The sequence below is a fragment of the Macaca thibetana genome, chromosome 17 (genome assembly GCF_024542745.1).
Source record: "Macaca thibetana thibetana isolate TM-01 chromosome 17, ASM2454274v1, whole genome shotgun sequence".
NCBI classification, from domain to species: domain Eukaryota; kingdom Metazoa; phylum Chordata; class Mammalia; order Primates; family Cercopithecidae; genus Macaca; species Macaca thibetana.
In genome coordinates, this window is record NC_065594.1 from 56,268,106 (window position 1) to 56,412,284 (window position 144,179).

A 144,179-nucleotide genomic window follows, 5' to 3' on the forward strand; every position below is an offset into this window, starting at 1 on the left:
ATGAATTCAATTGAACAAATAAAGGAGGCTTTCTTTGACTACTACAGCTATTTGCTCTTAAATTTTTCCTTTTCATTGATCCTACTGTATCTGCACCTACTATGTTTATTTCATTATAATTAATTTACTTTGAAACCTGGTAGGTATTACTCTGCAAGGCCCTGCAAGGATGCCTACTTGCTCCAAATACTGTGACTATTTCAATCAACACCAAAAATTTCAAGAAATTGCAATTTACTTTTTACCTGGAGGAAATTTTATAATGACAAATTTGGATTTGTAATTGTCTACATGGTATGTTGAGTGCTTTTTCTTATAAATCGCTTTTGCCTAAATATAGATTAAGGTTTTGAAAAACAATGAGTAACATTCCACACAATTATAATTAGAACAGTAAGTGTGCAAGAATATCTCTCTGGCAAGGAAGCAAATGAACTGTTGGAGAATCTGAATTTAGAAAATTTTTGCAGCTCAAAAATAGGAAAAATAATTTTTTGAGTCAGTCCTTACATCAAGTGCCATATTTTCTACATTAGGGCTTACATTTTTATTTGGGGGGCGGTTACATTGTTATTAGCCACAAGGTTGTTTCTGAATGTAAAATATTATACAGGGTTAGTACTGGCATAGCACCAAAATTCACATTCTAATCATACTTCTCTCATGGGCTTTGACCACATAATCTAACCATTCCAAGATTCATTATCTGTCAACTGAAATATATGTGAACTTTACTAGGTGACCTGTAAGGGTCCCTTTCCACTCTAATGTTACATGATTTTAAGAGGATGTGTCTCTCATAGATTAAATTGGACAAAAGTAGGCTGACAATAGTGATTGAATGACAGAAAAAAATTGAAGAGAGTGAGGATATGGAAAAGGAAACGTGAGAATAACAATCTGTATACTTAGAGAGGATTTTTTTTATTATACTTTAAGTTCTGGGGTACATGTGCAGAACGTGCAGGGTTGTTACATTGGTGTACATGTGCCATGGTGGTTTGCTGCACCCATCAACCGGTCATGTACATTAGGTATTTCTCCTAATGCTATCCCTCCCCTAGCCCCCCAGCCCCTGACAGGCCCTGGTGTGTGATGTTCTCCTCATTGTCTCCATGTGTTCTCATTGTTCATCTCCCACTTATGAGTGAGAACATGCAGTGTTTGGTTTCTGTTCATAAAACCTTGAACTACTACTTTAAAGTTCTTAGCAGAAAACAGAAAGAGATGCTCCTGTAACATCCCACACTTACCCAAATCATAGAATCTATCACAGTTTTTAACACAGTACAATAAACACTCAATGTTATAATTTGCTTTCCTTACCTCCTTTTTGTGTATAAGCTTCTTGGAATGGCGGGAAGGGGACCAGGAATGCAGAAGGTATTGCAGTTTCTTCATCATTGACTTCCGGACACCTAGTATCATGCTTGACACATAGTAATTGCTCTGTAAATATTTGTTGAATGTAAGATTTTCTCTCTTATCTTCTGTATTAGTATCATTTTAACTTCCTTTTTTTTTGATACTGTATCAGGCATCACTGAACTGGGCACATCAACTCATTTACAGAGTCAGAGAAGCGATGAGCAAACTTCACCCTGTAGTCCAAATGTGCCCCACCATCTGTTTTTGTAAATAAAGTTTTATTGGCACACAGTCACATTCTTTTTTTTTTACATGCTGTCTAGCACTATTTTTGCCTTACAATGGCAAAGTTGATTCGTTGTGGCAAAGCCTAGTTAGCCTAAAAAGCAAGAAATATTTAATTGTTGGTCTAATAGGTAACTCAGAAAAAGGTTACTGATTCCCAGTCTGGAGTTGTAAAAAAATATGACTAATTAAAATAAGATAACTTTAGTCAATATTAAAAGCCTATTGTCTTGTGAAGTTAGTTTTGTAAAGATCACAGTAAGTGTGTGTATTTAACAAAGAGGTTTCTTTTTCATCATTTGCAGGTCAAAACTTTAGCTTTCTTTGTATATAATCATGAAAATTTTATGTTAAAAAGTACATAGTAATCATCTGGCCTAGGAAGGTCTATATCTTTCACACAAGTAATGCTTTTCATTCATCATTTAAAGAAATTTATTCTCTCTGGTTTCCATGATCTGCTGGCCGATAGCTGACCTGCACACCAGGATGCCCAGCAAGCTTTTCATTATCAGCATTCTCATGCTCAGTTTCTTATTACTTATCTCTCAAGTATGGTATATTTCATGATTAAAGAAGCTAAACAAAAATAACAGAGAAAATTGGCATCACAAGTAGTCTATAATATCCAGAAGAAATAATTTTTTATTTTCTTGCTTGGAAATCACTAAGCAGGTGATAGAAACAACAAAATCCAATATGTGATACTTTTGTTTTTACATCTGGGAACATAGTAAAAGCAGCCCAAATTTTGTTGTACCAATTAAATGACTTAGATAGTGGTGCTTAGGAAGGTCAATAAAGACAATCTGTTACTTTTTTTAAAAAGTGAGGGAATGACATGCAGAGTCCCTGTGTGTAAGCCAGGACATCGGCCAAACTGGACTGGCTCTTATGCTCTGGGCTCCTTACATAAAATGTTAACTTGCACATAATAAATGCTGTGACCTAACTAAGAGAGCAAGGATAAACATATGAAAATAAACATTTACAAACAAAAAAAAAATAGTCCACTGTTTACATTTCAGAGAAAAATACACAAAATAATTTTATTTTGAAAATTGTCTATAGTAGAAAGAGGACATATAAAATGACTCTCTGAATAAATGCACATTTATGAATATCTTAGTAGGCCTACTGCTGAATCACTCTATGGATATCATAAAAAATAGTGTATGACTTATTCATGAGCATCTGAATAACTAAATTATTTAGAAAACAGAAAGGAGAGGAGCAATCTTAATGTTTTTAACAAGATAGTAAAACTATGAAGTTTATTTGCACCAGGAAATTTCTTATCTTTTGTGTGGGGGGTGGGAGCAAGAGTGGGGGGGCTTCAGGTGTTTAAGAATAATTTGCAGGAGAATTCTTAGTATTAAATATCTAGCTGAAAATAACTTTTCTCAGTAAAATACTATTCACAAAATCTTTCATATTTCTGATCTTTCTTTTAATGAAGGACTCACATGCATTTATTCTACAAAAACTCAGTGTGTATTCTTTGTAGATAAAAATGTACAGATATGTAAAAATGTAAGGAATATTTACATGCATTCACTTTTGTGTTAGCTGTAAAAATATCTGTGAGAACATTCTCCACTATATCTCCCAGATCTAATTCCCAGTGACAGATATTTTCCTTGAGTTTAGGATAAAGATAAATTTGTCTTCACTGAGAAACATAATTTTCCTCCCATTATTTTACAAGGTTGGAGTAACGTTTTATGTTTCTCCCTTCCCTATGTCTCTTGGGAAACTCAAGGCTAAATATTATCATCAAATATAATAGCTGTATTTTTTTTCATCTGTTTGTCATGTTAGCTTTTATCTCTTTTTCAAACTTGATTTCTCCCTTGTTCTCCTACCCTCAATTTTGTCAAAAACTTAATTTTATTTTCCTGGCTTTACAGATGCTTTAAATCTCTTTTCTCTATTAAGAGAGTCAATGAGTATTGAACCTAGACAAGCATCGATCAAATACCTTTCTTGCGTATGTTATTTGTCAAGGAATTACTGTTTTCCACTCTGAGACTTCCTTTTCCTTATCGGCTAGATGAATGCCTGCCCATCCCTGAAGGCTGAGCTCAAGAAGTTCCCCTTCTGTGCTCCCTTCTCGCATCTAGAAAGCAGAGTTGATCACTTTGTAGCAGCACTGCACCTGCCTCTGTGGATTCACTCATCACACAGCATCTTTCTGTTTGCATCTGTCTGTATTTATAGATTATCAGCCTCTTTTGAGTAATGGCTACATGTCTTTCACATTTCTATGACCAATATCTAGTCTCTGGTAGGTCAATACCAGACAAGCAGTAGGTATTAACCAATGTGTGTAGATGGTACAAATAAATTGATGAATTTTAAAATAATGAAAAAATGGAATATTTTGGAAGTGTTTATAATAGTAAATACATCGACTGGCAAGCATCCATTGTGTTCCCTCTGAATAACATCATACTATGAGTTATTGGGGACAGGAGGAGGACATAATAGTACTTGCTTGGCTAGGGATACAAAATTCCAATTTATGATATTTTCAAGAAGTTAATTGTCCTGAGAGGGTTAAAATTAAAATGAGTTTAAGTGGTTAATTTTTGAAATGTGGAATGATCTTAACAATATGCATTCTCTGTTGGGTGGTAAAACTGATTAAGCAAGGATACGAAGACAAAACAACAAAAGTGGTTTATTTGAAGAATGGAAAGAAGATCTGTTTGAGAGACTGGAAAGGTGGGTGATAATTAAAGATCAGTGGACAATATGATTAAGTAGTAGTGTGGACGACCATTAGAGGGTAGGAGTCAGATTATGGCAATGCCTTAAGACTCAGATAGAGAAAGTTATATGTGATGTTAATGGAAAGCTGTTGTTCAGTTTTGAACAAGAGATTAACTTGATTAAAAAATCAATTAGTTGAGAATGGTATAAAGAGTATATTAGAGCATTATAAACTAGAGAGAGGGAGATTGTACAAGAGACATTAGAAATCCAGGTATAGGAAGAAAGGGGCCAAGATTAGAGTGTTTACAACCCAAATTGAAGCAAAAATATTGATCTGGAAAATGTTTCAAGGCAAAAATCATGAGTCATATTAGATGATACGATGTGGGTGAAAAATAATCCTATTTAAAAGTCAAAACCTTACCATATAAATATTGAAAATTAATAAATTTGATATATACTATTCCAGTGTTAGCCTTGAATATCATAAATCAGTAAAGGAAATGTAATTTCCTGATGTTTGATGATGCTAGACATTAATCTTTTCCTGTAATAGTTTAACATGAAGGATAATTCGCACTCATTATTTTAATATTACTTGTAAAGCTGTAGTTTATAGACTTTGCAAGTGATTATAACAGAATTGTTCATCTATGCATAATATACCCATCCAAGAAAGAGTTTATGCTCATCTACTGGGGTTGCCATAACAAAATATTACATATGGGGAAACTTAACAGAAACTTATTTTCTCACAGTTCTGGATGGTGGAAGTTCGAGATCAACATGTTAGGAGGCATTATTTCTCCTGAGACTTCTCTCCTTTGTAGACGGTCTCTCCACTGTGTGTGTATGCACCCTTCGTGTCTCTTCCTTTTTTACAAGGACACAAGTCTATTGGATCCTCATTTTAACTTAACCTTCTCTTTAAAGACCTTCTCTTCCAATATCATTACACTATGAGGTACTGGGGATTGGGACTTCAACATATGAATTTTAAGTAGACAGCACTCAGCCAATAACAAGACTTATGGCAGATGTTTTAAACATAATATTTGATATAGCTGGGTTGTGTCCCCACCCAAATTTCATCTTGAATTGTAGCTCCCATAATTCCCATGTTTTGTGGGAGGGATCTGGTGGGAGATAATTGAATCACAGGGGTGGTTTTCCCCTATACTGTTCTCATGGTAGTAAATAAGTCTTATGAGAGCTGATGGTTATATAAGGGGAAACTCCTTTCAGTTGGCTTTCATTCTGTCTTTGCCAGCTGCCATGAAATATGTCCCTCTTCTCTTCCTTCATCTTCCACCATGATTGTGAGGCCTCCCCAGTCATTTGGAACTGTGAGTCAATCAAACCTCTTTTCTTTATAAATTACCCAGTCTCCAGTACGCAGCATGAAAATGGACTAATACACTAAATTGGTGCCAGTAGAGTGGAGTGCTGCTGTTAAGATACTTGAAGATGTGGAAGGAACTTTGGAACTGGATAACGGGCAGAAGTTGGTACAATTTGGAGGGCTCAAAAGAAGATGGAAAAATGTAAGGAAGTTTGGAACTTCCTAGAGCCTTATTGAATGGCTTTGACCAAAATGCCGATAACTATGGACAATGAAATCCAGACTGAGGTAGTCTCAGATGGAGATAAGGAACTTGTTAGGGACTAGAGTAAACATGACTCTTGCTATGCTTTAGCAAAGGGACTGGTGGCATTTTGCTCCTGCCCCAGAGATTTGTGGAACTTGGAACTTGAGGGAAATGATTTAGAGTATCTGGTGGAAGATACTCTAGGGACTTGGTGCCCTGCCTTCCAGCAACTCTAGCCATGGCTAAAAGGGGCCAAGGTACAGCTTGGACTGTGTTCAGAGTGTGCAAGTGCCAAGTCTTCGAAGGTTCCAGGTGGTATTGAGCCTGCAGGTGCACAGAAGTCAAGAACTGAGGTTTAACGTCTGCCTAAATTTCAGAGGATGTATGGAAACACCTGGATGTCCAGGCAGAACTTTGCTGCAGGGGTGGGGCTCTCATGGAGAACCTCTACTAGGGCAGTGCAGCAGGAAAACATGGCATCAGAAGCCCCATACAGAGTCCCTACTGGGGCACTGCCTAGCGGAGCTGTGAGAAGAGGGCCACCGTCCTCCAGACCCCAGACAGGTAGATCCACCAACAGCTTGCACTGTGCACCTGGAAAAGCCACAGACACTCAACACCACCCCATGAAAGCAGCCAAGAAGGTGGCTGCACCCTGCAAAGCCACAGGGGCGGTGCTGCCCAAGACCATGGGAGTCCACCTCTTGCATCAGTATGACGTGGATGTGAGACACGGAGTCAAAGGAGATAATTTTGGAGCTTCAAGATTTGACTGCCCCGCTGGATTTTGAACTTGCATGGGGCCTGTGGCCCCCGCATTTTGGCCAATTTCTCCCATTTGGAATGGCTATATTTACCCAAGGCATGTAACCCCATTGTATTTAGGAAGTAACTAACTTGCTTTTGATTTTACAGTCTCATAGGTGGAAGAGATTTGCCTTGTCTCAGATGAGACTTTAGATTGTGGATTTCTGAGTTGATACTGAAATGAGTTAAGACTTTGGGGGACTGTTGGGAAGGCATGATTGGTTTTGAAATGTGAGAGCATGAGATTTGGAGAGACCGGGGCAGAATGATATGGTTTGGCTCTGTGTCCCCATCCAAATCTCATCTTGAGTTTTAGCTCCCATAATTCCCACATGTTGTGGGAGGTATCTGGTGGGAGATAACTGAATCATGGGGGCAGTTTTCCCCATACTGTTCTCATGGTAGTGAATAAGTCTCATGAGAGCTGATGGTTTTATAAGGGAGAATCCTTTTTGCTTGGCTCTCATTCTCTCCCTTTGCTGGCTGCCATGAAAAACATCCCTTTCCAGCTGCATCCATGTCCCTACAAAGGACACGAACTCATCCTTTTTTATGGCTGCATAGTATTCCATGGTGTATATGTGCCACATTTTCTTAATCCAGTCTGTCACTGATGGACATTTGGGTTGATTCCAAGTCTTTGCTATTGTGAATAGTGCTGCAATAAACATACGTGTGCATGTGTCTTTATAGCAGCATGATTTATAATCCTTTGGGTAGATACCCAGTAATGGGATGGCTGGGACATATGGTACATCTAGTTCTAGATCCTTGAGGAATCTCCATACTGTTTTCCATAATGGTTGAACTAGTTTACAATCCCACCAACAGTGTAAAAGCGTTCCTATTTCTCCACATCCTCTCCAGCACTTGTTGTTTCCTGATTTTTTAATGATTGCCATTCTAACTGGTGTGAGATGGTATCTCATTGTGGTTTTGATTTGCATTTCTCTGATGGCCAGTGATGATGAGCATTTTTTCATGTGTCTGTTGGCTGTATGAATGTCTTCTTTTGAAAAATGTCTGTTCATATCCTTTGCCCACTTTTTGATGGAAACCATCATTCTTAGCAAACTATCACAAGAACAGAAAACCAAACACCGCATGTTCTCACTCATAGGTGGGAATTGAACAATGAGATCACTTGGACTCGGGAAGGGGAACATCACACACTGGGGCCTATCACGGGGAGGGGGGAGGGGGGAGGGATTGCATTGGGAGTTATACCTGATGTAAATGACGAGTTGATGGGTGCTGACGAGTTGATTGGTGCAGCACACAAACATGGCACAAGTATACATATGTAACAAACCTGCACATTATGCACATGTACCCTAGAACTTAAAATATAATAATAATTAAAAAAAAAAAACATCCCTTTACTTTTCCTTTACTTTTCCTTTGTCTTCCACCATGATTGTGAGGCCTCCCCAGCCATTAGAACTGTGAGTCAATTAAACTTCTTTTCTTTGTAAATTACCTAGTCATGCATGTGCAGTGTGAAAATGGACTAATACAATAATCTATATTTTATTACTTCTTTGACGGTTCCAATAACTATTAAACATTTCTTTGTGTGATATAAAATTGCTTTCTAAAATCCAAAGAACTTCAGAAAATATGCTCATGTCCTTCATATAATTTTATTTTCCCTCTTCTGCATGAGCTAATAATTTAAGTTCCTTGACTTTACAAATTTTTGACCTCTAAATTGGCCCATATTTTATCTTCTCCTTTCTATAATAGCTAGAAAAATAAGTGGTCCCATGTACATATTTAGATTCTAATACTTTCCTGAAAATCTTTTACAAAAAATAGACTGCTTTCTTGATGTGTGAGTTTGGGATGTTACTTAATTTTCCTGCACCTCAGTTTTCTACACTTTGAGGTAGAATAAAAATATTTATCTCATAAATTCTGTAAAAATCAACTAAAATCCTATGTGGGAAGATACATGTACAGGCTGTTTTCTCATTTTATGCCCTCACTCCCTCTTCTTAAATATAAGAATACAACCTGTTCTCAAGTAGGTCAAAATTCAGTAGCTCAAGATCTCTGTTAAAAGCATTGTTTACTGTACTGTGTTAGAGATTGTGACTTCACATAACTTTTAAGTTTTGTATGGTTGTTTGTTGCCTAATTAAATGTCCCAGATTTCTTTGTATTTTTAAAATGCCTTATATCTGTTTTTAATTTTTCTTCTATTGGTTGTGCCACATCAGTTTATCAGCCGTCACTTTTTATTAAAATCAGTGAAACTTCTTCTATCAGCCTCCCTCACTTTAATTTGCTGTTCCAAATAACCTGTGAGCTGGAAAATCACATAATCAAGGCTATTGGAATTTGAGCAGATGTAGGAGAGTAGGAGTTATCAAGTCTCAACCCTGGATTCTGGTCTATGCTGGGTTATTTTTATGTCAGTTAATCCTCATAACAGCCCAAGGAGGGGGGTACTATTATTACTGTCATTTTGCAGATGAGGACACTGAGACTTCAGGAAATAATTTACTGAAAGATAAATATGTAGGAAAGAGTAGAGTCAGCAGCTGAAATCAGATGTTCCAATGCCAGGTTCGATACCACTACACCATATACCCTGAAGTGAGATACTCCCGTAATGAAATCCTAAGGGCCCCAGGTTTGTTGCACCAGATTCATTTATTTACGATTTTGAATTATAGAACTTCTCTCAAAGATTTTAAGAACTGTTATTACATTTAATTACACATCATAACACTAGTTCTCTGCTAACTTATATGTAATAAAATTTCATAAGGTAAAAATAATACTCAAGGAAATCTTGTTCAACAATAATCATAGAAAATGGCTGATGTTCATTGAGTGATGTGTCTCTGTTCTATGTTCTTTACCTTTACTTACATGTATCACCACATTCAATCTTCACCATTACCTGTGAGTTCACTACTGTTATTATAACTATTTTATAGGTAAAGAAACTGAGGTTTTGAGTAGTAATTTTCTACGATTCAAATCCAGTCAGATAAAACTAGTAGGAGAATCGAAACCAGAGAAGCTTCCTTTAGCACTCAGCACTGAAAACACAGAACATTTCAAAATGATACTCATTATTTATTAATGGTTTGGGTTCACTGAGCAAAACTATACCTTGCCTGGACAGAATTCAGTCTCAGGACCCCAGAAGTGATTATATAAGGCTGTGGGTCAAGCTAGAAGTCTAGGGGATGAAACCTACATATTTATTGGAATTTTATTAATAAGTAACCCAAATTAACAGATTTCTAATATTATCCCTAGAACTGTTGGTGAGGCCTAAATTTAACCCCTGTGCTTTCCCTATGGAAGAAGGCTTCCAAGGCTCAATGTGTTTTCTGCACTCTGTGGTTGCTTCCTGCAATAATTCTATCTTATTTTGTGGAGTTAGGGGAGTACCATCTCCATAACTACTCCCCTCTTCCCGTTTTGCTTTTAAGATCATCAAACATTTGAAACCTGGTGCACAGTCATCTTACCTTTTCCACTTTTTGCCTACATCATTGAGGACTCAAGTTCTCAACTGCAGCAGAATGGATGAATAAATAAAGGTTTCTTGATATTTACAAATTTAGTCATCCTAATCTTCACCAAACCAAACCAACACTTTTTTATTTGCCTGGAACTTTCTTACTTCCAATTTGTAACCATAGCTCACTACCTTCGCAATTGTGTTATTATCTTATCTCTACTATATTGGCTTCCTTTTTTCATAAAACCTAGCTCCATACTCTCCTTTTTCTCCAACGATATTCCCAGTCCCCAGCTGTTTCCTTTCACCTCATATCCTCAACCCATACTTCCCTCATTTTCTTCTCCATTCAATCTAGACCCTACAGACCAACATTCCATGCTTAAATTACCTCTGTCCCATCACTGACATCAGCTTCACAGAGTCCCTCCTCTGCTTTAATACCAACAGCTGTTTCCTTTCCTATTTCTTGACTGCAAACAGAGACAAGCTGAAAGCAACATAGCTGAGTACAATGACAAATGTACCATCATCATCCTCAGCCTTTGCTAAATGTTTTCTCCCATGCTTCACTATGGCCATTTTCAGATCTTCACTGTTACCTTCAAGCCTCCTGTTGACTTTCAGCAGTCACACTGTTTTCTTTTTCCAGAAAAAAAGAGAAGTCACTAGGAATGAATAACACATCCATCTTAATTTTCTTTTCTAATGTCTCAGAGAAAAAGATGTATCTATTCATAACCAGTCAGTTCTTCTACCTAGTTTGAGATTCACTTCCTCTCTCATAATCTTGCCCCATCAATAATCTAATTTGTCAACTAAATCTTCAACCTGTTTACAGAACTGAAAGCCACAGTCTATACAGTGGTGATTTCCCACCAAGCATCACTGTTTCCACCAGCAGTTTCCTCCAGATGAATGCTGTCTGTCATTGTTACTATCCTGAACCGAGTCTTCCAAAATGGCCAAAACCTCATGGCACCAAAACATCTATGTGCACAAGTGTATGTGTGTGTGTGTGCGTGCGTGTGTGTGTGTGAGTGTGAGAAGGGGGAAGAAAGTAAGGGACACATCTTAATTTTCTGCTTATTCCTTTTCTTTTGACCTCAAGGGGTATTTTAAACCAAAGATCAAACCCTTGAGTCCAAAGTTCTCATTTGCAACAGAAGTAAATAAATGGTAAAACTGCCATCAAGAAATAGGTGCTAATGTTTAGAACAGATAAATTGACCTAATAATTTTGCCACCCACTATACATGTAAAAAACCTCATGCCTAGTTTAAATGTACAGTTTTCTAAATAAAAGTCTAAAAGGCCTCAAATATCTTGTATGTTTTGTTTTTATCATCAAATGCATTTATAAAGTAGACACATAAACTTTTACCAAATGTATTTTTTAAATGGTGGGATAAAGGAGTTATATAACTAGAAAATCTGGTTATAAATAAATAAATAAACCCACTCATGAGCACATGTCATTTTATGCTGAAATAAGTGTGCTAAAAGCAATAATGAATATGTGTAGCATGCTTAGAAATTCCCTGTAAAATATTTAAAAGTTTAAGAGTTGCCATACTGAACTCATTATAATCTGTCCATCAGAGAAAAAAGTTGGCGTTTTCTTTCACAGCCCTGGAAATGGTCATTTGCAGCAGAAATTTCATAATAGAAGCCTCGAGTAATAAAATAAAATTACCAATAAAATCATTCAGGGTGATTTTTTAGATGCTCTCATAGCTCCCTTGAATAGGAGCAGGGGTATAGGATGCATACAACTCAGAAAAACAGCACTTTCTTTCCTCTGGCTTAAGAATCAACACATAATTTTTATTTGGCTTCCTTCAAGTAAAACCAAGCATAAAACATAATAGTCATTAATGTCAGCAAAAAGCAGAGAAATCGATATTAAGTGACAAAAAGATTCTGATTTCTAGAACCACAAAGCAAGGGAGTTGAGAGTGACAAAATAAAATCAGAAAAGTATGTCAATGTGTATGTTGAGTGTGGGTAGTGCTTCCTTCGACAAGAATGCTCTAGAATTACAGTGGGAGGCAGCCTTCCAGCACTGAGGTTTGGAAGAGGTTACATCTTGAGAAGCTGCAAGCAGAACCGGATATCCCCCTATATATGCAAGACAAGAAAAAATGGCCTGGCCCATGAGCAAATTGTGAGTTAAATCCATTTCTGCCACTTGCAAAAAATTTCCTTCCATCTCTTTGCTTTTTATTCCAAATCCCAACTGCACTCTCCATTTCACTAGGAAATCTGGAAATCACTTTGGTTGAGGAAGGGTGGAAAGGACAGGAAGAACAGATATTAAACTTGGAGAGTATGTGGAGCATGGGCAAGGGAATCTGCTTATGGGGCGATGAGGAAGCCATCTAGAAACCCAGGCCCATTGAGGACCATGCTGCACCCCACCACCTTGCTAGAAGCATCCCCAGCAACAAACAGGAGGTAAGGGGCACACACAGATGTGTCAAGGAGTATGTGAGCAGAAGGACAACTTACCAATGTGATCAAATATGCCCTTGGCCATTTCATCAAATGACACTGGCAAATGCTATCACCTCTCCTTCCGTGCATTTGTTAAAAAAAAAAAAAAAAGGGCTACACCCCCTTCCCAACAAATTAAACTGGGAACATGATTGATAATGTGCTTTTCATGATTGCAACTCAATTCGGAGGAAGTTTCCATATAAATAGAAGTTAAGGTTATTACGATTCCAGTTGCCCAGGTTTCATAATAAAGTTCAGAAATTTTGCTAGGAGCACTGGGGTAAGGTGGTTTTGAAAAGCGTCATGAATACTTCAGACTTCCCCTGGAGCAGGCTTTGGGAAATATTTTTACTTCTCTCTGTACTTTCTTCATTTTCCTGACACTAAAATCAACTTTGAAAATGATGGCATCTGCTGTCCCCTCATCAAAAGGTGGGGCTCCAGACCATCTGTGTGACATTTTGCTAAAATAAGGAAATTTGATTTTAAAATTTGTTGCTAAATGTTTAAAAAAAAAATCCCCTGCAAAGGTTAAAACCATAGTGAGGGACATCCTGGTGACTAAAATTGGACTTGTTCCTATTAGCAAAGGCCAGGGCCCGCAGCGGGGAAATATAGAGCCACCTTTGTTGAAAACATCCTGACTTTTTGTCATTGCTGGATTCCTATGGAGCAACAGGCATGTGTCCTGCTTTCAGTTACATGTTACCCTCTTCCGTGCTATCTTAATTTAATGATTGGTGAGGCCATTACAAAAAAAAAACTATTGAACTGAGTTGTGTTAATTATATCTTTTTTGAACCTAAAATATATTTTAAAGATGTTAAAATAAAAATATATAATCCCTGGCTGTATGTTAGTGGGGTGTGTGTGTGTGTGTCAATAGCTAGAAATAAAAGTAGAGCAACTTCTTTGAGCCATTCCCTGTGAGTAACTTAAAACCTGGGGAAAATAACTTCAGCTCTTTCTCACCTACTTTCTCTCTCTCCTTCTCAAGGTGCAGGAAGCTGCACAAGCTAGAAAACTGAGAATTTAGAATTCACGCTCTTGTGCATTTTTTGAAGTCACTTTTATTTAGTGAAGGGCCTTTAGTCAGTACTGAAGAAACCCAGTTTCTGACTTTTTCTCAATATCTCCATCTGCTCAAAATAGAGATAAATGGGCCAGGTGCAGTGGCTCACGCCTGTAATCCCAGCACTTTGGGAGGCTAAGGTGGGTGGATCACGAGGTCAGGAGATCGAGATCATCCTGGCCAACATGGTGAAACCCTGTCTCTACTAAAAACACAAAAATTAGCAGCCATGGTGGTGTGCATCTATAGTCCCAGCTACTCAGGAGGCTGAGGCAGGAGAATCGCTTGAACCCAGGAGGCAGAGGTTGTAGTGAGCCGAAGATCGTGCCACTGCACACCAGCCTGGGTGACAAAAAAGACTTTGTTCAAAAAAAAAAAAGTACAGAATGAAAAATCACGGAAATAGCATCATATGAAGACAACGTTGGTAAGATTAGCACAGTAGCCTTTAATGAAAGGCTTTCTGGCTTCATCCTTAATGGCATGGTAGTCTTCGATAGGAAATAATTTCCATGTTACAATGAGTAGAAGGGAAAATTAAACATATTGGTAGCATATCTTTGAGCAGAAATATCTCTAGGGATACAATCAACCTGCAGCCTTGTTACATGGGGAAAGGCAATGACATGTATTTCATCATCAAGGCATCTTTATAAAGCTGGAAAAATTTGGTTTCTGATCATGGAAGCCTCTCCCAAATAATCAGAATATTCTGTGAGGCTGTGAGTTATCCAGAGAGTTGCTAATCAAACATCCATTTCATTTTCAAGTTCTAAATTGGGAATTTCAACAAGGTTCAAATACCTGAACTGCTTTTCTTAGAAGTGTTCTCTTTTTTTGGAGCGTAGGAATTGTGATTGCTTACACAGTCTCTTACAGTGATAAAATCAGCTTTGGTTTGAGGATTCCTATGGTAATAATATTAATCTATTTAATTTTAGTTGTATACAAATTATTTCATAGATCATGACATGAAAATTTTTTCAGAAAATGAATTAGAAACTTCTGGGTTTTTTAAAAAAATGATGGACTTATGTTCCTATCCCCTTCTGCTCTCTAAAATAACAAGAAGAACAAGAAACCGAAGTATAAACTTTCATTTCAATAAAATTGGAGGCATTGGTAACCAGAACTACATTAGTAACTAGAAAGACTGCCAACTGTAGTGAAGGTCAAATGGAGATGAGTGAAGATGCTGAGGAAGCACATCTGAAGCTAGAATTTCAAGCAATGGGCCAGAACACAGTTCTTCAGTGCAAGTTGCCCGCACTTAACTATGTGATCAGTGTTAATGTCAACGCTAACAGGAAAAGCTGATGCCATAGATCTCCTTAGAAAGGTGCAAGATTGCATATTTCTGTCCCTTGAAAAAACACAGCCTGAAATGAATCACAAGGAAACAATCAGACTGTATAAATCAAGGATGTTGTGGACATTCAGCAGAAATGAAGCGGACCACCACCGAAAATTTGGTTTGAAAGTTCAGATTGATGACGTAACATGTACATACCTAGAAGGTATAGAAAGGCATGAATAGGTTTATTACTCACATAATGAGACTTTCTGGATGAAATGAAGTGGCTCCCATGAATATGCAAAAATAGCTTGAGAGAGAGGACCAAGAGATGGCTTGGGATTTTTATTGTGGTTAGGAGGTGGGTTCAGAGTGAAGGTTGTGAAGGTTCCCGCACAAGGGCAGGAGCTTGCATAGTTTTGTCAACTTAAATAACAAACCAGGAGTGGATGTCTAAAAGAAAGGATATATATTTGAGAATAAAGCATTGCAATGGGAATATGTGTGCCATAGTAAACTATGTGCATATTCACGGAGGTAAAGGAAGCAAATGTTTTTAAAATAAAAATGAGGAGAATTAAATAATTGTTTTGAAATAATTATTTGTGGCTATAAGGATCAATAACAAGGATGATGCCAGTCCAAGGTTGGACAGGCAGCTGTTGGGCAGATGTCCTTGCAGAAGTATTTTTTGTGGAAGGTTGCAATGGCCTTTGTGCAAGGTTGTGTTTTCGGTCTTTTTTGTTATCAAAAAAATAAATGTTGAGCATTTTTCATGTGTCTGTTAGCTGTACAGATGTCTTCTTTTGAGAAGTGTCTGTCATATCCTTTGCCCACTTTTTGATGGGGCTGTTTGGTTTTTTTATTCTACATTTGCTTAAGTTCTTTGTAGATTCTGGATATTAGCCCTTTGTCAGATGGGTAGATTGTAAACATTTTCTCCCATTCTGTAAGTTGCCTGTTCACTCTGATGGTAGTTTATTTTGCTGTGCAGAAGCTCTTTAGCTTAATTAGATCCCATTTGTCAATTTTGGCTTTTAACGCCATTGCTTTTGGTGTTTTAGTCATAAAGTCCTTGCCCATGCCTATGTCCTGAATGGTATTGCCTAGGTTTTTTTCTATGCTTTTTATGGTTTTAGGTCTTTCAACATCACTGGCCATCAGAGAAATGCAAATCAAAACCACAATGAGATACCATCTTACACCAGTTAGAATGACAATCATTAAAAAGTCAGGAAACAACAAGTGCTGGAGAGGAGAAATAGGAATACTTTTACACTGTTGGTGGGACTGTAAACTAGTTCAACCACTGTGGAAGACAGTGTGGCAATTCCTCAAGGATCTAGAACTAGAAATACCATTTGATCCAGCCATCCCATTACTGGACACATGCTGCTATAAAGACACATGCACACATATGTTTATTGCGGCACTATTCACAATAGTAAAGACTTGGGACCAACCCAAATGTCCATCAATGATAAACTGGATTAAGAAAATGTGGCACATATATACCATGGAATACTATGCAGCCATAAAAATGGATGAGTTAATGTCCTTTATAGGGACATGGATGAAGCTGGAAACCATCATTCTGAGCAAACTATGGTAAGGACAGAAAACCAAACACCGCCTGTTCTCACTCATAGGTGGGAATTGAACAATGAGAACAGCTGGACACAGGGTGGGGAACAATACATACTGGGGCCTGTTGTGGGGTGGGGTAGAGGGTAGGGATAGCATTAGGAGATATACCTAATGTAAATGATGAGTAAATGGGTGCAGCACACAAACATGGCACATGTATACATATGTAACAAACCTGCATGTTGTGCACATGTACCCTAGAACTTAAAGTACAATAAAATACATTATTTTATTATTCATCAGGGTTTTCTTAACATTAATGACTCCATTTTGATTCTGACCACATTCACAGTTTAAAACTCCAACTGCACCATAAAGGAAACACTTGGGCTTTTTTGTCAGCTTGCCTAAGTGTAGGGCAGAAGGGGAAGAGGCAAGATGAGTCTCAAAAGTTGTCAGCAGTCAAAACATCAAAAAGTAGAGTCAGACTCTTTCTTACAAAGGGGCATTTTACAGAAGCAATGCCTTATGCTCTTCCAAAATGTCAATATAAAGATGTGAAAGCATACAAATCTGTTCAATATTAAAGATGAAAGAGACATGAAAAATAAATTCAGTGTGTGATCTTGGATTGGAAGCTGGATCAGAAAAACATACTCTAAAATACATTATTGGGACTGTTGGTAAAGTTTGAATATAAATGATATAGTTATTATTTAGCAGGGTTAAATTTCCTCAACTGAATAATTCTATTTTGGTTGTTTCAGAGAATTTTTTTTCTTAAGCTATACATCAAGTATTTCTGAGTAAAGAATCATGAAGTTTGCAATTGGTTCAGTAAATGATAATTTTTATATATGTACATTACAAGCGTGTACATACTTTTAATGGAGAGAAAGAGAGAAAAATTATCTCAAATAGTAAATCTAGCAGAAGAGTATACATAAGGTTACTTTCTTGCAAATTTTCTCTGCCTTCAAATTTTTTACAAAATAAAAAGACTAAATAACAGAGGTAGTGTGAATTCTCTTTACTGGAAATAAAAGAGCAGAATTCATGGACTGACAGATGAAGGTTTCTTGGGCCCTTTGTGCCACTAAGGATACTGGAAAGGGTCTCCTAACTGAGGACACACATAGGAGATGATGTTTGCAGGGTGGAGGACAGAGACTAGGTTCAGAGCTGCTAATTTTTGTTGAATGTGGAGAAGACAAAAACAACTTATACCCTCACATACAGCCTGGATCAGGCTAAAAATATTTACTCTATGCCAGGAAACAAATATACCAATCCAGATGACCTGCTGGCCAATCTGAACACAAACATTTGGCAGTAGCCAGTCCAGGACAAATTTATCTCATGCAGTCAATATAAAGAAATCAACTAGAAGAAATAGATACATTCCTAGAAACATACAACATACACAGATCGAATCCAGAAAAAATAGCCTGAACAGAACAATAACAAGTAAAGAGATTAAATCAATAATTAAAAAAACCTCCCAACAAAGAAAAGTCTAGGGCCAGGTAGCTTCACAGGTGAATTCCACCAAACATTCAAAAAAGGATTGATAGCAATCCTAAATTCTTCCAAAAAAAAAGTAGAAAAGGGAACATCTCCAAATTTATTTTATGAGGCCAGTGTCACCCTGACACCAAAGCCAGACAAAGACATCGCAAGAAATTACAGGTCAATATCCTTGAACATAGATGCAAAAATCTTCAATAAAATAACAGCAAACCTAATCCAAAAGTACATTTCGAGGATTACACACAGTGACCAAGTAGAATTTATCCCTGGGAACCAAAGAATGGTTCAACAGATGCAATACAGTTTGCATCTGTGCATCTACCCAAATCCCCTGTGGGATTGTAATCCCCATTGTTGAAGGTGAGGCCTGGTGGGAAGTGACAGGATCATGGGGGCGGGTTTCACATGAATGGTTTGGTACCATCCCCGTGGTGCTGTTCTCAAGACAGTTGAGTTCTCACAAGATCTGATCTTTTAAGTGTGTAGCACCTCTCTCCCGCCTTGCTCCTGCTTTTGCCATATGACATGCAAGCTCCCGCACTGCCCTCTGCCATGATTGTAAGCTTCCAGAGACACCCACAGAAGCAGATGCCTGTGTTATGCTTCCTGTGCAGCCTACGGAACCATGAGCCAATTAAACTCCTTTTCTTTATAAGTTACTTAGTCTCAGGTATTTTTTTTAATAGCAATCCATGAACCACCTAGTACAATATGCAAATCTATAAATGTGATACACTACATTAACAAAATGAAAGACAAAAACCACAATCATCTCAATAGATGCAGAAAAGGCATTTGAAAACATCCAACATCCTTTCATGATAAAAAGTCTTGGCCAGGTGTGGTGGCTTACGGCCTGTAATCCTACCACTTTGGGAGGTCAAGGCGGGTGGATCACCTGAGGTTGGGAGTTTGAGATCAGTCTGGCCAACATGGTGAAACCCTGTCTCTACTAAAAATACAAATTTAGCCAGGCATGGTGGTGTGTGCCTGTAATCCCAGCTACTCAGGAGGCTGAGGCAGGAGAATCACTTGAACACCAGAGGTGGAGGTTGCAGGGAGCCGAGATTGTGCCATTGCACTCCAGCCTGGGCAACATGAGTGAAACTCCAACACAGAAAAAAAAAATAGAAGGAATGTACCTCACATTAATGGACACATGATAAGCCCATAGCTAACATCATAATCAATAGGACAAAACTGAAAGCTTTTTTTCTACTAAGGGGAACAATGCAAGAATGCTCACTTGTACCACTTATGTGTAACATAGTACTAGAAGTCCTAGCTAGAGAATTAGGCAAAAATAAAAAAAAGATAAAATAAACACCATCCAAGTAAGAAATAAAGAAGTAAAATTATCTCTGCAGATAACATAATACACGTAGAAAACCCTAAAACCTCAACAAAAACTGTTAGAATTAATACATTTAATACAATTGCAAGATATAAAATCAATATATAAAAATTATGGAATTTTTTTATACACTAAGAATAAACTATCCAAAAAGCAAAAGAAAAGGATGTCATTTACAATAGCAACAAAAATAATAAAATACTTAAGCAAAAACTTACTGAAAGGGATGAAAGTCGTGTACACTGAAAACTATAAAACATTGATTAAGGAAATTAAAGACGACATAGATAAATGAGGATAACCCATGTTCATGGACTGGAAGAATTAAAATTGTTAAAATGTCCATACTACTCAAAGTGTTCCACAGATTCAATGCAATACCTATCAAAATTCCAATGGCATTCTTTATGGAAACAGAAAAAAAAATCTTAAAATTCATATAAACCACAAAAGACCTCAAGTAGCCAAAGCAATCTTGAGGAAGAAGGAACAAGCTGGAGGCATCACACTTTATGATTTCAAAATATTTTACAGAGGTGCAGAAATCAAAACAGTATGGTACTGGCATAAACCAAACATATAGATCAATGGAACAAAATAGAGATGCCAGAAATATATCCAAACATTTATGGTCAACTGATCTTCCACCAGGGTGCCAAGAACACACAACAGGGAAAGGACCGTCTCTTTGATAAAGGTGCTAGGAAAACTGAATACCCACATGCAGAAGAATAAAATTGTATCTTTATTTCACACTATATATATATAAAAAAAAATCAACTCAAAATGTATTAAAGGCAAATACAAGATCTGAAACTCTAAAACTACTAACAGGGGAAAAAATATTTTTGACATTGATTTGGTAAAGATTTTTTGGCTGTGACAGCAAAAGTACAGGAAAAAAGAGAATTGATAAGTGGAATGCCAACAAACTAAAATTGATAAGTACTATTCCAACAAACTAAAAAGCTTCTGCATACCAAAAGCAACAATCAACAGAGTGAATAGGTAACCTAAGAAATGGGAAAAAATATTTGTAAAACATACAAGGAGTAAGTGTTAATATTCAAAATATACATGCAATTCAAACAACTGAATCAAAAAGAAAACTCAGTTAAAAATGAGGAAAAAAACTGAATAGATATTTATCCAAAGAAGACATACAAATGGACAACAAATAAAAGGAAAAGTGCTCAAAATCACAAATCATCAGGAAAATGCAAGTCAAAATTACCATGAACTATCACCTCACATCTGTTAGAATGACCATTATCAAAATTACAAGGAATAAAAAGTGTTTGCAAGGGTGTGGAGAAAAGTGAACCCTTGCACACTGTTGGTGATGCTGTAAACTGATACAGTCATTATGGAAAACAGTACATAGGTTCCTCAAAAAATTAAAAATTGAAGTACCAAATGATCCAGCAATCATCCACTTCTGGATGTATATCCAAAGGAAATGGAATTTGGATTTCAAAGAGATATCTTCCCCCTCCATTGTTCACTGTAGCATTCTTCACAATGGCCAATATATGGAAACAACTTAAATAACCATCAACAGATGGCTGGGTAAGGCAAATGTGCTATGTGTGTATATACGTACAGAGATACGTATTTATGTTTGTATATATAACATTATTGAGGCTTACAAAGAATAAAATCCTGCCATTTTTAACAACATGGATGAACATGGAAGACATTATGCTAAGTGAAATAAGCCAGACACAGAAAGATAAATACTGTATGATCTCATTTACATGTAAAATCTAAATAGTCAAATTCATAGAAGAATAAAGTAGTATGTTGGTTGCCAGGGACCAGGGGCAGGGGGAAATGGTGAGATGTGGGTCAAAGAATCCAAGTTTCCAGTTGTGCAAGATGAATGAGTTCTGATCTAACATACAGGAAGGTGATTACAGTTGACAATATTATATTGTATACTTGAAATTTTCTAAGAGGGTAGATCTTAAATAGTCTTACCACACCCATAGGAAAGGAAAGAAAATGGTAACTCTGTGACGTGATAGACATATGAATTAGCTTTATGGTGATGATCATTTCAGAATGTATACATACATCAAAACATCAAGTTGTATACCTTAAATATATATAATTCCTATATGTCAATTAGACCTCAATAAAACTGAACTTTTTTTTTTAAAAAAGAAACCAACATATTATGCATCCAAAGACCAAATAATCAGTATTTGGAGGAACCTGTACTGTACAAATCTGAATAGTTTATATGTTTTTGAATCAATGCCTTCAGGCATGCTATGTCAAATTTCTTTTCCAGTTTCTTAAGGACACTTTGGGGGAAATTCCATTAATTTTCAGTCACTTTTGGTAATTAACTATCCAGCCCAATGTTAATATTTCAGTTGGACACTCTATTTAAAGCTTTCCCCCAATCCACTCAACATAGACCAGACCTGAGCTGGAGAAACCTGAAAGGACAAGAGGGAGGTGAAGAATATTCCTCTACTTCCCGTTTTTTCCCTGTCTTGTAGATCCAACTACTTCAGCACTGGAAGCAGACAGAAGGAAATACAGGAAAAGATGCTTATCCTTTATTATGACACTGTCATAATCCTCATTTATTTGTTGTGAGTCTTTTTTGACTAATACTGAGTGGCTGTAGATTTCCTTTGTGTCTCAAGAGCCTAAATGCTAGCCCACCCATAATAAACTATACATGAGGCTCTGGGAGAATCTACTTTGTGCTCAAGTCTGGCTTCCGCTCAACCTTTACCACTGTCTCCATAGTATATTTAATAGCACCTTGTTGCTGGGATCTCCTCAACCAAAAGAGGGCTGTCCTGGAGAGCTGATCATAGCCAAACAGCTCAAGCCTAGATACCCCCTAGAGTGCCCCGGACACACAGGATACTTTGTCTCCTTGCCACATCAAATAGAAAGAGAATAGGGTACTCTCCCACAAGTCCCTCCAACTCCATCATCTTCTTCTGATCCTCTTATCACTATTTAAGTAGGAGAAGAGCACTTGTGGTGCCTAAACAAATGACCAACTAGGAGTGTCAGGTTCCTTCCTGTAAGCACTCTCTGTCACATGATTATCTTCTAGCATTTCCTTAAAATTTGGCTTTGGGTTGGATTAGGAAATAGCTTCCTACCACCAATATAAGCTGGAGACTGTCTATGGCGATTTTTCATCTCCACATCCTTCTGGTTACAGAGAGAGAGACTGCAAATAACAAAAACTATATATGACTAAAATTAGGAAACAGAGGAGAAAGAATGCAGAAGGTAACATAAGTGTTATGTCATCTTCATTGTGAAGAAACAGCAGATAAAAGACAGACATTTAAGTTGTTAAAGATAGAGATGTGAGTATATATATATATATATATAAGTAAAAAATAAACATACCAAGAAAATTGTCAATATAAAAATAATGTTAAATAGTGAAAAGAGGAAGGGAAGGAGAAGGTAAAAAAATGTGCTTATTTTGTTAATGTTCATACTGCTTACAGAAATAGAAGTTTATGTACATGAAGTTATAGATATGCAAGTAATATCTGAAGTGTAATAAAAATAACATTCTAAATTACAAGCAGACAGATAGCAGATAAAGGAAACCATACCACCTAATAAAAGTTGAAAAACAAAAGAAACATAAAAACAGAACATTTAACATAATATATGAAGACTGATACAAAAAACTATATCATGTCAATTAATATAAGTGGGCTAAAACTTCGCTTTTTAAATGAGAAAAACAAAATCAAATACTTTTGGTTTACAGTCCATCTCCAGCCACCAACCTGTTGTGGGGTGGGGGTGGGGGGAGGGATAGCATTAGGAGATATACCTAATGTAAATGACGAGTTAATGGGTGCAGCACACCAACATGGCACATGTATACATAAGTAACAAACCTGCACGTTGTCCACATGTACCCTAGAACTTAAAATATAATAAAAATATATATATATAAAAATTCATACCAAAAAAAGACACTCAGAAAAGTTGAAAATAAAAAGATGAGCAAAAACCAAACACAATAAAATAAAACAGGTGAATAGCACAAAAAAGCAATAATCACAATCTTATCATAAAAGATTGACAAAGTCACTTTATAATGATAAAGAGTACATTTCATAATGGAAATCAAATAATTATAAAATTTTCTTCTCCAAATAACAGTAATATAAAAATAGATTCAGCCACAATGATTAAAACACCATCTAAAAATATTAGCAATAGTAAAAATCTAATTTACCTCTCTCAATTCTTAAAAGTTAAAGTGAATAAACGTACATAAAGGGTGGGAGAGCTAAATAAACATAAGCATACTGTGATAATTACATACATAATTACGTATTTAACTCTGTGTCCTAAAAAAAGAACATCTTCTCAAGTGCTGGTGCAATATTTATAAAAATTGATCATATATTCAGGAACAATATAAGCATCATCAAATTCCAATACTCTGTGCTCACAAAACAGAAAACAAACTCACAAAACTGAATGTGAAAATAAACACTAAGAAAAAAACAAAAATGTTCCATATCAAAAGATTTGAGATCACTCAAAATCAATGTTAAAACTAGAAAAATCCATTGTTTTAAAAAGACACAATAATTTATCAAAATAAGTTTTAAAAAGACATAGAAAAACATTGAAAAAGAACCCAAGAAAAGTAGAAGAAAAATTAATAAAAGCAAAAAGAAATGTGTCAATTATCAAGCAGAAAGCAGTAGAACTAGTGAATATATTTAAAGACATGAATATTAAAAGAAAACACAATAAAAGAAATATTTACGAAAAAGTTGTCAAAAAAGGGCTAGAGAACATACATAATACATAAGAAATAAGAATGGGGAACTAACTACCTAAAGATAGAACATTAAGATATTCCTGTGAGATGATTTTAATTGCACAAATAAGCTTGAAAATATGCATGAAATAGATAACCTTCCAGGTAATTATAACTTTCTTAACTGGCCAAAGATGAAATAGAGAATCTAAAAGAACAATACTGTATAAAAATTAGAGGATTGCTAGAGTGCCCTTTTCAAATGGATAGCCATGGAGACTTACGAATGCTATTAAACTATTCTAATGCTGCTTAAACTGTTCTGGCGCATATAAAAGGAAGAAATGTTTTCTACTTATTATTTGGTAAAATGAGCATAAAAGTGATAGTATTAAAACCTGAAAAACAGTCCTCCAAGGAAAAGTATTAGACAAATCTCAAATATAAACCGACATAATTTAAGAGCAAATATTAACTAATCAAAAGATACCTATTAGTTGAAAGAGAGGTACAACATGACCAGATGTGATTTGTGAAATAAATGTAAGTTTATTTTAACACTAAGAAGTGTGTTAATACAGTTTATCATGTTTCATGATATAAAGTTTTAAAATAACTTCCTTATATGTTGCTAAGACATTTAGAAAAATTGAACAATCTTAAAAACAAACCAAAAACCTCATTAAAATAGGACTGTCTCTGTACATCCCAAACAGATTGTCTCTCTCCCTCCCTCCCCTCACCTCTCTCTCTCTCTTATTTTCTCTCTTTCCTTTCTCCATAGGGAGACACAAGAAGCCTCTACAGGGGATCAAACATGTACCCTAAGAGATGTAAGAGATTAATTATGGGAGATGATTTGCATACATACATAACTTTAACCCAATAATGCAAGGTAATTAGCTCATCATAGCTTATCTCTAGTTGATTCTACTATGTAAAATAAGTTAAATATATCAATACTTTGGTGTTGAACTGGTAGGGCTGGTGTAAGGCAATTGAGTAAGACGTTTGATGGAAACACATCATTTGGAAGAAAATTATGAGACAAATACAAAAGTTTACTAATTACTGGTAGAGCTCACTCTTTTACAGTGCAGACTGGGGGAAACAGTATAGCATGAAATTGCTTTACACATCTGTCAAAAGCAAACTCAAATGATTATATTCGATTTCATGCTGTTTTAAACATTATTTCTTTCTTCTAGAATCATAATCTTATTGCTGTGACAGCATGATACCAGTTCCACTTTAATGTAATGTAAAAAATAAAGAATAATTTAAATGTTATCAAAACTGAGAAATTTTATTCAAATAATTCAATTAGACAGGAATGAAAAGAACAAGACACTAAATAATAAAAATATTATAGATGATGTCCACATACACAAGCAGTCGGTATGTGAGAATTCTTAGCATTATATGTTGCATAGAAAGATGTCATCTCTGAGTAGTATATAATGCATTTTAACATCATAATCACAGCTTAATAGTTTAATACAACTGTACACACTGTTAGAAATATATAGAGTAGCATTTCTTCTTTAAGATTTCTGTAGCACCAACTAATCCTCTTCTAGGCAAAGCTCTGATTCTAATTTATTTTTATCTAGAATTGAGAAACATAAAGCGGTGAGAAATATACTATGAAATGGAAATAAATGTGCTGGATTGCTAGAGGTGCAGATTTGGTGCCATATAAAGTGCTGAAGTGGGAAAGGAAGCCTTCACAGAGCATATAATGATGGATCTTTATCATCAAAGGAGAGTCAATCCTCTTTCAATAAGAGTCATCCATGCATCAGTCAGAGGGAAACAGAAGGGCATCATCAGGAAAGTGACCAGAAGCATAGAGGTGTGAAATAGGCTGGCTTGTCACAGGCACTGCAGGTAGTTTTGTACAAGAAGAATAGAGTCTAAGAAATGATGCAGTGAAAGACAAGACGGAGGAGCAGATAAGAGTGAGAGGGTCTTTGGTGCCATACCAAGAATTATGAACTTCATTCAGAGTAAAATGTGTCATAAATGATTTTAAGCTGGATGAGACGTAGTATTAGGATTTAGAAGGTCAATTTGATGATAGAATGAAGGACGGATAGCAGGAGTATGAGATTAGAGGAAAAATGGCCTGCCAGGAAATCATTCCAAGAAATGATGAATACCTGAACTAAGGCAAGAGAAGTTAAGGTGCAGAGAAAAACTCACATGTAGGTGATGTTGTGGATATGCAATCTATAGAACTTGGCAGCTGATGGAATATTAAGAGAATATTCTAAAGTGTAATCTAGATTTCTGTCTTGGGCGATTGGATGGATGAGGGTCTTCATTAATATCAGGAATAAGGTGGTTCTGGAGAAATCAGGTGAGTTTTTTCAGTCAAGTAATACGAGAGGAAGTTGGAGCTCAGTAGAGAGATGAGACTGTGAGAGAGATGTGTTTATTTCAAGACACAGATGGGAATCACACAGAATTTATCAATAAGTACTTTATAAATGACAAATGCTAGAGAACAGCATTATTGCTCTGAATGTTCAAAGTGTCATGATTGTCCTTGTCTAAATGTGTGTTCTTGGAAGTCTTCGTTGTGGGACTCATTTACTCCCTGTCCATGTCTCCGACTTTTATTTCTCCCAACTTCCCTTTTTGCATTCTGCTGCAGCCACACTGGCATTTATTTCAGCTTCTCAAGCAATATCTTGTTGGTTACAAAAATCTTCCCATTCTGTTTGCCTGGAATTGTCCATGTTTTCCACCCCCATCCACCAAACCAAACCTTTCACACGCCAACCCATTTTCATGCCCTCGGTGAAAGACACCTTACTTGATATTACAGTTCAGTGTAAGTTCTTCCACCTGGTTATTTCAAGTCCTCGATTATTTCATTCACCACATATATTTATTGATAAGAATTTACTTTTACAAATATCCTTCCTCTTATTAGACCAGACAATATACTGCATTAGGCAGGAGACTGCTCTGCTTTGTACAGTTTTATCTTGAAGCCTTAGAGCAGTTCTGGGCACATGAAAGCAATTCAAGAAATACTGTTACATAAAGGAATAAAGAAATGAGGAAATAATCATGAATCCAATCATTATAGAAGAGAAAAAGGTGCAGATCATGAAATTTTCCTGGCTTAATTCAGGTGTCCCTCTACCAAATAGCTAAATGCCTAATTTATAGATCTCCATTTTCCTCTGTGCAATAAATAGCCCAACATGTAGCCCTGCATGAAACTGGGAAAGACCCACAGGTTCTCCTAGGTTCAAATGCCAGATCTGAGATTTGGATTGTATGACCTTGAAGTAATCACTAATTTCTCCAAGTTTCAACTTTCTTATCTTCAAATAGTATAAATAATACATATCTCATGCGTTCAAGGTGTACGGTAAATGATAAAATGATATAATTCCTATCTAGATCCTGACTCTCAGGTACTAGGGGTGACTGGCATTCTGCACACACACCTGAAACAAATAAACTGCAACTTTCTATAACAGGTGACAGTGGGTTTTTTTCTAATTTTAAATATTAAAAATTACCAATAAAGGCAAAATTAGAGAAAATATGTGATGAATCACCATGTACCTACCAAGTAACTTCAATACATATCAGCTCACAGTAAAGGTGATTTCATCTATAACCCACCTACTTCACCTCTTTTAGATTATTTAAAGCAAATTTCAGATATGAACTCATTTTATACAAGTTTTTAGATATATGTATAAAACATGTTACAGTTTTAACATATCCACAATATCCCTTAATACTTAAAAATAACAAGGATTTCTTAATATATCAAGTATTCAGTCAGGATGGTCAGTATTTAAATGTTCTCAGTTGTAATCACACCCACATATACGTAGCTATTGCTACTGGGTGTAGAATAGGGTTTCTTTATTATTTTTTTCTCTGCTTTATTGAGCTATAATTGACAAAATCATATATATTCAAGATGTACCACATACTATTGTGTAATGATTATCATAATTGAATTAATGCATCCATCAACACACATAGTTACCGTTTGTGTGTGTAGGGGAGTGAGACATAAAATATGCTCGCATCAATTTCAAGTACACAATACAGTATTATTAACTATAATCACCATGCTACACTATAGATCCCCAAACCATATTCATGTAACTAAAGGATTGTACACTTTGATCAACATCTCCCCATTTCACTCCCCTCTTGGCCTCTGAAAACCACCATTCTGTCTTCTTCCATGAGTTTGATTTTTATTTTAAGTTTTTATTTTTGTTTTTAATGATACAGATACATACTAGTTGTACATATTTATGAGGTACATGTGATATTTTGATACAAGCACACAATGTGTGATGGTAACGATCACATTAGGATAATTGCATTAATCAATTCTTTGTGTTTGGAACATTCTAATTCCACTCTTATTTTGAAATATACAATCAGTTGTTAATTATAGCCACCCTATTGTGCTACCAAAGACAATCTTATTCCTTCACTCTAACTGTATTTTTGTACCTGTTAACCCTCTCAACTATCCTTCCCACCCTCAGGTAACCATCATTCCACCCAGTATCTCCACGAGTCCAGTGTTTTTCTTTAGCTCCCACATGTTAGTGATAACATGCAATATTTGTCTTTCTGTGCCTGGCTTATTTTACTTAGCAAAGCATTCTTCAAGTTCATCCATATTGTCACTAATGACAGTATTTCCTTCTCTTTATGGCAGAATAATATTCCATTGTGTGTACATATACCAAAATATGTGTATCCACTCATTTGTTGACAGACACTTAGGTTGTTTCTGTCATCTTGGTTATTATGCAATGAACCTGGGAGTGCAAATATCTCTTTGAGATACTGATTTCATTTCCTTTAGACACATACCCAGAAATGGGATTGCTGGATCATATGGTAGTTCTATTTTTAACTTTTGGAAGAACCTCTATACTGTTTTTCATGACAGTTACTAATTTACAATTCCATCAACAGTGATCAAGAGTACTCTTTCCTACATGCCCTCACCAACACTTGTTATCTTTTGTCTTTTTATAGTAATCATTCTAACAGCTGTGATGTGAGATCTCATCGTGGTTTTGATTTGCATTTCCCTGATGATTAGTGATGCTGAGAATTTTTAATATACTTGTTGGCCATCTATATATCTTCTTTGGAAAAGATATCCCTTAAGGTCCTTTGCCTATTTTTAAATCAGATTATTTATTGTAGGGTTTTGTTTGCTGTTTTTCACTTTCTTTGCCATTGAGTTGAATGAATTCTTTACACATTTTGGATTTCAACCCATTCCTAGATACATGGTTTGCAGATATTTTCTTCCATTTCTTAGGTTGCCTTTTCACTCTGTTGATCATTTCCTTTGCTGTATAGAAGCTTTGTAGCTTGATTAAATCCTGTGTGTCTATTTTGCTTTTGTTTCCTGTGTTTTTGGCGTCATAGCCAAAATAACATTGAAATTTTTTAAAGGAGATTTTTCCCTGTGTATGTTCTAGGGGTTCTATGGCTAAAGGTCTTACATTCAAGTTTTCAGCTACAAGTAATTTTCATTACAAGTAATTTTCACTACCAGTAATTTTTTGTATATGGTATAAGGGTCCAATTGCATTCTTTTGCATGTGGTCATCCAATTTTCCCAACATAATTTATTAAAGAGACTATTCTTTCCCCATTGTATGTTCTTGGCGGTCTTGTCAAAGATTAATTGACTATAGAGGCTTATGTTTATTTCTGGGCTCTCTATTCAGTTCCATTGGTCTATGTGTCTCTTTTTATGCCAGAACCACACTGTTGTGATTATTATCAAGCAGTGTTTTTGTATTTGTATCTTTTCAAGTTAAAGGAACAGTGGCTTTCAGTTGAGGCACGAATCATCTTGACACGTCTTCACAGGGAAGAAACTGTAGTTTGAGTAAATAGCAGCCTCACTACACAGTTATACTTTGATCTCCTGTTTAGGCTCCTGACTGGCAGAAGCCAATTGGAAGCCCCAGAACGTGAAAATCCTGTTGATATATTTCATACAGGTCAATTACACAGAGTAAAGAGCAGGGTTAAAAGCAGGGAAAAATAGATCTATAGGGGCAAACATATTAGCATACCAGCAACCTATGCAACCCTTCCAGAATTTGCACCGACATGCAAATACATACACATATTTTCTTCTTCACAAAACTATTACTCATACATTGCAAACACTGTTCTGGACCTGTACATTAACACAATGAAGTACTCAAGGACTCATGGATTAAAGTGGGTCATGCGAATATATAAGAAGAAAGATGATGAAGTAGAATTTTTAAGAAATGGAAATAATGTGAAATTTCAGCTTCGTCACCTCAATGAAATATGATTACTTTCTGCAAAAGACTATGTGAATTGGCTCTCTCTAAAACATTCCTGATTTCATTCTCTTTTTTCCTTTCTCTACTAGGAAGTCTGGAAAGCCCAAAATACTCACTTATCCAGACTCTCTTGCAGCTAGATATAGTCATGTATCATGAGTTTAGTCAGTGAGAGATAAGTAGCAGAAATTGAGTAAGAATTTTGATAAATTTTTTAAATAGAACAGGCAACTCTCACATCTATTTTTTAACATTTTTTTCTTTTCTCCTCCTCTTGCCTGGCCAGCTGATGCAATGCTTAGAGAGACAGCAAACATGTTGCATGCATTAGGATGAAAGCCTCCCACTGAGGGTAGTGGAGCTGAAAGAATGGAGGAGCCTGGGTTCTGAATGACATCCTTAAGCAATTCACCACACCTAAGCTGCCACCTCTTATTTTGAGGAAATAAAAGCCCTTATCTATTTAAGCTGGTGGTAGATCTACATTCTGTCACTTGAAGTGAAAAACGTAAAAACCTTTCTGGTTGATATGCTTGCTATTTTTCTTACTTTTAACAAGAACTGTCCATCAAAAGATAGGTTCTTGGCAGGTAGCCAGGGGACACTGGGATGCCTCCTAGGTTTTTTATTCTTTTGAGAATCTGTTGGTGTTCATTCTAGCCATCTGTATGTTAATACTATAGGAAGTGTGACAGAAGATGTTTTATTTACTCTGCATTCATTCCCTGAAATAAAGTTTTGTCTAGGCCCCAGAGGTCTCTCTTCTTATAGCAACTTTAACTATAGTAGTGATGATTAAAATAGGTACTTCAGTTATCTCCCAAAGTCTAAAGAAATAGTTCTGCAAAGAAAATGCATCAGTACAATTCTCTATTTAAGGAAGTAAGGTTTCATATATGAAATTTTTATAAATCTTCCTTTAAAATGAGTTGTCACATGTCTTTTTGTCATCTTCTTTATGGATTTCTCTCAGTAAAATTAAAGGTGCAGTTCAGTAATCTAAGAAAGCCCATAGACTCAGTGGATAGCAATTCTAGATCTTTCTAATTCAGTTCCTCTTGTTCAGAGTCATCTGACATCTGGTTAAAGATGGTTCCTGAAATAAGTGGAATGCATTTTATATTTATCTTTAAAAGTATTATTTTAAAATAATTTAAAAATGTGCCTTAGAGTTGCTCAATTCTCAAAGCTAGAAATTTTATTCTCTCCTTTTTGCTTGCAGTATTGTTTCTATCAGTTTTCATATCGGTAACTCTTTTTTATCTACCCTTTTTCTTTAAAATAAAGTGGCATAGAATAAAAACAGTACATACAGAGGCAAAGCACTCAATTTCTACCTTGGCCACAGGATGTCTGATCTTGACAGGGGATCTCAGGAATCCTACCTAGGCGAGGCATAGTACCAGCAATGTGGTTGGCGAGGGAGGACTGAATATTTATTGGCACAATACTTTATATTTACGTTGAAGATTCAATGAGGGGCTAAGCCCTCCCTATTTCTGCTTTGCCCACCATGGACCCTCCACATCTCCATTTCCTCATCTGTAAAACACAGAGGCTGACTTAAGCATGAGCATTTTAAAATTTGAATTCTTGACTGTCTATTATTTTATTCCCTAACTTCCATCATAGTTTCACCACTTGCATGCTTTTGATTGCAACACTTATTTTCCTGTTGTTGAGCTGCTACCCAGCTTTCTCTTCCATATATAGTTTCTACTAAGGCATTGCTATGCTAAAGCCATGCATTCCAGAAAGCTCATTTTACCTCATGTGTTAGTCTGTCTAGACTATTTATATTCTTTTAAATTGTTTTGTAATGTTGATGAGTTCTAGAGAAATTTGCCATATTAATACATTTCACAATGGCTCTACTGTATGGTTACCCAATTTTCAAGAGTAAAAAGTACTTTTAAAGTTATACACTATTAATATAATAAAACAACTATTTATTTAGCTTTTTCATGTACCAAAGACTATTTCCTGGTGGTCTGCATATATTATATTACTTAATGTTTCCATTATGAATATCCCTAGTCAGTAGATCTTACTCCTTTTGTATGGGTGAAAAATCTCAGGTTTAGATGGGTTGACTACTTTATTCAAGGTCACATGGGTAGTCACTGGAATAATTCTGATTAAAGTCTGAATCTCTTTGGCTCCAAGTCTATGTCTTCAAACTCAGGGTTCTGCTGCCCACTAGACTACACCACTTTTTAATGCATACATCAGCTGGTATCCTTATAAATAAAGGGCAAATTTGGAAACAGATATTCACACCGGGAGAATGCCACGTGAAGATAAAAGTGTGTGTGAATAAGGGTAATGCTTCTACAAGCCAAGGAATGCCAAACATTGCCAGCAACCCACCATAAATGAGAGGAGAGCATGAAGCAGATTATCTCTCACAGCCCTCAGAAAGAACCACCCCTGCCAACACCTCGATCTTGGATTTCAGCCTGCAGAACTGTGAGACAATAGACTTCTGTTGTTTAAGGCACCCAGTTTGTGGTATTTTTCACAGCTGCCCTAACAAACTAAAATAGAAAGAATGTGTGTTTCTATAGATGGAATACAGTACCACATGTCCTTTACTGTGGTTTAATGAAAAATTCCTAAAATATCCCTTAGCTCTGAGAGTTTATCCCCTCTTCCCCAGACAAAGCTTTTTTTTTTTTCTATCATTATCATACTTTTGCATTTTTAAGCTGGTGTTTGGGTTATTTAGCCATCTGGGCACCACAAAGATCAAGTTCATTCCAACTCAAATAGATACCACTGTTACGGCTTTCTAAGCCTCAAGAGGAAAAAGGCTAGAAAAAAACAAAGCAAAACAAAACAAAAAAAAACTTGTGTTCCCACAGTGACTTTTCCAAAGAACTTCACACTGATAAAGCGTCCGTCATTTTTTAAAATCTCTAGATGTGTGTGTGTGTGTGTGTGTGTATACACACATATATATATACACATATATATTTCATAAAGTCTAAGGGTAACTCCTCCTCTGGATAGACTGGAAAACTTGGACTTCTGTGGCCATCACTGCCATTAATATTCTCTTTGTTTCCTTGCTATTCCTATCTAGTTACTTGGTATGATGTCTGGCTACGACTATGGAGCTAAAGCCCTATCAGCTAGCCTTCTGCAATGTATAATTAGGACACTCATTTCCCTTTTAGATAGACGATGCATATTATGATCTACCACGCTTTCAGAAAGAGATAACAAGACTAACAAAATACCAACTTTTTTTTTTTTTTTTTTTTTTTTTTAAGACAAGTCTCACTCTGTTGCTCAGGCTAGAGTACAGTGGCACGATCTTGGCTCACTGCAATCTCCGCCTTCCCAGTTCAAGCGATTCTCCTGCCTCAGCCTCCTGAGTAGCTGAGATTACAAGCACCTGCTGCCACATCCAGCTAATTTTTGTATTTTAAGTAGAGATGGTGTTTCGCCATGTTGGCCAGGCTGGTCTCAAACTCCCAACCTTAGGTGATCCACCCACCTCAGCCTCCCAAAGTGCTGAGATTAAGATTACAGGTGAGAGCCACTGCACGCAGCCAACCCTTTTTTTGATTAGAAAACCGATGAAAGTATAATAGAGGTATGACTGATCGACTTACTGTAAAAGGCTGTTTGTCATATAAAAACAAAAATTCAACTGGACAAAATTAAACAGTCAAGGAAGATTAAATGCAAGGCTGGTGCAATAGGAGAGAGAGACCAGAACTTAGTCTGAGCTCAACTCTGCTGAAAGGAAGGACTGGAGAGTTTTTAAGAGCTGGGATAGAGAGCATTACAGGCCACCAGTGCTTGGTAATTGGCCTTACCCAAAGGAAAAGTACACCTTCTTGTATTCATGACAAGAGGTAGTTTAATAACTTGCAATGAGATGCCCTCTGAAGGTAGATTCCTACTGTCCCAGAGAAACTGAAAGCTAGGGCCATTACATTTCAAAGGAATGGCTTCAAAGTTCTTAAGAAAGATCGTCCAGCGATGGTTCAGGGTTGTAACACTGACAAGAAGTTTTTAGAAAGATTTACATCTCAAAGGAACAGAGAAAGATTTTATGATTACAAGTTCCTTATGTAAATGAACTAAGGAAGTCAGGGGCCTAAAGGCCAGAAGTATGTCTAAAGTTTAGTCAAGCTAAATATCAAGGCTCTCTTGGTCACCTGATAAGCATATGGGTAGAAAGTTCACAGCACAGGTTTAAAATCACAAAGTTGGCAATGCTAGGAGGCACTGAAGAAGATCACAAATGGAGCCCATATTAGGTACTTGAAATCAAGTCCAGATATGCTTATTTCAAATGTTCCATCATCTCTTTGGGCCTCAGAATCCTAATGTAGAAAATAAGTACCTGAGGTTATTTTCTGAACATCTTAGAGTTATAACCCTTCCTCTTTGCAGTGTAGTTAATTCTTTAGATCTAAATTTGAATATGAGTTCACAGGGCAAAATTCTAGACACCCTAGAATCAAGTGTTAGCTTATTGCTATGAAGTATCCGAGTAGCAGTTTGCCTTGATGCAACTCACCAGGCAATTGACAAATCTCTTGGGTGGATCAGTGTTTCCCAAATGAAGTTAGTGACTAAAATCAGTTGAGGATTTCAAAAAATACAAATTTTCAGACTCTGTCCCTGGCTATTTTGATTTTATAAATTTGAGGTTGTTTTAGAGAATCGAAGTTTTTGTAAAACATCCCAAATTACAAATTATCAGACATGTTTGGGAACTAGTGGATGAAGTTAACATTGTGGTGACAACATGTCACATGAGATAATTATGAGATCTGACGTAGAAATTGTTCCCCTCTGTTCTAGTTTCTATAGTGATTTTTTTACATCTTAGTGTTTATAGAATAAATTGCTTCACTAGTCAGTTCACTGGAGAAAAGCAAAGACACTTTATAAAATGTTCACTACTCATAATTACTCCTACAGGCTTTCAGTTTCAGTCTAATATTGCCAAAATAGAATGTACTAAATAAACAAGAAAACTGGCCTATTACATTTGTTATAAATTCACTAATATCTTTTTAAGTGGGAGGAATGAGAGAATGGCTTTAACCCACCTCTCCAAGCCACCCGGCCTGAGGCCTTTGGTTTGGTGAATAAACAAAAATATGACAGCTTCAGAGAAGAGCAAGGCTTCCAGCGCCTTCCCACAGCCTGAATTCCATTAGCATGAGACTTCAAAACCACATCTGTTTTGCCTTATGAAATTCAAACAATTGTCTAACCTCTTGGCTCTTAAGTCAAATGTTCAAGGGCTCACATGACAACACTTTGTTGTATATAAAAATTTGTTAAATTTAAATTGTTTTTGCAAAAAGAGGAAAAGGAGGGAATAAATAAATAGCTGTAATGCATCTGGTTAGGATCTGCACAAGGTCACATTCTTTCCATGTCTCCAAAATTTGTTCTGTCACCTATCACTTCATTGGAGTTCCTGCAGGCAGCAAAATTATGCAGAAGTTCTGTGTATAGAAATACAGCGTCTGGAGCCTAGTCTGACTTTCCGTTTGGCTGGAGCTGAGCTAGTCCATGGATAGGCAGAAAGCAGCTGTAGGAATCTGTGTTTAGAGTAGGGCTGTTTAGTAGACACAAGGGCAACCCACAGGGACCTGTGACACATCTCTATTGCAATATGGCATGCTGTGCTGATTTGTTTGTCCAAGATTTAATTATAGATATTTAACAGGGTTGCATAAACAACAGAGAGATAGGAGAGAGAAGGAGGGAAGATTCAGGGGAAAAAATCAGTGGCTTATATTTTTGATCAGATATATTATGTGCCAGAATGATTGAATCTCTATCATGCTTTAATTTGAGAGTGTGTGTGTGTGTGTGTGTGTGTGTGTGTGTATACACACAGCAAAGGTCTATACAATCTTTAAGGTCTTAAAATTCCTTCAAGGAATTTTAAGGCCTTAAAGTTCCCCCTTCACCTTATAGAGGTTAAAGGTCTGTACAGACCTTTGGAAAACTTCAACTGCTTAAAACCAAAAAATCCAGGTATTTGAAGCATTATGATTTTTGAATTAATTATAAGAAAATAAATATTAATTTCATTTTATAGATATTTCCTTTATATTTGCCACTATATAAAATTTAATGCTAATAGACAAAGAAAAATGTACAGTTAAAATAGTTTAAAATGATCAATATTCAGCAAAACCTCAATCATAACAATGAGTTCAAGCTCACAAAACTTAGAAATTTAAGTTTTATAAGCCCATCTGATCTTAGCTAATGCTTATTGAACATTTGGTATATGTCAGGTGATACTCTAGATGCTTTATGTGGATTAATTTAACTCCCCTTGGCTGAGCACAGTGGCTCAGGCCTATAATCCCAGCATTTTGGGAGGCCAAGACGGGCGGATCACTTGAGGACAGGAGTTCGAGACCAGCCCGGCCAATATGGTAAAACGTTGTCTCTACTAAAAATACAAAAATTAGCCAGGTATGGTGGCGGGCACCTGTAATCCCAGCTACTCCAGAGGCTGAGGCAAGAGAATTGCTTGAACCCAGGAGGCAGAGGTTGCTGTGAGTCGCGATTGCGCCACTGCAATCCGGCCTGGGTGACAGAGCAAGACTCTGTCTCAAAATCAATCAATCAATTAATCAATCTCTCCTTGCATTGCATGACTATAGGATTATAAGCCATTTTATCAGTGAGGAAATCAAAGTTCAGAGTGGTCAATACCTTGAACAAGTTAAAAGCTCGCAAGTGATAAAGCTGGAATTCACTATCTAAGCTTTTAAACGCTTTCTGTCCCTATCCTGAATCTAGAGTCTGAGGTATGTATGTGTGGATTATGTAAATTAAAAACTTTTTAAGTATTTAAACTCAACCAGGCCACCCAGAGGCAAAAAAAAAAAAAAAAAAAGTACTTGTTTTTACTTCATGCTCATAGCAACCAATACTGCTTTGACCTATATTTTGTCTACCCTGTTTCTATTAATATCTATTGGAAGTGGTTGGTGATTTAAAAAACATACTTTTGTACAACAAAAGTTTTCTATGAAAAATTGCCAGGCAATGAATTTGATTACTTAGCAAGTGAACGAGTCAGATGGGGATGATCTAAATCACTGCATCCTAAATTAAAATGCAAACTAACATTAATGCCTAGTGTACCTGAAGTACAAAAAAAAAGGAAGGGAAAATTTTTTATTAGGTAGACATTTCAGCTAGTTAATTGAGTTAGCTTTTTTTTAATCCATGGAGTTGCCTTGTTGAATTACTATTTGTGCTGGTGTGATATAAACACAGGCTGAATATTAGTATATAATAATAGCAAAAATTCTATGTAGCTCTAAACGTGTTAAACTACAATATAAAGATAAAAGGGCCCTTATGAGTCACTGAGCCCCACTCAATATAGGTACCCCCATCCCTGTAATGATGTATAGTCTAATATTCTCTCTAAACATGCAATGAAACTGAAGCTGAGTTTAAGCGCTTTACGGTTAGAAAGGTGTTAGGCCTCAGACTTCCCAATCTTAAACCCACTCTTTTTATTTCAATTATGTTCCCTCACAGTGGCCTCTGCTTTACTCTATTATAAAGTGGTTTATACTGTCAACTACCAAATGGCAACAAAACGTGAAAGGGGAAATTATCTACGTATCAAAAGAGATAGCAAGGTACAAATCAAAAGGACAACATAAGTGGTGTTAAAGAGTACTTAGATTGAATCCTGGATTCTCCATGATTTTACAACAATCCTCTCCTCCTGCCAAGCAGCGTGCATATCTCTGTGTGCATATAAACATATGACTCACACAACTAAGCTCCCGCCCTGCATCCAACCCGATTGTACACTCCCCATCCCCTTATGCAATTTCATTGCCTCTTTCATAGTCACAGTGAAGATATTTCCAAGATGTTTTGAATCTATATTTTATTCTCAGGGGAAGAAAAGAACCCTGGTCCTAAGGATTCCCTGCCAGCAGGGCAAAGACAACAAGCAGACCCATGACAGGAAATACTAGGGTTGACCAGGTACACAGTGTGCATGGGCTGTGTCCCTAAAACTGTGCAAATAGTGAGGACAGGCTGCAGTACACAACAGCTCAGAATCTCAAAAATTTGGAATCCCTCATTCCTGCCCTACAAATTCCATCTGCTGAAGCTGTTCGCAATTTGCTAAAACTTTATTAAAGATAGTAAGTAATAAAAAGTGATGTAGTGAAGAAATGTAATCCCTCATACCCAACTCCCTATCATTATTAGAGTCTCCTTCAAGTTGATGGCTTTGATCATTGGTGATGCAGAACTACTGATGTGGGCGTGAAGGCTTAAATTGAGCTTGGTGTCATGTAGTTATTCTTTGTAGTCAAAGATGCTGCTGATGCTGGCATTGTTTCCTGCACTTTGCTTCTTAGCATTAGCTGTATTTACACATGACCTGATTTTTAGCAGAACTTGGATGCAATTTCCAGCATTGTTTGCATTAGCTTGTTAAACTGGGAATTAATGACAACTTGAGTAATTGTCAGTTTTTAGAGAAAGGCATTTTGTAGCAATCATAGTTTCTAAAGCTACATTTTCCCTAGGGTCTATGTTGCAGTTTAGGTGTCATTAAGGGCATCATTTATATGCACAGGGAAGCTCATTAGCAATACTGGGGCTTTGTGATATTATTGGGTGCCTTCCTGTTCCCTGAGTACTCAGCCACTTTGGGAACAAAATCTATCACAAAGCTGGTGAGGCTATTCATTTCACTGTCCCCAGTTACTCTGGAAGCAAAGTGTTGTCTGTACCAATATATAACCTCTATCCAGCTTATATTCATTTTCTCTCCAACTGTCCTTTCGATATAGGTTTAGGAGTTTGTTTGTTTTTGCACAGAATACTATAGACAATTTAGTGGTTTTCCTTGTTCTGGCAATTAAAGTGCATGGTTATAAATTCCTCACCAAGGAGCTTCTTTAGAATACCTGAAAGGGGTTTCCTACACTTCCCCACTCATTCTAAAACTGACATAACTGGGTACCTACCAGAGTGGGTAGAGGAAGTCTGGGAAAAGAAACCAGCCAGAAGTTCCCAATGTCTGCACTGCTGCACTGTGGCCCTGGAGACCTGTTTTTATCCATCTGAGCTTTAGTTTCTTTGCCTATTAAACCTATGTATCCAACACCAACTTCATAGGATAATTGTAAGGATACAATTGAAAGACATATGTTAAAGTGCTTAGTGCAAAGAGAACATTTGAGAATTGATGCTAAATGATAATATTTAATAATGCTTTCAAAAGTTACAACCTAAATTTGCATACATTGTATTGATCCTCTATGCTCTTTGAGTGGGGTAGATATTATAATGATTTCAACATGAGTGTGGGAAAATAAAATTTAAAATCGGTAAAAAGGTTTGTGTATGTTCATAAGCACTCAAAACCAAGTCTTCTGACTGGGTCACCAGTCTCCACTGTAGTTGTAACTTTTCCTTGCTCAGTAGCTTATAGTATGTGTCACAACCTTTGCTCCTCCAAGCATATTGTTGTACCTTCCTGAGGTTTTCATTTAGGACCTTAATTATACTGAAACACACACAGCTGCCAAATCCTCAGGCTATATATTTAGAATATTTTGCTCAGGAAGACTTATGGATTTCACTAGAAGTCACCTTTTACCTTATTCCGGAAGACTTCACAAATCCAGAGAAAATTCCAGAACAACCCATAAAAGAAGATCCAAATCTAGCAAATCACAATTCCCAGAGCTGGGATAGCCATCTCTATGTTAAAAATATTTGTAGTGTATTCTGAGATAGTCAAAATTCAAAAGTCACCAGAGTAAACTGTCTCCTATGAATAACATGTTTTAAAAATCCTATTTCTTGCTAACTTTTTCGATTAAGAATGGGTAATGAGCAAATCTGAATGAAAATGCCGTAATTCATCCCAAATTCTTTTGAACTTCTACTACAGTTTATAGGATTATGAACTTTTATACGGTATACTCAGAGTAAAAATTGCCAGCTTATTTTTATATCTTTGGAAGTAGACAAATATAATTTTACAATGTGTCCCAGTTAAAGACCAAGAGACATTTAGACTTGTAAGACCAACTCACTCATAGCAGGATTCATTCGACCTGTTTTTAATTTTTTTCAGTTTCTTAAACAGCATTAAGATATAATTGACTTGAAATAAACTGACATTTAAAGTACACAATTTAATGAGTTTTCACACATATACACACCTGTGAAACCTTAATCATGATCAAAATAATAAACATGTTCATTATTTCTAAGCAAGATAATAAACATATACATCACTCCCCAAATTGCTCTTGTGAACTCTTGTAATCTCTCTATCCAAGGATTCTCCAAGTAGGATTCTCAGCCTCTCCTTCTCATTCAACCCACTTAGCCAGGATACCACAGATTTCCTCTTTGCCTTCTATACTTATAGATGAGTTCTGCTATTGTTAATACAAAATTTCATATAAATGGAAGCATACAGCATGTACTCATTTTTTGTCTGACTTCAATTACTCAGCATCATGTGCTACAATGTATATCAATAGTTCCTTTATTATATTGCTTAGTAGTGTTCCACTATAAAGCTATACCGCAATTTGATTATCCATTTATCTTCTGATGGATGTTTAGGTTGTTTTCAGGTTGGACCTATTACAGAGAAGGTTGCTATGAATATTTATATTCAAGTCTCTTACTGAACTTATGCTTTTGTTATTCTGGGTAAATAGTAGGGCAAGTCTGTCTGTGTACTCTACTCAATACTATGTGAATCATGAAGTTTTCCAGCCTGGCTTGTGAGAACGAGCACTGTTCCTGTAAGTTACGGGCACTGTTGTCTCTAATTCTTCTGAGTAGTTCTTTCTCTACTTAAAGTTTTTTCTCACATGTATGCACTGATTAGTATGGTACCGAAGAATCATGAGGGCCCTCTGAAGACCTTCAGAAATTTATCTCATTTCTGCGTCCCTTCCTTATAGAGTACCATGCCACAAACTCTATCTGCCTTGTCTCCTTAGACACCCAGTTCTCTCTCTTCAATTCAGGTTGTCCACCAGGCTCTGCATGGACTTTCCTTCTCTGCTTGTGGCCTGGGGCTCTATTCACACAGCAAGCTGGTACAATTGCAAAGCTTACCTTGCTCATTTTCCATCTCTAAGGGATTCTTATCCTTCCTTGCCAGTGATGTTCAGTGTCTTAAAAAATACTGTTTCATTCTTTTTGTCTGTATCTTGGTTCGGTGGATGGTAAATCTGATCCCTGTTACTCCAGATTGAAAGCAGACATCTCTAATCTATTATTAGATTTTTGAATCAAACTTTGGGATATACAGGAATATTTTGCAAGTAACTTTTGTTTTCTTTTACGCTGTGGGAACAGGAAGAGAAATGGCAGGGATAAGATTGTAAATCTGAGTAGAAAGCCCTGGGATTTCCCTTTCCAGTATTATAAGGCTGTTGTTATTTTCCTTTATGTTGTATGTTTCAAATGGACAGTGGAATTTAAGTTGTGGAAGACTTCACATGTTATAAAACTGAATGTAGCTACAGACTGTTTGGAAACAGATAACACTAATGAGGACCTGGGAGAGACTGAAGACTTAGAAAGGTAGCTAACATCTACTATCACACCGCAGTGGCTCTGGGGGTTCTAACAGGGGTTAGAACCTGACTTATCACCAAACAAATGAAGAAATGCCATCCCAAAATCATAACTATGTTATTCCCTGCAACCTCAACACTTGCTGATGTTACTCTCCACAGTGCAAAATATATATATATATATATAAAAATTTACAAATCAATAATTGTACAAACTGTGAAATATAGCAGTGATTTTGTTTGTTCTGTGACAGTGTAAAAAAGACTTTTTATTAAGATATAAATCAAATTATAACAAAGAAAACATGAACAAATGAAAGATAAATAGTTGATATTTTAATTGCATAACCTCTCCACATAAATCTGTTTATTCATGTCAACACTGCACAGCTTAGAAACACCTTGTGTTTGCTTTGCTCTTTTGATATTTGAATTTTTGTCTAGTTGGTTTGTAGTTATGATGTATTTTTCTAGGCATCTATAATTACTTGGAAACAAAACCAGAAACTTCCAATGGAAAACATAATACTAGAAAATTAGAACCCATGAAAAAGTAGTATGCATTTGAAATCATTGCTTTTGGAGTGAAAATGGATTTTGTGATGGAACTCTTGCAGATAAATGATCTTTTCACACAAAACACATTGAAGTAAATGGAAAAAACCTGACATTCAATGTTGACAGTATTTGTTTGCTAGGAAATAGTGCTCACTGTTAAAGGAATATGATGAATCTATTCCATTTGTAAAGAAAACTTTTTTTTAGTTGTTTGAAACCAGAAATATAAAAAGAAATGTTTGCATTTATGAGTTCACAGAATGATCTGAACAATTCTGTAAGCAGAAAAATAAAGCCATGTAGATAATAACATACAAAATGATGCAGAAAGTATGAATCTATTGTTTCCATTAACGCGACTGAATGCGATACAATAACCCCTGGAATAATAGTGGTCTGGTTGTCAATTTGGATAAAATGCCTTCATAAAGCTTTAAAGGCTGTCTTAATTAAAGTGTCTTCACTTTCATTTTATCAGAGAGAGATGACTGATACTAACCTAAACAGAGTTATAAAGATGCATCTGCAGCAAATCAGGGTTAATTTTCACATAATTGAGTGGTCAGAAATATGATAATGTTGATAATGGGTAGATGTCTAATGGTTTCTCCAAAGTTTAGGAAGGCAGAGCAAAGACTTTTGTACATATAATGTCATAATTATCATGTAAAAGTAATTTAAATGAGTTTCTGTCAAAAAATTGAGGAGCTCCAAAATTGTGTGAATATTGAGAATTCTTTATACAACAGTATTCTGGTGTCTGCAAAATAACTGACAATAGTTCAATGCATTTATAAGCAATACATTGAGAAGGTTATGTGGTTCATAAAAGATAGGTTGAATTGCATGTTAGCATAGACTCTGTGAGCCCTGTCTAAGAAATTGCAGATAATATTGAAATACTAAAAGTGCTATCAGATGAATATCTCAGATATAAAGGTGACTGGTAAATGCAATGATTTGCTGAATTTGGTTTTCAAATTGAAAATTATTATTTCTCTAAAAAATTTTAGCACAAGTTCAGTACAAATATTAGGAAATTTCTTTCTGAGGGACTTCAAAGTAAAATTATGTATTTTTCTTTAAAGTGGAAATTTTGTACTGTTTAACACCTTTAAAAAATGGGGGGTGTTTCAAAACTTGACAGGTAGAAGAGGAAGTATACTTCCCTAATTTCCTTTTCTAAATCTAAAGAGTTTGAGAGTTAATAAAGAAACTGTGACATATACATGTGTGGAATGTTATTGACCCTTAAAAGAGAAGGAAACCCCGCCATTTGCAACAACATGAAAAAACCTAGAGAACATTGTGCTAAATGTAATAAGCCAGACACAAAAGGACAAATACTATAGGATCCCACTTACACAAGGGATCTAAAATATAAGCAGAGAGGAGAGGGTGGTTACCACGGGCTGGGAGAGCAGGAAACAGGGAGGTGTTGGTCAAAGGGTACAATATTTTAGTTGTGCAAAATGAGTAAGTCTTAAAGATCTACTGTATAACATAGTGGCTGTAGTTAACAACACTGTATTTTATACTTAAAATTTTGGGCTGAGTGCAGTCGTTCATGCCTGTGATCTTAGCACCTTGGGAGGCCTAGGCGGGTAGATCATCTGAGCTCAGGAGTTTGAGACCAGCCTAGGCAGCATGGTGAAATGCTGTCTCTACTAAAAAAACAAACAAACAAACAAACAAAAAAGATTAACTGCGCATGGTGGCACACGCCTGTAATTGCTTGAGCCAGGAGGCGGAGGTTGCGATGAGCCAAGATTGCACCCCTGCGCTCCAGCCTGAATGAAAAGAGTGAGACTCTGTCATAGTGAGACAGAGTCTCACAACAAGAAATAGTGACACTATTTCTTGCTCTTCTATTCTCTTCAAGTTTGAAGAAAAAAGGTAGCTAGCAGAAAGTAAAAAATACAGTAAGACTGATTAATAATCTTCTATTAAATTTTTTTTATCAGTTAGGGAGGTTTTGGGAAACTTTGAAGACAAGCTTATTGAGATCGAAAAAAAATGCTAAGAGGGTCGATCTTACGTTAAGTGTTATTATCACACAAAATAATAAAGAGTGCAGGAGGAAATATTTGGAGATGATAGATAGGTTTTTATGACATAGATTGTTATGATGGTTTCATGGGTATATACTTACCTCCAAACTCATCAAGTTGTATACATAATATATGTAAAGCTTTTCATACCTATCATACCTCAGTAAGCTATTTTTTCTTTAAAATTTTTTCAAAAGAGAAAATATTTCTTTAAAATTTCACACTTTTTTCTACTTCATCAAAACAAATAATGTAACTCATATTTAGGTTTCAGAACTCTTTACATTGAATGAAAATGTAGTTTAAACAATGATCAAATCTGTACCAATGTTTTAAAAACTTAATACAAACAAGATTACACTTAATTGATTGATTGATGGAGATAGGGTCTTGCTCTGTTGCCCAGGCTGGAGTGCAGTGGTATGATCTTGGCTCACTGCAACCTCCTCCTCTTGGATTCAAGTGATTCTCCTGCCTCAGCCTTCTGAGTAGCTGGGATAACAAGTGCCCACCACCACTCCCGGCTAATTTTTCTATTTTTAGTAGAGACGGGGTTTCACCATGTTGGCATGGCTGGTCTCAAACTCCTGACCTCGAGTGATCCACCCACTTCAGCCTCCGAAAGTGCTGGGATTACAGGCATAAGCCACCACTCCAGGCCATATCTTTGATTTTTGAAGGAACCATGAAATGTTTGGTTTCATCACAGAACATGATCAATAATACTTTCTGCTTCTGAGAGCTATCACATATTGTGTTATTTTCACCAGTCTCTATATCAGCACCAAATGCTCATTTTCTACCTTCTCTCACGAAAAAAAAAAAAAAAAAAAAAAAAAGCTTCCTAATACCGAGGAAGAAGACAGATTCAGTGTTTTGAAAATGAGGTTGTTGAACAGACATTGGTAAACAATTTATCTAGCCTGAAAGTCTTTTCATTCCTGGAGGAGAGGTTTCCAACTTCTGTTTGAACAGGGATAACATGGTACTTTTCAAAGCTCAACCATAAAAACTGTACATTCCATGACTTGATATATTACCCTATATAACTGTCCAACTTCTAATAATAAGTTTAAAATATTCTATGTCACTTTTGGAATTGTGTTATGCTCACTCTTTTGGGGATTACTGGAATTAACAGGTTGTTTTATGAAAATACTATTTTACTATCAAAATAATCAATTTGAAAAAGTTTTTTTGTTGTTGTTTTGTTTTTGTTTTTGATGGAGTTTTTGCTCTTGTCACCCAGGCTGGAGTGCAATGGCACGATCTCAGCTCACTGCAGCCTCTACCTCCCGGGTTCAAGCAATTCTCCTGCTTCAGTCTCCTGAGTACCTGGGATTATGGATGCATGCCACCACACCCAGCTAATTTTTGTACTTTTAGTAGAGACGGGGTTTCACCATGTCAGCCAGGCTGGTCTCAAGCTCCTTACCTCAGGAGATCCACCCACCTCGGCCTCCCAAAATGCTGGGATTACAGGCGTGAGCCAAAGCACCCACCTAAAAAAGGATAACATGAAATTGTTCACGAAGCTACTTGCTTATTAGTGATTACAGACAAATATTTCATTATTTTTCTATATAACCTGTAATCTCAGTCCTAATTTAAAAATTTTTTTGAATTTATAAATGACAAATAATTATACAGATTTATGGGGTACAATATGATGTTTCAACACGTGTATACATAGTATAGTGATCACATCAGGGTAATTACCACATATATCGCCATAAATATGTATCATTTCTTTGTGATTACAACATTCAAAATCTTCTGTCTTAGCTGTCTTGAAATATATATCACATTACTATTTGCTATAGTCACCCTACTGTGTAATGGAACACCAGAACGTATTCTTCCTGTCTAAATGTAACTCTGCACCTGCTGACCAGTCTCTCTCAGGCCTCCCCACCTTCCTTCCCAGCCTCTAGTGACCACTCTTCTCCTCTCTATTTCTATGAAATCAACTTTTTTAGATGACACATATGAGTGAGATCATGAAAGGTTTGTCTCCCTGTCCCTGGCTTATTTCACTTAACATAATGTCCTCCAGGCTCATCCATGTTGCAGCAAACAAAAGGATTTCATTCTGTTTTATGGCTGAATAGTATTCCAATGTAGGATATATACCACATTTTCCTTATTCATTCATCTGTAAATGGACATTTAGGTTGATTCTATATCTTGGCTATTGTGAATAGGGCTGCAGTGAACCTGGGTGTGCAGATGTGTCTTCAACACACTGATTGCAATAATGCCCAGCTTTTGGTCCAATAACTGGAATTTTGGCAGCACCAGGAATTTTCAAGTTCCTTATACCATCTGCCCTAGTGAGTACTGCCTTATTGTCTGTTAGACTTTTAGGTCTAACATCTGATTTACGTAAGAAAAGCATGCACAGGGGAAATCTTTTCTATTTATAATCATAGATATCTCCACATGTGAAATGGTAAGGCAAAGACCAAGAAAAATGGGATATTTATAAAGTTAATAATTAGACATTTTGCTGTGAATTTGGGAAACATAATTGTTTTAAAATTGATCTTCTTTAATCACTTATTTTTTAACCAGGTATTGAAAATTCAAAATCTATGTACCATACCTACATTTTCCCAACACACAGATTGAATTCACAAGATACCGTAGACTTCTCAAGCATAAAAATTACCAAAAATGGTTCTAAGTCTTGTTCTTTCTTATGTCCCCATTATAAAGTCCACTTCAAACAAATTTTACTTCATATTTTTATTTAAAAGGATATGTGACTTTTTTGTCATACACCTAAAGAAAAACTGTTTCAAAAAACTGTTTCACCATAATCATATAGTCCTTTTTGGTCCTATTGGGTTGAAATTTCTAATGCTGCTATTAAGCTGTAGATATTTTGTATGCCTTTATTTTCTACTTTTAAGAGTTGAGAAGGAAGTGGGGAGAGACTCATATTCTCCTCCGACTTCCAAGTCTCTGTTATCATAAAATATCCATCACTGATACAATAAACGGTGGATTTAGCCAGGCAAACAGTCAATTCTGTTGTAATTTGCCTTGGCAGGCATTAGTATTGTAAAAGGGTTTTTTGTTAGCTTGATAAAGGAATCTTCACATTTTTCTCTAATCTGCCCATATAGTTTCATTGTACAACACAAAGAGCTATACATAAATAAAGGACTTTTCTTAATATACAGTACATAAGACAGGAAAGTGCAGAAATGACTTTTTCCTGCTCCCGTTGGTACCCACAATCCCATTTTCCCAAACTTGGTCCCAAAGCATGCTCCTTTTCTGTGAATGGCATCTCCTTTCTTAAGCTGGAGGTTGTCAATAATGGCCTTTGTATGAAATGCTCTTTTTGTGTTGTGATTTGGCTAGGCCTCACCCTCTAATTTGATTCTTGTTTCAGAGTGAGGATTGGCAAACTATGGCTTGCAGGCCATATGTAGCCTGCCAACTATGTTTGTAAAGAGAGTTTTATGAGAACACAGGCATGGCTTTTTTATATGGCTGCTTTCTCACCACAACAGCAGAGTTAAAGAGTTGCTGTGTGGCCCTTAAAATAAAAGTTTGCCACCCCTTGTTCTAGTGTAAGAGAGAGGACTGGAAAGGTATTAGAAGAATAGAGTTGGCTTCCAGGGCTAGAGCAACACCTGGAACAACATCCACAGAATTCCACTGGGTCACATCCGGGCAGGCAGGCCTTGCTTCCCATGGGCTTCGCTACCCAGAGATGTCTGTACTACTGGTAGAGGTTTATTTCCTCTGAACACCTAGTCCACAGAGAAGAAGTTTAATTTTTATTCGCTGAAGGGTTTTATCTCATCAGAGAGTAAGAGATTCACTAAAAACTTGAAATTAAAACAATTTGAGCTTTTGCTGGAAGTGCTTTTTAACTTAAATACAAGCCTAAGCACAGGCAGTCTGAGTGTCTGAACCTAAACACATCAGCATGATTCTGATCTCTCCTTTCACAAGGTGACAAGATCGTAACAACATACCTTTAAAAGCTATGATCTTATACCTAGGCTAACACCTACTCCCTCTCTCCAAGGGACCCAATCTCAAAAAAAGTTAAGAAGTTTCTCAGAAACCTACTGAATACACCAGCAGTATTAAAGCAGATAGAATTCGAGAAAGAAAGCCAAGGCTTTTTGGTGGCAGAGAAACTAAGCCACACTTGAATTGTATGCATTTTCCCCTACTACCTGTAATTCTAGACTCCTTTTATGCATCAATTTGGCAAGTCATAAAGTTTAGAAACAAAAATATCCATTAAGCTAAGGGTATTAAACTTTAGTTCATGAAACAGTCTGGAAATCTCCTGGCCTTTTCAATTTACAAGCCAAGCAGTTCATAAATCTCTTATATTCCTCCAGAGCTAATTAGGAAGACCCAAATTGGTAATCCAAATCATTAATTCAGTTTGCCAGATGTTGGAAGTTTGTCCCACTTGTTGTTCTCTCTCTCGCTGTGTGTGTGTTTGTGAATGCACATACATACATTTTATATATATATACATATATATATATATATACACACACACACACAGTTTTTCCTGTTTAAACATAAACACTAAATATAGACAAATTTGGAGTATTCTGGAAAGATGGTGATGATATAGCTTTTAAATCTCCCTAAATTGAACCGAAAACCAGAAAGCAATTAGACCAGAAATCCCAAAACCTACAGTCAACATATACAATAAAATTAGGTAAAAATGTCTCATCACCAATCCCCAAACTTGAGAAGATGGAGACAAATCGATGACAGCAATAAAACCCCCAAGGAATCAGCAACTGAGCATGAAGAGTCAGAGAGACGGTAACATGATTACAACTATGCTGAAAACTAAAGAACTGCCACTCCCCCAACACTGTAACAAACAACTACTCCCTGAAAACCACACAGTCAATCAGAGAAGACCAACTGAAACCGAGGCAGAGGTAGACAGGCATCAATTCATGACTGTGTTGGGGGTGCTCAAAAGGTCAGATGGCACTGGAGTTCTCTGGGCCCCTTAAACGCTGGAAACAAACTAAAGCTCCCTTTCAGGATAGTCTCCCTAAGAGAAACTGCTAGCAATATAATCTATACTGTGGAGAAATTACAAAAGGTAGAGTGGAAAAATAGTAGCGAAATATAAAAAATTTCATCTAAAATTGGGAAAGAAGAAGCTGACATATTTCAGCAATTATAGTCATAATTTTAATTACCTTGAAAATGAATCCGAAGAAGGATCTCAAGAGCTGTGAAGATAGGAAAGCAATTCTAGTTTACCTTTCCTCCTAAAATTAAAGAAAATTACTCATCTAAATGAACAAAGGCAGATATTGCTGTTGAATCTTATACATTACTTTAGGAAAAAAGAAACTAAGGAGCAAAATAACCATTAAATAGACAGTGAAGGTAATCTAAAAAGAATACCCATTAAACAAGTGAAAAGACTAATATTTCACAAAGCATTAAGGAAAGTCTAAAAAAAATAATATAATCAAGGAAAAAGCACCATAAACTAGAAACATTACTCAGAAATGAGGTGAATGAAGAAAAGGAACATTTGAAAAGGGGTGATTCCCTAGAAACACAGCCTGAGACAGAAATTTGGGTATATGTGATTGAGAATATATTCTTCAGTAAAAAGAAAAATCTATGAAAGAGTGAGGAAAGCTGGGTAGGAAAGAAGACCATGAGTAAGAATTTAGGCTTGATATTGTCCAAGGTGTGGTGGAGGAAGAGTGCCTTGGAGGATACGCACACTGCAGATTTGTCTCTATGTTTAGGCAAGAGGTCTAGTCTTTTAATACATAGTACATAAGAAAGTCTTCTGTACAAAAGACTGTGTATGTACTACAGTCTTTTATGAGTGAGCCATTAGCTGTTGGTCATATTCAAAGGAGGATGCTACCTCCCAGCAAGATGGGCCCCATCAGCTAAGAGCAATCCTCTGGAGAAAATGAGCAGTTGTTTTTTGGCAGCCAACACTCACAGCAGCTGGGGGATGAGTGTACCATCTTCTTAAAGGGCATCTAGTGTCTGCTATAAAGATAAATTTTAAGGAAATAATATCAGGTTGATTTCATTTTGTGACAGCAAAACTTAATACCAGAAGACAATGAAGTAACATATTTGAGATACTCAAAGAAATAAATTACTAAGATTCTATACCTAGCCAGGATGTCCTTCAAGTTTAAAGGTTCTAAACAAACTGTTATGAAGACAGAGAAATTTAAGGAGTATTTTTCCAATGAGCACTTCCTAGTTTATCTACTTGAGTGTGCATTTCATGAAATTAGAATCGCTAAAGGGATATCAATATTATATATATGTGGACAAAGTGGTCATATGCTCTAACAATGCAGATACAGTAACACTTTGCAAAATAAGGAGAATGTATGCACAAAGAACAAGGTCATCAACTGAGATTTTAAAATATATATTTTTCAAATTACATTGTAAAGAAAAAGGAAGATAGAAAAGAATTACTAGCTATTATCAATAATAATAATTGATATAATAACAAGGCAAAAAACAAACACAAAATCCTATAAAAGAGGAGAATAAAAGTAATATTCAAGCAAATAGACTAAAATGCAAATATGTGCCAATAGCCAGATGGATAGATAGGTAGAAGATAGATATTACAAACATATATTTGTACATGTATTGGTGTGTGTATGAATGTATGTCTACAAATGTATATACATGTATCAGTTTATATATCTCTATATAAAATACTACTGTAGAACTGATATCAAACATTTTGATAGTATTAATCAATGTCAATTAACTTTGTTAAACTATTAAGAAAATATGCTTCGGCCGGGTGTGGTGGCTCAAGCCTGTAATCCCAGCACATTGGGAGGCCAAGGTAGGTGGATCACCTGAGGTCAGGGGTTCGAAACCAGCCTGACCAACATGGAGAAACCCCGTCTCTACTAAAAATGCAAAATTAGTTGGGCGTGGAGGCGCATGCCTGTAATTCCAGCTACTTGGGAAGCTGAGGCAGGAGAATCACTTGAACCCAGAAGGTGGAGGTTGTGGTGAGCCGAAATTGTGCCATTGCACTAAGGCCTGGGCAACAAGAGTGGAAGTCCGTCTTAAAAAACAAAAAGAAGAAGAAGAAGAAGAAAATATACTTCTGATAGGCTATGAAACAAAATGCAATACACTATATACAAGAGACATATTTAATGCAAAGAGAATCATAAGGGTTGAAAACACAAGATGGACAAATATATGCCAGGACAAAGGAAACACAGGGTCAGAGGGCCTTAATCTTACTATCAACGAGAATGCAGACCAAAAAAGAAAGCATTAAAAGAAACAAACAAACGGGACTCTTAGAATGAATATATTTGGATGGGCACTGTGGCTCATGCCTGTAATCCCAGCACTTTGAGAGGCCGAGGCAGGCAGATCATGAGGTCAGGAGATCAAGACCATCCTGGCTAACACAGTGAAACCCCGTCTCTACTAAAAATACAAAAAAAGTAGCCAGGCATGGTGGCGGGCTCCTGTAGTCCCAGCTACTCAGGAGGCTGAGGCAGGAGAATGGCGTGAACCCGGGAGGTGGAGCTTGCAGTGAGCTGAGATCGTGCCACTGCACTCCAGCCTGGGTGACAGAGCAAGACTCTGTGTCAAAAAAAAAAATAATAATAATAATAAAAAGATATATTCAAGAGTATTCAAGAGATATTCATATTTATGTAAATTATAATAGTACAACAATATACATCATAGCAGAAGATACAGCAGATGCAAGGAAACATACAAATATTTATAAATCTCTCAATCCAAGATAATCCAGCTACTCTGGATTAGAAAAAAATAGTATACAGAAGATCTAAACAACATATTACCTAGAAACACATCAACTTATAAACCTTGAAGATAGAAAGTACGCATTTTAAAAAGGGCATGTAGCATTTGCAAATACTGACCTTTTCTTAGTACACATATAAAACCTAATAATTTCCAAAGAATTGAAATAATACAAATAAAATCAAATCAAGAAATAAAATTGGACTGCTATAGTCTGAATATTTGCATCTTCCAAAAATTTACATATGGGAACCTGATCCCCAGTGTGAGAGTATTAGAAGGTGGGGCTTTTGAGAGGTGATTAGATCATAAAGGCTGTGCCCTCACACATGAGATTAGTGGTCTTATAAAAGAGACCCCAGAGAGCAAGCTAGGCGCTGTGTCCATGTGAGGACACAAAGAAGGCACCATCTATGAGGAACAAGCTCTCACCAGACATTGAATCTTCTGGTACCTTGATCTTAGACTTCCCAGCCTCTAGACTGTAAGAAATAAATTTCTGATGTTTATACGTCACCTGGTTTATGACATTTTTGCTATAACAGACTGAATAAATTAAGACAAGGTCTTTCCATACCAATAATTTAAAATATGCTGTTAAATAACAATAATGTCAAAATGTATAAAACTAAATTACAAAAACACTTGAAAATGAAAATAGTATCAGAATCTATGGAATATAGCTTAGTTATTTGAGTAAACTTAAAGCATTAAATATTTACATCAAAAAATTAAAATGTATAAATTAAATTCCAACTCAAAAACATAGAAAGACAATGATAGTAAACCAAAAGAAAGTGTACATCATGAACTATTAGGGAAAATGCAGAAATTAATTTTAGAAAATAGAAACAGTAGAAATAATTAACTTAAATTTTAATTCTTAAAAAAACATAATATATGACCATATATTTAAATAAGTTAATTTAAATAAGTAACTATACAAATAAACTTGCATACTTTGATAAACTAACGATTTTGTACAGAAATCCAACCTACCAAATCTGACCACAGTAGAGACAGAGATTCTAAACAGATAAATTGCAACAGAAAAAAAAATAGAGGAAATTTTACTGAACCTTTAAAAATCAGACAACCCTAATGCTACTTAAATTATTCCAGAGTGCAGAAAATAAAGAAAATCTTTCAAATTATTTATAAAGAGAGATCCTGAAAATGACTGAGAAAAAATTAGCCCAAACTCACTTATAAGAGCAATGCAAAAGGATTAAATTTAAATTATCAAACAGAATTAAATAGTTCATTTAAAAATGATACATTATGATCAAGCGAGTTGTATGTCAGAATTGCAGGGTCATAATAAGTTACCTAAGGCAACTTATTAATACTAATCATCATAGTTATAAGGCTTAAGAGAAAAAAACATTAACTATTGCCATAAAATCTGACAAGACTTGAAAAATTCAACTCTACTCCCTGTTGAAAGTGCCAATTAAGATAGTAATTAATGGATACTTCATTAACTGTCTCTTTATTATGCGTACATACATGCAAATACACACAACTATCATACATTTATACTTGTGTGTATGTATCTCAAAGCCAACTTGCCTGATAAAGTCAGGAAGAAGAAAAGAAAGGATGCTAACGATATCTACACTATCAGCCAACGTAACTGACAAGAAAACTGACTGACAGCATTGAAGCTATCAGCCAACATAACTGACAAGAAAATTAACTGCATTAAAATTGGAAATGAGGAGGTAGAACTAACTCAATGTTCCAAAGATATGATTAATATCTGGAAACTTCAAATAATCTATGGTAAGTTACTATAATTATATAAGATTTTAAATAAAATTGTATGTTATAAAATCATGGAACAGAAATGAATAACCTTTAAAAAAAAAAAACAAAACTCATTAGAAGATATAATGAAAAATAAGACATCATTTAAGAGAGTTAATAAAAATTACCTAGGCAACAATCTAAAAATAATTAAAGCTTCTATTAATTACTCTGAAAATAATTTTTAAAATGGAGTTGAGACCAGGCAAGGTGGCTTACACCTGTAATCCCAGCACTTTGGGAGGCCAAGGCTGGTAGATCACAAGGTGAGGAGTTCAAGACCAGCCTGACTAACATGGTGAAACCCCAGCTCTACCAAAAACACAAAAATTAGCCAGGCGTGGTGGCAGGCACCTGTAATTCTAGCTACTCACGAGGCTGAGGTAGGAGAATCACTTGAACTTGGGAGGCAGAGGTTGCCGTATGCTGAGGTCGCGCCACTGAAGTCCAGCCTGGGCGACAAAGCAAGACTCCATCAACAGAAAAAAAAAAAAAAAAAAAAAAAAAAAAAAAAAAAAAAAAAAGAAAGAAAGAAAGAAAAAGGAGTCAAACCAAAGGAGGAGAAAAAGTCTCACTGGAGAATGCTCAGAAGGCAACTCATTATTTTGAAAACTGCTTAAAAAAATGGAATTGGTAATGAACAAACAGGAATTATTCAAGATCTATCCTGCCTTTTCTGTAAGCATTATCCCACTAGATAACCAAACAGTGGACAGAAAATGTTTAATTTTTTTAAAGTATACCACCTTAAAAATTAATCAAGTTGCTCTCCTGTACAAAGACAGTTTTCTCTTTCTGTTTTTCACATTTTCCTTTTATTTTTGGCTTTAAGATAAACTCTGGTAAGTGTAGGTATAGATCTTTGTGTTTATCCTAGTTGGAATTTATTGAGTTTTTGGCATATTAATATTTAAAAATCAAATCTGGGAAATGTTTGGCGTTATTTCTACTCCTTTCTCTCTCTTCTTCTTCTTCTAGAACTTCAACTATCCATATGTCGGTGTGTTTGATGATGTCCCCACAGGTTTATGAAATTTTGTTCACTTTTTCTTTCATCTCCAATCTTTTTCTCCCTGTTCTTTGAACTTCTATGGCTTTATATTCAATGTACTAACTCTTTTCTTCTGGCATCTCAAAATTGCTTCTGAGACCATTTGAGGCATCATATTCCTTGAGTCTAAAATTTGATTATTATAGTTATAATTCCCTATTGAGATTCCCTATTTGTTCAGCCATTGTCATAGTTTCCTTTAATTATTGGAATATATTTATAATGGCTGCTTTGGAGTGTTTGCTAAATCCAACTTCTGGGCCCATCTGGGAGTCTATTTTTATTGGCTGTTCTCTTTGCCATTATTTCGTATATCTCACAATGTTTGTTTAAACAACAAACACTTTAGACAGTATCATGTAGCAGTCTTGGATTTCTTTTTTATTTTTCTGAGAGTTGATTTTTTTACTATTCTTTTCTTATTCCTTCCTTTTGTTTTGTGTTGGTAACTTTCCTGGACTTAATTTTTGAGATCTTTGTCCTTACGTTATTTGTCCACCGATATCTTTGCACAATTTTTAAAAATTCTTATTTACATTTTTTAAGCCTGATTTCCTATGAGCCACTCTTCGTCTGCATAGCAAAGTACTCAGCCAATGACTTGGGTAGAGTTTGTGTTTCAATACTTCATACTATTGTGGTCCTTTAGATCAGTCTGTGTGGATTCTTATAAGTGCATTAAACTGGTCCCTCAGCTCCAAGTATGATTTGGGTTTTTAACTCTCTAGAGTCTCCCTCATGTATATATGTAGTTTTCCAGTTTGCCTAAGGTGTATGAAGAGCCTATTTCAGCTTTTCCATGGCTCTCCCATTTCTAGATGTGAGACTACAACCAGACCTGTCAAAGCTGTGAGTTTTCCCACCAAATTTACCACATTTAGCAGACAAAGCTTGTCCTTCTAGCTTCTCTCTCCCTGGCAGCAAATATGCCACTTTTTATGGCCAAACCCACCCACGCTAGGAAGCTACACTTTTCCATGGCCGTGCTCCCTAAAAGAAGATGAGAGAAGTCCCAGGCAAGAACTCAAATTTCTAGCAGTTTTTAAAGAAATGGTGCTTCCAAATTTGTTTTCTACATGGTTGATTTTCAACAGCTGAAATTGTTGTTTTGATAATTTTGTTCAGTTTTTTAACTTCTTTTTGTTTGTTTTGCAAAGAGATGTGCAAATTTCCTTATGCTGCTATACAGAATTCACTAGTTTGTTGTTGTTGTGTTTGTTTATTTTCTTAAGACAGTGTCTTGCTTTGTCACTCAGGCTGGAGCGCAGTGTCACAATTTTGGCTCACTGCAACCTCCGCCTTTCAGGTTTGAGCAATTGTCCTGCCTCAGCCTCCTGAGTAGCTGGAATTACAGGTGCCTGCCACCAGGCTCGGTTTTCTATTTTTAGTAGAGATGGGGTTTCACCATGTTGGCCAGGCTGCTCTTGAACTCTTAACCTCAAGTTATCCATCTGCCTCAGACCCCTGAAGTGCTGGGATTACAGGTGTGAACCACCACGCCTGTCCTGAATTCACTCGCTTTTTAAAAAATGATTGATCTTTTAGGTGTGATTATATTACGGTTACAATTTTTTAAAGTCTTATCAGCATAAAATACATACTGAAGTATTTATGATGAAATTATATCATACTGATACAGACTTTAAAATAATTTGTGTCTCAATGAACAGGTGGAGATATTGATGGAGCAAGACTGAATGTGAGATAATAATTACTGAATCATGGAACAACTGGAAATTGTTTGAAATGCATCATAATTGTCTCTAGTTTTGTATATTTTGAGATTATTTACTCAATAAAATGTTAAGAGAAATAATTAAATGCCAAGATTCCATTAGTTATACAAAGCATCAGGAATGAAACGAGACAAATAGAACTTATTCTAACACAGTATATTATAGTGAATTACTATGTAGGTAACTCAACTTCCCTTGACATATTAAATCTAACTCCTTCAAAAGGCAACCTGTTAGCCTATGATATGGCAATAATAATGTCTATCATCTCTATATTTGCTTTACCTCTTTATCAAAAACCATTATATCATAAACATGATAGCTTTGCATTTATCGAGGGCTTACTTGAGCCAGGTACTGTGTTTGGCATTTGGTATACACTGCCAATGGGCAATGCTTGGGGTTCAGAGTTTCTGATGGGCCTCTCACTGTTTCTTGCTCTTCTATTATCTTTAAGTTTGAAGAAAAAAGGTAGCAGAAAGTAAAAAACACAGTAAGTTTGATTAATAATCTTCTAGTAAATATTTTCTATCAGTTAAGGAGGTTTTGGGAAACTTTGAAGACAAGTGTGTTGAGATGGAAAAAAGTGTTTTGATATCACTAGAGTGATGTCCAAGGATAGATGCAACTCCATAACAGATTTCTGATCTATAGGTCTCTTCCAAAACAAAATCAAGGCCCCCCAGAAAAAAAATCTTCAGTGAAGAACAGATGCTCAAGGCTTACTCTACATGACCAGCATAATCCTGGGAAACTCTTAGTCCTGCAATGTAAGCCATGGTGTCCTGGTAATGATGTATAGACTGCATGTTAAGAAAACAATGAGCTGTTTGCTGACCTCAGGACATCTGGGTACTTTTAGCATCCATGGTAGGTTGGCAGTGGGACAATTTCTCACATAGATTTATGAGCCAGTTCAATTTTCGCCTCTCTCAAAAAAGATTCTGCTGCCTATCAAAGTTTTTTTTGTTGGTTTTTGTTTTTGTTTTTTTTCTGAGATGGAGTTTTGCTCTTGTTGTCCAGGCTGGAGTGCAATGTCATGATATTAGTTCACTGCAACCTCCACTCCCGGGTTCAAGTGATTCTCTTGCCTCAGCCTCCCAAGTAGCTGAGATTACAGGCATGTGCCACCGTGTGTGGCTAATTATGTATTTTTAGTAGAGACAGGGCTTCTCCATGGTAGTCAGGCTGGTGTCAAACTCCCGACCTCAGGTGATCCACCTACCTTGGCCTCCCAAAGTGCTGGGATTACAGGTGTGAGCCACCGTGCTCTGCCTTATCAAAGTTTTAAATCTTTCACAGGTGACTTTGAAAACAGACATCTTTGAAAATGTCTTTCTCTGCTTACACGGAACATGATTTATCAGTTTATATTGTTATCTTCATGTGAATATTTTGATTTCCAATTTGACAGCTCACATATTATGGAGCAATTTCTACATTATTACCTCCACTCATGTAGGCCTGGGGAGCTTGTCCATGATGAAGTACTCAGTTGAATGAGAAGATAGCTTTCAGCACCTGACAAGATACTTGGAAGGGATTATGCATAATGTGAATGGGAAAGAGAAGCAGGGAAAGGGCTAGTCTCATCTGATCTGGAAAAACAGAAACCAAATCTTAACCCAATAAGGTGACAGGGCTTGTCACATATCACTGAATGAACAAACAGTTGCCAATGATGTTGAAGGTCAGTAATGTAAATTGTGGACTTCAAATGAGAAAACATCAGGTTGTTATGTGACAGTTTGAAAAAGCCCTCAATGTTTCTTTAATAATCAATCACCAAAAATATGAAACAAGCATAATCCTGTCTTTTAAAGCAGCAATAATTTATCTGAAACTGGTCACTTAAGGAAGACAAAGCATTACAGGGTCCAAAACTGGATATCCAGGCTAGATGAACTATCTTCAAACAAAATCCATACGGCAAAGGACAAAACTGAATTGAATACATACAAACCTCAGTCACATCAATCTTCAGCTGATCCAGAGACAGAGAACAGACAATTTTACAGTACTCTAAATTGTTTAAATATCATCTAGAAAGGATGTGTAAGACCAGTATCACAACTATGAAAACAGGTATTTAAGAAAAATTTTAAAAAGTTTGTATACTAATGTTAGCCATTAAAACAATGAGTTAAAATATCACTTAAAGTTAATGAAGACAATATGAAAAGACTATAAAATCAATACAGAGAACCACATACGTGAGAGTAGCATTTTTCTTAAGATTATTGTCTTTAGTCAGAAATATAGCAAATTCAAAAATGACTTCAATGTATTAGGTTAGGCAATTTTTAAACTTAAAGTGAAAAATACAAAATCATGCAATATCATTTTAAATATAAAATGATTTCATAAAATTATCTTTTAAACCACAGAATGAATAGTCAGTATTGGTAATGAGGAAATTCTTAATGATGTTAGTAAAAGCAGACACTTATTCACTTTAGACTGACGTCTCAAGGCCCAAGCATTACTGATGTTTCTTTAGCATTTCTCAGATATGTCACGAAAGGAAGCTCTGAATAGCAGAGTAAGCACAATGTTAAAGACTGAGATAAATATGCTCAGGACTAAATCAATGTTTCCAGATCAAATAATATTTCCAAGAAAAATATGAAGATGATTCAATTGATATAAATTCAAGCATATAAAGACAGGGCAAGATGCATAAGTCTAAATCTATGCTTAGGTATACATGATTCATATCATTTAAATTCATTTTTCCATAATAGATGTTTGTAATTCTAATGTAAAGTAACATCGGGCTTTAGATCGCTTTGCCAAAATTGTAAACCATCTCTGCTATGTACTGCGAACTAAATATAGAGCTATGCACAAAGGTATCAGACATTCCATCTGGCCCTCTGAAAGGCCCTATAATTCCTTGGGTCTTGCCCCACTACATGAAACAAAGAGGTTGGTGGAGGACTGGCCAAGGCGTTGTATGAAATTTCCTTTCTGTCAATCCCAGTTGGGAAGAGCTGCCGGAGCAGCAGCACTCACCAACCTTAAGAAATAGATAGGGCAGTGTAAACAGATAGATAGTGGTGAGGGTACACGCCCCCTTCCTCACCAAACCATGAAAGGCAAGTAAATCTTTGATGTAGGAGGTTAACCAGCGAATGTTTGCTACCTCCATGAAGAAATTATGCTAGTCACTTCATATACAGGATTTCATTTTATTTAAACTAAATAAGCCTTGTATCTTCTCAACTCTGCTTTATTAAACAATTCCTATTTTAAGTTCCAGCTTGGCAAACGTCTGATTCATGCTCCAATATCATACTGTTGAATGCTCTCTAAAAAGATCTTATGACTTATTTAGAAGGATGGATGAAACAACCCCCAACTATCTCTTTGGACAGTTTATGGGGCTTTTATAGTATATGAAAAACAAGCTGTACCCTTTTAACAAAAGGGAGATTTGAAAACTAAAAATCAATCAGAATCCTAGAACAGCCTCAGTGACATGAAAAGCCCTCAGAATCACAATGATGCCTCCCTTGTTAGCTGTCAGAACACCACCAAGTGTCATCTGAGAGTTGTTTCTCCTTTTCAACAGAATGATGTTGAAACACAGCAGCATTACAAAGTGTTTAACAAAATTATTTCTTCTGAAAACTTTAATCATGAAGGAGTCAGAATTTCTTTCACCTTACCAAAATGAAAAAGAATCAGGATTCTTTTTTTTTTTAAGTTTTCCTTTCTTTGCCTTGCTGAGATCTGTAGAGGAAATGTCTCTGGGGAGAGAGAGAGACAGAGAAAGAAGAAAGTGGAGAGAAAAGGAGAGGGAGATGGAAAAGGGGAAGGAGTAGGGGGAGGGAGATGAGGAGAAAGAGAAGGAGAACTAGGAGGAAGAGGAGGAGGGGAGGAATGGGCAGGAAGACAAGGAGGAGGAGAAGGGGGAGGAGGAGGAGAAAAAGGGCGGAGGAGAAGGGCGGAGGAGAAGGGGGGAGGAGAAGGGGAAGGAGGAGGAGAAGAAGGGGGGGAGGAAAGAAGAAAGGGGGGGGAGAAGAAGGGGGGGAGGAGAAGAAGGGGGGGAGGAGAAGGAGGAGGGGAGGAGAAGGCAGAGGAGGAGAAGGGGGAGGAGAAGGAGGAGGAGGAGAAGGAGAAGCGAAGGAGGAGAAGGAAAGGAGGAGGAGGAGAGGAGAGGAGGAGGAGAAGGGGGAGGAGAAGGTAAAGGAGGAGGAGAAGGGGGAGGAGAAGGGGGAGGAGAAGGGGGAGGAGAAAGGGGAGAAGGGGGAGGAGGAGGAGAAGGGGGAGGAGGAGGAGAAGGGGGACGAGGAGGAGAAGGGGAACGAGGAGGAGGAGGAGAAGGGGGAGAGGAGGAGAAGGGGGAGGGAGGAGGGGAGGGGAAGGGGGAGGAGGAGGAGAAGAGGGAGGAGAAGGAGGAGGAGAAGGGAGAGAGGAGGAGGAGGAGAAGGGAGAGGAGGAGGAGGAGAGGGGAGAGGAGGAGGAGGAGGAGGAGGAGGAGGAGGAGGAGGAGAAGGGAGAGGAGGAGGAGGAGTGAGAGGAGAGGAGGAGGAGGAGAAGGGAGAGGAGGAGGAGTGAGAGGAGGAGGAGAAGGAGAAGGGAGAGGAGGAGGAGAAGGAGAAGGGAGAGGAGGAGGAGAAGGAGAAGGGAGAGGAGGAGGAGAAGGAGAAGGAGAGAGGAGGAGGAGAAGGAGAAGGGAGAGGAGGAGGAGAAGGAGAAGGGAGAGGAGGAGGAGAAGGAGAAGGGAGAGGAGGAGGAGAAGGGAGAGGAGGAGAAGGGAGAGGAGGAGGAGGAAGAGCAACGCTATTTGGCTTCATACCCTGTCTGAGAAAGCACAGGAATTATTGGTCAAAGGTAATAGGAAGTATTAGCTAGTGGTTCCCAGCATTTCTGCCATCAAATATCCCCATGGCAAATGAATGAACACAGGAAATAAAGTATGACTGAATTCTTCACAGTCAAGATTTGTGCACAAAATAACATTTGTATATAAACCATATCTTAATAGAACAAAAAATATCCATTTAGAGCTTCACAATGAGGGAAGGTTTTCAAAGATGCTTCTTGCTAATATGGAATCTATAAACATCTGTGAACTCAAGATGTTTGGGTTATTGATGGGGAGAGTGTCAGGTTCAGTCCACAGCATAGGAATCGTGTGGTCAGCTGCAAGCCCAGGATTACTAACTACTGTCCACAGTAGCTGGGAAAGTCATCCCAGGGAAAATTGAAAAGCATTGATCCATTTTGAAGCTGAGTCACAAACATCTGGAAACTGAAGACACAGATATCATTAAAACTGAGGTGTTCTTATGGAGTTTATTAAAACTTCCTTGCTGTGACATGAAAATAGAATTGGGCAGATCAAAATGCACATCAGCTTTTGCTTAAGTGCATCATAAAGAACCCCTTAGTCCATTCAAAAAATGTATTATGATTATATCTTCATATTATAATAAACAACTATGACATATTCCATTAGATTATTCTTGTTTCTTAAATATATGTCCATTATCCATGCTAAAAGATTTTTTTGAAAGTCTGTCACTCCTATAGAAAGATTATGCTTCTTTTTATTGGAAAACAAAAACAAAACAACAACAAAATATGTGTGTGTGTGTATATATATGAAGATTTGTGTGCGTGTGTGTGTATCTTTACATTTCTCTTTATTGCTTGTCCAGGTTACTATTAATCACAGTAAAGATACAACATAATGATTTGGCTTCACTTTATCCATTATCACCAAATAAAGTTCTATTTTAAGTTCTGTTTTAATTTTAAGGTCCAATAAAATATGACTACTGTTATATAATATCTCATTTGTTTTCAGAAATAAAAAGTTTAAACAGTTGTTTTTGTTTTATCATAAAAATTCAAGGCATTTGACCTTGTTTCACTCACCCAAATTTACTGAAGAAAATTCATAGGCATTCCACACACACCTTCCAATAAATTTCAAATTCTAAATTGGATTTTTCCTAAGGCATTTAGATATTTCTGTGTTCATTCTTAGAGGAAGAAAATGTTGAAATTTTTTTTAAAAGAATTTTGAAAGAAATAAAAATTTCATAAAGATTTTTCTACTCTGTTGGTTTGGAAGTAATTTTTGTTAGTGGTTACTCCAAAAATTACAATGCCTATGCTTAATTTATTAGTCTAATCTATACTAATCAATATTTTTATCTTCCTTTTTCAAAATACAAGGACATTAGCAAATGTAACTCCATGTGATAGCCATAGAAATATGTATCTCAGATTTCCTGCTGTGGGGAGCATAGATGACTTTCAGCCCCAGCTATGGCCTCTCTGGATCATTCACTGATTTCATACCAAGGCCACACTTCCGCTAGGCTACTACTATGCTTTGCCCAGACAGACCACAATAGGGGTTGTAGTGTCAGCCCATTCCTATGCAATGCAGAATTCCCTGATTGGGCAGCTCTTACTTGAGAAGTCCTCATAGGCCTGGTTGAATCATTCTTAAATATTGCACGTGTTGCAGTCTGATAATCGTCTTATCCTGTAGTTTTTCCTCTTCACTTTTTATATGTGTCTGAATTATATTGTGGTCTGAAGGTTCTCCCCACCTTCTCTGATTGCTCCACTTTTTCTTTCATAGATGTTTTCCTTCGTCAATCCCTTACATGTCTAATCCCATTCAATATCTGCTTCTTGAGGTCCCAAACTAACACAATTCACTTATTTACTTACGGATTATGTGACGCTGTTGTTGGATAGATCATTTCTCTTTTTAATCTCGTGAGAAATTGCTATTCTTTTACACAACCAAGATGCATCTAGACAAAACCAATATTTACCGATTTTTTTTGTACTTTATTCCTTTTGCGTCTCAGTTCAGGTGAAACTGAACTGAGTTTCAGTTCAGGTGAAAACCTGAAATAATTTTTCTTCTGGAGGAATTTCCTTAGGATTCATTAGAATCCCCTAATTTTGGATTGAAATTGTTGATATTTTCAAAACTGAGTTTACGTGTATCAAACCCTATCTCTTTTAACTGCTTTTAGTATTTCTACCACTGTGCCTCACTAGGTGGCAATCTGAGAAATTTTTTCTCATTTACCTTCTAGCTTATGAATTTCCATTTTACTTATTTCATATTGGCTGATATATTTAACCATTATATTTGTTAATATTTGCTTTATTTTTAAAATTTCTATTTTGAAGAAATCCTCTATAATGTTTTCTTGTTAGTTTTTCTAAGCTTGTTTTTATTCTTTTAATTTAGTGATCATTGTTTTATCGTTTTCTGATGTTTTCTTTGTTTGTTTGAGATGGAGCCTTATTCTGTCACCCAGGCGGGAGTGCAGCAGCACGATCTTGGCTCACTGCAGCCTCTGCCTCCCAGGTTCAAGCGATTCTCCTACTTCAGCCTCCAAAGTAGCTGGAATTATAGGCATGCCACCACACCCAGCTAATTTCTGTATTTTTAGTAGAGACAGGATTTCACCATGTTGGCCATACTGGTCTCAAACTCCTAGCCTCAAGTGATCTGCCCACCTCAGCCTCCCAAAGTGCTTGGATTACAGGCATGAGCCACTATACCCGGCCTGATATTTAAACATTTGAAGTCCTATGGGTCTGTTTCTGTTTTGTTGTTCCTGTTAATTTTCGCACATGGTGATTTTCTTCTTTGTGAATTCACAGCTTGAGGATTTTGGGCGGTAGAGGGTAAATCAGGAGATGTAAATGTAGGCTGTATATCCATAGGAAGGAATTCTGGTGATTACAACTTCTCAGTGATGACATCCCTTGCCTTGCATTCCAGCTGGCTCTGTTCAGTGTCAAACAATCTTTCATTCACTCCCAGGAGACCACCAATACCCAAATTCAAGTTCACAAGCTTGGCAACATGTCATCAGCACAAAACCAGTCTCAGAAGCCCACTCAGAACCTGTCTGTGTTCCCACTTTTATTTAGATTTTGGCTTGATAATTTCTTACTCTATTGTCAGTTCTGCAATACTTTAAAAAGTACCTTAAAAATATATTCTATAAAACATCCAGAGTTGTTTTCAGTGGAGTACGTGGTCTGAATAATCTAGCTTCTCATATACCTGGAATGTGAACTTCTAACACAGCTTATAAAAGTAATATAGGAAGAGTTCCTTTTAGAAAAATATTCATAAAGTTTTTATAGACCTTTTGCATTAATTTTCTAGGTGCCTTAGAATGTTTGGCATGGGCCATACTGAGATTATCAAACAAAAGAGATTTGTTATTTTTAGTTGATTTTCCAAAAAAATTACCATTATGGGTACACAATTTATTATTTATATATTGAAGATAGAGTAATTCCTATACCATTGCTTACATCAGACAGAGCCATATCTGAATAGAGTGGGGATTATGTTTTTGATTGTAGTCAATATTCCTATTTTTTAAGCTAGCATAATTGATTAATGAAAATATCTCAGTTATTTCACAAAAGACACACTAACAAACAAAACTTTGGCTCTGGATCCAATATACAATATGCTCAGATGAGCACAACTTTAAGCAAAATTTAAGATATACATGTGGACCCTCTCATAATACTGATAAGTCAGTATGAGTTGAGTGAACCCATGCTCATTGCATCAGTCCTGCTTATCAGATAGTAAATGAGGTAGCAATGAACCTTGCTCTATGTAGGTATATTCATAATCACCATTTGACATTTGATTGGGATTTATCCAGAAACTGAGTCTCAACAGAACAAGCTCGCTATTGATTTAGCAAGGAAAATGATCTGCGAGATGAGGGAAAACAGCAGAGGTTGGCCGGGTGCGGTGGCTCACGCCTGTAATCCCAGCACTTTGGGAGGCTGAGGCGGCCAGATCACCTAAGGTCAGCAGTTTGAGACCAGCCTGACCAACAAGGAGAAACCCCATTTCTACTAAAAATACAAAATTAGCCAGGCATGGTGGCCCATACCTGTACTCTCAGCTACTTGGGAGGCTGAGGCAGGAGAATCACTTGAACCGGGGAGGCAGAGGTTGCAGTGAGCCGATATCATGTCACTGCACTCCAGCGTGGGGGACAGAGCAAGACTCTGTCTCAAAAAACATTAAAATAAAAACCAAATATATATGTGTATATATATATGTGTGTGTCTGTGTGTGTGTGTACCTTATAGAAGAACACAGATATGGAAAAGGAATCCAGTTAAAGTTCTGCAAAGAGATACAAGTGTTTTTGTTTTTAAAATTTCTGTGCAGGAGTAAAGGAAGTAGAATTGTTAAACTTGCAATCAGAAAGCTGAGGTGTACTTTTAGGCACATATGATACTCTTAGACAGAGGATGATGACCAAGTGTTCTCTTTATCTACAAAGCTATTTATGTTTGCAATGGTGCATGAGAGACACACACGAGAGAGATGCTATAACCAGAGTCTGCCTAGATTTTTACGAACAAATATACTTCTCTCTCCTTTAGACCAGATACGTTTCCACCTGAAAACTTACAGCCATGAATTAGAATGAGTGAACCCTGGATCAGTGTCAAAAATCACAAAGTTTGCTGTGATATTTCTGAGGCCATGCAAAGAGACCTTCTAAGACAGCAAAGCTATGAAATGATGCTTTCAGATTCATTACTAAAGGATTTATGTTGCATTTAATAATGAGGTAAACAGAAACAACTTCCAATGTGGATTATATCAATTTTTATGTTGCTGACTTTAGGCAAATTACTTAACCTCTCTGGACTTTCACTTTGTCATCTGACTATGTGATGAATAACACTTATCCCAAGGGTTTTCTGAAGGAGAAATAACAAAATGTATATGAAGATGCCTGTTGCATAGGGCATGCTACCATTAGATAGGATGTAAATTAAACTTCCAAAGACAGACATGATCATGAGAAATGCCAGAACATTTTAATAAGCTCAAATACTTTCATTAAAACAGACAAAGTAACTAGGAAAATAAAGAAATGTCTTTATTTGGAAAACAGTCTCAACAAATTTAGATGAAAAAGTGCCACCCAGTCTCAGAGTACAAATCGGTAAGGACAAATACTCTGAGTGGGCATAACATCCATCAGAGGAGGAAGCAAAAGCTGGTTGGTTTTAAATCTCAATAGCTCAGGAATCCAGAAGGGCCAATACGTGCCCTGAATGGAGGAACTAAAAGAAGTAGAACTCTCAGCAAGGAGATCAAAGAAGAAACTGAGAAAGAAGAAAGCATAGACGCTATGGACACTTTGAAAGAATATTAATCAAAAACTGAAAAGCCCTGTGAGGCTTAATAATCTCACAGAAATGAGATTATTAAACAATAGGAGATAGGAAGGAGAGGTGACAAGACTCAGAAAGGACTTAGAAGTGCAGGGAACTACCTAGGTTTTCCTCTAGGGTTTTTATGGTATTAGGTCTAACATTTAAGTCTCTAATCCATCTTGAATTAATTTTCCTATAAGGAGTAAGGAAAGGATCCAGTTTCAGCTTTCTACTTATGGCTAGCCAATTTTCCCAGCACCATTTATTAAATAGGGAATCCTTTCCCCATTTCTTGTTTCTCTCAGGTTTGTCAAAGATCAGATGGCTGTAGATGTGTGGTATTATTTCTGAGGACTCTGTTCTGTTGCATTGGTCTATATCTCTGTTTTGGTACCAGTACCATGCTGTTTTGGTTACTGTAGCCTTGTAGTATAGTTTGAAGTCAGGTACCGTGATGCCTCCAGCTTTGTTCTTTTGACTTAGGATTGTCTTGGAGATGCGGGCTCTTTTTTGGTTCCATATGAACTTTAAAGCAGTTTTTTCCAATTCTGTGAAGAAACTCATTGGTAGCTTGATGGGGATGGCATTGAATCTATAAATAACCTTGGGCAGTATGGCCATTCTCACGATATTGAGTCTTCCTATCCAGGAGCATGGTATGTTCTTCCATTTGTTTGTGTCCTCTTTGATTTCACTGAGCAGTGGTTTGTAGTTCTCCTTGAAGAGGTCCTTTACATCCCTTGTCAGTTGGATTCCTAGGTATTTTATTCTCTTTGAAGCAATTGTGAATGGAAGTTCATTCATGATTTGGCTCTCTGTTTGTCTGTTACTGGTGTATAAGAATGCTTGTGATTTTTGCACATTAATTTTGTATCCTGAGACTTTGCTGAAGTTGCTTATCAGCTTAAGGAGATTTTGGGCTGAGACAATGGGGTTTTCTAAATATACAATCATGTCATCTGCAAAGAGGGACAATTTGACTTCTTCTTTTCCTAACTGAATACCCTTTATTTCTTTCTTTTGCCTGTTGCCCTAGCCAGAACTTCCAACACTATGTTGAATAGGAGTGGTGAGAGAGGGCATCTCTGTCTTGTGCCAGTTTTCAAAGGGAATTTTTCCAGTTTTTGCCCATTCCATATGATATTGGCTGTGGGTTTGTCATAAATAGCTCTTATTATTTTGAGATATGTTCCATCAATACCGAATTTATTGAGCGTTTTTAGCATGAAGGGCTGTTGAATTTTGTCAAAAGCCTTTTCTGCATCTATTGAGATAATCATGTGGTTCTTGTCTTTGGTTCTGTTTATATGCTGGATTATGTTTATTGATTTGTGAATGTTGAACCAGCCTTGCATCCCAGGGATGAAGCCCACTTGATCATGGTGGATAAGCTTTTGGATGTGCTGCTGAATCCGGTTTGCCAGTATTTTATTGAGGATTTTTGCATCGATGTTCATCAGGGATATTGGTCTAAAATTCTCTTTTTTGTTGTTGTGTCTCTGCCAGGCTTTGGTTGGCCTGTTGGCCTCATAAAATGAGTTAGGGAGGATTCCCTCTTTTTCTATTGATTGGAATAGTTTCAGAAGGAATGGTACCAGCTCCTCCTTGTACCTCTGGTAGAATTCAGCTGTGAATCCATCTGGTCCTGGACTTTTTTGGTTGGTAGGCTATTAATTATTGCCTCAATTTCAGAGCCTGCTATTGGTCTATTCAGGGATTCAACTTCTTCCTGGTTTAGTCTTGGAAGAGTGTAAGTGTCCAGGAAATTATCCATTTCTTCTAGATTTTCTAGTTTATTTGCGTAGAGGTGTTTATAGTATTCTCTGATGGTAGTTTGTATTTCTGTGGGGTCGGTGGTGATATCCCCTTTATCATTTTTTATTGCGTCTATTTGATTCTTCCCTCTTTTCCTCTTTATTAGTCTTGCTAGTGGTCTGTCAATTTTGTTGATCTTTTCAAAAAACCAACTCCTGGATTCATTGATTTTTTGGAGGGTTTTTTGTGTCTCTATTTCCTTCAGTTCTGCTCTGATCTTAGTTATTTCTTGCCTTCTGATACCATTCAGGATATAGGCATGGGCAAATACCTCATGTCTAAAACACCAAAAGCAACGGCAGCAAAAGCCAAAATTGACAAATGGGATCTCATTAAACTAAAGAGCTTCTGCACAGCAAAAGAAACTACCATCAGAGTGAACAGGCAACCTACAGAATGGGAGAACATTTTTGCAATCTACTCATCTGACAAAGGGCTAATATCCAGAACCTACAAAGAACTCAAACAAATTTACAAGAAAAAAACAAACAACCCCATCAAAAAGTGGGCAAAGGATATGAACAGACATTTCTCAAAAGAAGACATTCATACAGCCAACAGACACATGAAAAAATGCTCATCATCACTGGCCATCAGAGAAATGCAAATCAAAACCACAATGAGACACCATCTCACACTAGTTAGAATGGCGATCATTAAAAAGTCAGGAAACAACAGGTGCTGGAGAGGATGTGGAGAAATAGAAACACTTTTACACTGTTGGTGGGATTGTAAACTAGTTCAACCATTATGGAAAACAGTATGGCGATTCCTCAAGGATCTAGAACTAGATGTACCATATGACCCAGCCATCCCATTACTGGGTATATACCCAAAGGATTATAAATCATGCTGCTATAAAGACACATGCACACGTATGTTTATTGCGGCACTATTCACAATAGCAAAGACTTGGAATCAACCCAAATGTCCATCAGTGACAGACTGGATTAAGAAAATGTGGCACATATACACCATGGAATACTATGCAGCCATCAAAAAGGATGAGTTTGTGTCCTTTGTAGGGACATGGATGCAGCTGGAAACCATCATTCTTAGCAAACTATCACAAGAACAGAAAACCAAACACCGCATGTTCTCACTCATAGGTGGGAACTGAACAATGAGATCACTTGCACTCGGGAAGGGGGACATCACACACCGGGGCCTATCGTGGGGAGGGTGGAAGGGGGAGGGATTGCATTGGGAGTTATACCTGATGTAAATGACGAGTTGATGGTTGCTGACGAGTTGATGGGTGCAGCACAGCAACATGGCACAAGTATACATATGTAACAAACCTGCACGTTATACACATGTACCCTAGAACTTAAAGTATAATAATAAAAAAAAAAAAAAAAAAAAGAAGTGCGGGGAAAAAAGGATGAGGAGGGGGAGAGAAGGCAGGGGAGGAAGGAGAGGGAGATGAGGAGGGGGAGGAGGAGAAATTGCACTCAGCAGTAAGTAGCGTATAAACACAAAACAAAGCAAAAAACCTTAGAAACATTTCTCTGTGTTTCCTTTGAGTGGGAAGCCTGGAGGAAGGAAATGCAGGGCTGGCAGTGCACCTCCATATTTTCAGAAATCTAGGCTCTGTTTATTTTTATGTTCCACTAGTCTCAGGGATTGTCATCCACAAGGTCAAAGTCACATAGCTACTGATGCTTCAGCTTCTATCTTTTTTCTGGCTAAATAGGGAGGAAGAAGTGGCAATGGGATCCACACTAACTGAATTGTTCTTATTTTAAGAAGTTATTCCTGAAGACCAAGCCAACTTCTACTTACATCTCATTGGTCAGATATTGGCCATTTAATCACCATATTTTCAAAAGCATCTGGGCATGTAATTCTCTAACTGGTTTCATTGCTATCATCTCCCAACAAATTTGAGTTCTATTAATAAAGAAGGAAAGAATGAATAGGCAGCCAGTAGTCTGCCTCAATTCTCAACACACGTCAGTCCCCTTCTGAGGTGAGAATTTCAGGTCAGTGCATGACCGAGCAGCAGGTGCCAAATCCAGAAAGCGACTTATGTTTTGGACTTTTGCTGGAAACAACAAGTGTATCCTAAACTTCCAAAGCTGGTAAAGTAACCCTTGCTAGAAAAATAAATGTGCGTGAATTTGGACTTGAATGCTGAATTGAGTCAAGTTTGCTCCTAAGTCCCTGCCTATGTTCATTTTATCTCATTCTTAGCTTCCTTGGAGAAACAAGGGTACAATCAATCCCAGATCCAATAATTCAGGTTATTTAATCGCAAATTCACTTAATTCCCCAAACCAATACTTTCTGTGCTTTCATGATCACTTGTGGATATGCACAAGGCAGTGAGAAATTTGAGTTGTGTCATATGGATATTCCCAGCTGATGTCAAACAAGGCCTTTTGGTTTTAGCTCTCCTACTATCAACAAGTATTTTTTTTTCCTGGTCTATTTACTGCCACTTTTCATATTTTTTGAGTTTTTTTTTTTTTTTTGAGGGTGGTGATTCCGCCTTTTAAAATGGCCCCCAAGCATGGTCCTGAGGCTCTGTCTAGTGTTCCTAGGCACAAGCAGGTTGTGAGGTACCTCATGGAGAAAGTGCGTGTGTTAGAGAAGCTTCTTTCAGGCATGAGTTATATAGCTGTGAATTGTGAGTTCAATGTGACTTAATCAACAATATGTATTACATAAGATGTCCCTAAACAGAAACACACATAAAACAGGGCTATGTATCAATCGGTTGATGAAAATGAGATGTGCAGGACCTAATCTTGTATTTCTTCTAGAAGCAGGGTTCACTAATTCAGTGTTTGTAGCCACTTTATAGAAAACAAATACTACAATTAGTAAGAGTAGATGCATATCCCTACCTGTCCATGCTACGACTTTGTAGGGCTAATGCTCAGAGAAGCTTTCTCAGCCAGTCAGTAGACTGGGAGGAAATGTATTACGGTAAAATACTATTCAGTATCATATAAACGTAAGGAATTGGGGGAGATACAAAGATGACAAAAATCCACCCCCTGTCATTTGAAAGTTTATAGTTTACTACATGGCATGGATACATTATAATGTAGACTGTGATAAAAGCTAAACTTTGAATCCAATAAACTTCTGCCTGCTTATCCAATTGGCAAAAGTAGGACTGGTACATTTCCTCCCATTTTTCTTTTAAAATTCAGATTAAAAAGATGACTTTAACCAAAACTGATATTTCTCCAAGGTTCCTATTACCAATGTTTATCCCTACAACTAGCAATGGGGCTTACTATTTAGGAAACATAATGCAAGTGACATATTTTGGTTCTTGGAATATTTCCCTGAGTGTATTTCAACAAAAGTAATATCTTTCCTTTGGTCTAGCTAAATTTTTGTTCTAGTATTATGTCTTTGATTTGTTCAAAGTCTTTTTAATTATGCCAGTATAACATCTCTTACTCCTTCATAGTTTTTCTTTTACAGTAATTATTTAGAATTTCCATTTGTTCCTGCCTCTTGTTTTTTAAATTATACTTTAAGTTCTGGGATACCTGTGTAGAATGTGCAGGTTTGTTACATAGGTATACACGTGCCTTCAAACTATACTACAAGGCTACAGTAACCAAAACAGCATGGTACTGGTATCAAAACAGATATATAGACTAACGGAACAGAACAGAGGCCTCAGAAATAACTCTTGCCTCTTCTTATCCTTCATCAATATATCTTCTCCAACACCAAGAGCTTATATTCCCTCAGCATATGAATCTAGTTATCCCAGTCATCAACTTATTACTTCAGATGTTGTTGCTCTTTGCAATTTAATCTTACTTAATTTTTTTTTTTTTTTCTTGAGACAGAGTCTCTCTCTGTTGCCCACGCTGGAATGCAGTGGTGCCATCTCAGCTCACTGCAACCTCTGCCTCCCGGTTTCAAGTGATTCTCCTGCCTCAGCCTTCTGAGTAGCTAGGATTACAGGTGTCTGCCACCACGCCCAGCAAGGATTTTTGTTTTTTGTTTTGTTTTGTTTTCAGTGGAGACAAGGTTTCATCAAGTTGGTCAGGCTGGTCTCAAACTCCTGACCTCAGGTGATCCGCCTGCCTCAGCCTCCCAAAGTGCTGAGATTATAGGTATGAGCCACCGCACCTGCCTTGGCAACTTAATGTTTTACCTAAACGAGGAAGATGTCATAAGAAGGCCATGACTATGTGTCATGGTGAAGCACCTTAAATAGGAACTACAAATAATGACTGGAATGAATCCCCACTCATTTACCATTCACTTTTTAGCTGAACAACTGAATTAAAATGTTTTCTCACTTTTCTTCAGTGTTATTAAGAATTTAAAAGAATCATCCTACTTTGTGGGTAATTTTCATATTACAAGTGAAAGAAAATCTCTGAAAAAAATCCAACATTGCTGTGTTTCAAAGGTTAACTGGACCAAGATAAAACTTACATCCAATGAGTAAGCTTTCGTTTTCTGAGATATGTTCTTTTATATGTCTTCTAATCACATGAATGTCTAAATAGAGAGGGCATTTATCTGTCATGAACAGTGTCTTATATTTTACCTAAAACACATTTGCTACTAAATAAAAATGACATCAGTGCAATGAAGACATAAACTGTGACCAAATTAGATGCCCTACTTTGCCTTAACTATTAGAGACATGAACCATGTGGCCTCTGATCAAATGTCTACATTGATAAAACAGAAGACTGCAGTTTCCTCAGACTGTCTCATTGACACACATATGAAAGAGTTCTCATAGCTTTCAGCAGAAACAGACAAAGAACTCTAACACTGAGATTTCCCCTAGCTAACAGGATCAGTGGACTGAACATCCTTCCAATTGAATCATAAGAATTAGATCTCTGATTTTTAAAGAATACAATAACACTCCAGTTATTAAGCACTATTTGAACCATATGTTTATTCCACCTCTATGTCTCTTCTTCAGTGGCCAAGTTTCTAGCTGCTGTTGTCTCTTCCATAGGCTAGTTCACAGAAATGAGTTTCTCAAAATGGTATATTTAACCATTTTTTTCTACAAAAGATAAAACTATACTATGTTTTCCACTATTTTCTTAAGCAGACATGGAGAATATCCTTGGAAATTGATGAATGTGATGACTGTTTGATACTGAAAGGCAAAAATGTACTAAATAATATATTTAATGTATCTGTTGCTCCTGTTCAGATTTGAGCCTGAGAGACTTAGTCTATACAGAGGAATTGCAGCACATTAAACAGAACTCACAGGAAATGTATCTTGACATTGAACACTCTGAAAATCTATTTAGCCCAACTCTTTTAAAATAACTTTTCTGAGCGCTCATACATGGAAAGCCTGAGGCAAAAAAAGGTAAGTTACAAAGAACTAAACATAATCCTTGTTCTTAAAGAAAGTAAATATAAAGTACAACCAAATATGTACAAAGATGTGAAAAAAGGGAAAAAAGAAAATATCAAAATAGGATTTAAAGATAGAATTTTAGGAGGAGGTGTGGGTTTTAAGCCCTATCCCAGTTGCTAACACTTTTAGGATGCACACCAGGTGGGTCCTGAATTGAGACTTCTCAATATTTCCCTAGAGGCAAGTTTGACCACAGACCCCAGATGAAGCCGAATCTGCAAATGGAGACCAGATGGCTCCCAATTCTGCTGCTGTGGCTCTTGCAGAAGAAAGGCAGAGAAAGACAGAAGAGATATCAACTAGGGAGTAAGTCAGTCATGTGTTTCTTCCATCTCTATTCCTTCTTCATTTGTCCAAGTTTCTAGTCACTATTGCCTCTTTACTGCTTCCTCTTGTCTTTCTTTTCAGGTGTTTTTTTTGTTTTTTTGTTTTGTTTTGTTTTCCTGTTTTCTTCTGTTTCCCATCTGGCTAATGAGTCTTCTCTAATTTCCTTTCCTTTTTCTTGTAAGTCTGCCTTCACAATGAAAATCTTAATTTTTCAGAACCTTTGAAGGCCACAAAACAAGCTTCTTTCCCATCCAGCAAAATCTTAAGTATATAGACTTATTGGTTCATCTCCATTCACATCAAGTTTTTTTTTTTTTTTTCCTGTGAAACAGAAAATGTCTAGTTTTATCTCTCTGAGTGTTTGTGTTTGCAGGGGGCGCTGTCTAATGGAAAACTATATTACTATTGACATTCTATTTTAAAACAAAAGAGACTGGGTACAGTGGCTCACGCCTGTAATCCCAGGACTTTGGGAGGCCGAGGTGGGCGGATCATGAGGTCAGGAGTTTGAGACCAGCCTGGCCAACATGGAGAAACCCCATCTCTACTAAAGATACAAAAAATTAGCTGGGCGTGGTGGCACGCACCTGTAATCCCAGCTACTTGGGAGGCTGAGGGAGGAGAATCACTTGAGCCAAGACTGTGCCATTGCACTCCAGCCTGGGCATCAGGGCAAGATGCCGTCTCAAAAAAAAAAAAAAAAAAAAAAAAAAAAAACTAAGAGAAATAAAGGTATATTTTACACTTGAGAGAAAAGTTAGTTCACACTTAAACCTCTGCATTTTTTTACCTATGAAAATATTTCATTTTCTTGAAGATTAAAGCACACACGTCATTTTCACATATTTTAATAATAAAGTAATGAAGAAAAATTCACTCATGATGCCATTATTTAAAATCCACTATATTTTTATTTCAATTTTAAATAGGTTTTCTGTGATTAGCAATGAATTGCTTTTTTTATATCATTGTGATAAAACTACCAACATTTTGTAGGTTCCCTTTTTAACAGTTTTATTTAGGTATAGTAAATACACAATAAACTGTATATACTAGAAGTGTACAATTTGAAATATCTTGACAGATAAATACATTGCCAAGCCATCACCAGAATCAAATAATGAACATAGCATCACTCTCCAAAACTCCTCATACCCATTGTTACCTTCCAGATGATTCTCCTACCCTCCACCTATCCCAAGGAAACAACTGGTTGCTTTCTGTCACAATAGATTATCATAAATTTTCTAGAATTTTATATAAAAATTATGCACGATGTGTTATTTTACTCAAAAATTCTACTAACTACACAGTATATTCTTACTTTGACTTTCATTCAAATTTCCCTAGTGGCTAAAGATATTGAGCATGTAATTTTTTGACATGGATGTCTTCTTGGGTGTAGCATCTGTGCAATTCTTTATCCATTTTGCACTGGGTTGCTTGCTTCTTTATTATTGAGTTTTGAAAGTTCTTTTTATATTCTAGATATAAGTCCTTTTATAGAACCAAAATCATACCAAACACACTCTTAGACCACAGAGCAATAAATATAGAAGTTGAGACTAAAAAAAATTGCTCAAAACCATGCAGTTACATGGAAATTAAGCAACCTGCTCCTGTTGGTTTTTAAAAAATACATTAAAGTTATTATTTCTCTCTCTCTGTGTCTCTCTCAAGTTGTTCCAAATAGAAATCTGATGTCATGTTTTTCCCATTGTACCTAATTTTTATTTTCTCTGTTTTTAAGATTTTTCTCCTCATCATTGGCATTAAGAATTTTGATAATGAGGCACCTTTGTGTATTTTTTTAACCCTTCTTGTGCTTGAGGCTTATAGAGCTTCTTCAATCTATGCATTTACAGCTTTCATTGAATTTGGAAAATAATCAGTCTTTATTTAAATACATCCCCCCAAACATTTCTTTTCCTTTATAACTAGAATTTTATATATTCTTAACTGCTTCAATTTATTCCACATTTCATATTTTTCATGTGTTTGCATATAAAACTTACTATTCATATTTTTCAGTATTTTTCTCTGTGTGTTTAATTTTGGTGAGTTTCTGTGTTTTTAAGTTCAATAATGTTTTCTTCTATAATATCTAATCTGTCATTCATCCTAGTCAGTGTATTTCTCATGTCAGATATCACAGCTATCATTTCTAGAAGTTGAATTTGGGTTGTTTTAAAATACAGACAGTCCCCGACTTAGAATAGCCGGACTTAATGATTTTTTGACTTTACAATGGTTTACCACTGGGTTTACCACAAGTTAACTTAAGTTGAGGAGCCTCTCCACTTACAATGACTTAACATATGATTTCTTGACTTCGTGATAGGTTTATTGGGACATAACCCTATCACAAATTGAGGAGCATCTGAGTTTACAGTGGTTCAACTTACAATTTTTTAACTTTATGATGGGTTTATTAGGGTATTTAAGTAGTTTTTTTTTTTTTTTTTTTTTTTTTTTTGAGAGGGAGTCTTGCTCTGTAGCCCAGGCTGGAGTGCAGTGGCGCGATCTCGGCTCACTGCAAGCTCCACCTCCTGGGTTCACGCCATTCTCCTGCCTCAGCCTCCCCAGTAGCTGGGACTACAGGTGCGTGCCACCATGCCCAGCTAATTTTTTTGTATTTTTAGTAGAGACGGGGTTTCACCGTGTTAGCCAGGATGTTTCTCGATTCTCCTGACCTCGTGACCCCCCCACCTCAGCCTCCCAAAGAACTGGGATTACAGGGTGAGCCACCGCGCCCAGCCTTAAGTACATTTTTGACATGTGTTTAACTGATTCTGAGTTTGTTGGGACATAATTCCACTGTAATTTGAGGAGCATCTATATATTATCTTCCATGTTTCTGTGTATCAAGTGAAATCTTTGTTCTAGTTTCTTGAACATTTGGAATACAGTCATAAGTATCTTAATATCCTTGTTTACTAATTCTAGTATCTGTATCATTTCTGGGTCAGTGTCAGTTGATTGATTTTTTTTCATTAACAGTTACATTTTCTTTTTATTTGGATGCCTGATAATGTCTGATTAGATGCCAGACATTGTGATTCACTCTTATTGTGGGTGTTTTGTTTTGTTTCTTTTTGTTTTTAATATTTCTATCAATATTTGTGAGATTTGTTCTGGGGTATCTTCAAGTTACTTGAACACAGTTTGATCCTTTTAAGCTGTGTTATGTAGGCCAGTACTGCATTCAGTCTAGTATTTGTTTTTTCCCACTACTAATGCAAGATATTTCTTAGTATGCTAACTGAGCCATGAATTATACATTTCTCAAGTCTTGCTAGGAACTGATGCTGATCTTGGTCCTGCCAAATCTGAGTATGACTCTCTCTAATCCTTTCAGATGGTTCTTTCCTCCAGCTGTTAGTAGTTTCCTCACATGCGTGAGCTAAACAGCACTCAACTGAATACTGAAGGAGGACCACCTGTAAGCCTCCAAAGCTGCCTCTGTGCTGCTTTCACCTTTATGGTGCTCTGTCCAGTAAATGCCATCTGCCTTGGCTTCTGGAAACTCCCAGCTTGGTTTCCTCAACTCAAAGAAACCTCCAGATTCTGCCTGGATTTCTCCTCCATAAGCCACAGCCTGAAAACTTTCTTCAGGAAGTAAATTGGGTAAATCATAGGGCTTATCTAATTTGCTTCTTATCTCTTAAGGATCATTGTTTTTTATTGATCCCGTATCTTGACTGTCACTCTGTCATATACTTTCTTTAGCTGGTGTCTTAGTTGTTAAAGGCAGGAAGTAAATTCAGTCCTTGTTACTTCATATTAATCAAAAGCGGAAGTCTCACTGTCATTTTTTAAACTTCATATTGTAGAATAAGCTTTTGCTTGTGTCATTAAAATTTGCTCAAAATATATTTTAAATGGATTTGTATTTTACTGTGTAGATACAATATAATTTTTAGTTTTACTATTATATCTAATGCTTCCATTGACATTTTTACTATATCTTCATTAGCCTGCAATTATTTATCTAGAATATATTGCCAGAAATGAAATGACTCAAAAGAATTAAACATTGTATTAGTTTACTCAATCTTAACAAAATACCACAAAATGGCTAGCTTAAATGACAGAAATATATTGTCTCACAGTTCTGAAGGCTGGAAGTCTAAAAGCAAGGTGTCAGCAGGTTTAGTATTTCCTAAGGCTATGAAGGAAAATCTATTCTGTGTCTCTCTTCCAACTTCTGGTAGTTTGCTATCAATCATTGACATTCCTTGGTGTATCTCTGTCTTCATCTTTACATATGTGTGTGTCTGTGTCCAAACTTTCCCTCTTTCAAAGACATCAGTCATAATGTATTAGGAGTCCACCCTGTTCCAGAATGACTTCACCTTAGGTTAACTAATTGTAGCTGCAATGACCTTATTTTCAAATAAGTTCACGTTTTGAGATAGTATGGATTAGGACTTCAACATATGAATTTTAGTAGAGCACAATTCAACTTATAACAAACATATTTAAATTATTTTTTATATAATTCTCTATTGATCCTCGGAGGGTAGGTATGTTTTGTTGGTCCAAACATAATTTAACCTTCAAATTAGAAACTGCAGAAATTTCTGGTGAGAATAGCACTGAAGTCTGATTTACATACAGATTTGTAAAAGAATGTGAATGAAAGTGTTAATCCTGGCACTGCAGATAGAAAAATAAGAAATAAGAATGACAAAATGGTACATTTCTCAGAAACCGTATTCCCACCTCCTTGGATATGGTATTCCTTCAGCCCCCACAATAACTGTCAGTGTATTTGTACTAACGTCATCCTATTACTAAAGCTGAGGAAAATTATGTTGCCAAGGTAACAAAAACTTATTTTTGTTACCTTGTCATTTATTCAAGAATTTTTAACAATTACTCTGTGCCCAGCACTGTGCTAGGTATTAAATATAAAGTGGTTTTTAAAAAGGCGGCATGGATTATCCTGAAACTTAACATCTAGTCAAGTGACAAGCATTAGCAAAAAATAAATATGCTAACTAATTTTTACTAAAAATAACAGTAGTCTGTATGAAAACAACAGAAGCAACTTTATTCAGATTAACTCAAAACGTGACTTTCAGCTAATGCCTGAAGAATGAGTGGTCATTTGCCAAGATCATGTGGAAGGAAGGATATTTCAGGTAGAGGAAAGGAAGTGATGAAGACGTTAATGCAAGGAAGAGCTTGACACATTAGAGTAATTAAATGAAATGTCACTGAGATGTAATGATCAACTGTGATGAGACAGTGTTAGAGAGGAAGGCAAGGGTATGATAATATAGGACATTTTTAGGTCATGTTTACAAATTGGGATTTTATTCTAAATACAATGAGTAATAAAAGAGGGTATAAAATATGGTAATGAGATGCATAACAACATTTCAGTCAACAATGGATCGCATATAGGACAGTGGTCCCATAAGATTATAATAAAGCTGAAAAATTTCTATTGCCTAGTGAGGTTATAGCCATCATAATGTCACAGTGCAATGGATTACCTTTTCTATGTTTAGATACACAAATTCTTACCAGTGTGTTACAATTGCCCACAGTATTCAGTATAGTAACGTGCTGTACAGGTTTGCAGTCTAGGAGCAATAGGCTATACCATATAACTTAGGTGTGTAGTAGGACTATACCATCTAGGTTCGTGTAAGTACATTCTATAAGATACACAAGAGGATAAAAATCACCTAATGATGCATTTCTCAGAAGGTATCCCCAGTGACAAGCAATGCATGACTCTACATGAAATAAGCATGGGGCATGGTAACTTCATTGTTGTAAGAGGAATGGGTGGGAAAAAAAAAGAGGGAACAGGGAAGTCAAGATGAGAATTTAACTTAGATTCAAGTGGTAACAGTTGTAGTGGAACAACATATGTAGATTCCAGATATATTTTTGAGGAAGCAGTGGCAGGACTCATTCTTAAATTTAATGTGGCAAGTAAAGACAGGCAAAGGGAGATCTCAAAGATCCCTTCCACTTCTCTGACTCAAGTAACTCAAGTTACTCTGACTCAAGTTTAATGAATACTTAAAACACAAAGACCAGACAGAGTAAGGTTAGGTTTGGCTCAAAGATTGAGAGTTAGTTTTGGATATGTTAAGGAACTTAAGCTGCCTTTTTGATATCCATCAGATGTCAATGAGAAGTTGACTATAAAAAGAGTCTAGCTATTGTGAGAGTGGTCATAGTTGGGAGTATGATTTTGAGAGCCATTGCCTTCTAAATGGTATTAAACATCAGGCAAATAGATGCAATCATCTAGTGAGAAAGGTTAGAATGAAAACTGAGGACAGTCTGAAACTAGACTATAGAATTCCAATATTTAGAAACAGCTTAGAGTAGGAAGCAACTGTTGTAGAACTGGGGAGGACAGCAGTTCAGAGGCTAGAAAACACTTGACTACAAAGCATGGTGTCTCAACCACGCAAAAAAAAAAAAAAAAAAAAAAAAAAAAAAAAAAAAGGATAAGCTTGTTAGGCTAACAGCTAAAAGACCCATCGCTTTTGGCTAGACTTCTGAGATTTTAGCAAAAGGTGTTTCTCGGGAAAAGTAAGGGGCAAATCCCAACTGGTGTGAGTTAAAGAGGGAGAGGCAGGTAAGAAAGTAGAAACACTGTAGCAGTATAGCCAGTGATGAGAATTTTGCCAACACAGAGGAAGGGAAAATGTGAGTAGGGCTAGAATGAGATGTGAGCAAATAAAGTTTTGGTTTTTGTCTTTCAAAAAAGATATGAATTATTAGAGCAAATTGGTAAGTTGTACAGGAAGATCCTATGGATGGGATGGAACGAATACACAGGTGGAGAATGGATACCTAAAGAACAAAAGTCAGAGAAGAAGTATTATATTTGAGAAGATAACAGATCTCCATTGACTGCAAAGAAGAATAGCCTAAGATGGTCCAGATTGAAGGAGACTTAGTAAAAAGAAGATGAAGTCAATATGAGAAAGAATGAGGGCCAAATATTTTATAATTATTTTTAGCAAATTTCATACACTCTTACTAATTATAAAATATTTTTAAAATAAACTACATGTATACGTTTACATAAATTTATACATGTAAATTTATATTACATTTTTATTTAAAAAAAGCAATAAATATGATTAAATATACAGCCCATTGGGCAATGCAGTTTTCCCCTTTTACACGTTGTCTTACAAAGCAGTTGACAGCTTTTCTTGTATTATAAGACCTAAATGACAATTTTGACTTATATTTTAAGGATAGAAATAAATGCCAAACTTGTATAGATGTCTAAGAGTGCATTTCATGAAATATACTGCTAGAAACCATCAAAAGTTGAAGGGCTTATGGCTCTAATATAAAGCCAGCTTTATTCTGTCTGTAGAAATCTGGTAATACATGCAGTAAAACATAACAGCCCAATAAAGAATGTTGTTTTCAATTGTTTTCTTCTCCACAATCTTACATTTGCAGGGGATTTTAGTTTAGTCTCCTCTGTTTCGTAAAATACATCTGCAAGAAGCTGTTACATAATGTTTGCTTATTATAACAAATCTGAAAAAAGTATTTTCTTCCTACATTGTTTATTTTAGTGATTTATTCTCTTCCTCTCATCCTTCGATTATGACTTAAAAACTCTAAAATCCAGTTTTAGTTCCATTGAGAACCAAATGACTCATTATTAGGTGTTGTGGTCAGAGATCTTTCTCTCTTTCTTTTCCTCCTTCCCTTTCTCCTTTCTTTGCTTCTTTTACTTTTTTCCTTCATTTCTCTTTTGACCTGCCTGCCAACCTGCCTGAAGATTTGAAGATGAAAAGAAGTGAGTCATAAATATCCTTCCAAGGCCACTTTTAGTTCTCTGACTCAACATTGTTGTAAAATAATCAATACTCTCATCAATAAGTTTGGAACCAAGAAAAAGAGAAAACTTGTCAGCAATTGTGTATATAATCCAATTAGCCAAGGCAGCCCCTTATCTACCACTGGTTTTTAGTGGCTGGCATTTGTTCAGAATGCCCACAAACTGGCCTTATTTTAGAGTTGTATTTGGGAAGCTGCCCAGAATAGAAATCCTAATTATAGGTCCAATGGCAGTGGCAATATCAGGAAATGCCAGGACAGTTTTCCGAACAGGAGACTAATGAGGCTTATTCTATGTTTACTTATTTGGAACTTTTGGAAAAATTTAAACAATAACCTTTGAGTTGTAGAAAAGAAAATGAGTATTTTCTAACTCATGTAACCGAAATTTAATCAGTACCAAATGGAATTCATAAAGCTACCTAATCTCTTCTATTTTAAATATGTTTATTAAGCTATATCATCCTATGCGAATGACAGTTATGTTCTTAAATTGTGTTATCAGTATCCTTAATCATCTTCATAAATGGTCATTAGGCAATCTCCTTTCCTTTGCTACTTCAGAGACTCACAGTTAGGACATTTACCTTCTTATATTTAGCCGAGTATTGCAAGTGACAACTTATGTTGACTTTTTCCTTGCTTTGACTTTAATGAGGGTTTTCTTCCTTAAAAGCAATGGCCCATTTTGCAGAATCTCATCAGAACAAGTTTAAAGTTAAACCAAATTAGAACAGTCAACATATTTCTAGAGCAGTAAAGAACAAATTTTCATAATGCTTTTCTCAGCTTTAATAAGAAATGTACCTTAATTGAATTTTCAATAACTGTCAACATTGTCCAGGAAGAAATTATTCCAGCCTGATATGTATTTTATGATTTCCCTGAAATGAAGTAATTGTGGACTTTAATATTCTTGTCAATGGACAGCTTGGCATCAGGATTAACTACTGGGATAAATCATATTTTTGCAGTAATCTCAGCTTCAGCGAAGAAAGGATTCTTAAGTCAGACTTTAAAAAATGAGGATATGGAGAAATAGGAATGCTTTTACACTGTTGGTGGGAATGTAAATTAGTTCAGCCACTGTGGAAGACAGTGCAGCGATTCCTCGAGGATCTAGAACTAGAAATACCATTTGACCCAGCAATCCCATTACTGAGTATATACCCAAAGGATTATAAACCATTTTACTATAAAGACACATGCACATGTATGTTTACTGCAGCACTGTTCACAATAGCAAAGACTTGGAACCAACCCAAATGCCCATCAGTGTAGACTGGATAAAGAAAATGTGGCACATACACACCATGGAAAACTTTGCAGCCATAAAAATGGATGAGTTCATGTCCTTTGCAGGGACATGGATGAAGTTGGTAACCATCATTCTCAGCAAACTAACACAAGAACAGAACACTGCATGTTCTCACTCATAAGTGGGAGTTGAACAATGAGAACACATGGACACAGATAGGGGAACATCACACACTGGGGCCTGTCAGGGGCTGGAGGGCTAGGGGAGGCATAGTATTAGGAGAAATATCTAATGTAGATGATGGGTTGATGGGTTGATGGGTGCAGCAAACCACCACGACACGTGTATACCTATGTAACAAACCCGCACACTCTGCACACGTACCACAGAAATTAAAGTATAATTAAAAAATAAAAATAAAAACTAAATTTTAAAAAAATGAGAAACATTCAGAAGGCAGTTCTGAAAGCCATTCTCATTGAGGGAACCATAATGATGTAGGTTCATTGTGGATCTCTCTTAAAATCCATTATTTTCCTTTGCCCATGTCTCTGAATTACTATCTCCTTGTTTTTCTGTTTCTGATATAGTTCCCCTCTTCTCAAGGTGAGCCTGCCTGCTTTTTCACTTTTATTTATCATGGTCCCTAAAATCAAGGATATAATTTGGAAGGCTGTTGCTATAGGTTTCAAGATTTTGCAATTTGACAATGGCACATTGCTGTGTAATGGTATGTGTGAGATAACGCAAGTATTTGCCACTAATAGCAAGTCATGTCATAATTTTAGAAAAAGAAAAAGAAAAGACCAAAAGAGATATAAAACCTTCAAAAATTTTTCCACAAATATGTGAAAACTTAGCTGCATTAAGCATTTTACCAAACATTCTCACATACTTTATCTCAAATGTCATCTTTCTGGCAATCTGGAATTTTTACCAATAGAGATAAACAGTGCTAAATAGAATGTGTGAGCAAGGGAGAAAATAAATTGTAGAGTATAGTAGTTACATATAATATAATTGCTTGCACACACACACACAGACCTATATGGTGTGTATACATATGTAGGTATTTAAAATAACCTAAACAATTACTGTTATAACTTCCCACAAATAAATTACTCCTTTTCCTTGAACACAAAGAACAAAATTTTCCTTCTAACTTTAAGCAGAAACTATTTTATGTACAACTTCCCAGGAGAGTCTTAGAAATGACAAGCAAAATCTAAGCCCACAGCATATGATATGATTGTCAACAATCTGACTTTTGACCATTCATGTCATATTGTAAACGAAATGGCTGCTTGACTAACTCTCTGAGATGGCAACCAGCTGTGCAATGGTTGGTTACTCATTGCATTTTAATTAGTACTTGCTCTCCATAAGAGAGGATTAAAATTGTAACAAATGTTTGCTAATAAACTAAAAAGACTGAAAACATTTTATTCTTGGAAGCATTTTTGACACAGTGTGTTGACATCAGAAGAAAAAAGCAAAAGTCTCTTATGACAATGTCCTTAGGCTATAATCTATTAAACTTCAATTAGCAATTTTAACTTGGTCTGTACTAGCACTAAAAAGATACTCTGAGTTTAAGTTACGAGATTATTTTACTTCCAACATGTTTTTGATGTTTACATCATAAACATTTCTGATGCACATTGTAGCAGAAAACACTCAAATTGCTTAAACCGTTTCACTGAGGAAGTAAAATTAGATTTTTGTGCAAAGGGAGGAACTAAATTGAAATTTTAAAAATCTAAGATATATATTAAAGGCAATGATAAATTAAACTGTAGTTTTTGCCTTTCAGAAACTGAGGAGCAGCCAAAATCTATCTTTACTTCATTTATCAGGACTATCACATAGTAACTTGATAGTTCCAAACAATTAGCCATTAGATCCTTTTGAAAGATCTTTTGCCTCTCTTATCTTTCAATATTTAAAATGATTTAAGAATACTTTTTTTTTAAAGAAAATTGACAGTAAAAGGAACTGAATTAAAGTTCAAGAAATATGAATATACCTACCAGCCTCTCTCTTACTTTGCTGTGGATCATATGGGAAAGCCTTTCTATTTGCATTGAGATGTGATTCCTCCATGAAAAGCCGGACACACCCTGTCTTAGTTTGGAGAAATAATTTAGGTTCTTAGGCCTGGGATGAATAAGGCCTTTCTTGTGTGAAAACAGCATTAAAATTGAATTGTCCATGTCTTATGTTTATGTTTTTACTTATTCCGATTTTTCATATGGAAGTGTTCTTACACTTACTTTACTACTGGGCTTCTTTACAAACCTTAATTTGAAATGGTCCTAAAGTTTTCCTCCTATTTTTTATGTTATCTATGTGACATAAAATGTGAATGTGTACATGTGAATGGCTTAAGGCTATATTAGCTGGAATAAAACTTGGCACTTTGCTTATTCTTGTCTTGCTTTATTGAATCAGAAAATTTGGGCCCAAGGGATATTTAATAATAGTCCAGTTTTTTATATTGCAAATGAGCAAAGACATTTAGAAGGCTTGATTGGCTTATCCAAGGAGATGCATGAAGATGGTGAGCAGCTAACACATAACTGACAAAATATTCTAATGGGTTTCCACTATTCTACAGCATAATTTGCCTGAAGAGTTTTTGGAGATTTTAGTTTTTTGTTTGTTTTTGCTATTAGAAGTCACTCTTGGCTCCAACATTATCCAATCAAATTATTTTACTGAAGCTTTCAAATCCGGTGACAGTTCTGATACATGAATATTTTGTCACATCTTTTTACAAAATTTAGTTTCATAATAAGATAATGGCCATCTGAAGTCAGCCCAAAGGCAGCTGAAACAATATCTCTCATCCTAATTCTTGGGATGTTTCCTCATAAAGCTACTGGTTCAGATAAGAGTCTATAAATGACTAAATTACAAGGTCACAACTTTGAAGAGTAAGACATTTGCTTACATCACGGTTCGCTCTTGTCACAAAAAAATAAAACCGAAACCTACAGATATACAAAGGGTAGACTTTGATTTAAGGCAAATTTTATATTGCCATTGATGAATTAGAGTTCAATTACATAGATTTTAGTAAATTGGTTCAACGTTATGCATTATCATGCAACAGGGGTGACCAAGTACTAGCAAAATATAGAATATACACAGAAACACTAGAAAATGAAATATGTCATTCTGGGTGAATTTTTAAAAGCAATTTTAAAAATCTAATCATCACCGAAAAATTGAAAATAATAAGCTTATGCTCATCGATAATTGATTCTGTTTAATGACTTTCACATGCAATAACAGTCTATCTTCCTATTTGTCTGTTCACAAAAAGAAATAATACCACACATCTATAACCATCTGATCTTTGACAAACCTGAAAAAAACAAGAAACGGGGAAAGGATTCCCTATTTAATAAATGGTGCTGGGAAAACTGGATAGTCATACGTAGAAAGCTGAAACTGGATCCTTTCCTTACACCTTATACAAAAATTAATTCAAGATGGATTAAAGACTTAAATGTTAGATCAAAAATCATAAAAACAAAGGGCTAATATCCAGAACCTACAAAGAACTCATACATTTACAAGAAAAAAGCAAACAACACCATCAAAAAGTGGGCAAAGGATATGAACAGACATTTCTCAAAAGAAGACATGCATATAGCCAACAGACACATGAAAAAATGCTCATCATCACTGGCCATCAGAGAAATGCAAATCAAAACCACAATGAGATACCATCTCACACCAGTTAGAATGGCAATCATTAAAAAGTCAGGAAACAACAGGTGCTGGAGAGGATGTGGAGAAATAGGAACACTTTTACACTGTTGGTGGGACTGTAAACCAGTTCAAGCATTGTGGAAGACAGTGTGGCAATTCCTCAAGGATCTAGAACTAGAAATACCATTTAACCCAGCCATCTCATTACTGAGTATATACCCAAAGGATTACAAACCATGCTGCTATAAAGACACATGCACACGTAATTTATTGCAACACTCTTCCCAATAACAAAGATTTGGAACCAACCCAAATGTCCATCAATGATAGACTGGATTAAGAAAATGTGGCACATATACCCCATGGAATACTATGCAGCCATAAAAAAAGGATGACTTCATGTCCTTTGCAGGGACACGGATACAGCTGGAAACCATCATTCTCAGCAAACTATCACAAGGGCAAAAAACCGAGCACCACATGTTCTCACTCACAGGTGGGAATTGAACAATGAGAACACTTGAACACAGGAAGGGGAACATCACACACCGGGGCCTGTCATGGGGTGGGGGGAGGGGGAGGGGAGGGATAGCATTAGGAGATATACCTAATGTAAGTAACGAGTTAATGGGTGCAGCACACCAGCATGGCACATGTATACATATGTAACAAAGCTGCGTGGTGTACACATGTACCTTAGAACTTAAAGTATAAATAATAAAAAAAAGTTATATTCATGGAAACAGTGCAATTATATCACTCATCTCTCATGAAGAGATTTAGTCATTTAATTTTCATTTAATACTTTACACATTAGATTACAATTAACTTGTTAAATAAGCATAAATAAAATATTCTCTGCTTTGCTTCTGACTCACATTTGAAAATATAATTGTTGTCTCTTTTTCAAGGATGGGTGATCAAATAATTCATACAAATTACTGTATCTCCTCTCATTTTTATATTCACAATTAAAATCATTAAAATTTCAATAATTAATAGTGATTTATTTCTGCTTGATATATAAGGTAATGACATGTAACTGGAGTTCCATTAGGGCATTCATATAAATTTTTAAAATCTCTTTTAAATGGCTTTTGTCAATTTAAACCTTAAACTAATTTTATACCATTTAATATTTATTATTTCTAATTGAAGACCCAACATACTTCCAAATATTATAAAACACACATCTCACAATAGAAGACATAGATGAAAAAACTATTAAAATATTTTTAAAGTATACAATGTAAGAGGAAGAAATACTAAAATACTAATCCCAAAGTCAGAAAAAAGAAATGTCCAAAAAGCTATTATAATTGAATACAGTCACATGCCACATGATAAGATTTAGGTCAATGACTAACACATATATGACAGTGGGCCCATTAGATTATAATGGAGATGAAAAATTCCTATTGCCTAGTGACTTTGTAGCCATGATAATGTCATAGCACAACACATTACTCACCTGTTTGTCATGATGATGATGTTAAACCTATTGCACTACCAGCTGTATAAAAGTGTATCATATGCAATACATACGGAGTAGGCCCTCCATATCTGTGGGTTCTACATTCACAGATTCAACCAATGGTGGATCAAAAATATTTTTTAAAAATTGCATCTGTACCGAACATGTATAGATTGTTTTCTTGTCATTCTTCCTTAAACAATACAGTTATAACAAACTACTTACCTAGTACTAGATATTACTGTCTGTATTAGTCCATTCTTGCATTGCTATAAACACTTGAGACTAAGTAATTTGTAAAGAAAAGGAGTTAAATTGACTCACAGTTTCGCAGGTTGTACAGGAAACATAATGCTAGCATCTACCTGGCTTCTGGGGAAGCATCAGGAAACTTGCAATCATGGCTGAAGGCGAAGTGGAAGCAGGCATATCACCTGGTGAAAGCAGGAGTGAGAGAGAGAGAGGGGAAGCATCAAACACTTTTCAATGACCAGATCTCATGAAAACTCACTCACTATCATGACAGTACCAACAACACAGTACTAAACTGTTAATGAGAAATCCACTCCCATAATCCAGTCACCTCCCACCAGGTACCACCTCCAACAATGGGGATTACAACATTAGATTTGGGTGGGGAGACAGTTCCATATTACTGTATTTGCATCATACTAGGGGTTATAAGTAATCTAGAAATGAGTTAAAGTGTATGGTAGGATGTCCATAGACGATGGGCAAATACTATGACATTTCACATCAGGGACTTGACCAATCATGGATTTTGTTATCTTAGGGAGGTTCTAGAACCAATTCTCCCATGGATAATAAAGAATAGCGGTCGTTGATAATGATAATAAATAACTATGTTACTGGTTGATATACTTACTACACTTTTATTGTTCTTTTAGAGTGTACCCCTTCTAGTTACAAAATAAAAAGTTTAGTTACAAAATAAAAAATTAACTGTCAGACAGCTTCAGATCCTTCAGGAGGTATTCCAGAAGAAGACATTATTATCATAGGAGATGACAGCTCCACTCATATTACTGCCCATGAAGACCTTCCAGTGGGGCATGATGTGGAGCTAGAAGACAGTGATACTGACGACCCTGACCCTGTGTAGGCCTAGACTAATGTGTTTATGTCTTAGTTTTTACAAAAAAAAAAAAGTTTAAAAAGTTAAAAAAATTAAAAAAAAATAGAAAAAAGCCTCAGGGAACAAGAATAAAGAAAATATTTTTGTATAAGTATACAATGTGCTTGTACCTTTAAGCTAAATGTTATTACAAAATAGTCAAAGTTAAAAACTTTAAAGTTTATAAAGTAAAAACATTACAGTAAGATGAATTTATTATTGAAGAGAAAATATTTTATATATATTTAGTGTAGCCAACGTGTACAGTGTTTACAAAGTCTACAGTAGTGTACAGTAATATCCTAGGCCTTACATTGACTCACCACTCACTCACTGACTCACCCAGAGCAACTTCTAATCCTGCAAGCTCCATTCACAGTAAGTGCCCTATGTAAGTGTATACATTTTACATTTTATATTGTATTTTTACTGTATCTTGTTTATGTCTAGATACACACATACCATTGTGTTATAATTGCCCACAATATTCAGCACAGTGACAGGCTATACAGGTTTGCAGCCTAGGAGCAACAGTCTGTACCACATAGCCTGGGTGTGTAGTAGGCCAGTTTTCTGTGAGTACAGTCTATGATGTTCACACTACAACAAAATTGCCTGATGACATTTATCAGAACATTTTCCTATCATTAAATGACTTATGACTGTTCTAAGTTTAAATTTTACTTTTACTAAAGGCAAGGTGGAAGACTATCTAAAGCAATTCCATAGTAAGAGTTCTTCCACCAGCATTTTCAAAAATCTACACACATGGACACTCTCTTAGGCAACCGTTATAGGCATGCAGCAATCAGCAGAGGCACTTTAGTTCAGACAAAGTCCAGACTGCAAACATCTAGAGACAAGCTTTCCTGTCTGAGTGGGGACTCAGGGACCTAAAAAAGCATGGCTTGGGAAATGAGTTACAATAAAAAAAAAGAAGCATGATTTTGCAGACAGGGAACTCCTATGATATATTGTCTGCAAGCTGGAAAACCAGGAAAGGGGATGGTGTAATTCAGTCTGAGTCTAAAGCCTGAGAAGCCAAAGGCATAATTCCCAGTCTGCATGGGAAAGGCCCTAGAAACTGAAGCATTGACGCTCAAGGTCAGGAGATCCATGTCCCAGCTCAAAGAAAGGGTTTGCCCTTCTTCGACTTTTATGCTCCATTTGAGCCCAGAAGAGATTGGATAATGTTCACCCTCATTGGTGAGGGCAGATCTTCTTTACTCAATCTACTGATTCAAATGCTAATCACTTCCAGAAACACCCTCACAAACATACCCAGAAATAACATTTTTTCCAGCTATCTGGGCATCCTTTAGCCCAGTCACATTGACACATAAAATTCACCATCACACATACTCTCTCAGAATCCTGTACATTGAACATAGGCAGGACTATTATTCCTGCCTGCCTTAGTGACTCCTCATCCTTCCAGATACCATTTAAGCCTTCCTCCTCCAACAAGTTTATCCTCCTATCTCAGGTGGGTTTGGTGACTAGGGGCTAAGATGCCTACCTCCATATTAGCATTTTCTATGCTGTGCTTTAATTGTTGATTTATGTCTCTATCTTCTCCATCAGAGGCTGTGTCTATAATTTTTCCGTGCCTAACATATAACAGACAATAGATATTTGTCAGATTTAGATTGAATAAATGAATGAAAGGATACTTTGGCTAAATCTGAAGACTGAATAAGATGAGAAACATAAAGGAATGACAAGCAAAGGTAGCAGCATGTCTGAAAGTCTGAAAGCATAAAATTGCATGAGATATACAGAAAAGACTTCCATATGGAAATTCTTAATGCTCACTTCATCACACATCTACTAAATTCAGAACCATATGGTTATGGGATTTGCTAGGAAGTGGCAGACAAAAAAGTGGGAAAGCTGAGGATAGTAAGAGACACTGTTGGTTGCTTGTCTAGTAGCCATTCCTCCCTTCCTCCTTCTAACAAAACTTGCATTTAGTAATGTGCCTCAGGGACTGCTTATCCTCAGGCTTAGGAGGGAAGAAGTGGGCGTCCTGTCATTCTAAAGCAATCAAAGTGGGTACATTCACCTTGTCGATATTGGTGTAGACCAACGAGTATCTGATGCAACATATCCTTACAAGCAGGTGAAAGTCCGCCCATGCAATTATGACTAGCAGGTACTTCATTCATTTGTATTGATTATTCACTTCAAACTAATTGGAATAATCTCAGGCTATTACTACTACTACTTAACAATTGTCGTCTATTGAGCATGCTCTCTTCCAAGTACTATAGCAGGTGTTTTACGCAGGTCATATATAAAGGAGCCTTATAAGCAAGGTCTTTGTTGTAGTGAGGAGATCAGGACTGACAATTTCTGGACAACCTATCAATGTTCATTAGCTATCCATTTTGTTCAATAAAGTCCAGTGCACCTTGACCTCAGTGACTAGAAAAGAAAAAGACTTCTTTTTTTACATATAGTAGATTAGAAATCAAAGTGAGTGAGAGAGAGAAATTAGAAATTTTATTAAACAGCTTCCTTTCCCATCTCAACCCGGTTTGCCAGGGAGAACATTCTGTATGACTTGGTATTCTTATCTAAATAAATGTGATATTGATTTTAACAAACCCACCATGGAAAACGCCTGGCTGCTCCAAGACCTCTATTTCAGTCACATGTTATTGCTTACCGGTAAGTCATCAGGTAGAGGTGAGTCTAAGATGAGGATTAGAGATTATACATTCTCAAGATGAGGATTATAGCAGATTCTCTTTCTGATGAGAATCAGGTCTCTTAGATTGTTCTCCCTCTAGTTCCTGCCCACAGCAATGTCAGCCTGTCACAGCAATGTCACCCTGAAAGCAGAAAGCAGAAAAGAGGAAGTGAGCTCATGTGAAGAGACCAAATAAGAGAGGAGGCCTTGTTTTATAAAGACCTGTCTCCTGATTAATCCAGTTCCACTGAGAGTGAGATTGCATTAATTTCCTCTTGCAGTGTGGATCCTTCAGGACCCACAATACCTCTTAACGGTCCCACCACTTCTCAACACTTTTACATTGGCAATTAAATGTCAACATGAGTTTTGTCAGTGACAAGCCACATCCGAATCATAGCAATCATGCAAACCTGAATCATGATTCAGGTTTTCCTGACTCCTGATCCCAAATTGTCCTCACAAAACCAAAATTTCTCAGTGCAACAAAGCCCATTTTTATAAAAGGGAGCGCTTCTTAAAAGACAGCAGTCATGTTTATAAATATCAAAGTTTCTTTCTTGCATAAATGTATAGTTATAAGTGTGTGCACTAATAGAAAGTAGTATATGACAGATTTCTTTGTGTTTTAATTTGAATAATACTGAAAATACCAAAAAATTTGGAAATTACCCATAAAGTCATCACCTTAAATATCACACATGTGCGCTTCAACACACATACCCCACATACACGAACTAGGAAGAACATGTCTACATTGGCTCCCACTATGTTTTAAATATGACCACATTAGAAGTTTGGTGTGTTACCAAGTTTTTCTACACTAATGAAGGCATTTGCATATATGTCTATAGATGCATGTGCAGTTTTTACACAAATATAACCATGTGAAACACTTTGGTCTACTAGGATTTTTTTCCCACATTAACAATGTATCACCAGCATTTTTCTGGTCAGTTTGTGCACCTAATTTTCTTGTGGCTGTGGCGTATTCTCTTTCATGAATGCAGCATGATTTATTTAAGCCGTGTTTGTTATGCCACTCTGCCCCTTACAATACTTTTCAGTCTTTGGTAGCACCGAATTGGTAATCATCACATCTTTTTCAAAATGTTTTGGCTATGTTGTCCTTATTTTTCCACATAAAGTACAGAATAAGGTTTGAAAGGTTAAAGAAAAACAAATGTCTCATTTAAATTCATATTATAGAAAATGTAGATATTAACATGACATGAATTAGCCAGTTAAAAATACTGTTTTTCCATTCAGGAACATGGCAAGCTTCTGAATTCATTAATGCTCAGATTGTTTGTTTTATTGGCTTTATGTTCCCAAATGCTGTTTTGTAGTCTTATCTTAAATGTCAGATATGTGTAATGATAAATGCGTGCTAACATGTATCCATGGAAATTCTGCAGTTCAGCCCATCACATAATTTATAGATAAAAGATCAAAAGAGCAGCCTTTGTGCTCCTACTCTCAAACAACTTCAGTTATTAATATTTTAATGACTGCAAAGTGGCACCTGTTTTCTCATTGCCAGTATTTCATTCAATAACGGAGACAATCTTAAGATTTAAGGATGTATCTTTTCCCCTGGGAGGCTCAATAAAGCTACTAAAATTTTGAATAAAATGTGTGACCTGCAATATATGTCATTTTTTTTTCCCTAAATGGTTTCCCTGCAACTAAGTTTGGTTGTCAGAGTTAGAAGTCCTAAACATTTCTTTTAAAGTTAGTCCTCTTAGTGAAGTATTTGATAAAGGGTCAATCAAAGCACTGATTAAAATTGTTCCTTTTCTAAATAAAAAAAATCTCTCTGTTCTCTATTGTTTACTGATTCAGAAGAAAAATCTGGCCATTCGTAACACTTTATGGCAGGATATTTTTTCTCATTGGGTCTTTTTCTGGTCTCTGGACTGCTGCTATAAGAACTTTCTCTGAAACAATCTTGCCTGGAGCTAAAAGAAAGAACTGTAAGTCCTAGGTTTTCTCTCCTTGTACACCCCCACTCCCAGAAAATCTAGATAACCTAGATAATTATACCAGATAATTACCTGAAATAATCGATCTAGAAAACTATTCCAGATAATGTTATCACAATATTTTGTCTTCATGAGGAATGTACGTTTCCAACACTCCTACTAAAATATTGTTATTCAACCAATTTTATACTTAATGGAGAAAAGTTGAAAGCACCCCCTGTAAGAACTGAAACAAGATAAGGATGCTCACTTTCACCCCTTTTATTCAGCATGGTACTGGAAGTTCTTGCCAGAACAATTAGACAAGAGAGAAAAAAAGACACCCAAATTGGAAAAGAAAAAGTCAAAAAGTCAAATTATCCCTGTTTGCTGATGACATGATCTCATATCTACAAAAACCTAAAGACTCCATCAAAAAACTCTTAGATTTGATATACTGATTCAGTAAAGTTTCAGGATCCAAAATTAATATACAGAAATCAGTAGCATTTCTATACACCAATAACAATCTAGCTAAGGATCAAATCAAGAAGGCAATCCTGTTTACAATAGCTACCAAAAAATAAAAACATAGGAATATATTTAACCAGAGAGGTAAAAGATCTCTATAAGGAGAACTATAAAATACTGATGAAAGAAATTAGAGATGACACAAACATCCCATGCCCATGGGCTGGAAAAGTCAACGTTGTTGACATGACCATAACTGTCCAAAAGCAACTTACAGATTTAATACAACCCTTATCAAATTACCAATGTCATTTTTCTACATAATTAGGAAAAAAATCCTAAAATTCATATGGAACCAAAAATGAGCCTGAACAGCCAAAGCAACCCAAAGCAAAAAAAAAAAAAAAAAAAAAAAAAAAAAAAACATCACATGCCTAACTTCAAATTACTTCAAATTATACTTCAGGGATGTGATAACCAAAACAGCATGGTACTGTTATAAAAATAGACACAGAACCCAGATATAAAGCCGCACACATACAACAAACTGATTTTGACAAACTTAACAACAATATACAGTGGGGAAATGACACTCTATTCAATAAATGGTGCTGGGAAAATTGGATAGCCATATGCAGAATAATAAACCTGGAACCATACCTCTCACCATATGCAAAAATGAACTCAAGATGAACTAAAGATCTAAATATAAGACGTGAAACTGTAAAAGTTCTAGAAGAAAACCTAGCAAAAACTCTTCTGAACATTGGCTTAGGGAAAGAATGCATGACCAAGTCCTCAAAAGCACTACAAAACAAAAATAGACAAAAATGACTTAAACAAAAAAGTTTCTGCACAGCAAAATAAACAATCAACAGGGTAAACAGACAACCTACAGAATGGGAAAAATATTTGCAAACTATGCATCCAACAAAGAGCTAATATCCAAAATCTATAAGTAGCTCAAATATCTAAACAAGAAAAAAGCAAATAACCCCAGTAAAAAGCAGGCAAGGCTATTATTAAAAAGTCAAAATATAACAGATGCTGGTGAGGTTGTGGAGAAAAAGGAAGCTTACACACTGCTGGTTGGATACAATGTTTACTATTCAGATGATGGGTACAGTATAGCTTAACCTTCACCACTATGCAATACATTCATGTAAGAAACCTGCACGTTTACCCTCTAAATACACTGTGTAAACAAAATTTTGTTATGGAACAGCTAGAACCATGCCACTGCTCATGCTTCTTGTCAACCTTAAATACAGGAAACAAAGTTATGGAAAATATTTGCCTTATATGAAATTTTCAGTGTGTACACCATATGTGGACACTAAGAATTCGATCAAGTAACCTTAACATTTAAACTTTCTATCTGTCACACCTTTGCTGAAAAACAGACACCACTCTGCTTGTTTTAGCAGGAAGGGATACTTAAAGAGAACTGGATACTTAAAAAGCTGTTAATAGGACTGGAAGAATAAAGGTCACAGAATGCCACTGCAGACTTTCAGAAAAACAGAAAGCTTGGGAATTAAGGAAGGTATCCCTGAAGCTCTCAGCTGAAGCCTACAGTTGCCTATAGCAGGTGATTTGTAGAAGCTCACCCAGATGCTGCTGCAAACCTTACGTCTATATCCTGCAGAACATCTCATGTTTTGCTCCTAGAGAAAAAAACAAAACAAACAACAACAACAAAAAACACTTCAATTCTATCATTCAAATCTCTTATCACTCATCCCTTTGTCGGAATTAAACTTAAATCCCACATCAAAGGAGAGTGGGAAATGTAGGTTTAGGGCTTCAGACCATGAGCTGTAGGGAGGATTTTAAAAGGCAGGGAAAGTGCTCAGTATCTCTTCCAAACATTCATTAGCATGATTTCTAAGACTGTAGTTTTCCACTGGAGAATACACATATTTATTTCTAATTTGGTCAATACTTAACAATTTTCAGCTTGGTCAAAACTCATGTGGGTGTCCCAGTTCTCTAATTACAAAATCCTATCAGTGCGGCCTCATCTAGCATCCTCTGTTGGCATTTTGCTCTTGGAAAATTGTGTTAGTCCAGCGTGGTGGCTCACGCCTGTAATCTCAGCACTTTGGGAGGCTGAGGCAGGCGGATCACTTGAGGTCAAGAGTTCTCTAGACCAGCCTGGACAACATGGTGAAACGCTGTCTCTACTAAAAATACACATACACAAATTAACAGGGTGTGATGACATGGACCTGTAATACCAGCTACTTTGGAGGCTGAGGCAGGAGAATCACTTGAACCCAGGTGATGGAGTCTGTGGTGAGCTGCGATCACAGTGCTGCACTGCAGCCTGGGCGACAGAGGTGGCCGTGAGCCGCGATCACACTGTGTCCGGAACTGGTGGGTTCTTGGTCTCACTGACTTCAAGAATGAAGTCGCGGACGCTAGGGGTGAGTGTTATAGTTCTTAAAGACAGTGAGTCCGGAGTTTTTTCCTTCAGACGTTCAGATGTGTCTGGAGCTTATTCCTTCTGGTAGGTTCGTGGTCTCACTGACAGGAGTGAAGCCACAGACATTCACAGTGAGTGTTACAGCTCTTAAAGGCGGCAAGTCTGGAGTTGTTCATTCTTGGTGGGTTCGTGGTCTTGCTGGCTTCAGGAGTGAAGCTGCAGACCTTCGCGGTGAGTGTCACAGCTCTTAAAAGTGTCATGGACCCAAAAAATGAGCAGCAGCAAGATTTATTGCAAAGAGCGAAAGAACAAACCCTCCACAGTGTGGAAGGCTGATTGCCGCTAGCTACCTCTGGCAGCCTGCTTTTATTCTCTTATCTAGCCCCACCCACATCCTGTTGAGTGGCCCATTTTACAGAGAGCTGACTGGTCCATTTTGACAGAGTGCTGATTGGTGCATTTACCATCCTTGAGCTAGACACAGAGTGCTAGACAGAAAAGTTCTCCAAGTCCCCACTAGGTTAGCAAGACACAGAGTTAGCTAGATACAGAGTACCAGTTGGTGTATTTACAAACCTTGAGCTAGATACAGAGTACTGATTGGTGTATTTACAATCCTTGGGCTAGACACAGAGTACTGACTGGTGTATTTACAAACCCTGAGCAAGACACAGAGTGGTGATTGGTGCATTTACAATCCTTGGGCTAGACACAGAGTACTGACTGGTGTATTTACAAACCCTGAGCAAGACACAGAGTGGTGATTGGTGCATTTACAATCCTTGGGCTAGACACAGAGTACTGACTGGTGTATTTACAAACCCTGAGCAAGACACAGAGTGGTGATTGGTGCATTTACAATCCTTGTGCTAGACACAGAGGGCTAGACGGAAAAGTTCTCCAAGTCCCCACCCAGCTCAGGAGCCCAGCTGGCTTCACCTAGTGGATCCTGCACAGTGGCTGCAGGCGGGGCTGCCCGCCAGTCCCTAGCCGTGCCTGCACTCCTCAGCCCTTAGGCTGTCGATGCAACCGGGTGCCCCAGAGCAGGGGGTGGTGCCTGTCATGAGGCTGGGCCCCGTGGGATCCCACCACAGAGCGGGAGCTCAGACATGGTGGGCTTCAGGTCCCGAGCCCTGCCCTGCGGGGAGGCAGCTAAGAATTTGAGTGCAGCACCCCGGGGCCGGCACTGCTGGGAGACCCGGCACCACCTCTGCAGCTGCTGGCCCGGGTGCTAAGCCCCTCACTGTCCTGGGCCCGTGGCCCCGGCCTGCCGCTTCGTGTGTGGGGCCCGAGGAGCTTGCGCCCGAGCCCCGGGGGAACTAGCGCTGGCATGGACTTGCCCGCAGAGAGCCCCGGTTCCCGCCCGTGCCTCTCCCCCTACACCTCCCCGCAAGCAGAGGGAGCCGGCTCTGGCCTCGGCCAGTCCAGAGAGGGGCTCCCCCAGTGCAGTGGCGGGCTGAAGGGCTACTCAAGTGCCGCCAGAGTGGACGCTGAGGCCGAGGAGGCACTGAGAGTGAGGGCTGCTAGCACATTGTCAACTCTCAACACTGCTGCACTCCAGCCTGGGCGAGAGAGCAAGACTCTGTCAAAAAAAAAAAAAAAAAAAAAAAACAAAGAAAGAAAACAAAACGGTGTTAAAACACCTGTCATAACTGACCCAGCAGAACTGACTTATAGCCTCCTTACTTTCATTTTCTTTCACAGTGAAAATGGAAAAATTAGTTGTAAAACTTGGCTAGTACTTTTTCCTAACAACAAACCAAATTAATACAGTTTCATTTCTCTTGGGTCACATTTTTCTACAAGAAGATTAACGTGTTTTCCAGTCTGTCTGGATGGTTTTGGATGGCTGAAATGCTGTCAGCCTTATTGAATCATTCATGGAATTGATTTGAATCTTATAGAAAGTTATCTCCATCTTCAAAGGCTTAATTTGGTTATTTATGGATGGATTTCATGCAGTTTTCAAAATATATTATTTGTCTCCATTTCAATGAGCCTGAAAGTTTGTATAATGTTGGATAGGTTCCAGCAACATTATTCTGAGTGACTATGGGAATCAGGATCCAGCAACTTTAGGCAAAACATTTTCATTTATACCTCCTAATTTTCATCTCCTGTCTCCTTATAAAATGACTACATCTTGAATTTTAAGTATTTGTTTATATCAAAATCTCCACTGTAATGGAAAAAAAAAAACTCAATTCCAAAATTATTTTTCTCTTCTATATGTAGGAAAGTGTAATTATAAATTTAGGTACATTACTAACATAGAAACCCTAAAAATGCTGAAATATACCAAAAGAAAAGCAGTCACAAGTTAATCCTTTTCTATTTTAAATAATTTAAAGAAAAGCTCCAATTTAATTATCAATTTTTCAGTTTTAAATTTCTTTCAATAATTTTCTGAATTTGATTGATATGCAAGAATACATTCTGTATGTTTCTGAATTTTGAGGATACCACTATGGCTTTATTAAAAATTACATTATAGAATATATTAATATGAAAACTCATTTGTGATATGATATGTTAAGCAGATTTCAAAAGAACATATTTGGATTCCATTATTAAAAAGGTAGAGGGATGAAATGTGTGCTAGAAAACCACTGATTATCTCTGGCCAGTGATATTATGGCTGATTTTAATTTTTGTAGGTGATTTCTGCATTTTCCTATATAACTTTTATTATTAAAAACACTTATTGCCAATCTTTATTTGAAAGTTTTCCCCAGAAAAGCAAATAATTATCTTATTTAAAAAATTGATAAGCTGAACTTCACAAAAATGTAAAACTTCTGCTTGAGGAAGACACTATTAAATGCATCAAAGGGCAAGTTACAAAAATTTATAAACCATATCTCTGATAAAGAACATAAAAAGAATATAAAATTTTTAAAACAACACAATAAAAATTTGTGCAAAAGACTTAACAGACACTTCACAAAAAATATGGATAGCAATTAAGTACATGAAAAAGTTGTTCAACCTCATTAGTCATTAAAATGCATATTAAAATTATAATTAGATACAACTACACATCTATTAGGATGACTGAAATTTAACAATATGACTATACCAAATATGACCAAGGATGTGAAAAAATTGAAACTCTCCAGGAATGTAAAATGACACAAACACTTTCGAAAACAGCTTGGCAGTTTCTTAAAAAGTTAAATATACACCTATGATATAATTTCCTCTGCCAGGTATTTACTGAAGAGAAAAGAAAGCAAATATTCAGTAAAGATTTGTGCACAAAATTCATAGAAGCTTTTTAATAGTCCAAAACTTTAAAGAATCCAAATTCCCATAAACAGGTGAATGTACAAATTGTGGGATATCCAATACTGTATATAAAATGCATTACTACTCACCAGTAAAGTGGAATGAACTATTTCTTTGTGGATGGATTAATATGAGTGCATCTCAAAATAATTCATTGAGATTGAGTGAATGCAGTCAAACCAAGTAAGTACATACTGTGTGATTCTGTTTACACATAATCCTAGAAAATGCAAAATAATCTATAGTAAAAGAAAGTAGACAGTGGTTACCTTATGACAGGAATACAGCAGGTCAAGAAGGAATGATAACAGCAGGGCATAAGGAAATTGTGGGGGGCATGATGAGTGTGTTTATTATCTTGATTTTAGTGATGACTTAGGATATATACATGTTTGTGTGTATATATATATTATATATATATACACACACATGTATATACACCATTTATGTCATGCACACAATTAACAAATTATATAATTTAAATATATATTTTATATGTCAATTATACCTCAATACAGCTGTTTTATGTGTATGTCTGTATGAATATATATAATCACACATATAATAAATAGAAAAGTGATATAAGTTGTATTAATTATTTCTATGTAACAAGGTTCCCCACATCTTAATGTCTTCAAACAACAAATATTTATTACTATACACAGTTTCTAAGAATCTGGAATATGGGAATGGCTCAAATGAATGGTTCTCTGGGTTCCTTATGAGGTTGCAGTCAAATGTCACACAGGGCTGCAGTCATCTGAAGGTTGGGCTGTGGTTGGAGGATCCTCTTCTAAGATCGCTCACTTACATGGCTATTGGCAGGAGGCTTCAGTCCTCCATGTGTACCTTGCCATAAAGCCACTTTTGTATCCTCCAGAGCAAACAATCCAAGCAAGAAATAAAAAGGAAGAAATGATTCTTTTCAAGATGTGTTTAATAAGTGACATATCCTCACTTCTGCCACATTCTGCTGGTCACAGAAAACCCTGATACAACATGGGAGGGAACTGCAAAGGAAGTGAATCCCAGGAAGTAGGAATCATTGGGAGTTATCTTGGCTATGCTCATTGCAGGAAGTAGGAATCATTGGGAGTTATCTTGGTAGCATTTAAACTTAAAAGTGAAAACTCCTTGTATTCCCACAGTCAAAGTTAACATTTTCCACTTACATGTATTTAACAAAAGATATGGCTATCACTTTATATGTTTTTATCCACTCAATACATTGTGGACATCTTTCCTGTGAGTAGGAATTGGCTTATTTAGATCTATCTCATACATTTTGGTTTTGTAAACAGTTTTATTTAGATTTAATCAACATAAAATAAATTGCACATGTTTAAAGCAAAAACCGAAAACATCACCTGCTTATTTAAGAATAAATAGATCTATCTTAATAATTAAAGTTCTGTACATTATCTATTTGCCTCCTTTACCTAATAAATTGGTATGTGAAAATAAACATTTGAATCAAATAGATAAAAAGTCAGGTGGACGTCAGACTTAGCATTTTTATTTTAGTCATTTTAGAACTTGGTTTCCCTGCCTTGATGGGAGGTTTGGAGATTAACTGTTTGGGGCCATTTGAATTAGGCAAGAGGTGAAGAGTTATTGAAACACTGAGGCACAGTGAAAGAATCAGAAGAATCTTAGGTTTCTTGTATCATTATCGCAATACAAACAGCTGGCAATTACACATTTTCATAGTAATCATTCCACTAATAGTATTTATATAGCACTTAAGATATTTAAGGTAAGATTCTAAGAATTGTGTTTGTAACAAAAGATATATTGCATCTATTATATGAATATGGTTAAGAAAAAGTTCACTATTTCTTGTATGTAGTCTTCTTAATGAACTAAGCAACAAAACTCTAATAAACTGAAGAGAGTATGAATACAGGAGAGTGGCTTAATTTTCCTACTTCTTATTTTATTTTAGCTATAAAATTAAAGGTTTAAAAAGTTTTAAGATTTGAATTTAATATTTATGCTTCCATGGAAAACCTTTCACTATATCCTCTGCAGTTAAATTTATTGTAACAAAATAGTACTTTTGGAAATACTGTCTTGTAGACTAAACTGTTTAGAAATATACAGCTTCATCAAAACATTTCTCAGACTGACATGGAGAAGTAAAGAGAAATCGACTGTAAGCTTTATGAGGAGAGGCTTACCACCGTGCCACCAGAGTCTGATACATTGCAGGTAACCAGGAAATACGAGATCAGAGAACAAATATTAAGAGAGCTCAATGTCAAGCATAGGTCCCCTGCTAACCAGGTGTGTGCTGACTTAGACAAATCACTTGTGAATTCAGATTTCATTGTCCTTGTATATAATGTTTCCAGTGGATCCTATTAATTGGGACTTTTAATTGCCATAGAAATTCAAATCAAACTGGCCAAGCCAAACAAAAAAGAAAAACAAAAACGTCAGTTAGAGGGCAGAATTTATTGACACAGTAGTTTTTGCTTCTTTGTATATCAGGGATTTTTAATACCCCAAATGTCCATCTTTCTTTATTTGGGACTGGTCAAAAAAATCCTAAAAATACCACTGTTTGTAACACATGTCTGCTCATGAGGCAGTCACTGAGACTAAGGGAATATAGTGTTCAGCTACACAAGTCCTGTGTCATGTGTCTAACCCTTTATAGGGGTCAGGCATGGGAGTGGGAGAGGAAGTCACTCCATCCAAATCCCATGCAATGGTTTTTCTTAGTAAAAGGAGTTTTCATAAAGATGATATAGATACAGATAATATAGATATAGATTCTGAACATAAAAATAGACAATGTCCATTACAAGGATCATGAAATAAATAGCTTCCCATATTTCAGACATAATTAAGTATGTGTTTCTATTTTCAGGACTTAATACTTACTAAATAATTCTTATGTAGTGATGTGGTTTGGCTGTGTCCTCATGCAAATCTCATCTTGAATTTCAGCTCTAGTAATTCCCTTGTGTCATGGGAGGGACCGAGCTGGAGATAAGTGAATCATGGGGGCAGTTCCTCCCATACTGTTCTCATGGTAGTGAATAAGTCTCACAAGATCTGATGGTTTTATCAGGGGAAACACCTTTCGCTTGGCTCTCATTCTCTTGTCTTCTGCCATGTGAGACACGCCTTTCACCTTCCACCACGATTGTGAAGCCTCCCCAGCCACGTCAAACTGTGAATCCATTAAACGTCTCTTTCTTTATAAATTATCCCATCTCGGGTATGTCTTTATCAGCAGCATGAAGACAGACTAATAAATGTAGTATACCTTTTTATATGATATTGGTTCCTAGTTAAGAGTGCATATCTGAAATCTGAAGGTCAATCATGTCAAAATACCACATACAAACATTTCACCCAACAGCTGCAGAATACTCATTCGCCTCATCAACACGGGGAATGTTCTCAAGGATAGATCAGATGTATTAGACCACAAAGCAAGTCTTAACAAATTTTAAAAATCAAAATCATAGCAACTATCTTTTCTGACCACAATGCAATAAAACTAGAAATCAATAACAAGAGGAACTTTGGAAACAATACAAATACATAAAAATAAAACAACATGCTCCTGAATGAACAAGTGGTCAACAGAGAAATTAAGACAGAAATATAAAACTGTCTTGAAACTAATGAAAATGGAAACACAACATACCAAAACCTATGGGAAACAGATAAAGCAGTTCTTACAGGGAATTTTATAGCAGTACATGCCTTCTTTAAAAAAGTAGGAAGACTTCAAACAACCAACCTAATGATAGAACTAGAAAAGCAAGAAGAAAGCAAACTCAAAATTAGTATAAGAAAATAAATTTTAAAAATCAGCCATAAATAAATAAAATTGATACTAAAGAAAAATAGAAAAGATCAACAAGACAAAAAGTTGGATTTTTTTGAAAAGATAAACAAAATTGTAAAACCTTTATTTAGACTAAGAAAAAAAGAGAGGCTCAAATAAATAAAATCAGAGATGAAAAAGTAAACATTACTACAGAAATTCAAAGGATCATCAGAGACTATTATCAGCAACTGTATGCCAATTAATTGGAAAGCCTAGACCAAAGGAAAAAATTCCAAGAGGCATACAACCTACTAAGATTTTACCATGATGAAATAAAGAACCCAAACACATGACTAACCAGTAACAAGATGAAAGCAATAATAAAAAGTCTCTCATCAAAGAAAAGCTGAGGACTTGATGGCTTTACCAGACATTTAAGAATGTTTGCTGAATTCTACCAGACATTTAAGAGAAGAAATAGTAACAATTCTACTTAAACTATTCTAAAACACTGAGGAAGAAGAAATACTTTCAAACTCATTCTATGAGGCCAGGCTTTCTCTGATGACAAAATCAGACAAAAACACAACAACAACAACAACAAAACTACAGGCCCATATCACTGATAAACATAGATGTAAAAATTCTCAACAATATACTGGGAAACTGAATTCTGAAACATATCTGTTGTGCTATGGAAGAATTCATCATGATCAAGTGGGGTTTATCCTAGGCATGCAAGGATGGTTTAACATATGTGAATCAATAAATGTGATATATCACATTAACAGAATCAAAGATAAAAATTATGTGATCACTTGAATAGATGCCAAAAACGCATTCAATAAAATTCAATATTCCTTCATGATAAAAACTCTCAACAAACTGCTTATAGGAGGAACATACCTCAAATAATAAAGCCCATGTACAATAAACCCACAGCTATCATTATACTCAATGGGGGAAAATTAAAAGCCTTCCCTCTAACATCTGGAACAAGATAAGAATACCTACTTTTGCCACTTTTATTTAACATAGTACTAGAAGTCCTAGTCAGAAAATTAGCCAAGAAAGTCAATAAAGGGCATCCAAAGAGAAAGTAAGAACTCAAATTTTCTTTGTTTACAGACAACATAATCTTATGCTTAGAAAAACCTAAAGACTCTGCCAGAAAACTGTTAGAACTAATAAATAAATTCAGTAAAATTGCAGGATACAAAAATTCACATACAAAAATCAGTAGCATTTTGTGTGCTAAAAGCAAACAGTCTACAAAAGAAGTCAAGAAAGCAATCCCATTTACAAGAGCTATAAAGAAAAATCTGCAAATAAACTTAACCAAAGACATGGAAGATCTCTACAATAAAAACTACAAAACATTGATAAAAGACATTGAAGAGCACACAAAAATGGAAAGACATTTCATGTTTATGGTTTGGAGGAATTAATGTTTTGAAAATGATCATACTAAGCAAAGCATTCTATAGATAAAATGCAAACCTTTTCAAAATACTAATGTCATTGTTCACAAAAACAGAAAAAACGACCCTAAAATTTTATGAGTATATACAAAATACCCAGAATAACAAAAGCTAATTTTAGCAAAAACAGGAGCATCACACTACTACACTACAAAATATACTACAAAGCTATAGTAACCAAACAGCGTGGTAATGGCACAAAAGCAGAAATATAGACCAATGGAACAGAATAGGGAACTCAGAAATAAATCCACATATTAACAACCAACACATTTTCAATAAGGGCATCAACAATCTATATGGGTGAAAAGACAGTCTCTTCAATAAATTGTTCTGTGAAAACTGTATATCTACATGCATAAGAATGAAACGAGACAGTATCACTCACTGCATAGAAAAATAAAATCAAAATGGATTCAAGACTTAACTGTAACAACTGGTGCTGGGAAAACTGGCTAGCCATATGTAGAAAGCTGAAACTGGATCCCTTCCTTAGGCCTTATACAAAAATTAATTCAAGATGGATTAAAGGCTTAAATGTTAGACCTAAAACCATAAAAACCCTAGAAGAAAACCTAGGCAATACCATTCAGGACATAGGCATGGGCAAGGACTTCATGTCTAAAACACCAAAAGCAACGACAACAAAAGCCAAAATTGACAAATGAGATCTAATTAAACTAAAGAGCTTCTACACAGCAAAAGAAACTACCATCAGAGTGAACAGGCAACCTACAGATTGGGAAAAAATTTTTGCAATCTACTCATCGGACAAAGGGCTAATATCCAGAATCTACAAAGAACTCAAACAAATTTACAAGAAAAAAAACAAACAACCCCATCAAAAAATGGGCAAAGGATATGAACAGACACTTCTCAAAAGAAGACATTTATGCAGCCAACAGACACACGAAAAAATGCTCATCATCACTGGCCATCAGAGAAATGCAAATCAAAACCACAATGAGATACCATCTCACACCAGTTAGAATGGCGTTCATTAAAAAGACAGGAAACAACAGGTGCTGGAGAGGATGTGGAAAAATAGGAACACTTTTACACTGTTGGTGGGAATGTAAACTAGGTCAACCATTGTGGAAGATAGTGTGGCGATTCCTCAAGGATCTAGAACTAGAAATACCATTTGATGCAGCCATCCCATTACTGGGTATATACCCAAAGGATTATAAATCACGCTGCTATAAAGACACATGCACATGTATGTTTATTGCGGCACTATTCACAATAGCAAAGACTTGGAACCAACTCAAATGTCCATCAATGACAGACTGGATTAAGAAAATGTGGCACATATACACCATGGAATACCACGCAGCCATAAAAAAGGATGAGTTCATGTCCTTTGTAGGGACGTGGATGAAGCTGGAAACCACCATTCTCAGCAAATTATTGCAAGGACAAAAAACCAAACACCGCATGTTCTCACTCATAGGTGGGAATTGAAAAATGAGAACATTTGGACACAGGAAGGGGAACATCACACACTGGGGCCTGTTTTGCGGTAGGAGGATGGGGGAGGGATAGCATTAGGAGATATACCTAATGTAAATGACGAGTTAATGGGTGCAGCACACCAACATGGCACATGTATACATATGTAACAAACCTGCACGTTTTGCACATGTACCCTAGAACTTAAAGTGTAATAAAAATAGTTATAACATGGTACCCCCCCCCCCACCCCAAAAAAAAAGAGTTACAGGAAGTGATATCCTCAAAGTCATTCATCCAGCAGTATGACCCCACAAAGCCTACCTGGGATCCACAATCTGCTATCTTCCAGACATACACCAGGTAGCATCTCTGCACAATAGCCCTGTAGTTAGAAAGGGGCATTAAAGGGTATTTCTTCCCAGAGGAGCAAAAACATCTAATGAACGTTGGATGGCAATAATAAATAGGCTTAAATGGAAAAATAGGCCAACTCGGGTATACTTTGCTCGAATAAAAATAGAAATAACTAAAATGGCTTTTCTTCTACAAATTGAATGCGTGGTTTTCCCCTTTACTCTCTTAGTAGGAAAGATTATTTTCTCCTGAATGCAATCATTTGTAAATACCAAGAAACCTAAAAATGTATTTGTTTGTGACAGGAATTTCTTAAAATACTCGAAATTAGGTTTTAAGAGTTGTCCGTTGGCTTTATTTCCAAGACCAAATTTCTGAGTCAAATTCTTTAACTTATTTTATATGTATAGATTTCAGTACGTATTCCAAATAATTGAAATTATGTTTTAAACATTGTAACACCTGAATAAAATGAATTCTTTAACATTATGAAATATGCTGTCATTGGTTACATTTTGTAAAGTGTCTTATAAGTGCTGTGCAACTTTGTTTACAATTTATTTTATCAGAATCTAAATAAGGTCTATATATTAAAATTGGCTGATTCATCTCTTAAATCTCTTTTAATCTAGAGGTTCTTCCCTGACCCTGTTCTAACATTTTTACAGAGAAAAAAATGGATCATTCATTTCATCAGATTTTTCCAGCTCTTTGGATTTTGCCCATTGCATACTATGGAAAAACATTACACTTTTAAGTTTTATATTATTTTTTAGAAAATAATTTCTTGAGTCAGATATCTATATGCAATGTCTTTAAAATTATATTCTCCAAATCTATGTTCTGTACAGCCATCTTAATGTAACATTTCTAAAAAATTATTTAGTAAACCATTTCATTACTGGTATAAATATATTCATGTGGCAAAACATTTAGCATTTCCATTAGAATCCTTTGCTCTCTTTTGAACATGTAAAGAAGGAAACACTATTGTGTGTCACAGTTTTATTCCACATCTCAAACTTTCTTGCTACTCTGCCTTTGAATGTTGACATAGCATTTGAAAGACAAAATGTGGGTCATGAGTTAAAGTACAAGTTGAAAAGAGATAAGGTCTTTTCCACTTACAAAATACTGCCTTGGCCCAGACCACCTCCTTTACCCCTCTTGTCCTCAAAAATACAAGTGTCGTCTTACATATGCTAGTGAAGATGTGGAGAAAAGGAAATGCTCATGGACTGTTGATGAGAACTTAAATTAGCACAGGCACTAAGAAGAGAGTAGGCAGGTTCTTTAAAACCAAACACTGCATGTTCTCACTCATAGGTGGGAACTGAACAATGAGATCACTTGGACTCGGGAAGGGGAACATCACACACCGGGGCCTATTATGGGGAGGGGGGAGGGGGGATTGCATTGGGAGTTATACCTGATGTAAAGGATGAGTTGATGGGTGCAGCACAGCAACATGGCACAAGTATACATATGTAACAAACCTGCACGTTAGGCACCTGTACCCTAGAACTTAAAGTATAATAATAATAATTAAATAAATAAATAAATAAATAAATAAAATAAATAAATAAAAAAAAGAAGAAACTGGGCCGGGCCTGGTTCCCCATGCCTGTAATCCCAGCACTTTGGGAGGCCAAAGTGGGTGGATCACTTGAGGTCAGGAGTTCGAGACCAGCCTCGCCAACATGGTGAAACACCATCTCTACTAATAACACAAAAATTAACTGGGCATGGTGGCGCGTGACTGTAGTCCCAGCTACTTAGGAGGCTGAGGCAGGATAATCACTTGAACTGAGGATCCAGAGGCTGCAGTGAGCCAAGATAGCCCCACTGCACACCAGCCTGGGCAGCAGAGCGAGGCTGTGTCTCAGAAAAAAGAAAAAGAAAAAGTGGCTATTAGCTTAATTGTGTTACATTAGTTGATATGATGAATGATTGTGCACAGGTTTATATTTCTTTTTATTTTTCTTAACACCTTTTCAAAATATCATATAATAGAAAATGTTCAAATATATGCAAAATAGAATAGTAATGCAACCCTATATCCATCACCTTACTTTAACAATTCAAATTTTCGTTGTTCTTGTTTTATCTATTTTTAATTCCCCCACCACTTTATTTTTCCTGCTAGAGTATTTTAAAGAATAGTTAAGTTTTATAAAAAGTTCCTGTTAGATAAATACCGTTACATTAACTGGCAGTGATAAAATGATACAACACTTAACTATGATACCATCATTTCACTTTTATGTAGACCTCATTGCAGATTAGTTTATGAGTCATTTGAGACTGTAACCTTGAAGAAAGGCAGGTGAAAGTTCATGGTATTTTGATAATTTTCTTTATTGTTTTATAATGAATCTCTATAAATGATATAAATATCATTTATAACTTACTGTTATAAATGATAAGCCTATATGTATGAAAAAAACCTTTTTTTTTTAGGACTTGCGTGTAGTGATCAGTGACCTAAATAAAGGTTGAGGTACTTAAAAAAAAAAAAAAAGCTAAAAATCGAATTACCATATGATCTAACAATCCCACTGTCCTCTACATACAGCCAAAAAAAAAAAAAAAAAGAAATCAGTATATCAAAGAGATATCTGCACTCTCATGTTTACTGCAGCACTATTCACAATAGTCAAGACATGGAATCAACCTAAGTCTCCATCAACAGATTAATTAATAAGTAAATATGGTATATTCACACAATGGAATATTATTCAGCCCCAAAGAAGAATGAAATCCTGTCATTTGCAGCAATATGAATGGAATTGGTGGACATTATGTTAACTGAAATAAGTCAAGCATAGAAAATATTTTAGACAAAAATTTTAGACAAATATTTCATGTTTCCCACTCACATGTGGGAGATTAAAAAACTGATCTTACAGAGGTAGTGAATAGAATGATGGTTACCAGAGGCTGGAAAGGTTTGTTGGGGCAAGGATTGAAGACAGGTTGGTTAATGGGTACAAAAGTACAGTTAGATAGAACGAATAAAACTCTAGTGTTCAGTAGCACAATAGTTAACAATTTTTTGTAGACTACAGTTAACAATAAATTTTTGTATATTTCCAAATAGCTAGGAGGAGAAGACTTATGATGTTCCCAACACAAAGAAATAATAAATGTTTATGGTGAATGATATCCCAATTACTCAGATTTGATTATTACATATCATACACTTATATCAAAATATCATATGTACCCTATAAATATGTATAACTATTATGGGCCCACAAAAATTAAAAATAAAGAAGAAATACCATGGACACTTATTAGTCATTTTATGGCATATTTTCTCACTGAAAATAGAAACTGTGAGATACATGTATGTTGTTAGTGAAGCTTGCAGAAAATTGCTTTTCAGTATAATTCTTCTTATCCCAGACACAATCCCTAAGACTTTCTTCTCAACTGGACTTGATTAAAGCTGTGCTTTTACCGTTTCTTTGTTTAGCTTGCACTAACCACACAGGCACACTTAATGCTAACTGCTTTCAAGCAGTGTCTGCGCAAAAACACTCTTCTATACACAGGCTGTTCTCTCAATTGAGAACCTCTGAAAGAAGAAACTCAGCCTGAGAGACCAAAGTTTGTTTTCATAAGACCAAAGTCAGTTAGTGATCACTTTTGAATTGCTGTGGTGTCTGCTTTAATTTAGAGTAAAGTTGTATACTTTTTCAGGCCCGTATGTTTTGAGTATGTAAGTGCTAAACATTGTAAATGAAGTTTATAAAGTAGGATTGAAATGCACGCTTAGTTAGAAAAAAAAAAATTGCATGGCCAGAAAAGCAACAGAGATGAAAGAATTCTGGAAGCATCGAGATCACATTTTATTGAAAGAAGTATCACTCCTCCAACACAATCTAAAAATCATTTCTGAAAGATTTTTGTCAGGGTTGCTTAGGCTACAGAAGGAAAACCTGGAGTGGCTTAATGATCATCTTCAAGTGTATGAAGGATTTCCATGAAATTGAAACTTACTATATTTTCCCTTTTCATGGTGAACTGAATACAATAAAATAGCATTGAATTAAGTCAGAGGCAATTTAGGTTAGAGGTAATGGAGATCTTCCTGGCTTTCAGAATTGTAACAGAGCAGGATTCCTCCAAGGGAAGGCTGGGACCTCTTCGTTCCTCATGATCAGGATAAGAAGAAAGGAGGAGGAAGAGGAGGATGGGGAGGGGGAGGAGGGGGAGGAGGGGGAGGAGGAAGGGAGGAGGAGGAGGAGGAGGGGAGGGGGAGGGGGAGAGGGAGAGGGGAGGGGAGAGGGAGAGGGAGAGGGAGAGGGAGAGGGAGGGGGGGGGGGGGGGGGGGGGGGGGGGGAGGGGGAGGGGGAGGGGGAGGGGGGGGGAGGGGGGGGGGGGGAGGGGGGGGAGGGGAGAGGGAGAGGGGAGGAGGGAGAGGGGGAGGGGGAGAGGGGAGAGGGAGAGGGAGGGGGAGAGGGAGAGGGAGGGAGAGGGAGGGGGAGGGGGAGAGGGGGGGGGGGGGGGGAGAGGGAGGGGGAGGGGAGGGGAGGGGGGAGGGGGAGGGGGGGAGGGGGGGGAGGGGGAGGGGGAGAGGGAGGGGGGGGGGAGGGGGAGAGGGAGGGGGGGGGGAGAGTGAGAGGCAGAGGGAGGGGGAGGGGGAGAGGGAGAGGGAGAGGGAGGGAAGAAGAGGAGGAGGAGAAGAAGGGAGGAGGAGGAGGAGAAGGGAAGAGGAGGAGAAGAAGGGAGGAGGAGGAGAAGAAGGGAAGAGGAGGAGAAGAAGGGAGGAGGAGGAGAAGAAGGGAAGGAAGAAACTTCAGTTCTTTTCTCAGTTTCCTGAGCTGAAATGGTTTTAACTGCTCTACAAGTACTAGGCGCTAGTTCTGTTGCACTGATCATCATTCCTACACATTGTCTCCAACTGTCTTTGACGAGGGAGAACCAGCTTTAGCCTGGACCACAAGATTTCTAAACTACTGCCAAGAAGAGGCTGAAAAGAAATTGAATGGAGCTTGGAGCAATATATCCAGGGCTGCTAATGTCACATGTGATGTAACTTAATCCTAAATCACTCAGAATCCAGGAAGTGTGGTGAAGCAGCCAGACAACTGTTTAACTTTGGGACCACAAGGCTAGATCATGTCCTCCTGTGGAATGCCCTGCCCATCAAGGCAGAAGATCGAAGAATCTCATTACCAGGACAGGAAATGAGAGTATGGGGGAAGGAAACACAGCCCTCCTTTTTTCTGGGACCAGAGTCTGCATTGTGATATGAAGGTATGGAAGTAATAGGCTATTTCTGGTGTTAAGATTTGAGGAAGCAGCTACACCAAAGAAAGAAATGGCCCAGGAAACCCTGTCCAAACCTGTTACAAGCCTTCCTTTCTGTTGTAAAGCACACTCCAATGGAAGTTAAACCTGGGCATGTGGACAAACATGAATTGGGCTACAGATGTCCTGAGATGACTCAAGAAAGAGACTAAAGAAGAAAAGTGGTAAACACTCAAGGACAAAGAGGGTAGGATCAGACATAGTGATGGGTACTAGTAATCCATATTTGAACTGAAAAGCAGATAGGGGAATGGTAAGCAATCTAGGAGAGTGGAGAAAGTGGAAAACTAGCATCTGAATACAAAAAGTGCCATATAAGAAACAAGCCAATTCACCTCCCAGAACCCAGAAAAGGCTAAGGGCTGCAGCCAGAAATTGGGATGCCAAGGAGGGTAAGAAATGAGAGAACGAAGACAGCTAAAACATATGAGGCTGACACTTTAGACATGGAGCTATCAGAGGAACTAGTCCCTCTTTCACCCTGTTCAACCATGGTGACTACTCCTCCTATACCCCTGCAAGAAGTGAGAGGTTTACTCCCTGCAGAAATCATACCAGAAAGGTCTTGGCTCAGAGACAGGCACAGAGGGTAAGGAGTGAGGTGCAGCACTCGTGCCTAAGAGTGAGACCTCTTCACCCATCCTTACTGGCTATGCCCTGCCCATCAAGGCAGAAGATCGAAGAATCTTCTCTAAAAAAAAAGAAAACAATAGATTTGGGGATACCTCAATATTATAGCTGGCCTAACAGACACAATACTTTACTGCCTTACTTTGGAGGCAGTCAGAAATCACTCTAACTCCTGGGCAGGTGCAGCAGCTCATACCTATAATCCCAGGATTTTGGGAGGCCGAGGTGGGTGGATCACCTGAGGTCAAGAGTTCAAGACCCACCTGGCCAACACGGTGAAACCCCATCTCTACTAAAAATACAAAAATTAAGCAGGTGTGGTGGCAGGCGCCTGTAGCCCCAGCTACTCAGTAGGCTGAGACAAGAATTGCATGAACCCAGGAGGTGGAGGTTGCAGTGAGCTGAGATCACGACATTGCACTCTAGCCTGGACAACAGAGCAAGACTCCATCCCTGCCCCCCACCAAAAAAAGAGAAAAAGAAATCATTCTAACTCCAAAAAGAAGACCAAAACTCACAAAAAGACACCAGCATTCATACACAGTAACTCAAAATAAGAGAGAAAATGCATGGGGCAGAAAAAACTCAAAAATTATTATCTTTAGAAAAATAATTAAAGATATTGAATTCTTGAAATAAAACCACGACTCCATTTAAAAAAAAAAAATAGTTAAGGAGGCCGAGATGGGCGGATCACGAGGTCAGGAGATCGAGACCATCCTGACTAACACGGTGAAACCCCGTCTCTACTAAAAATACAAAAATTAGCCGGGCGCGGTGGCAGGCGCCTGTAGTCCCAGCCACATGGGAGGCTGAGGCAGGAGAATGGCGTGAACCCGGGAGGCGGAGCTTGCAGTGAGTGGAGATCGCGCCACCGCACTCCAGCCTGGGAGACAGAGCGAGACTCCTTCTCAAAAAAAAAAAAAAAAAAAATAGTTAAATGGTATGGGAAAAAAATAAATATAATAGATGAAAGTTTAAAAATTTTTCAAAAGAAAAGTGAGAAGTTAAACAACCCACAATATAGGATAAAAAGATAAAGAGATCAACAATAGAAGGGAACAGACTAATTTATCCTGAATGTTGACTGAATTTGCTAACCCATAGTGGTACCATTTTCAGTACCCCACTTTCGTATATCCTTGGACTTTCAGAATTCTAGACCATGTCAAAGAAAACAGATATAAATCAGACTGGCAGGATCTTGAGACCACTGAGTCACATGTGAAACAGGCTGTTCAAAAAGCCCCCTTTTGACTTAACATGGGTCTCAAGCATTACACTGCCCTCTCCAGTGGGAAGCCCCGTCTAATCAAAATGCAGTCATCACTAGATTGTATTTTCTGGAGAACTGGGCTACATCAGCTTATCGCTGAAACCACTGATCTTTGCCTTCCATCCCATCCTTATGAACACTTGGAGCCTTAGGATTTTTACTGGCCTCCCTTAGGGAGTCGGATACAGAGACATTCTAGCACTTATGCATCTCTCCATGACCATGTTAGAAGCAGAATTATATAGATACTATATTTCAACCAGGAAAGGGTGAAAAATACTCCAAGACAAGGAAAGTAGAAGTTACTTACTGGTGGTTCTGTTTCAGAGGTAAGGAAAATGTAGGTGGTAAGCTGTAACACTTCTTATTTACTAACCAGTTGGTCATTTCCTATTTCTAAGTGTCAAGCCCAGAAGAATAATGCATCCCCAACACAGTTCAGATCTCCTCTCTGAGGAACAGGCATGTTCCTACAGCTCCCACTCAGCATCTTTCTGAAGACAGCTAGACATACACACTTTCACGGTTTATTCCTTTGACTTCTATGCTATATTAACCATTCTCCTTTTAAATTCTTTATTACTAAAGATTAAATACATTCAAGCTGGTCTTCATTAAGGAAATATAATTCATAGGAGGTAACTTTATTTCCCTCACTTCTAAATTGTTGGAGAAGCCACCTACATATTTAAGTGTAGTTCTATTTAGCATAATCTTTTGCTAAATTGTTCTCTGGTTTGAAGTACTGTATCTATAGAGGTTTCATTAAATGTATCTTTTCATCACTCTTAAAATATTCCAAAATAAAAAATAGCATGATATAATACCTTTTAAATAAAAGCATGTATAAAGCTTTAATAGTCATGGAATTTTTACTAATGAGAAGGAGAAAGACATCCAGGAATGTTTGTATGTCAGAAAGGTAGTGAAAGTATTTTCTTTTCTATTTCTTAAATCGTAAAATGGAGTCTGTATTGACTTTTCCATAGCATGAAACTTGCAAAAGCTAGCGCTTTATTTTAATCAATCGATCATAGCCCCCACAGTTAAATAAAATATTTAAAAATCAAGAATCATAATATAAATAAAATGGACAGTTCAGCAATCCCAACATACATTTCTTTAAAAATCCGAACCTAATCTTTTGCTGAATGAACTTTTCCGTATACTTTCTTTTGAGAAAAACGAACATTTTTCATAACTTGTTTTATCCCTAGTTCATTTCTGTGCCTTATTTAAGCAATTCCTCTGAAAATCAGAAACTTGGCATTGTTCTTTGTATTTCTGAAAAGAATCCTCCCTCCCACAATTGTTCTTTGGTGAGAAATGCTGATTATGATTTCACTAGAGAAGTTGTATTAAATGTATCTTTTCATAGCTTTTAAAAGATTCCAAAATAAAAATAATATGATTTGATACAGTAATTTTAAAATAAGGGTATTTAGAAAGTTTTACTCGCAGGAAAGAGGAAGTCCATTTTTTAAGATTGTTAAGCACTTGCCAGGCATGTTATCATTTTCCACTTGGAGAGCATCAATCACGGTAAGGCCAGATCTTCCCCGAACCTTTCTGTCTGCAAACCATTAATCTGCCTGGTCTCTTATTTATTTAGTTCACTTTGCAGACTGGATTAATTCCCTGTGCTTAAAGAGCAGTACAAAATATTTCATCAGCCAAAAGCCTAGGACTATTTTCTTTAAGACTCTGCCTAGTTTTGTGAGATTTTAACCATTGCAACTGCCAGAATTTAAAGCCCATCAGCCAAACTATAACTTATACCTTTGTCTCAAAAGGATCATTTTGATCTTCTGACTGGAAATTTTAATACTTTGAGATATATGTGGTTACATGCGTATATATTGTCATACTCAAACTGAAATAGAAATAATCTAATGTCCAAAGACAGAGAACTGCTTATAGAAATTGTGTTACATTCATATGTAATAAGGCATTCTCAGCCATTCAAATAATGATAAAAATGAGTATTAAATGAAAGGGAAAGATGTATAGAATATGGAGTTAAATTTAAATATTTGCAAGTATGAAAGCTGTGTATGAAAGCGAAAAGAAGTGAATATGGTGAAGTGGTGGATATGAATGTGCATGCATAGTATGTATGACAGGGAAAAAAACACAAGGGATTCAACATTAAATTTAAGAAGTTAAAAGTGGTGAAGATAAATTTTCTGCTATTCTTCCTGTATGAAATGTTTTCTAATGTTTTACAGTGAGTGAGTATATACGACATTGTAATAAAATTTAAAAAGTAATTTATAACCAACAGGTTCTGTATGTTTTTATTAGAGGTTTGCTATTTGTTTATTTCGTCTTAGGATAAAAATGGAGTATTTTCTGTCCAGACAGTTTGATGAAGACTTGTCTAAAATCGGGAGGAGTAGGAGGCAAACTTGCAGATCCTGAAGGAAAAGCCTCAATCCACATAGATTACTCCTTGCTCTGAATTTCCAAGCTGAGAAGAGTTCAGCCACACCGACTGGCAAGCATTCAGGCTGGTGTTCATTCCATCCTCTGTTACAACTGCCATCTCGCTTTCAGTTGTGGGAAATGCTGACTCAGATTAACATTCACACGGAAAAACAGGATAATATAACTGAAAAGAGAGAGAGAGCACGTTCTACTGCTGTAAATTGGCTCTCTATCCTCCAATGGTAGCACAGTCGTCTCCCTAACAAATGACACCAAGTGGTTCCTCCCTTACACTAGCCTCCTTATCTCCCAGACCTCAATGAATGTTTATGATGCAGATGCCATGGTGTGTGGGTTCAAGTGCAACCCTTCCACTCCTGCACCGGAGTCCAAGTTCAAAACATCAAGGTCTTCGAGTACCACACTCTGCTCACATTACTCTGCTCACATTAGAATCACCTCAATGCCAAACCCAGTGCCTGTCAGCACACCTGTTTGTATCACCACACTCAGATCTTTATAACCTCCTTTGAGCATGACAGATGTCTTACTGTTCCCAAAGATGCTATTTGTTCTTCATAGATGTTCAGCAATTCTGTCAAAGACAGGACAGATAGACATGAATAAGTATGTGTAAGCTGGTATAAGCATTTCTCCTCCTAGGCTAAAAATGGGGAACCTTATTTATATGTATGTAAGGGTTTGACGTTGCACAGTGAATGATATTATTTTCTCCAGCACATGTTAGGACTAACTGAAAAAAAGCCAGGAGAGTGGAGGTAAAGACATTTTGGAGAATGTGGGTAGCCACAAGACATCTTCATAAAGCATTCCAAAGCTAGGCAGACGTACTACAGGCCCAGCAGAGCAGCCACATCACAGGAAAATCCAAGAAGTTCAATAAACCAGTTTTACTAGGAGAGAACTTTATGCTGAAGTCCTCTAAATCAATGATTCTCAAACTTCACCTTGCTTAAGAACACCTGGAGAGCTTATTCAAAAATCAAATTATCAGGTTTCTACAGATAAGTGGCCTGGGTAGAACCAGTTATCTGCACATTTTCAGATTTGGCTCTATATTTTATCAGGAAGCAGAACTGTTACAATAAGGTACCAAACACTGCAGCTGAACAAATGGCCTTCTCTTTCTTTATATGGGAAGGTTGCCTTTTCAAAGAGCAAAGCATGTGCAAAATTCAATATGCAATTTGTAAAAATCAACTAGTCATTACTAGTTGGTGGAGATGAATATGGCTAGCGAGTCGAGTTCATAGTGCCTCTCAAAGGGCTTTATTATAATAAGTGGCAGAACACACTACTTGGCTGGAAAAGGACAGCATCTGCATCGGGACATCCTGGGAGCACAGATGTGTGCTTTGGCTTGGGAAACACTAACTATACATCAGATGTTTTTCTATTATGTGGCCATCATGAGGATGCTGTAAGCCAGCCATACAGCTGACTGGGTGTTTAGCTTTAGGAAATTGATTCTTCAACCTGAAAAATTAACCATCTTATTTAAGAAACATTAGTTATACTAGAGTAAAATCTTCATTTCTTCAAGCTTTCCAAATGAAAAAAGGTTATTATTTTAAGACCACTTCTTCCATTCCCCCATATACATGCAAATGTTTTGGAAAAGAACCAAATGCTGGCAGGGACTAAGCTAAGGGTCACTGATAAATGGCAGTGAAGAGTTCTCCCACCCTCAACTCCCATGGGACACATTTGGGGCAATGTGGGGATACAATTCTAATGCTATTGCACCACCCCCATACTTTCAGATCCTTTTCCTCACCTACCAGCTAATGAGAAAAAGTTACTGGAATATGAAAAATTGATCATCAAAGTAGAAACTTTTCTTTGTTACAAGCAAAATGTTGTAAATGAAAGATGAAGTCTTGCCATTTTTTTGTAGGCAAAAGCAGGAGACTGCATCAAATTCCCACTTTGTACCAGACATGGCTACAGATCCACTGAGAAGAGTGAGGAGTTAAAGTGAGGAGTTAAATATCCCAGGTATTCATTGAGAAAATGTATTACTCTCATTGTAACAATGGAGCAATTTGCTGATTATTTTTCCCACAGACATTAGTCATGCCATAGTGACTAACCTTTAAATTATCTGGCAAATGTTTCTCTTTATAATTGTTCTTATTAAAGATAAAATGCTGGCTAATTTCAATAGCAAGAAAGAGCAATTAGAAAATTAAGGAGCCTTTCTCTTCATACTTTCATTTCAGAAGCTCTGTGTTAGCTTAAGTAATGTTTTACACTTTGAACAGAGCTATTAGCAGATGGCTTTATTTTATGAAAGACAAGAGTATGTCTAAGGTGCCAACACATTTGTGAAATCGAAATCCAAGTTGCATTAATTAATGTCTATTAATAAGGTACAAATTGTCAGTTAAATACTTACTCAGTGCTATAAAAATAATTATTAATTTGGTCCTTGTCAAGGGTCTTTTGGTTTTGAGTAGAAGAAATCCACTACAACTAATAGAGGTAAAATAGAGGAGTTTACTGGACGATTACAGGCTGATCTTCCATACTATTCACTGTGTTGGCTGGTTTTCTCTGCTGCTGTGTGTGTTTGGGTGCCACCATACTGTCCCTTCCTGCAACATACCCTCTGAGTTCTAACATCAACCTCAGGTTGTAACATTTGTGAGTCATAAATCCATTTTAACAGGAATGACAAGCATATGAGTGTACCTTGGGTCAACTGTCTATCTCATAGTCCAATCAGGACTTGATTTAAAAACACTATAGTTTCTCTGGAAAGATAACTGCACACAGTAGCAGACAGTTGAGCAGTTGCCAGAGCTGTCACTAACTGGTACTTGAGACCATGTGCCACTCAGCCTCACCGCTTTACCATAATCTCACCTGCAGAATCAACAGGTGAGGATAGATCATTTCTAACATCCCTTAAATGACATTAATCATTTAAGAGAAAATCTTCGAGGCCAACAATAAAGAACATTACATTTGTGATTATGAGATTTCAAAGAAAGCAAATTCCACTGTTAACTTAAAAAGAAAAAAAAAACCTGAGAAAACCAGAGTAATCAACATAAAGAATCATTTCATTAAAACAAAATATTTAATTATATTTCTATTGAAGAAAAATAATATTAACTAGCATCTGCTGTGCCCTATTAATAGCCAGGCACTGTACTAGGCATTAAAATCTATTATCTAATTTAATTCTCACATTTACATAAGTTTGATATTATTACCCTCATTTGGAGATAAACTTACAATTGAGTTAAATAATCCACTAAAAGTCAAGTGCTCTGAACAAACACATTTGAGAATCAACTCTGACTCTGAAACTTTTGCCACACGATGCTAGCCTTCTGGGCATTCACCTGACATGGATATGCTTCTCTCCAGTGCTTATGAGGGATCCTGGGTAAGGAAGATGCAAATTTGATGCCAAATGGATAATTATATTCTACCCCAGTTATCCGGACCAACTATCACTCACTCATGGATTTGACTCTATCATCCATTACTACCCTCCCAGGGCATACACAGAGGGAGAAAGCAACAAGTAAATGCAGGGATAAACTAAGATGCTTTGGGTTTGTGAGACACAAGTGAACAGAGGACAGCCTTCAAAAGAGCCATCCAAAATCTTATAGGGAAATATTTCACTTCTTGTTTACCTATAATTTTATTCCACACTTTTTCATAAAACTACAGATACCAGTATATGACATGCTGATATGGTTTGGCTGTGTCCCTACCCAACTCTCATGTTGAATTGTAGCTCCCACAGTTCCCACCTGTTGTGGGAGGGACCCAGTTGGAGGTAACTGAATCACTGGGATGGGTTTTCCCATGCTGTTCTGACAGTGAATAGCTCTCACCAGGTGTGGTGGTTTGTTTTTTTTGTTTTGTTTTGTTTTTGTTTTTGTTTTTTGTTTTATTTTATTTTATTATTTATTTATTTATTATACTTTAAGGTCTAGGGTACATGTGCATAACGTGCAGGTTTGTTACATATGTATACTTGTGCCATGTTGCTGTGCTGCACCCATCAACTCGTCAGCAACCATCAACTCGTCATTTACATCAGGTATAACTCTCAATGCAATCCCTCCCCCCTACCCCCTCCCCATGATAGGCCCCGGTGTGTGATGTTCCCCTCCCCGAGTCCAAGTGATCTCATTGTTCAGTTCCCACCTATGAGTGAGAACATGTGGTGTTTGGTTTTCTGTTCTTGTGATCGTTTGCTAAGAATGATGGTTTCCAGCTGCATCCATGTCCCTACAAAGGACACAAACTCATCCTTTTTTATGGCTGCATAGTATTCCATGGTGTATATGTGCCACATTTTCTTAATCCAATCTGTCACTGATGGACATTTGGGTTGATTCCAAGTCTTTGCTATTGTAAATAGTGCCGCAATGAACATACGTGTGCATGTGTCTTTATAGCAGCATGATTTATAATCCTTTGGGTATATACCCAGTAATGGGATGGCTGGGTCATATGGTACATCTAATTCTAGATCCTTGAGGAATCGCCATACTGAGTTTCTTCACAGAATTGGAAAAAACTGTTTTAAAGTTCATATGGAACCTTTGTAGGGACGTGGATGAAGCTGGAAACCACCATTCTCAGCAAACTATCGCAAGGACAAAAAACCAAACACTGCATGTTCTCACTCATAGGTGGGAACTGAACAATGAGAACACTTGGAACATCACACACCGGGGTCTGTTGTGGGGTGGGGAGAGGGGGGAGGGATAGCATTAGGAGATATACCCAATGTAAATGACGAGTTAATGGGTGTAGCACACCAACATGGCACATGTATACATATGTAACAAACCTGCACATTGTGCACATGTACCCTAGAACTTAAAGTGTAATAAAAAAAAACTTATAACATGATACCCCCTCCCCCCAAAAAAAAGTTATGGGAAGTGATATCCTCAAAGTCATTCATCCAGCAGTATGACCCCACAAAGCCTACCTGGGATCCACAATCTGCTATCTTCCAGACATACACCAGGTAGCATCTCTGCACAATAGCCCTGTAGTTAGAAAGGGGCATTAAAGGGTATTTTCTCCCAGAGGAGCAAAAACATCTAATGAACGTTGGATGGCAATAATAAATAGGCTTAAATGGAAAAATAGGCCAACTCGGGTATACTTTGCCACGAATAAAAATAGAAATAACTAAAACGGCTTTTTTTCTACAAATTGAATGCGTGGTTTTCCCCTTTACTCTCTTAGTAGGAAAGATTATTTTCTCCTGAATGCAATCATTTGTAAATACCAAGAAACCTAAAAATGTATTTGTTTGTGACAGGAATTTCTTAAAATACTTGAAATTAGGTTTTAAGAGTTGTCCGTTGGCTTTATTTCCAAGACCAAATTTCTGAGTCAAATTCTTTAACTTATTTTATATGTAAAGATTTCAGTATGTATTCCAAATAATTGAAATTACGTTTCAAACATTATAATACCTAAATAAAATGAATTCTCTAACATTATGAAATATGCTGTCATTGGTTACATTTTGTAAAGTGTCTTTTAAGTGCTGTGCAACTTTTTTTTACAATTTATCAGAATCTAAATAAGGTCTATATATTAAAATTGGCTGATTCATCTCTTAAATCTCTTTTAATCTAGAGGCTCTTCCCTGACCCCATTCTAACATTTTTACAGAGAAAAAAATGGATCATGCGTTTCATAAGATTTTTCCAACTGTTTGGATTTTGCCAATTGCATACCATGGAAAAATGGTATTTAAGTTTTATATATTTTTTAGAAAATAATTTCTTGAGTCAGATATCTATATGCAATGTCTTTCAAATTGTATTCCCCAAATCTATGTTCTATACAGCCATCTTAATGTAACATTTCTAAAAAATTATTTAATAAACCATTTCATTACTGGATTAAACATATTTATTTGGCAAAAGATTTAGCATTTCCATTAGAATCCTTTGTTCTCTTTTGAACATGTAAAGAAGGAAACAGTATTTGTGTGTCACAGTTTTATTCCACACCTCCAACTTTCTTGCTACTCTGCCTTTGCATGTTGACATAGCATTTAAAAGACAAAATGTAGGTCATGAGTTAAAGTACAACTTGAGTATATACCCAAAGGATTATAAATTATTCTGCTATAAAGACACATGCACACGTATGTTTATTGCAGCACTATTCACAATAGCAAAGACTTGGAATCAACCCAAATGTCCATCAGTGACAGATTGGATTAAGAAAATGTGGCACATATACACCATGGAATACTATGCAGCCATCAAAAAGGATGCGTTTGCGTCCTTTGTAGGGACATGGATGCAGCTGGAAACCATCATTCTTAGCAAACTATCACAAGAACAGAAAACCAAACACCGCATGTTCTCACTCACAGGTGGGAACTGAACAATGAGATCACTTGGACTCAGGAAGGGGAACATCACACACCGGGGCCTATCATGGGGAGGGGGGAGGGGGGAGGGATTGCATTGGGAGTTATACCTGATGTAAATGATGAGTTGATGGGTGCAGCACAGCAACATGGCACAAGTATACATATGTAACAAACCTGCACGTTATGCACATGTACCCTACAACTTAAAGTATAATAATAATAAATAAAAATAAATAAATAAATTAAAAATAAATAAATAAATAAAAAATCACTGAAAAAAAAAAAAAAAAAGTACAACTTGAAATGTGATAAGGTCTTTTTCACTTACAAAATACTGCCTTGGCCCAGACCACCTCCTTTTCCCCTCTTGTCCTAAAAATACACGTCTCGTCTTTACCATTTTCCACTGAGTATATGACCAAATCCCTGTGGCTTCCCATCTGCAAGTACTCATGACTTTAACTAGAGTTGAGTCTGTGTATTTAAAGGCAAAATTTAATCATATATTTGTAGAGTATTTTTATCCAGGCCTTAAAATTATTTATCTGGTGCACCAAATGTTTTTAAGGAAAATGCAATTAAAGTCTACCAAACTTGGCTTTTGCATGTGCTTAAGTTAACTGTGGTAGGCACCAGAGACACTAAAATTCTTTATTCAGCTAGGGACAAATCTGTATAGGTGAAACACATTCTGGGCATGAAACCTGATTTCAATTGTTGGTTGAATCCACCCACTTTCCTTTGGCAACACATTACCTGGTACTTTTGGACTCTAGATTTTATAAACTTTTGGCGAGTTAAGGATGAATTAACTCAAATTATGTACTTTATTTAAATTGAAGATAGAATGTAGTTCTAATGTCAACTTTAACATCTAAATAAGGTCAGCAAACTCGTGACAGGATTTTCTTTATCATTTATCTATGCTTCATCTAGTGCATCTCCTCCATGCTCTAAGCCACGGTAGATGCCACACTTCTGTAACATCTTATAATAAATATACCTTTTATTTGCATCAGAATTCACACACTAATTGCAGAAAAGTTTCAGGTTCATTGCAATTGCTCTGGCCCGAAGGAGTCTTCATTAATGGTTTTCTGTTGTGTTTACTGCTTTAATTTATGTCTCCCATGGCAATTGGTGCTGCTCTCCTCCTGTGCATCCATTATCAAATATGCCTTTTGCAGCTGCTTGGGATGGTCTTAGGAGAGTAGAAGGAGGTGGGGGTGCCAATTACTTTCATGTTTGTAGACAAAGAATAACTTCCTGGCTAAGTTCTATTTCAGGATGCATGCCTCTGGTATTTAACGCAAATGAGACAAAAACCTAACCATAATTTAACAGAGTAGCATGGGTATTATCCCAGCCTGCACAGAAACCATGTTCAGACTAAATAACCCACTAATTGCTTATACTCAGTATGGAGTCAGCCCCCACATAAACGATTTACAGAATCCACTATCAACTTTGCATTGGCAACAAAGCAACCTCTAAAACAACCACCACCAAAGCTGGCAACTGGCAACTGCCGACTGGGGTGAGTTAGAACAACGTGGGAATGGTCACTTCTGGTACAAGCTGGATAAAAGGAGCAGAACAGATGAGCAATTTAAACTTCCACATATTTCATTCAAGTTAGTAACAAAACATGCCAGTCTCATTGGCCCCTGGAAAATCCCAACTCTTTATCAAAATCCTGTAAGTTCTGAAGTTTACCCAAAGAAACAGAAGGAAGCTACAGCCTGTTAATTAACTTGGGTTTTCAGTTCACAAGGCAGGGGGTAATATTCACCCAACATCTTCCACTTTATATATCTTGAATGCACACTGGCTGCTCTTCTTATGAACTGCCACAGCGCCTAAGATTAAGCTTCTTGTTGCATTTTATGACCTTCAAGAAGAAACAGTAGGATTGTCTGGATGCTCTGGGCTCATGAAGGAAACTACTTATTATCCTTTTTTTTTTTTTTTTTTTTTTTTTTTTTTTTAGATGGAGTCTTGCTCCATCACCCAGGCTGGAGTGCAATGGCGATGACACGATCTTGGCTCACTGCAACCTCTGCCTTCCAAGTTCCAGAGATTCTCCAGCCTCAGCCTCCTGAGTAGGCGGGACTACAGTCGCCCACCGCCACACCCAGCTAATTTTTGCATATTTTTAGTAGAGACCAGATTTCATAATGTTGGCTGGGCTGGTCTCAAACTCCTGACCTCAGGTGATCTGCCTGTCTCAGCCTCCCAGAGTGCTGGGATTACAAGTGTGAGCCATTGTTCCCAGCCTCATTATCCATTTCTTTTTGCCTGCTAGGTCAACATGTCTCACTATGTCTAACTTAGCTTCTCTAGGAGAAATTCTTCTTGCTAACCTATTGTCTGTATAATCTTTTAAAACATATTTACCTTAATTATTATGGATATATAATGGTGGTATATATTACATAATATTAATCTGCCTTAGCATTAAATTAGATTATTAGATTACAAAGAAAACAGAAATCTGAAGAACATTACTATTAGTCCAATGCCATGCACCACGTAAATCCTTAAAAAATGCAATTGGACAATGCAAGGTAACCAAAGGTCTTTGTGATCCATGCCACACGAGACAGCAAAGAGAACATGGACGCCCTGGACTCAGGGGCATTTGACAATTCACTTCTGACTAACTCATCTATTTTTTAGGAGAGACAGAGAAATAATAGGCAGCTGGCACATAAAAAAATACAAAGAAGATAGCTAAAAAATGATTATCACAATCCCAAGGAACACCAAAATGAGAATGCAACAAACCCGGAAGGAAATACAGATATTTCCAGTGGAATTGAAGCAGCAACCTGTAGCCATTATGTTTCTCTTTGCTTTGAAAGTTCAAATATTTGTGTTTCTCTGAGACTGCTGATACAAATGCAGCTAATGAGACTCCTTCATTTAAGGGAAAAACTGGCAGCCCATTGAAGGTGTCAGGAGTTCACACTGATTCTACATGAACCTCAAAAATCAGAGTCACAAATTATTAGGGCTGGAAGACATTTGGAGATCACTGAATCAAACTCCTTATATCACAGACATTTATCCAGGGGAGCTAAGTGACTTGTCCAGCTATTTGGCAAGAGACAAATCTCACACAGATACCCAGATCTTCAGGTCAGTCCTCTCTCAGGATGATGATGCTACATTCTTTTTAAAATCACTCACACATGTGACCATAAGACAAAAAAAAAAAAAAAAAAAGAAAGAAAGAAAAAAGAACCTCACTGAAAAAGAACAGAACAATAAAAGAAAACTGAAAAATGTATATTTAGTGATGACCCAATTCCAATAAAACACATCCATACCTCACCCTTGATGTGTAGATAGGCTGATCTTAGGACCAGACATGCAATATTGTATCTGGTTTGAACAAACTTCTGGGCATATGTCAGTGCTTCCAGCAAGAATCCACCAGTCATCCTTCACAGCATGCTTGATCCTGCCTGGTGAACTCTTTTCCTATCTCCATATAAAGTAGGGTGAGGGCACATGTGTTCTGTGTTTCTTCATAATATGTCATTTCTTCAGAAAACAAATTTGAGTATAAGAAAACACTTTAATCTCCTTAAATTAATGAATGTAGTATTTAGAAGAACAAATTCATTTTTTTCTTTACCCAGTTTGCATAGTAATGTCTGAGCACAAGCAGCAGCTCACAGACCTATACAACAGCACTGAAAGAAAAAGAACAGGCTTTCCAACCATTGTCTTCCAAAATTCTGCCCCCACACCTTACCAAACAAACATAGACCTAGTTTATCTAGAAACTTGAAAGCATGTACTATATCTGTCTACTTTATCCATCTCCATCACTACTGTCACAGTGTAAGTGACATCATCTCTAAGATGATGATTTTTTCCTAATTGATCTTCTTGCTTTTACTTTTATCTCCTTACCATCTGTTCATCATTGAGCAGTTATATTCCTTTCTTTTAAACATAAACTGAACCTGTTTTTCCTGGATAAAATCCTCCAAAGTCTTTCCAACATGCTCAGAATAAAATTCAAATTCATTAACTTAGCTGGGAGAGGAGCTTGCAGTGCTCCAAAAAGAATTAGAGGAACTGAATATCACAAAAACTCCTTTATTCTTGGAGTCTATCCTGGATAAAATGAAGCTTGTGAGCCCAGACAACAAACCCTATTTTGTAAGTAATATTCCATAGAACATTGAACATTTCTGTGCTTACATCCCCTTTGCTGTCCCAGGCTTTATCCAGCTACTGTTTGACCACTGTAGATTCAATCTGTTCAAAGATATACATGTATATATCTTTTTTTTTTTTTTTTTTTTTTTTTTTGAGACAGCCTCGCTCTTTCACCCAGACTGGATTGCAGTTGGCGAGATTTCGGCTCACTACAACCTCCCCCTTCCAGGTTCAAGCGATTCTCCAGCCTCAGCTTCCCAAGTAACTGAGATTACAGGTATGCACCCCCACACCCAGCTGATTTTTTGTATTTTTAGTGGAGACGGGTTTTCACCATGTCAGCCAGGCTGGTCTCAAACTCCTGACCTGAAGTGATTCACCCACCTCAGCCTCCTCCCGAAGTGCTGGGATTACAGGTGTGAGCCACCACACCTGTCCTATTTTCTTAGTTGATCTTGGAAGATGTAAAGAAATAGTTACATACTCCTGAGTCCAGCACAGTAAGAGGATGGTAATGTACAAGGGACTCTATCTCAGAAAAAGGCGCAGGGGGGCGGGTAGTATATCTGAGACAGAATCAGGACTTTGTGTTCTAACCACCATCAATGTTTTTAATGCAAATATTAAAAACTTAATAAAGAGGGAACCAAAGAGGGAAGCATTTCTATATGTAAGTGAACACTGAAATCACTGATGTAAGTTAGAGGCATGGGAGCAACTGCAGTTAGAGCCAGAACAAAAGAGAGTAAGTAGAACTCTTTGTAGGTCAACTTACAGCTAAAACAAGTCAGTAGGTATTCCTTACCAGTAAAAGTAAGTCTGTTTTACTTTTCTTTCTGCCATGTAACTACAGAATATGAAACCCAATATCCCCAAATCAGCCCCTGAAAATCCCATCTATAGTCCATAACACTCAAACTGGCCCAACTGGCCCACAGAACTGATCTTTACTGTGTTTGAATACACGTAGATATTAACTCTCCTGGTCTTAAAGTATGAAACTTGCATTGGTCTTATCTGAGTTCCTTCCTCAGGAAACTGACCATCAGACCTCCCAGATAGTATGAAGTAGCTGACACTTACCAGATCACTACATCTGGACAATGAGATCCCAGACCCCTCACCCATCATGATTGTCTAGTCAACCACCTGCCTCCTGTTGACCAGCTTCTCTTGCTTAGCCCTCCTATACTTAGCTACATTCCTTCCCCTATTGTACTTGGTGAGAGAGATGTGTTTAATATTGATCTCCCATCTTCTCGGCTGCAGTATCCAATTAAAGCCTTCTTCTCTGACAATACTTATCATCTCAGTGATTGGCTTTCTGTGCAGCACGCAACAGGACCTAGACCAAACCCTGGCGCTTCAGTAGCAATTCCACAGTTCCCTAGGGTCAACCCACAGGACGCAGGCATTCTTCTTGGAGATTAATCTTTTTTTCTACCAACTGCAGAGAAACTCTTTCCTACCCTTCTGTCATTACCTGTTCTCATGTATGAAGATAACCAACAGTTTTGGAAACTAGACATGTTCTGGCCATTTCTTCAAAGACTATGATTCGATACTTATGTGCTCCCAGAATTTTTTTTTAAGAACTTCCTGTACCATTCTGATGATCACCCCGAGCTGAATCACAACCCGGCAGAACTGGAGGGACAGTGCAAGGCTGTACCCATCTTGGCCAGTAGAGCCACGTCCATGTTTTGAGATCCTACAGCCTCTGCTGCCCCCTGGTGGTAATTACTAAACTTACCACACCCCTCTCTGGTTCAATAAAATCAAGAAATATCTATTGAGGACCATGTCAAAAGTATGACATGAGAAGCTGTGACATAATGCCATGTAATATATTTCTTCATTCATGTTTGGAAGTCAAGAAACATAAGTCATCCTCCTTGAAACAGCTCCAAATACCTAACTAAACACTTATATATGAAACTGCCACTAAAATTTTGATTCAAAATGCAGAGAAAGCAAAAACTAATCTGTTCTAACATAGGAAATTTAAAACAAAAGCTATACAAAGAATCAATAATAAATACAGATAAAGTAAAATTGATTATTTTCTTATCAATAATAGTATTTTTTCTCTTTTCAGAACAGATACTTTTTATTTTCTTAAATTCCTGTTGTAAAGTCTGTTTTGGTGCTTCTGACCAACCAAAAGTAAATATACTAGGGTCTGAAACAGAACTAAAAAGCATGGAATCTGGACACTCTTTCAGATGGTTAGTAAATTTCATCAACCATTTCTTTTTGCTCATCAAACTGGTCACAAAAAACGAATCATAAATTACAAAATGTTTTTTCAAGCATCCCTGAAAATTGCCTGTAAATTGCCACCCTCAACTTCTAGAATTAGAGCACTATGACATACTTTCTAACTTGTCTAATATTTCTTTTCCTTTGACTGGAAGTCCACTAAAGAATCATTTTTGTCAGTGTGTCTCACTTAAAGACGCATTTACTAATAAGATCATTTTCACTTTGTGGGCAGACATCTGTTTCCAATTCAATTTCTGGAAGCCAAGAAGAATTCTGAGCAACTCACAACTATCTGACAGTTCTCCATCTTTGTTTCTACTGGTAGAAACAGACTTCTTAAATGTTCAACCCTTCCAAATGAATTAATAATATATTTAATTTATGTTCATGTCTAATCTAATGTTCTCAAACTGGGATATTTTCTCGTCAAAAATTTCACCACAGCTGTTTTGTAGTACAAGGTGTTTGCTATATTATTTTTATGTGGCTGCATATCATTATAAACATAGAGACTACATTTTAATGTATCTAAATCTGTCTGATGCTCTTCTGTCCTTTGATGCTCATAAATTGAATACGTACTTAGGGACACGTGGGTGCTTTTTCACTGTAATAAGCTGTAGTGAAATCTAAGGAGTTCTGATGGATAACCTTGGGCTACAAGGGGGTAATTTTGATACATGAGTATCTCTAGGATACTGGGAAGTTCAGCATATTATATTGCCTCTCTTGAAAGTTCTAAAAGTTTTGGGGAATTTAAAAACTGCCCTACATACTTCTTAGATCTTAAGATCTATGACTGCTAAGAATTAAAATGTATGGAATGTGTAGAACATATAGAGACATCAAGAATAAATCACTTAGAATTAGAAGCCAATGAATGAATGAACTGGCCCTGACACAGACAAAAAGTGGCTGAGTGTCTGACTGTCTTGAGGTCAGTGCAAGTTTAGGATCTAATTCACCCAGGCACCCAATGGATTAACTGTTATTTTTATTTTCTGGATCTCACACTGTGTTTTCAGGACTGAATTTTCCCTTCCTGAATGAATGACCTGCTAGCTCTTTCTGCCTAGAATGCTCTACCCTTTCACGGTCACACCTGAACCAACTATGAGTTCCTGTTCTGCCACCCACCCGATCAATCCCTGATTATTTCTGAAACAGCTAGGACACACCTCCTCTCTAATTTGTTTGTTAAGCTGAGCCTAATTGTCAGTGATTGAATTTTGTATAATTTGATCATTCTGGACTAGAAAATGGTAGCTGTTCACTTTTCAATCATTCCAATTAGTCTAATGAGTAACTTGGTGGCACAGACTTTAATTTTTAAATCCTCAGCATCAGGAATTGTGCCTGACACACAATGAGTGCTAAGAAATGATTGGTTGAATGAATATAGATAGCACACCATAAAGGCAAAGTCAATTTCCTCTGCACATAAAATTAAAGATTATTTCTATGAACTTTGAGCATTGTTGCAATGAGGAAATATGCCTCTTATTTGCTTTTACAAGTTTAATTCCAGGAGCAATTTTGTTTATGCAAATATTTGCCTCTATTGTCAAATTCCAGCTAAAACAATTTTTGTTATCTATGGTTGTTACACAAAACTTTTAACTTCTAGTAGCAAAGTTAATTAAATAGAGTTGAGTATTTTTTTTTTTAATTTGTAACAGGTTTAGCCTTGATGAATAGGTTTTGACCTATTGTTTTTACCAAACTTAATTCCCAGAACTTATCTCCTTAAGTGCAATGCTTTATACATGGCAAATGTTCAAACTTTAATTAGGTATTTAAGTTTAAAGTAATAGGAAAGAATAACTTGAATAAATTAGTTCCTTGCTACTTTACAGCAATTTTTGCCTCACTCCACTGATTCTCTATTAGATAAACTTCTTCACTACAAAATCTTATACACTTTTGATTGATGCCCATTCTGTAATGTTATCTACCGTCCAAGATCACTGGGAGACAGAGTATTGGAATCTAACATTCAAGTCGTGCTTGTCTGCCTAGAGGCTCGCATTCATCAGAGGAAGTAAGGACAGAAAGTACATTAAAATAAACTCTACTATAGCCCAGATTTTTAAATTGGACTATTCTACACATGATCCTGATTCTAATCTTCCTTTTTCTGGAAATTCAGAGCACCTAAGCTAAGATCAGGTGAAAAAAATGAAAATTATAACACGAGGAGGGAAAGGAACTCATAGGATATTTGTCAAAGGGCCATGCAGCTTTTATGATTAGAAAAGCATTTACTTCCGTAACAGTGAAGATTACATGAGACCACCATGTCATCTGTCAGTCAAACTCAGATTGACTCTGTTTCAAACTTCTGTAGCTGACTCAAAACGGAATGCCACTGTTCCCAAGCACCACCTGCCATAACTTGGTATTTTTCTGTGCTTAATGAATCACACTTATTCTCCTGGATATGGGAGCATTGGAATAGAAAAACACAGCGACTAAGATTCCCTCGCACTGAGTTACATTAAAAGCTGTACCTCAGAAAGTCCACCTATCACTGTGTCACTGCTGACGGTTCCTCTGGCTTTATCTATATTCCTGCTTCAAATTATTTTTAGCAAAAATTTAAATGATGTTCAGGGGTTTGTTGGTAAAAGAAGTTTAATATGTAAGAATTGAAGTACATATTAGTGAGAATGGTTATGATGATGATGATGATGATGGATTCATGCTGCAATCCTGATTTGATTTGCTATAATTAGGCTACAATTTGATCTATAGAGGACTAAAATCCTATTTGAAGTATAAGTGCATCACAAATGTGGTTTATGATATTGGCTGTGGGTTTGTCATAAAGAGCTCTTATTATTTTGTTACGGTCCATCAATACCGAATTTATTGAAAACCTGACAATAGTTTCAGAAGGAATGGTACCAACTCCTCCTTGTACCTCTGGTAGAATTCAGCTCCATCTGGTCCTGGACTTTTTTTGGTTGGTAGGCTATTAATTGTTGCCTCAATTTCAGAGCCTGCTATTGGTCTATTCAGGGATTCAACTTCTTCCTGGTCTCTGCCATTTGAAAGTTTGAATGATGTTGGCCTCATAAAATGAGTCTAGGCCCTCTTTTTCTATTGATTGCATTCACAAATGTGGTTTTTTTTGGTTGTTTTCCAAAAAAACCTGACAATGCGGAAAGCCAATTCCCACCCACTTATTGGGGTTACTTATTTGTTTTTGTTTGGCTTTATTTTTCTGTTTGGCTCCTTTCTCTAGTTTTTGAAATGATTTCTCAAAGTCAGTCCCAATTTCTTTGGTTTATTTCTATTTACTAGGTGGTACTCATATATTTAAATATATTTACATATATTGTTACACATATATATGTGTATATATATGTGAGAGAGAGAGATCTATAGAACTGTGAAACAACTTCGGAACTAATTTAAGAACTAGAACATCACTAATTCTGTGTATACTACCTGACCCAAAGAAAATCAGCTTCCAAATACAGGCCTTTAATTTTGCAGTTTTTAAAAATGGTTTTACCACGTGTATATAAACCTCCAAACTATATATTTCTATTGATGGAAATCTTTAGGAAATGATATTAAACTTTACATTATCAAAGTAAAATTGCACCAGACAAGGTAACCAGGCAAGGAAGACTTTTTTCAAGATGACCACAATAGGTTCACAACTATCGCAATGTGGAATATAGAGTGAACTGTGTTGAAACAAAAGGCAGGCGAGATTTTCAATACCGGGTCAAGTTGGTGCAAAGGTTCTGAAGGACATAAGCCTGGAGGTTACTAAATAGTTAGGTCATCTATTTTTGCTAATTGGCATGAATTGAGGGAGAGGAGAAGTTAGGCTCCTTCCCCCGCACCGAGACTGAGAGATAAGGGCCCTATCTTTTTTGGTGATTACGTCCTATTCGGCCCCTTGCTCTGCCCCAATTTTGCAGTTTTTAAAAATGGTTTTACCACGTGTATATAAACCTCCATAGAATAACTCCCAAAATCATACAAAACACATTGCTATGTTGTAAAACTGGCAAGAGGCCGGGAGATTTACATCTTAAAAGGGCAGAGAAAGAATTTACAATTGCAAGTTTTCTAAAATAAACTCACTAAGAAAAGGGAGATCAGGAGCTTAGGTCAGGAAGAAACCTTTCTAAAGTTTAGTCAAGCTGAAAGGAAATAGACCATCTTGGTCAAAATATGCTTCTAAATCTTTGTTTTCTCAACATTACATTTCAAAGAGATTTACCCAATGAGTATGAGGAACTGTAGGTCATCCATATTCACCCCAGTATAATATTGCCTCACTTTAATACAGCACATTTTAACACCCATTTTACTGTAGATGAATACTATAGATGAATGTGTCTTCACATGGCCTTTCTCCATGTGTGAACAACTCTGATGTCTCGCCTGTGTCCTCATCCCCTCTTCTTAAAGGGACACTGGTCAGATTGGCTAGGGCATTCCCTAACGACTCCATTTTAAATGAATTTCCTTTGGAAGTCCTTACCTCCAAACAGAGTCACATTCTGAGGTACTCAGAGTTAGGGTTTCAACATATGAACTGTGGGGAGAGAGTTCAGTCTGCAGCAGTATGCATTTTTGTGCTCATGTTCAACATATTTTGGGATGTTCTGCATGTTTTTACACATTCCTTCTAGTACACATAGAAATATTTCCGTGGGATGTCTACTTAGAATGAATGTTTAGATTGTCCGGTACTCTTGCTTTTCGTTTTCATCAGCACTTAATATTGTCAGCATTTCCACTATTTCCCAATCAATACAAATTCTTTATATATCCTGGGAATTAATATAATTAATCAGTGGCGTCTGCTACAGATGTCTTCTAGTTTTGTTGCGTATGTTCCACTTCCATGATGTCTTAATGCAAAGGTGTTGTTTTTAATACAATACAATTTATCAGTATTTTTCTTTATGCCATTTCTTTCTATTTCATTATGGTTGGAGTCCTAGTTAAGAAAATCATATCCTACTTCAGTCATAAACATTCACCCAAATATCTTCTTCAAATGTTTTAAAGTTTTGCCCCTAATATTCCAGTCTTTAATCCACTTGGAATTTATTTTAGTATATGATACGAGGCAGGAATCCAATTGTTTTTCCCATAGAGATAAACAAATATTCTGGCCCCATTTATTTTCTAGTCTACTCTTCCCTAAGTAGTTGCAGTGCCACGTGTTATATATAATTTCTGTATATCCATGGGCTGCTTCTGGCCTATTAGGGACAATTGAATAACATGTCTCTTGCAATATTTACTATAAAATACCATTACAGATGTACCCTGTGAGCAAAAGATAAGGTGGAAAAATCAATCTTAGATGTATGCAGTGGGAGTTCACACTCAGTGCGGATGGAATAGACATGGGTCTAATCACTTTGGAAAGTTGTTTGAGATTATCTGATAAAATTGAATATACTCCCTCTCTCTGACCTAGTCGTCACATTCGCTGTTGTGTGCTCTCCATCAGCAGTTCCAGTGTGGTCCCCAAGAGTGTCAGCATCAATGTCACCTTGATATTCAGCATTAATTGAATAGCATGTCTCTAGCTAATACTGTGGCTTTATAATGAGTCTTGGAATATGCAAGGGGATATTCCCACATTATTTTTCTTCTTCAGGAAACTCCTGTTTTTCAGCATTTGCTATGCCAAAAAAATTTTAGAATCTGTTTTTCAAGATGCAAAAATAAAATCTGTTGGGATTTTGATTGAAATTTCCCTGAACCAATACAATCAATTGTTCATATGTATATGTATACATATATGTGTGCGTATACATACACATATATATGAACAACAAAGGCTTCTTTTACATTTAAAAAATTTATTCTTGGTTACTCTATATTTCTATGTTAATATAGCTACACACATTTTTATTTGTTTTATATTTTCCTGATGTTTTCATATATATCTTCTAACCATTTATTTTCAACTTTCTACATCTTCATGTTTTATATGATTAAAATAGATATATTTTACTCAAACTGGCATTTTTTAACTGGAAAGTTTATTCTTAACTTAATGTGATTACTAATATATCAGAACTGATTACCATTTTCACTGTGCTTTGGAACTGTTCCATTTTTTATGCTTCTTCCATTTTATCTTTTCAATTAATTATATTTTAATTTGGTCACCTCTGTTTTTCTTTCCTAAGAAATTCATAACTTAATAACATATTCTAATTTTGTAACTGGCTACTATTAAAATGCTGTCATGGGCACAAAACTGTAAATCAGTTTCTTTATCCTCTTACTGAATAATTAAAAGACTGAATAATGTAGCACTGACAATGTTCCTGCCAATGATAATTTTATCCTTAATTTTTCTTTTCTTTTAAAAAGGAACACATCATTATTATTATGTTATGAAGACAATGATTGGCTCTAATTATATGTATACATGTTTGTGTGATGTCCTCTCACATTGAATAGTGACTGACCAGTGTGGTCAACAGAATGTAGTATAAGCCATAGTGTGTGACTGCCAAGAGTAGGTTATACCAGTATTCTAACTTCCACCTTGGTGCTGCTTGGATTACTGGTTCTGGAAAAGTCTGGTCACTGCACTGTGAAAACACCCAAGCACTGTTAGGGAAAGTTAGTCCCAACACTAATTTCCAGCTGTGTGACCCAGCCACCTAGAAAGTGGATCCTCTGGCCACATGTACACCTTTACCTGCCTGCAACCCCAGTTCGCATATGATTGCAACCTCATGAAAGACCCCAAGCCAGAACCATCTATCCAAGCCACTTCCAAATTCCTGAGGCAAAGAAACTGTTTGAGATAAGCAACGGTTACTGTTGTTTTAATACCACGTTTTGAGCCAATTTGTTACTCAGCATTAAATAGCTAATGCAACGTATTTACCAGTTTCTTTTCTCACATTTCTATTTTGCATCTTACCTGGCAGGTAAATTTTCTTCTTCTTGAAGAAAAACTTTTAATATGCCTTTAGTGAAGTTAGTGCTAAATGAACTTAGATTTTCTTTATATGAAAATATATTTATTTCAACCCAGTTATGTTCTGTGAGTACTCTGAAAGATTTATTCTGCTATTATTTGACTTCCAAGTATTTAAGAAGGCTGCTGGAAGTTCAAGTGTGGTTCTTTGTAGGTTTCTTGTGCCTCTCTGGCTACCTTTTCCCGAGGTTTTGTATAGACTTACTAAGTTGATAGTTTTTCAACTATTCTGCTTTTAATATGTGGTGTACTCTGTGTCTTTGAATCCAACCAATGCCTCTTTGAACATTTCACCGCATTTTATTTATTCTTCTGAGATCATGATAAGATATATTATTAAACTGTCCCATTCAATCTTTCATGTCCAGGATCATCACTTCACTACTTTCCTCTTTCTGTTTTCCCATGTTGCAGCCTAAGTAATCTCTTTACATCTGTCTTCCACTTTTCTCGTTCTTTCTTCAGTTATATTTTATGTGTTGTTTAATCACTCCATTAAGATTTTCTTTCAATTACTGGTATTTTTTCATAAAAATTCTACTAGATCTGCTTCACATATGCTTGTCATTTTGGTTTCAAATATTAAGTTGAGGTACTTGCTTTCCATTTTTTATTTTTAGGCAAAGCAAATTCGTCATTTCCTACTTTAGTGTTTGCTATAAGTCACCGATTAGAGACGTTTGGACTAGCCAATAATTTTCCTTTAGGAAACTTGTCAACATATTTATATTTAATAAGCACAAAACCACAAAGATTTCTTTTTTATGCAAATTTTGCTAAGTTGTATCATTCTGTTTATTAGATACATTAGATTATAATTTTACCAACTTATTATGCTTTACTAAACTATTTAATGTTTCCTTTTTAATTCCTGATATTATTTATGTCTTCTTTGTTTTTATTGTGACCAAAGAGTTAACAATTTTGCTAATCTTTTTATATTTTTTCATTTATGTCCCTATAATATTTCTTTTCTTCTATTTTCATTGAGTTTAATTTACTATTTTCTTATAATTATTGAAATGGAAACTCAGATGATTAATTGTCAGCCTTTCTTATTACTAGTCTATGCACTTTTTAAGCTTTTAAGTTCAGGGATACATGTGCAGTCTATGTACTTTTAAGGGTGCACATTTCCATATAAGCATATTTTAATAGAAACATGAAACATTTGTAAGTAACATATTATTTTTCATTCAACTAAAAATATTTTCTAATTCCCATTGCGATTTCCTCTATGACCATGAGAAACTTAGAAGTATTCTTCTTGGCTCTCGATATTTTTTTTAATGGATTTTTTCTCAGATTTGTAAATTAATTATACCTTGATTAGAAATTACAGTCTGTATCATCTCATTTATTTGAAATTTTTGAGACATGATTTGTGTGGCAGCATACGATCAATTTTTTTGACTGCCCCATTTGTCATTTAAAAAATCTATAGTTATTGAGCAGAGAAGTATGTTTTAGGGGCATTAAGTCTGTGATGAGTACTTAAAATTGTTATTTTTTATGGTTTTTCTCCACTTGTTTTATTAGTTTTTTCTGTCACTCAGGCTGGAGTGCAATGGCACTATCTCGGCTCACTGCAACCTCCGCCTCCCAGGTTCAAGTGATTCTCCTGCCTCAGCCTCCTGAGTAGCTGGGATTACAGGCACCTGCCATCAAGCCCAGCTAATTTTTGTATTTTTAGTAGAGACAGCGTCTCACCATGTTGGCCAGGCTGATCTCAAACTCCTGACCTCAGGTGATCCACCCTCCTCGGCCTCCCAAAGTGCTAGGATTACAGGCATGAGCCACGGCACCCAGACTGTTCTATTAATTATTAAAATACATGTTTAAAATTGTCCATTATCATTTTGAATATGTCTATTTCTCATTTTAGTTCTGTCAATGTTTGTTTTGCATATTTTGAGATCAAATTATTAGGTTCATACAATAACAATAATTTGTTATTATTATATCTTCCTGAATGTCTTAGTCTGTTTGTGCTGCTATAACAAAATACCTGAAACTGGGTAATTTATATATAACATACATTTATTTATCACAGTTGTAGAGACTGCAAGTCTAATATCAAGGCACTGGCAGCTTCAATATTGGGGGAAGTCCTGGTCTCTGCTACTAAGATGGTGCCTTGTTGCTGTGTCCCCGAGAAGGGATGAATGTTGTATTCTCACACTGCAGATGAGATGGAAGGGGGAACGGGCCTAAGCTAGCTCCCTTCAGTTCAGCCCTTTCTAAGGCACTCATCTATTCATGAGGCCTCTGCCTGATGACTTAACCACTTCTGAAAAGGTCCACCTCTTAATACACCAAAACAGGGATTAAATTTCAACACGTAAACTTTGAGGAGCACTCAGACCACAGCACAGGTGAATTTTTAGCATTATGAGTGGCTTTCTTACCTCTAGTAATGCTTTCTGACAGCTATTCCAGATTTTTCTGGGTTACTATTATATGCTATCCCTTTTGCACTTTTTAGATCTTTATGTTTCACCTGGGTCTTGGCCCGGGAATTCTTAGCTGCCTCTTTTGTTCACTTATTCCTATAATCTGGTGGACACACACCACATATCTCACACATAGCACACACACATCATCTACACATCTACCACATCCATACACACCATATACCACACATACATACACACACACCCCACACATACACACCCATATACACACACACATCTCCAGCTTTGCTTATCTTCTCTGTAAGAGTTGACCTGTATCACCTAGAAATGATCAAAAACAAAGCTATTGATTATTTTATGAAGTCCCTTTTCCTTTTTCTCTGATGAGTTTTGTACATGTTTTACTTCCTAAACATTGCATACATACAAAATACTTCATTTTATTGCACTTGGCTTTATTGCATTTCACAGATGTTCCTTTTATTTTAAACAAATTAAAGGCTTGTGGCAACCCTGCATTGAGCAACTCTATTAGCACAATTTTTCCAACAGCATATGCTCACTTCATGTTTCTGTGTCACATTTTTGTAATTCTCAAAATATTTCCAACTTTTTCATAATTATTATTACATGTTATGGTAACCTGTGATCAGTAATCTTTGATGTTACTATTGTAATTATTTTGAGGCACCACAGACTATGCTTAAATAAAATGGAAATCTTAATAGATACATATTGTGTTCTGACTGCTTCACCAACCAGCTATTCCCTACCATATCTCTCCCTCTCCTCTAGCCTCTTTTTCCCTGAGACACAACAATATTGAAATTAGGCCAATTAGTAAATTAGTAATTCTACAGTAGCCTCTTAAGTGAAAGGAAGAGTTGTACATCTCCCACTTTAAATCAAAAGCTAGAAATAATTTAAGTTTCATGAGAAAGGAATGTTGAAAGCCGAAATAAGCTGAAAGCTAGGCCTCTTGCATGAAGAGTTAACCAACTGACGAATGAAAAGGAAAAGTTCTTGAAGAAAATCAAAAGTGCTACTCCAGTGAACACACAAATAAGAAAGTGGAACAACCTTTTTGCTGATATGGAGAACATTTGAATGACCTTGACAGAAGATTAAACCAGCCACAACATTCCCTTAAACCAAAGCCTAATCCAGAGCAAGGCTCTAACTGTCTTCAACTCTATGAGACTTAAAGAGGTGAGGAAGCTGCAGATAAAAAGTGTGAAGCTACGAAAGGTTGGTTCATATGATTTAAAACAAGAAGCCATTTCCACAACTAACTTAAAGTATAAAAAAAGAAAGAAAGAAAGAAAATGTGGCACATATACATCATGGAATACTATGCAGCCATAAAAAAGGATGAGTCCATGCCCTTTGTAGGGACATGGATGCAGCTGGAAACCATCATTCTCAGCAAACTATCACAAGAACAGAAAAACAAACACCACATGTTCTCACTCATAGGTGGGAATTGAACAATGAGATCACTTGGACACAGGAAGAGGAACATCACACACTGGGGCCTGTCGTGGGGTGGGGGGGAGGGGGGATGGATAGCATTAGGATATACACCTAATGTAAATGATGAGTTAATGGGTGCAGCACACCAACATGGCACATGTATACATATGTAACAAACTTGCACATTGTGCACATGTACCCTAGAACTTAAAGTATAATAATAAAAAAAAGTAATATTAAAAAAAAAGTGCAAGGTAAAACTGCAAATGCTGATAAAGAAGCTGCAGCAAATTATCCAGAAGATCCAGCTAAGATAATTGATGAAGGTGGCTACACTAAACAACAAACTTTCAATGTAGATAAAACAGCCTTCTATTGGAAGAAGATGCCCATCTAGGACTTGAATGGCTAGAGAGAAGTTGACGCCTTGCTTCAAAGCTTCAAAGGACAGACTGAGTCTTGTTAGGGGCTAACGTAGTTGGTGATTTTAAGTGGAAGTTAATGCTCATTAACCATTTGAAAAATCCTGGGGCCCTTAAGATTTATGCTCAGTTGAATCTGCCAGTGCTCTTTCTATGGAACAACAGGGCCTGGATGATAGCACATCTGTGTACAGCAGGGTTTACTGAATATTTTAAACCCACTGTTGAGACCCTACTGCTTAGAAAAAAAATATTCCTTTCAAAATATGAGGGTTCATTGAAAATGCACCTGGTCACCCAAGAGCTCTGATCAAGATGTACATAATGTTGTTTTCATGCCTGCTAACATACTCATTTTGCAGTCCATGAATCAAGGAGTCATTTTGTCTTTCAAGTCTTATTATTTAAGAAATACATTTTGTAAGGCTATAGGTGCCATAGATGATGATCTCTACAATGGATCTGGGCAAAGTAAATGGAAAACTTTCTGGAAAGGATTCACCATTATATTTGTCATTAAGAACATTCATGATTCAAGAGAGGAGGTCGAAATGTCAACATTAGCAGGAGTTTGGAAAAAATTGATTCCAAACCTCTCAGATGACTTGGAGGGGTTCAAAACTTTCGTGGAGGAAGTAATGGCAGATGTGGTAGAAACAGCAAGATAACTAGAATTAGAACTGGAACCTGAAGTTGTGACTGAATTGCTGCAATCTCATTATAAAACCTGACAGGATGAGGAGTTGCTTCTAATGGATGAGCAAAGCAAGTAGTTTCTTGAGATAGAATCTATTCCTGGTGAAGATGCTATGAACATTGCTGAGACAACAACAAAGAAATTAGAATACCACATCTACTTGATAAAGCAGGGTGTGAGAGGATTGATTCCAATTTTGAAAAAAAAGTTCTACTGCAAAAAAATGCTATCACTCATCTATCACGTGCTATAGTCAGACCTTTCATGAAAGGAGGAGTCAATCGATGTGGCTACCTTTATTGTCATCTTATTTTCAGAAATTGCCACAGCTACCTCAGCCTTCAGCCACCACCACCCTGACTAGTCAGCAGCCATCAACATAGAGGGAAGACCCTCCACCAGCAAAAAGATTGCTACTTACTGAAGGCTCAGGTGATCGTTAGCATATTTTAGCAACAGAGTATTTTTTAATTACAGTATGTAAATTGTTCATTTACTTAGGTGTGAAATAATGCTATTGCATATCCAATAGACTACAGTATAGTGTAACATAACTTTTATATGTGCTAGGAAACCAAAAAATTTGTGTGACTCACTTTATTACAATATTTACATTATTTAGGTAGTCTGGAACCAAATCTGCAATATCTCAGATGTAGACCTGTAGTTACTTTATACTTTTATGTAATAATATCAAAATCTAAAGTACTGTGTGTCTAAATTGTTTGTTTTCATTGACTTTCATATATTATAATTTTTTCTTGAATTTTACAGAATTTTTTTTATCTGTATTCAATATTTATTTGAATTTTCCCCCATGGATTCCTTAAAGACTAAAATCAGAATGCTTCCCTCCTAAAGGAATTTATACATTTATTTATCCTCAAAGTAACTTGGGTCCCCTTTGAGGATTCTAGTTTATATTAGGAATATCAGAATTACCTTCACTCCCTGACACTGATTCTAATACCTGGGTTCCTGTTCTCCTTATTGGTTTGGGCATTTGATTCCAAAGTCTAGCCTTTACAAGTGTTTGTCTCACTACTCCATGTTCTAGTTTTTAATTTTCTCAAGTGCCCAGGAATGTATATATTGAACACAGCATGCATTTTATTTATGCATGATTGGGTTGTATTGAAGAGGTGGTTTATTCAGAATCAGTCATCTGCCATACCACTTACAGCTTGCCTGCTCCACTTTCATGTCTCAATCCTGGGATTTTATTCTCTCTTTAACAGCAGATAGATCCATATTTCTAGGGAAATCCTTGTT